Source organism: Oculina patagonica, chromosome 12, assembly GCF_052425735.1.
Source record: "Oculina patagonica isolate OP01 chromosome 12, crgOcupat, whole genome shotgun sequence".
In the NCBI taxonomy this organism is placed as follows: domain Eukaryota; kingdom Metazoa; phylum Cnidaria; class Anthozoa; order Scleractinia; family Oculinidae; genus Oculina; species Oculina patagonica.
In genome coordinates, this window is record NC_135769.1 from 3,591,701 (window position 1) to 3,732,672 (window position 140,972).

Genomic DNA, 140,972 nt, shown 5'->3' on the forward strand with positions numbered 1-140,972 from the left:
TATGCTCAAAATTCACCACCAAGCGCCTGTGTCTATGCGAATTAATCTCAAAACTCACCACTTTCATAAAGATTTTCATGTGGGTAATTTGATTTCATCTTTGCCGCTTTGGAATTTGTTGAAGATGGAAAATTTACAAGTATTTTTTTGGGCACTTCGATTTAAGCAGGGGGTCTTGGTGGTAGAAACAAGCTGCAGTCTGACGTAATTATGGTAAGAGAAAAACAACAACATTCAATTTTTAATGGTTTTCTTGTTATATTATTGCCGCACCGGCAATGGGGTTCTCTGTCACGGGGGGGGGTGTAAATGCGGCTCAAGGAAGCAAATCTGAGGGGATGGACTTTTGATTCGAGTAATCAGGAGGTTGAGAAATCAAGTTCAAGAGATTGAGAGTGCTCTGTATTTCCATTAAATTACAAAACATGTACTTTAAAATATGTTAAAATGGTAAAGTCTGTCTCCGAGCCATGAGGCCCATACAGCTGGAGCTTATCCCGGTTTCTGTAGCATTAAGCGACTAGGAGTATTGCTACTCCCCCCTGGATGGGATGCTATTCCATCGCAGGGTTACCCCCCAGCAGTAAATTCGCCGGTACCCATTTATACACCTGGGTGGAGAGAGGCACTGTGAGATTAAAGTGTCTTGCCCAAGAACACAACGCAGCGCCCCGGCCACGCCTCGAACCCGGGCCGTTCGACTCGGAGTCGAGCACACTCACCATAAGGCCACCACGCCTCCCACTTGAAAATATGTTAGTGGGAATAAAAATGATCTGTCTGGCATCTTTGATTCATTACTGCACTGTTTTGAATTTTTGCACATAAGAAATAACCAATCAGAAACCGAGCACAGCTCTCTCTGTAGCATCATCTCATCAGTGCAGAATTTCTCAGATATCTTGTTAGGTAGCTTTCTTGCTGCTATGATAAGTTCTGTTTGTTAACCAATCTTGGGCCAAAGTTTGAGTTGTGTTTGCATTTCCGTTTTAGTGATTGATAGTATTCCAAGTTTCCGCTATAGTGCAAGCTCCAGGGATTCTTCTAATGGCAACTGTGTGGTGTGCATGAGCGATTACATCAATCGTGAAAAGCTGAGACGCTTACCATGTAACCATGACTTCCATGCTAAATGCATTGACCGCTGGCTGAAGGTAAGTTTTGCAAATCATGTAATTTGTGATGATCTTAATAGACCATATTCGTATTCTCGGTAGTGGATTGGAACTAGCTTGCAATGGAGGCTCATGCAGGGGAATATCATTAAAAACAGCTTCATTTCATTTGCATTTGGAAAGATTACCCAGCAATTAGTGACACTAATGTCTAAAATATACTAAAAGAACAGCTTTGTAGGTTCAATAGTTTCGAATTTAGAATTTTGATGACTTCACGTAAAAACGCTGTATACATCTCTATCATAAATAACAGAGTGGTCTGTCACAGGCACCTGGGTTTAATGCCTGTTCTTCCCCAGGGAACGTATTACTCCCATTCATACATTATAAAAGTTGCAAGGGTGTTTTTGCTGTAGGTGAAGTCTGGTTTGTGGTTTGGCAAGCAATCAATAAAGAGGTTTTCTCAACACATTGTCATTTACAAGCACCGTAATTAGCACTGGTTGTAAATTGTGTCAAAGTTGTTTTTACAGTATTGTCATTAACATGTGTTAAAATTTCTTTTGCAGAACAATCGGACCTGCCCAGTCTGTAGAGAGGAAGTGTTAGAGTCTTGATCTCAGCCCATCTATTAAACATGTTATAGTTACATAAGATATCTGTAGAAATTTTTTGCTGTTTAAGAGTGATTTATCTATCTATATAATTATAATAAATACCTTTGAGTTATGCTGTGTCATAAACGAGTCTGTTAAGAACTCAGTTCAGTCCTTTGGAGAGAGAAAAAAGTTTAAGTGGAAATTCGGGCGCTGGCATTTTCATTTACTACATGTATTTGTGATAAAGATTTAACTGTAAGGCCCAAGAAGCAGCTTAGCTTTATATTTTTTGTGTGACCATTTCACTTCAAGACAATTTGCCGTTCAACACATGGATTTCATGTAGGAATTAGGTTTTTAATTTGCAGCATCGATGTTAAAGATTTCTGTCTGATAAAATAGGAACTGGAATTTCTTTCAACAATGCAATATCGTAGAATACAGTCTGTTAGAAAATTTAGTGCTTGCCATCAACAAAGCTGCTCGTTGGTTCATTACAAAAGATTAACACTTGTTAGTTAGCTGCCATTCACTTTCTCAGCCAGTTGTTATCCTAGTTCCTAATGAGTGTTATTTCGTATAGCTGTAATATTTTGGGCTATCTTGAAAGTTTTACATGTAGTTTTGCTTGCCACAGTTAACAAACTTACATAGGAGTGATGTCAACCAACATCTCAGGCAAAATGCTTTTCAATCTAAGAAAACCTTTGTTCATAGACTAGCAAAGACTTTATTTATTTTTGCAACTCAAGTCGCCCTCTTTATGAAGTTTATGAAGAAGAGCATTTTGTTTGGTTTGCTGTGGCATGGTCTCTATTACGCTAGCAACGTAACATTAAGTATTCCCTGCTCGTCTGCCCCAAGCTTAACATATTCACCGTTTACTCCAGGTCTGAAGGAAGAGTTTGTATGACTCGTTTTAGGAAATCCCTTTGAAATTATATTATTATAAAGCCATAGATCACCATATTGCCGTTTGTAAAATTAAGAAAACTTTGTGGCGTCGTTTGATCGCAGAAAGTTTAGCACCAGTCGCCTGTACTATAGTTGATTAATAACGTGATCCATAGTAATATTTGTACATATTAATATTTAAGAAAGCTGAAGTATATTCGTTGAGCAATTGCTTTTATCATATATCTTGAAAGGCGTTACCATGGCATTAAATACATTTATACAACGTTCGTTTCTGCTCTTTGTTCTGTCCAACGTTTACAAAGTTGTTAGAAGTTAGCAATACAAAATTTGAAGGAACATGGATAACGAAATAGGTCATTTTCACTAGAGCAGTTTTCGATTGAGTGTCGTAAAACCAAAACCAAAGTTATCCCTCTGGCCAATCACAAAGGTCACAGACAATCAAATGAACCAATCAATCTCAAGGTAAATACACGTACACGCCGGGAAGCGCGGGAAAACGTGTGCGAGTGAGCCACGATTGATTCTGGTTTAATTTCTGATTGGATGAAAAAATGGCGCAAGTTTTCTAAACCAATCACTAATCGAAGAAATGCAAAACCAAAGCAGATGCGAATTGCTTTCGACACTCGAGTGAAACTGCTCTATACAGACGCGAGTATTTAAGACCACTCATAAAATTCATACGAAACAACATCCAGGACCGTAGTGGCGTATTTTCAATATCTAGTGAGGATACCGATGACGTCATTTTCTGCCTTGTCTGTATAATAAAGAAATCTACACGGTGGCTTTAAGATATGACTATTTTACTTATTCGCTGCGCGAATTCGTAAAATATTGTTCTTACCACTCGAAAATAATTCAAAAAATTCATATCTGAGGGTCTCAATGGTGTTTAACTGTAAAACGGCCAAAAATTTAGCCGTTAGGCGTAGAAATTGGAAAATTTCAACCGTTAAGGTGGATTTCCACTGACGCGTAAATTTTTACGTGCGTAAAAAATTTAGAGACAATGTATGAACGACTTGCGTTAACGTGTACGCAAGTCGTTCATATAATGTCTCTAAATTTTTTTACGCACGTAAAAATTTACGCGTCAGTGGAAATTTTTTTGGAGGTAAGTAAGGTAAAGTCTGTGTCCGAGCCATGAGGCCCATGCAGCCGGAGCTTATCCCGGTTTCCGTAGCATTAAGCGACTGAGAGTATTGCTACTCCCCCCTGGATGGGATGCCAGTCCATCGCAGGGATTACCCCCCAGCAGTAAATTCGCCGGTACCCATTTATGCACCTGCGTGGAGAGAGGCACTGTGAGAGTAAAGTGTCTTGCCCAAGAACACAACGCAGCGCCCCGGTCAGGACTCGAACCCGGGCCGTTCGACTCGGAGTCGAGCGCGCTAACCATTAGGCCACCGCGCCTCCCTATTTTTTTGGAGGGGGGGGGGGGGGGGTTGAAAAATATTTTAAAAAATTGTTTGCAGGGCCTGGAAAGACAAAATAAATTGTTTGCAAAAACGATATGTATAGCAAAAAATAGTAAGAATTTCGAAAAAAAATGTTTGCAACTAAAAAACAAAGTTTGCAGAGGAAAATTTTTCATCCCCCCCCCTCCAAGAAAATAATGGTCCGTTCCTAATACAGACTAGATTTCTTCTTCGTCCCAGAATGGTCCTGGGACCTAAAATATGTTTTTCAATAATGGAAATTAATTTTTCACTTCTGTTAACCATAATGAAAATAGTTTAACCGTTAGCCGTGCCAACATTTTAACCGTTTACCGTAAAAGCCACCACCCCATTGAGACCCTCATGTCTACGCGCCGCCGTGTAATATCCCCTATATACGTCAGACTAGCCTTGCATTTCGAAATAAAAAAAAAACTTTTAATTTTCTCACAAACGAATTACCAAACCATCATAGATGAACAGATTAAACCACAGAAACTAGGTTAAAAGAACTTCTCTGAAAACTGAGACCAAACGTTTTTTTAGTAGGCTTTGTGAGCTTTGTTTGGCGCGAAAAAGATGAAGGTAATGCGAGGTGTGGGAAGCCTGGATCGAACCAACACTTCGGAAATTCCACGAAGATATTCGATCGCACGCCGAAAATAATCATGTTGGGCCCGGCAAAGGTCCGGCCTTCCCATGGTGGTCGGGAGCAGTCGGCCGAAGGCACTCAAGCAAATTCTGATTTTCGATCAAATCAAGTTATTCGAAGTTGATTTCACGTCTGGCTTGACGTGGACGCGACAGGTACTCTCGCCTTGTTTTGCGGCTAGAAAGCCTGCTCGCAGGCTACGGCTATCTGCACATCTGTGCACGTGTGTTATTAAATAAACGAAAATAAACATTTAGCATAATATAGGCCCAGTAATATGGGCAAAATGTTTTCAACTGGTCTCGAAACATTGTTGAATTGCAAGTTGTAAAGTTTTGTTGCGCGAATTACCTCTCATGTCGCAAATTGCGGCAACATGTTACACAAAGTTGAACTCATGTCTACTTTGCGCAACATGTTGCCGCAACTCGGATGTAATAAGCACAACAACACTTAACAACTTGCAATACAACAATGTTGCGACACAAGTTGGAAGAAAATGTTTCCCTTATTACAGGGCTTTTAACTGTTGGATGTGTGCGGCCTTTTTTATAAGAAAGCGTAAAATTTGGCTAATCCCGAGGATGTTCTTATTTTATCCCATACATTTTCTTAAATTTTGAGGCAAATCTCAACCTTAACATTCTTACAAAAATAGTTAAAAAAAAAAAGAGAGAGACTGTAGCCCACGTACATTGGCCCTAGCCTTACTCATCTCGTCATTTACAGTCCATTTCGCCACTTCGCCATTTGACCAATTCGTAATAAGGTACGCCATTTCGTGTTTTAAGGAGCAACAACTAGCTACGTCACAGAACGTAACGGACGGCACAGCTTGAAAAAACTAGCCAATATTTTCCAAGTTTCATGTTGAGCAGTCATTTACTTTCTCGGCTATTTATTTTCTCTGGTGTTTTTCTTCCTTAGATAACTATTATTTTGAGGTTTCCTTCAATTTGAAAATAATTTTGTACATAAAAAAATAAATAAATAAAAACATGACCTTAAATATCATGCCAAAACGGAAGGTCTTTTTAAAAACATGTCCTTTGGATCGGCTAGAAGTAAGGCTCCTGACAGATGATGTACAGCTGGATTACAAATTTCTTTATTTTTTCTTTCATAACTTCCTGCCGTTCACATATGTTATTATTATCTTTGCCAAATTTAAACCTAAACGTATCTTAAATATTACTCTGCTTGTGCAATCTCCTTTTATCACTTATTTTATAAACCATGTAACCATTTTTATCTTCACTTAATTTAAAAAGACAAAAAAAGGCTGACCAAGGGTCATTAAAGGCCAGTCGAGATATCCCACAAAACACTATTGCGTTCTAGAGATTGCCTTCGTCACTGCAACCGCTTTTTGCCCTGTGCTTCACTGTTTCCGCCATATTGCATTTGAACGTTCGAGTGAAGCTGGGGAGAAGTTTGCTACGACTCACGTTTTCGCGGCACGTGAGTGTTGCTAATTTCATTCACGCGTATTACACACGTGAACAGCTGAAAATTAAATTTCACTTGCCGGCGAATTATATAACCGCGTATGCTCTGCTCACTTGCATTTATTTTCTCGCTGTCAGTGAGATTACAAGCATACAACTACGGTCCATACGAGACAGAACTATTAACCAGGCGAGATGTGCGATTGTGAAGTTTTAAAAGCTAGCACTCCAGACGGAACTTCGAAAACGAGTGAATGGCTTTCTATGACTAGTAACTTTACGTCGAATGGATGCGTTCACAAGCCGTCAAGTTCGGAAGAATCTTCGCGGAGTACATCACCGGTTAAGTGTTCTGAAGTGAAACCGGTAGAAAATGACACACGAATAAGCAGCGAACCACCCCGTCGCCATCGAAAACATCGTCACGCAAAATCGCATAAGAAAAAACACGGGTCTGGTCTCGCGTCCACGGATAGATTCCGAAGAACTGCTACTGTTTTGCGTTGCTCAGGACTTCTTCAAATCACGACGAGTATCGCTCAACTTTTGCACGACAATGAAAAATTACAAACTGAGATCGACAAACTGAAGCACGAAACGCAGGAACATAGCAAAGAATTGCAGAAACGATTACAGAAGAATCTTGAAGCGGAAAGGGAATCGACCGGCACTTGCAGTCAAGAGGGGCAGAAATTACTCACGAAACTCACGCAATTTGAATGGAAGTGAATTATTACTTGAACTCAAGTAATTTTAATTATTTGCTTTGTACATTTTGTATAATAGAGGGAGAAAAAAGGTTTGACAAGCGAAACGAGCCGAGAGAAATTTTTTCTAGGATAATATTCGCTCGCGCTCACACTCATTACGTAACAAGGTTAATTAATGCAGTGTTTTATTATTTATGGTAATGGTGGTGTGGGGAGAGGGGGGGGGGGGGGTCGTTTGGTTAAAATATTTGAGAATATGTTATGTAGGAATCCTAATGAAAGTATTGTGTTGCAAATGAATGAATTCTTACGCTTTTTACATGTAAAGTTTAAATACATGTTAATTTATCAAAAATTGTTGCTATTTTTTGAAATATTATGGAAGGTGGGTGCATTACTTGAGGTCAAGATTTTCAGAGGATATTTTTCTGGAACAAAAGGCTGATACATCATGTTACTCAGACCATGGATTATTAATATCATCATGGTGTGTAAGGATAAAAGGGTGAAGGGGCTGGGTTAAAAAGCTTTCAATTAAAATCCTAGGGGCGTTATAGGAGTTTCACTTTATATAAATAATATGGGGGGGGGGGATTATATAATCTAAAGATAAAATAACTAGTATTGACCAATACTATTATATGTATATTATGTAATGTTTGTTTCAATTGACATGAACAATTTTGAAAACCTGATTTTTTTTATAGTTTTCTATTATGACTGGAGTGACAAAAAACGGCAAAACTGAAAATATGTTGGATTTATTGGGCATGGTAAGTCTTCAAAAGTGACATTTTATAGCTGATATTTTAATAGTTTGGCAGAAGTCACAAGCAGGAACATGCAAGAAGTAATCCTCCAGCAGGTTGAGTTTTAGGGGCACAGTTATATATGGTAACCCCAGTGCCTATGCTGCTAAAACTTGACCAGTGCATTTATCCAACCACTCTGTCACCTGCTTGGCAGACTATTCAACAACTAGATTGCAAGCTCAAGGTTTCTATTCTTGGTTTTCACGTGTTGTCATCAAAATTCCAAAACCCGGAATCGCAAGACCCATGAGTTTTTTTCCTTTACTGGCTATAAGACGTCCTTGATATGTATCTTGTTGAAGGTTTTTAGCTCGATAGCATTTGCCGTCTTCAAGACAGAGCATTTTGAATTTCGGAGTTTCACACCACACCAGAAAGATGGCCCAAGCAGTTGGGCTCCAACGTGGCATTTCCATATTGTGCTCTCTAAATTTGCCTGAAACATTTTGACCGATAACTCAAGTACGGAGTAACATACAGACCTGAGACTTGGACAAGTAGTTTATATAGTAGTTTTCTACAATCGGTATTATTCTTGATTTTTTTGACTTTATAGTTTTGGATTTATTTTTCACGGCATGAGAGTGGAGTGCCAGTGAAAACCACCTATTGGCTGTTTTGCTCATCGCCAACTATCAAAAGCTGGTAGAAACTGAGAGCCAGCCATCTAATCTGTCTAATTGTTTAAGCACAACCCAGAGACTGATCTATTCAACAAAAAGTTCAGTGAAAGTGGTTCATTTATAGTTGTTTTGTTTTAATTTTTTGGATTGCAGCAATTTTTACTTGAATGTGCTCCCAAGACAGTCTATCGAAAATTAGATTTCCTTTGCATAGCAAATCAAACACTGGGTTATGCTAAAGTATATTAGGCCACATTTAGACTTGGAGTGCCCAGGCTTGCCTGGCAGGTACAAGAGGTTGCAGGAGGGAGTCGAGTGTGAAAAAAGATAGAGTGAAGTGTGAGCCCGGGGGGGGGGGGGGGGGGCACTCCCTATATTGGCCTATACGGGGAGGCTCCGCTCCGTACCTTTTTCATGCTTCAGGTATATAAAAGGGTCGGAATTGCACAAGCTAACGTATAGAAAAGAGTAGGGATATCGCTCATTTAGGTATTTAAAAAGGCCTTCAATTAAAATATTTCGAACAGACACACCTTATGGAGGTATCATTTAAATTTATTAAACGCTACATAAAAATGGCATCAAGACTTCCTGTTTTAAACATTTGTCCTGTCTTTTCAGTATATGAAAGGGGTACCTTTTTTCAGTTAAAGATATACGAAAGGGCTGCCTTTTCTGTCAAAATGGTATATAAAAGGGTAAGGGGTTGGACTTCGGGGCGGAGCCTCCCCGTACAAAACACTTTTGAGTAGGCCCCCCGGGAGTGTGAGTTAACTGTGATACAAGTGCAAAAAAATATTATGGGGTTTGTAGAGGAAGATTTTCTCTCTCAATCCTCTAAAATCTATGGACGGTGTCAAACCAAAACACTGAAAGATGGAAAGATTTATTTTATTTTATCTTCATTCTATTCATTTTGGCAGGAAGAGGTTATGTTATTACTGAAGAGAAAATTTCTTTACAAAAAAAAGTAGAGAAAAAATTGTGTGCAATGAGCCAAAGCAAAAAATATCAAACAAGCACTGCTACTCTTGGTATCATAAAATTGAATAAAAAAAAGAAACTTTTGTGAAAAAAACTATTTGCTAGAAGTAAAGGTGACAAAATTCTTCCTATCCCTCTCCCCTCAAAAATAAAATGGTCCGTCAGATCTTTCTCAGTAGTTCGCGAGTTATATTATCCAATCAAAGGATATTGGGTCAGTACTTCTAATGGTGGCTTCCTAAGCAGACTTTCTTTTGGCTCGTCACGCAATCTTTCTTTATGGTGGTGTCACGCGATCATAGCGCAATCAGATCATCCGAGGCGACTTCTAGCCTGCGTGACCAGCAGGCTTTTGCAACCAGAGAGGTGCGCGTGTTGCGACCATTTGTAGTCTCCATATTTTTTATCTTCCCTCAGCGTGCGCGATTCATTTTGGGCCATGAAAAAATTAGGAAACGAAAGAGATTAGAAAGCTTGCCATCGGTTAAAAGTCAAAGAGTGACCTGATTTAATTAAAGGTGACATGTAGTCAATTTTAACGTGGGTGGGGTAGGAGAAATGGGCTCGTGATAGAGGCGAGGGCGATGTTTATAAGAATTTAAAAAAAAAAAAAAAAAAACTACCAAAATCCATTCCCAGGGGCGTGGCTCAAGGTCCCAGTGACTTAGGAGTAATCAGTGACGCCACTTTGGTCAGCGAAGACGCCAACGACCACGCCTCAGACATTTATTTGCCGAAACAACAAGCATCCCCGCCTCGAATAATTTTAAAGGTACTTAGTGCGTCAACCTTAGTGGAGTAGTTCTTTAGAATACAGAGCTGAAAATGCGTTGTTTATGTGGCCTGTGACAGGACGGGGACAGGCGATGTGAGGATATCTTCATAAACTTTGTTGGCCTGGATCTTGACTTACTTTAGCAGTACTTTACAACGATTGTAATCACTCTTAATCTCTTATGAGGGCTTCTACAACGTCAAAGTAATATTACCACACAATAAAAAAGAAATAGAACACTAGTTTTGAGGGAAATTACGCCTCCAAATGCGCTGAAACGATTTCTTGTACGAGCAGGATCTGAAAAACCCACTGTTAAATTTGAAAGTCCGTATAGAAACGCAAAGAAGTCAGCCACAGTTCATTCGCTGCTTTTTTTTAATCTGTTTTCTACAAAATCCTTATAGATTTAAAAGGCAATGAGCAACAACAACAGCAACCTTTATTGATAACTTTAAGCTTATATTTGCAGATAAATACATTTTCCCGCCGCAGGTAGAATGCACACGCTATTCGATGCGAAGCAAGCCAAATTTCCTCAGTGGGACGATTGCTAACTAACATTCAACAAACATTGATAACTGCAGCACCAAGTTGTCCGGACCAATACTGAGCTAACACTGGGCCAGTACTGGGCCAACATTGAGTCATTACCAAGCTAAACGGAAGTCGTTTTCGTCATTTCCAAGCGGTTACTGCCTGACGGATCAAAGTCCCGTATCCCGTATTTAGATTGTTCATATCAAAGTTCCCAGACTACAGTGATAGAGAGAAACCTAATGTCACGAGTTTTAAAAACAGTATTGGGAGAAAAGACCTCACACGTCTTATACATTTTTAAATTTTAAATTTTTAATTCTTAACTGTAATTTTTATCTTTCACCTACTTTTATTATAAAATTTTATATTCTATTGTCATTTATTTATTTATTTATTCATTTATTTATCCATTTATCTATGTAGTACGGTCCTTTTTTTCCTTAGAATTTAATTTTTAACTTGAAATAGCTTAGAAATATTTTAATGTAAATAGTGTCCGCAATTAGTTTTTTTAAGCTTTATACCTCAGACACTTTAATAAAGTATATCATTCCCATCTATTATTCCTGACATAACTGCCTGTTTACGCAACTTCCGCGGGCTAAAAATTCACATAAAGGAATTTTTAACCAGTGAAAGTTGAGCACACAGCCTGGCATCGACACTTACTCGTCGAGAAACAATTTTACGAAAAATAAAACACTAGTCTGTTGAAAAATACTCTGTAATGACGAAACAAAAACAGCTATTTGGCTGGCTGACTGACTTACTGACTGACTGACTGACTGACCGACTGACTGACTGACTGACTGACTGACTGACTGACTGACTGACTGACTGACTGACTGACTGACTGACTGACTGACTGACTGACTGACTGACTGACTGACTGACTGACTGGCTGGCTGGCTGGCTGGCTGGCTGGCTGGCTGGCTGGCTGACTAGTTAGCTAAGAGGATCTGGAATGATGTGGTTAAAAAACAAATAACAAATCAATGCCCATCCTCGCTAACAACTGACAAATAAATATAAAATCGCCTTACTCTTAAGGACAACGACCATTAAAAAAAGTCTCGTTCTGAGCAACGTTTGCCCTTATTTGTACCAGAGAAATAAAAAGAAGTAAAAAATAAAAACAAAATCCTGAAGCGAGAGTGAAAAGCAAAAAAGTAAAAATGTAATATGAAAAAACACACACACACACCGAGTTTGAAAATAAAACCACATACGACATACCTGTAAGCATTCGTTATTCTAAGTATTATACATAGAAATTCAGTTCGAGATTCAGTAATCCTGAAATCGTGTATACGTATTTAGCTCAGCTTTCTCGTAGACTTATGATGATAACATAATCCTTGTATGAGCATTCTGTCAACACGCAGCAGCCCTCGCGAACAAATGATCTCGAAATAGATATCTGAACAGTGAGATATGTGGACTAGTTACACAGTATAAAATTTTAACAAATCGCTTATATATCACCAGAAGTTTATACTTTAAGACCGCTGCAGAAGTTTAAATTTCTCATGTCACTCATTTGGGATATTTACTTGGCGGATATTCACAAATGAAATAAATTCGCAAATTGATTCCCATAATATTACCGATTCAACTGAAGACAAAAGATTGCAATCTTTCTTAGAAACTCTGATAGCCTAACAATTTTATACCAGTGAGTTTGGGAGTTTACCGGCATGTTTAAAAACCACTGAAGTTTATCCTTACTACCGAAATACGTTAAACGTCACAAGAAACATATTCACTTGGCCGTATCTTGGAGACACATACTGAATGTTTACACGAGTGGCAAATCATGTTACTTTTCATCATAAATGCTTCTCGTTTTCAGCAAAGAAATTCTACAACTGACTTAAGAAGAAAATATATAAAGCTTGTTAAAAACGATGTTATTTTTCCTGCTGTCGAGTAAGTTTAACTTTAGTTTAAGACTTTTTAAGACGCCAGCCGAGGAATCATTTTCTCTTCTTAATGAAGCTAACCGCGCGCCCAGCGCGCGTATTGACTCGATATACTGTATATGTTTGTTTTACTAATACAATCTGCAAGGCAGCCGTCATTAAAACCAAAACCGACAGAAACACTCTAAAACGAAATGCGTATATTATATTTTGAGATTTTAAATTGTAAATTGTCAAATAAACACATCACACTTGACACTGAGCTAAGCTGAACGGGGCGTTGTCTTAAAATATTAAAGAACTTGGAAACAGCTCGCACGCAACAAAATATTCATAAACGGTCGCCAACGTCGGATTCCATACTTAAAATGATATGACTTATTTTACCTACTGTATTTCATGTCCGGGCCCAGTGAATATCTCAAACTTGAAAGATGAACGATACTTCATGTTTGGTAGGTACTTACGAGCTCGCATTTGTTTCGAATATTTTCCGTTCTGCAGCGAAGCAGATCTTTCCGACATTTTTGGAAGATTTTCACAGGAATGCCAGAACACCATTTGATATTTCCCGATTTTTTTCGTGTTTTAAACCAGTAATCCAAAGTGAAAACCGACTTTTCCACGGCCTCGTGTGGTGGTAGATATCATATGTTTGTTGAATGAGCGGTCTCAATAACTATGATATAGTATTGCATGGCATATCATATTACTTATATCTTCGCATATAACAGGTGTTTTCACTTTTAATTTCCAATCTCGGTGTTTAGTTTTTTCGGAGACCATTAATCGACCCCCACCGATTATTAGCATAGCATATGCGGTTCGTTTACTCAAAACTCTTTTATTTCTTTCGCGGTTTAATTAATTTGATAGCCAGTAGCTAAGCGCAGACCAGTGAAATTGCTTCAAGCGAGGGGTAGAAGGTGTTTTGATGAGCTTCTTGTCATCACCTGATTTTCTTAAGTAATGACCCCTTACTTAAATCATGCTAAAAAATATATTTCAATGTCCTATGCATAATAATCGCGGATTAAAATGATGCCTTATCATACTCTCGTCTAATTTGACAGGGCTTTTTAAGAGGCGGAAATTTTCACTGAATTGATAAAAAAACTCCCTCATCAAGGATTTAAATACGGCTCGCTCATTAAGAAAACAAGATTCTTTGGTGAAAAAAATGCTGAAGAAACAGGCCTCGTCTAAAATTTTTCAGCTACAAACCTTGAGGCAATTTCTGCTATAGAGATATTTTGAGCTAAAATCTTTCTAAGCCACGCAAAACGAAAATATTTCTAGCGCTATCATTTACTTCTGTAAAGAACGCAAGGTGCATTAGGTGTAAATTAATAACTTTAATAGGAAAAACAACAACACAACATTTTAAAATGTAGTTTACTTTAAGATCCGCTTGATGTCAAGAACGTGTAAGCGTATGATGAAGGACTTTGAGGACGCTATTCTTTACGTGACTTGAATAACAGAAATTAAGCATGCCGATGACTGGCTGGCATAATAGTGTTTTGACTAATACGACCGCTATTTATGCAGAAATAATTAAAAGTGCTCGACTAATATCGTATTCCAATTCCAAGAAGGGCTTTACTCATAATCGCAATTCTATCGAGCCAAACCGCTAATAGAAACTCTTTAATTCTGGTTTTGGTGTTTGATCGAAACATGGTTATTTGGGTTTTTCGTCTTTCAGAAATAGCATACATAAAGAATAAAAGCATAAAAAGGAAATATTCAGTTCATAACTCGTGAATCAAGAGGCTGAAAAGAATGAGTACAAAGAAATGAAACACTTTCGTGTTTCACCTTTTTCTAAAGACGAGCAGCTGAAAGTTGGGTTTGTTTGTTAAATAATTTCAGTTTTTCATAGTTCTTTAGCGCTTTTGAAATGAATCTCGCCATAAAGATAAAGAAAATTTCGTTTACTGACAGCTAAAGCCGGCTGGACCGCAACAGATGCTGTCGGTGATGTGCTAAAGTTGTTGATGAAGACGAATTTGAAAAAAATAAGCTCGCCTCGCAACATAAACTTACACGTAAAAAACGTGTCGCTGCTTCTAAAATATTCTAGATTCAGATAAATTCTTTTAACAACAGCGTATGCACTCTCAGCGACTCTCATGCGCCCTCATCGACTTTAAACGTGCTCAAATGTTTCGTAAGAGTTGATGACAGTTTGACGGACTCTTGTTCTCGTTTGGCCCGAGTTGATGATAGTCGATGAGAGTTGACAAAAATTCTCACGAGAGTCAACTCTTAGCAACTCTTATCCTCGTTTGGCCCGAGCTTAAGCATTTTTCTTTTCTTTTTTTCCAGTTTAACAGAACAAGTCTATTGTAGCACATATACTTTAAAACAGTGTTGGTGTGCTTGCATTATTGACGACGAACCAGACGCCATCATTGTTTAGAGAGTGAACGTCCAAGGGTTTTTCTGTGTTCTCTACTGTCTGAATAGTTAGCCAAAGACAAAAATGAATAAAGAAGGCCTAAAAAAAGAAACCGAGTCTTTCGCCTTTGCGCTAAAACAATGCCCGCAAATTAGTATTAAGCTTTCGAGGATTAAAGCTTTTCCATGTGAATTGTCACTGTATGTTGTAAAAACAAGTCCAAATTTTTATGAACACGAACAGAAAGGATTTCCACTTCAAAATATACATTTCGCACGGCTCAAAACTTGCATGTTTCGCTTCTTTGTCAACAAATAAGACGACGAAAGGGTTTTCTTTCATTAAAACAATAGCCATCGTCAGAAAAACTCTTAAAAAATCAGTCAGTTGTTTTTTCCGCGTAGACCAGAGACTTAATGCTATAAACAATCATCAGTTTTTGTTGTTAGATGTGGACAGCTGATTTTAGCTTTTTTAAAATAATGCTCCGAGTTAAACTAGTTAAATGATCTTCAGAGGATTTGTTTTAAAACTCTTTTTATTAAGCGCTAAATAGCGGGTACTGTTCTCTGAAGGCGGTTGAGAACTTTACACTTATAGCACTCAAAATTTCACCTGAAACACCCGTTACTCGCCGCCTTGTTAACGTATTTTCTACTTCCCTGTTGTTTTGAACGCGCTGTTAACTGAAGAAAACTAAAACAAACGTTAAATCAAGTTATTCTAGGACTTCTAGCCATATTTTCGAAAACCAGGGGATTAAAAACATGAGAAAAACCAGGAGGATTCGTCGTTAATGAGCCGGGTTTAATTGCTCAAAAGAAAAAGACATAAAAGTCTTTACAACATTGTTGTGAACCATAATGAATGGCATATCCGAAAAAAGAAATAAATTAAATGAGTTACGGGTCATGGGCGGTTTTTTTAGTCCGCGGCTCAACGAAGGATTATATTTTTCCTCGAGGGTCTTTTTTGTGAACAATTAATTGCATGCTTGCCTCGCTGTTCTGAGTTTGATGCTCAAAGTTAGAATCTATACTCTAGCTGTTCAAGAGTGATACAATTTTTCCGTGGTTTGCTCCGCGGACTTTATTATTTCTGTCGCTTGCATTTTCGATTATATGGAACTCAAGTTTATTAAGACGTTATGCAAATGAAATATCTGTTCCAAAAACATCTGTCACGGGGTCTGATATGACTTCGTAGCGACCCGGAAAACAACTAAACGGGGATTTGGCGACCGTCAAATTTACGTTAAAAGATTAGAGCCTTCCTACGGCGCCTTGAAGCTTAAATCAGAAGAAAAGAAGTAAACAAAGAGGTGTCAAGAAACTGTTCGTTAGAAAATTAGGATTTCTAACTTTTTTCTATTCACCAGAATACTGCATTGTGCGTAAACGGCAGGCAGCCTCAGCGAAGGCGTGTTTAACTCATTAATGGTTTACAGCTGCGCTTGAGCAAGATAAACAGTCGTTAACTAAGATTTTCAGTAATTAAAGGTTCTCAATAAAATTTTGGTAAAGTACTTATTACAGCCATGTGCTGTAAAACAGTAAATAATTATCTCGGTGAATAAAAACTTTTCTTTTCGCTAAGGAGAATGGCTTTTTTAAAACTACAATAATTGCAAAGAAAGGAGGTTCGTCTTAATGAGTTCTTTGATGAAAGAACTGCTTAAGTCAGTGACAGCTGAATGTTATGCAAAGTCTAGTTTTGGAATGCTTAAAGATATTCTAATGTGACTAATGGTTGTTTCCCGTTGTTTTTGCCCTGTTTCTTTTTCAGACGAGTGTTAATTCACTGCTAACATGTCGAGCGAGGTTGAGGCATAGGTCATTGAAATAAATAAACTGTATTTTGTATGTTTAACACGCGAAGAAGACGTGTAAATTTCTATTCAAGTTGTCGCTTAGCAAACGAGAAAGCTCTAAATGTAAACTTACCTTAATTGTTTCAACGGGTACCGATAGCCCAGAGAAAGTTAAAACAACATATTATCAATTGCTAGAAAATATACACTTTTTATGCGATAGATTATCGCCATAAAGACCTAAATGGTTGGAGTGAGTAACTTGTCTAACTACACATACTGAAAATACAATAAATACAAACATTAAGCGTTGTTTCTAAGATTTCCTCTTCAGTATGTTTAATTAACTGCTTGAAATATATCAAGTGCTTTGATATTCTCTGAGTTGCGCGGATTTATTTCTTATTAACTTTCTGTATGCAGGATGGAATTAACCTGCCCTCATTTTCGATCTTTTTTCTCTGTTCTAAAGCTATAGAATTTTGTTTTGAAATAAATCGTTTATGAAGAAATAAAACGTGCTTTGCGAAAATCATCTTTGTTTTTAATAGATGATGAAACCTTTCTCAACGGTTTTCTTGTGTTTTTATTCATTTCACTGATCTTAGTAACAGATGTGCTGTAGAAGATAAAACAGCGTTTTGGATTACTAATGGGGAAAAAAGAAAGATGGCTTTATTTACTGAGCCAGGCTCAGAAAGGTTGTTAAATATGAACTATCAATCGAAATAAAACATAGGGGCTTAGAATCTGAAAAAAATCTTCTTACTTGAGTCAAACAATTTGAAGTTACGAGTATTGCAATGTGTAAAATGTTTGTATTTAACAATAAGACTACGATCCCGAGGTTTCTATGAGCAAATAGTCAACGAGGGGCAGCCGAAGTGACTATCGCCTCATAGAAAACGAGGGAGTACTCAGTCGTCACTTATTTAAGAAAACTGATGAGTCTGGTACACCCATTCAATTTTGCCTTCACTACACATCCGGACACACAAGACATTGATTAAATTGGGTGCGTTGGCCAGCCAAGCCATCGTCCCGTTTATTCCATCTCAACATATAATACAAGGTATGAATAAAAGACAAATACTAAGTGCACCAAAGCCGGACACGAAAACCCCTAAAAACCAGCAAGTGGAGAAAACGGGGAACGTGTGGCCCCGACCAAGGCAGTGGCGCAACCCTTGGGGGTTTAGGGTATTCTTATCTAACTACTGTAAACAAATATTTTTCCAAATATACGATCTTACAGTGATACAATTCTGATAGCAAACCTAAATATTTAAACAAGACGAAGCGTCATTCGAAATATATGATCTTACAGTGATACAATTATAATAGCAGAACTAAATATTTAAACAAAACGAAGCGTAATCCTGCATCCACTGATGACAAAGGAAAAACAAATATAACCAAACATTGACCAAAACGTGACGAAGGCTGACCGTAGAATGTCTCACCTTTCTAACGGCCACCTATTTAAACTCAAATCCCACTATACACTGCGCACCTCAAACCCGCACCCAGCCCTCTGATCCGTGCCGGCAAAATAGTAATTTATGCTAATTTCAGATCATCACAAATTACATTATTCACCCATTGATGCGCCCAAAGGCGCTTGGGATAGAGGGAGCAAAAGTTGATGCTTTGCGAACCCACAAAGTCGCGAATAAGGGAAGCGACTGGGTACAAGTCTGGGAAAGTAGACTTATCTTACTTGTTTCGGAAAAAGGTGGAAGACCTTCAGGGGTATTCTTTTTTTTCTCGTTTTTACCGGAATGCTCGGAATGTCCGACATTTCACCATTTTGCGTTTTTAATTTTGCACTTTTATCAGGATGCTGCTCCAGTCGATGAAATACGCGGCTGTTCCGGTGGGAAATGAAATGGAACAGTCCTTTCCACTGGTATACACTCTTAAATCGGGTACTCGCTTGTTGAACCGTACCATTGTGTTTGTTGAAAAATTGTACTGTTCCATTTGACGGAAAATTCTCGCCGGTTTTCTCTCGTGCCTACATGATTCAGCTCCGCTAAGGACCGCTTAGGCTCGTACTCGAGCCCAAGGGACCGGTCATTGTCAAGAGGGGGGAGGGCCGGCGTAAATTAGGGGAGGGTTAATGATTTTTATGCAGAGAAAAAGGGGGAGCACGTAAATTTAAATAATTAGGAAGCTTTAAGAAAGTGAGCGAAAAGGGAGGGAGAGGGTCAGCAAAAAAAATGTGCTTTAAGAAAGGGGAGGGTCAGGCGAATTTGAACAAGTAATTAATAAGAAAAATACTAAAGATAAACAGCTATTAGCTCTCTTGCGTGAGCTTGTGTTACAATGTTTAGAACATAATATTCTATTTCGGGCTGTCCACGTGCCTGGGGTAGGCATGAATAGATTGTGCTAGTAAATTCAGTAAAAGTTGCTTCACAATATATCCAAAAGTTGCTCTAAAGTTGCTCAAATATCAAAAAGTTGCCACCAAAACTTAGAAAAGTTGCTTCCTCTCTCTCTCTTTCCTCGTCTGAAATTTCATCTGATTTCGATGCCATACCGTAATGATTCGATTTATTTACTTTTGGCACCTCAAGGGAGGGCGCTTATTCGAGACAGGGCGCTTATTCGGGACAGGGCGCTTATTTAATTTTTTGAGAAACAACCAAATGTATCTAACAATAACCGAAACTGTAACAGTCAGAAATTGTTAAAAATTCAGTTACTTTTAAAATAATTGTTTATTTTAGCAGTAAATATACTCACACTTCAGCAAATACCAAGATGGCCGGCGGCAGGCTCTATGTTGCAGCGAATAACCGCTGGATGTTAGCGCCCGTTAGATAGATAACCGCTGTCCAGATTTCGTGGGCGTAAAGCAAGTGTTATTTTATTGTCATTTTATTGTACATCCTCAGTTTTAATAAAATCAGTTTTGATAAAACCAGTTTTAATAAAATCCTTCGAAATGAAACGACCTTTTATGGTTCTGAATCGGTTTTATATCAATTTGTTGCTCAAAAGTTGCCAAGGAAGGCAAAAGTTGCCCTAGGTTGCTGGTACTACAAAAAGTTGCTCAAAACGCTAAAAGTTGCTTAAAAGTTGCCGAGCACAATCTATTTGTGCCTAGCCTGGGGTGCTTTATTAGGGGCTCACAGGTCACGAAATTCCCTAAGGACCGCTACGCATCCCGGGAAAGCCCCCCGACCGAGTTAGCTTAGTACTGGGTACTAGTAAAATGGCCGCACAGCTGACGGAGGTGAGAAGAAGGTTTCTGTTTTCTCCTTTTCTGTTCAATTTGAAGCACCATAAAGCTTGAATGTTTTCTGAAGCTTGACCAGGTAAGTCCAGCTTTTATACAGTTGATAGTAAGAAATAGTTTGCTCTTACAAAGTTGAAGTATAATGGCGAAGAATGGGCGAGAAATAATAGATCGAAAATAGAACTATAAGAAGCCTTTTTCTTGCGTTTTCTTTAACAATATCACGCGAGAAAATATAGCTTTTATGTTCGAGTAGCGAGAACAGTAGCGCACGAAACAGGCTTTGCGAACGATGCAAATATTATTGTCGTTACATGTCGAGTGTAACGTACGATTTATATCTTTGAATGTTAAGGCTGACGTGTTATTAATGTTCTGGACAAAAGGCATATAAATAAATACACTTGGTTGAGATTTTCAAATTTGAGTATAATGAACAGAACTCAACAAAGCAATTTTCCTGTAAATCCGTTAATTGCCTCAACACAGAAATAAGTTGTGACTAATTTCCACTAGTCTACATGGCTCTGGACCTTTCTCTCGATATCTGTCCAGCTAGAAGCAGTTGATGTCGCCCCATCGCACCGTCATCCTAAGTTTCATCACCCCCAACCAAAAGAACATTGTGAAGAGAAAGATATGGAGAAAATTAACTGTCACCATTGCTCAGGAATTAAACTTGTGAAAGTTTAGCTGCTGCTCACAAATTAAACTTGTGAAAGTTTAGTGGACCAATATTTGGTTTGGATTATTGTTTATACCAAAGCAAGGATTATGTTTTTGCATATAAGGGTGATTACAAGTGATTACACATGGACATCTCTTGGTAAGGGCAACAGGGTTGGAAATTAGCGCTCGCCCACTCGCCCAGGCGAGTGTGAAAACTGTCTGGCGAGTACAAATCACGGATCACTCGCCCAGTTTGGCGAGTACGATTTTCATATCCAGATTATAGTTTTCAAAATAAGCGTCCACTGATCCATGAAACGGAAGATGTATCAAATTGAAAACTGCATATCAACTTTTGAAGTAAGCATGCTCATGGTTAAATTGTAAAGTAAGGTCTTTTTTGGCGATTTTTCATTTAAGAATTAGATTGCAGTCTGTATCATGATCGACCACCACTGTGGCACAATGAGTATTGAACGTGATTAAAATTGTTAGAGGAGGGGGGCTAAATTTTCCTTTCTTTAATGGAGGAGACTGGGTGAGAGAAAATTTATCTGGGCGAGCGCAATTTGAAGGTCACTCGCCCAGATGGCGAGTGCTCCGAAATTTTAGTTTCCAACCCTGGGGCAACGTAACTAAGGGGGAACAGTGTGATAGGGCAATATAACTTAAGACATTTATCCAACTTGCCAGATACTAAAGAATGTGACAGCAGACCGACGCTCAAAACAGGCTAAGTACTCCAGACCCCCAGCATATGATAGACCCTCTTCCTGGTGAAACCTTAGCTTGTGATAAGTTTTCTTTCAGCTGGTGAAATGAGTTCTCACGACCGAGGTTTACCAGGGTCCCATTTTTACAAGCTTCTTTATTTCTCTGCTGGCAGACAATGTATCAATTGATATAATCATATATTGTAAGGAGAAGTAGAAAATATTAACTCTCAGGATTTTGATTTTGATATTAATTTGTGATTTACTTTTTCTTAACCAAGGCATGGATTTCAAACAGTTGATGAAATTGGCCTCTCAAAATAAAAGCCAGGCAAGGAAGCAGGTATAATTATAAGAATTTTTATTTCTCTTATTAAGTTAAATTAATGTACAGTTGCAAATAAATGAAAATTATCTCAGATGGCAATTTTGGTTAATTGAAGATATCTTCTTGAACACGCATGTAAGAATACAAGTACATACTAAAACAGTGGATAGCGTTATTGGCGTGCACTGATTGGCTACTCAAACATGGGATATCCTTTGCTATTCAACTCCAAGCAACTCACTTGCAAAAACTGCAGCAGTCACTGACAGGCATAAGTGAGTTAAAAGTAATCCTTTTTGGGTTATATTACAGTAAAAACCCGCGTGTAAGAACCTAGGGATTTAAGAACCTTCTGGCAGAAATTCGCTTTTTTAATACCCTAAAATATAAGAACCTGTTTAGCCAAACAAATCCCAACAGGTTCTTATATGTGGGGTTTAACTATTTAATTTGTATATTTTTTACCAAAAACTATACTGTATCATTGATCAATTAATGTTGTTGGACTTTTGGCAACCTGGGTACATTATAAAATATTTATAATGAAGAACAGACCAGATTTTATACTATTTCTGATAATCAACAACAATGTCTACTCTGTAGAAATTAAGAACCTTATTAAGAACCCACTTAGCCTAAACTGTCAATAAGTACCCCATAATACAAGAACCTGTTTTGCCAAACTCTGAAAAAGTAGGTTCTTACACGCGGGTTTTTACTGTATCTCACTGTTTTAGTATATATAAAACAACCATTCACCTCAGTGTCGGTGGCTTGTGGTGGATATTTACCTCACTGCGAAATATCCACTACTAGCCATTGCTAAACTGGTTTGTGATGACCTGAAGCAGTCTGATCAGTTCTCTGAGTGGTCTGAATATTTATCTTATTAACCATGCATGAGGTCCATACTGGGAGGATATCTGCCCTATGTCTGACAATATGGATCAAGAACAGCGGGGTCTGTACAGAAATGTGAGGTGGCAAATACGTGATCGCCTGGGATCATACCAAGCAAGCTGGGTTAATAAGGGATTAATTATAAGAATACATAAATTTATATATCATTGAAAAGAGCGCTAGAATCATTTCCAAGAGTTTAGGGAATAAAAAGATCTTTCAAAAATGACCTCAAACTTCCTTTGAAAAGGAGTTCTGTTTGAGAAAAAATGCTCTGACTTGTATTACAAACCAATGAGTATTGTTGTTTGTAGTTTTATTATTATATTATTTTGAGATTACTTTTTTTAATAAACAGCAAGAAACAAAAGTAGTGACAACCAAAAATTCTGATGGAAAATCAAAGGAGGGTGGGGTATCACAAGCTGCTGTGCAGGCCTTTCTTGCAAAGAAAGAAATTGAAAAGAAAAAAAAGGCAGGTAAGAGAATACTCGTTGATACTCTAGCACTAGTGAAGAATATTTAAAAAACAAAGCTAGCAGAGGCACACAATCAAATTCAGTATACGTGAGTGTGCAAAAAACCAAATTTTGCACGCAGCCTGAGCATGAGCATGGCTTGAGCAAGTTGCTTTGCCAGAATTTTTTTTCTTGGGCAGTTTTTTTCGCCATGGGTTAAATTTACATTTCCACCGGCAATGTTTTAAAACAATTGGTTCATGCTTTTAGTTATGCAATATTTTAACAATAGAGTGTTTCTGTTGAGGAACTATCGACTGATAGTTGCCCCGCGGAAATTTGATGTTCTTAAAACAAATATTAGCCCGAGAAGCGAAGCTTCGAGGGCAAATATGCTAGTTTTAAAAACATCAAATTTCCAAGGGGCAACTATCAGACCGATAGTTCCGAGACAGAAACACTCTATTGTCTTTATTGTTCACCACTAAATTTTTCTTCCACGCGCACATACAAAAACAAGCATCGTGAATTATTTTTACTTTTGAGATTAAAAAACTCAATTGAAAGCCGAAATTTAACAAACGAAACAAAACCAGACGAGAAACCCACTAAATGCAGTGAATTTGGTTGGTTTTTTTGTCTGCAGGCAGCTTGTTTACAAAAAACAGTCACGGGCGGGCACTATCGATCCGAGCATTTTTCAAGGGAGGGCACTATGGGCTGATAGTGCCCTCCGGCGGACGGGCACTATCGCGTCACGTGTTCAATTTAAACCAATCAGAATCGGAGAAAATTTAGTGGTGAACTATAATGAGTTATGGTGCACTTGAGAAGTCTAGAGGACATGCAAGAAGCTACAATCCTAGACAAAAATCCATGGTACACTTAAAGAAATTGTGCTCAGTGACCATTTCCTTTGCATCGTTGTTTAAGCTTCTGAGCCCCCCTTTCCCCCCAAAACAATGTTGAGATATTGTCCCACTGTATGATGGATATAGAAACCAACATTGATTTGGGGGTGGGGAGGGGAGGTCAATACAACGTCAATTTTTCGTCGAATTGGTTAAGTGTCCCAGGACTTTTGTCTAGGATTGTAGTTGAGTTGCTTTCAGCTATTGACTTAAGCAACTCTTACGCTTCTTTTGTGCTCTCCAAACTTCCCGTGTGCACCATAACTTGATAGCGCACATTAAAGCATGCACCATTTGTTGAATAAGACCAGGTGATGAGGACACGTGGAAAACGTTTGGCTTCTTTTTAATTGTATAACATTTTAGCTTTGTTAATAATATTTTTTCCTATTATTATTGCTATCATATTCATTGTTTGACAGCCCAAATTTGCTTTTACATGTAGATAAAATAATTTTAGAAGGAGTTCATAGATCACTGATGCAGAAAAAATTTTGCCCGAGAATTTAAACCAACCTTTTCTGTTTTATTTTTGTGTACATAGCTGAGGAAGAAGCAGCAAGACGAGCAAGAATTCAGGAGCGTCTGGCTCAATCCCTTGGGGCTAAAAAGACAGAAGCTGCAAAGGCCACTAAAAGTGGTCTAACATCTCACGAGGAACGCCACAAACCACCCAAGACAACCATGACAACTGAACAACAATCAAGTAGAATGAATGAGAAACAAAAACCTTCAGATCAAAGATCTTCTAAGACACACCACCAGTCATCTTCAAAGAAACTCGAAACAGACAGAAAACTGGCAAGACCTTCTATGGAACCTGATAGTAAAAACAGAGATATGAAGTCTAAAAAGTCTGTTGAGACAATTCGTAAGGGCCAACCAAATGCAAAGAAGGGTGCACCCCTTAACTTTAAAGAGTTACTGGCTGCGGCGGAAAAGAATAAGAATGGTGGTGCAAAATTGCAGTCTGGGCTTGATAGTGGTAACAGTTTAAAGAACAGTGGAAGCAAAGGGGAGAGCAGCAATATAAAAAAGAAAAGTTTGGAAGACAAATTTGTCAAACAAGATAAGAGTGCAAAGCACGAAAAAACAACTGTAACTACAGATTCTAAGAGATTGACAAAGTCTGTGCCAAATGGAAAGTCATTACCTTCAGTGAAGGAATCCAGTGTTAAAAAGGATGTTAAGAAATCATCAGGATTAGTAAATGGAAGCAGAGAAAAACAATTAGCAAGTAAAATGTCTTCTTCAATTGGAGCTACATCGAGTAACGGAAAGATAAGTCACTCTAAATACAGTAATTCTAGCATGGAAAGAAGGCCAGTGAAAGAACTCCATCCCAGCCAAAAAAGAGACAGGGCTAATCTTAAGAGGAAAAGAAACCCTTATTTGGATGAAATGGATGACTTCATTGATGACGGAGATGATGATGATGATGATGAGGTGCCTGATGTCTCAAAGTATATACGGGAAATTTTTGGTTATGACAAGACAAGGTTGGTGTCTCGTTATTAGCATTGAAAATAAGAGACCTCTTATTTTAGGCAGGAATACACAATGTTCATGCACCACTGGCAGATCTTTTTTGCTATAAAATGTACACGTTAGGACCAAATTGCTTAAAAATTTTTTTTAGCCCCTTCTCCATTTTAGAGGAAGAAAGGGCCCACCTCCTCCCTCCCCCCCCCCCTCTTTTGGATCTGCTGCTACTATCCATGAGTATGTTCACTCTGTGAAATAAGTAATATATCAAACACGAGCAACAGTGTTTCATAAGGTATCCAAACACTAAGAAGAGAGTTAAGAATATGATGTGCAGTGGAGAATTTTTGACAATATTCCAGGTGTTTGAGAAGCCGATGAAACACTGTCTCTTGTTTGTTATTATTCAACAGGTGCGCGCTGCCCATATATGGTCAAAATGTTAACGATATCTGTCATCCGTACATAACAGACATCCTGCGATATTCGTAGGTTGCGAAGATTCGTCCGAAATCTTGTAAAGCGCTGCACAATTACAGTTTTTCTATCTGCAAAATGTGTTTCGTTAACAATTTGTTGAATAATAAAACAATTATCCTGCTCAATCTTGCAGAATATCGTCTGATTTTAGCCAACTCGGCCTACGGCCTCGTCGGCTAAGTATCAGGTGATATTCCGCGCGATTTCGCAGGATAATTGTTAAATATATCATCTCATAACGAAAACTATGGAGTAAACTATAAAATAAAATCGAAAAAAAATCTATGCTAATAAAGACCGGGGTATCCAAACCTCCTTCACGGTTATGATTTTCTTTGTTTTAACCTGATGAATTATTAATGAGTTCGAGAAGGCAAGGTATAGACTTCTTAGGTAAACATCCTTTGGAATCTACTAATAAGTGGGGTTCCAAGTCTTATAGAGATTGTACACATGCGTCAGGTAACTAATTTGGCTACAGGAAGTTTGGTTTGGACATTCTCTGGTCACTATAAATAAAGTGCCTTCATATTATATTGGGAATAAGATGGCCACAAAAAATATCCAACCTGGAAGTACGAAACATCTGTAAACAAGAGGACATCATGGTGAGCTTAACCCGCAGGAAATGGAGATGGATTGGGCATGTGTTGAGGAAGGAATTGGGGGATGTGGCTAAAGAAGGTTTATTCTGGACACCAGAGGGAAAGCGAGCACGGGGAAGGCCTAGAACAACTTGGCAAAGGTCGGCCGAGAAAGAACTTAAGTCCCTGCACCTGACCTGGAGCGAGATCCGGAAGGCGGCACAAGACTGCTCCCGCTGGAGAGAGACTGTAGAGGCCTTATGCGTCCAATGGCGCGAAAAGGATCGATGATTGATTGTAATAATAATTTTATGTTGTTTGTTATACCAAAAAAAATTGAACCTGGTAGTGATCAAATTATGTTGACTGGAATTTGATTTCAATCATGGTAACAGGTTTAATGATGATGATGATGATGATTTGTCCCACATGGAAGCCAATTATCGACAAATAGAAAGAGAAGAACAAAAGAGGTAAGGAACCATGAACACAAGCTGTACCTAGACATTCTGCTTGTGCTGTTCCAAGGATGACGCTAAAGGCTGGCTTCACTTATGAAGTTGTAATCAGAAATGCAGAGCGTATGTTACGATCTAGTGAAAATCAAACTGACAGAGAACTTTGTAAGCAGAGTTCCTGATTCCACTTATAATGACTCCTTGCTTATGATCCAGTGAAAGCAAAATTGTCCAAGTTACAAAGTGAAAGGCAGTACTCGGAGGGTCTGAGATCTAGCAGTGTGATTTGTTTGTTATTCAGCTTCTGCTTGCATCACAGTCAATCTAGTTTTTGCTGGATGTATAAGTGTCTGAGTCACAAGCAGAATCGGAAGCAAATGGAAGCATTCTGATTCTTCCAACTCCAAATCCGTTGAGCTTATGGCTCTGCTAATGACTCTGATTTTCGATTATCACAATGTCATAAGTGCCCAGGGGGGGAGGGGGGGTACTCCAGCTTTTAAATGACGGGGATGATCGAATGGAGGCAAAACTCAGGACCCAAAAAAATCCCTAAGTCTTCCGACGTTACGTTACCCAAAAAAATCCCTGGACCAAAATTAACCCCCCCAAAAAATCCCTTGTCGAATTACCCATAAATTTCCAGGAGGGGAAATAATATAAAACAAAGAAAACCATGTTAACTTTGTTTATTCATCATACCATAAATACGCCAAGGCCGCGCCAAGGCACTTTAGTTTGTTTCTAATACCCAAAAAAATCCCCTATTTAATCAAGTCACCCAAAAAAATACTTGCCAAATTTTCCAACCCAAAAAAATCCCAAAATCGAAAATTTCAAACCCAAAAAAATCCTTCGATCATCCCCGTCATTTACAAGCCAGAGTACCCCCCTGGGCATAAGTGGCTCTTACGACTCCTGTTATGATGCCAACTCTGAGTGGGTCGCCAGTGAAAACCAGCCTTAAGAAAAAAAAACTAGGCCAGCTCATTAAGGGGGGTCCTTCTTAACTACCAATTCGTTGGTAAAAAATATTCCTGACCATCATTTTTTGGAAACCAAACCCCCTACGGATAAGATTTTTGCAGAACTTTGTTCTTTTGACAAGCCTTCAAGAGTTTCAAATCACGGCCACATTTGACAAGTCACGTGACCGGAATAGAAAAAACTCTAAAACTGAAAGGGCATATAGTTCTGAAAATTAAAATCAGTGCCAACAGATAAAGAATGTCCACGTGCTTAATTCTTTGTATGGTTTTTATAAAATTCACATTATTATTAACGTAATGACCTAATAAACACCCGTATTTTCAGACTTTCTACAGTAGTGTTCCATTCTTACAAGTAAACGCTAATTCCATACGAAGGATTGTAAAAAAGGCCATGTTATCTCTAATTCTTTAAAAAGTTCGGAACTCTACTTTATCTCCCCAAGTTTAAGGGATTTAAAATTCTAATGCGCGGTTTGGGACTGGCACTAGAAACACGTGCGCAATATCAATGTTTTCAATGCAGTTATCCTCCCCACCAAAATTTCACCGTTAAGCATTACCAAATGCTCCAAAATGGCTTGCCACCAAAAACCATCTTTAGCAATTCCTTAGCAACTGCTCTAGATTTGTAGTTAAGAAGGACCCCAGTCCACTCTATTCTTCTGGTCTGTACATTATAAAAATTTATTTATATTTCCCTTGCTGAAGATCTTGCCAATCAAATCATGTGTCCCCAGAGCCACTTGTTCCTTGTGCCCCAGGCTCAGCCGGCTAAGAGGGACAAGCGGCTCTGGGGTCGAAAATGGCCATAGTCTTAAGATGTGCAATCTTTTCCAATGAAAAAGGAAATTTCAGTTACAGGTTGTATAATAAAATAAAGAGACTGGACAAAGTTCACAAACCCAAATGTAATGAACATCTGATAGTTATTTTTAGGAATTATTAATATATTTTTTATGCGATTGAGTGGTGGTAGTAGGCAATACTGACGATACACCAAATCCCCTGTGACAATTTTAGCTTATATAGTGAAAATAATAATTGATATGCTTTTTATTACCAGCGCCAAGATTGCCAAGCTAGAAGACGAAATTGAGCAGTTGAAAGAGTTGGCAGAACTGAAGAAACAGAGAGACAAGCTTAAAAAGAAGTCAAAGAAATAGAGGCATTTGGAAATTTGCATTTTTTTATTGTCATTAGAGACACGATTCATATTTTTTCAGTTGGACAAATACCCTTTATCTTTACTCATTCTTAGTTGAACCTCTCTATGCGTGCCCACAGTCTTCGTTTTCTTCGCAAATTATTTTTCTACGGATTGAAACGGTTTTGATGTTTATTAGGTGAAAATGATAACATAACAATGATAATGAAATGTGGTCAAATGTCAAAAAACAGAAATTACAGAATGATATTTTCTGTAGTGTTTATGAGTTTTGACAGTTTTATAACTGAGTGTTAATTAGATCACACGAATTTTGGTCAATTTTCAGATCTTTGCTTCAATCTTGAGATCTTCTTTTTTCTGCGGTGCTCTTTATCTCTTCTATTTCTTTGGACAATCCCATAGAGAGGCTCATAGTTGAGACATTTAGTAAACATGAAATCATGACACAAGTTCTGGATACACAAAGTACACAGGCTAAAAATATTTTGACGTGGGCTGTTTTTGGTAGTTACTGCATGCACCAGTAGTCCTCAATCCCACCAGGGGATGCATAAGACCAGCATGCATGAATGCCTGAAAAATGTGAAAATCAAGTGTTTTCTTTTTTTGAAAATGTAGCTCATAGAACAGTGTTTATTAAACATTAGGCACAAAAAATCAACAACTCCAAAAAAATTAAAATCTCAATTTAAGATGTTTTGTCTTACCTCGGCACCAGAGCAATAGCTAACGTAGTCAATTGTCAGCTCTTAATCTGGTGCTGAGGTAAGACAAAACACCTTAAAATAAGATATTACCTTAGTTTTTATGGAGAATGTGTGGTTCCAAAATATAATATTATCCATTCCCACCCCAAGGAAGGTAATTAAAAATTCAGCAAGGAAAGGGGGTTTCAAAAGCCAAAATTTTATGGGAAAGTGTGAAGCTTATTAATTGGAATTTTCAGGGGGTGGAGAGCTGGGGATATTTTCCCCAGGGGGGGTACTCCGGCTTGTAATTTACGGGGATGATCGAATGGAGGCAAAACTCAGGGCCCAAAAAAATCCCTAAGTCTTCCGACATTACCCTAAAAAATCCCTGGCCCAAAAATAACCCCCCAAAAAATCCCTTGTCAAATTACCCTTAAATTGTCAGGAGGGGCAATAATATAACACAAAGAAAGCCATTCAAAATTGAGCGCTCGTGTTTGTCTATCCATCACACCATAAATACGCCAAGGCCGTGCCAAGGCACTTAAGTTCGTTTTTAATACCAAAAAAAATCCCCTACTTAAATCAAGTCACCCATAAAAATACTTGCCAAATTTTCCAACCCAAAAAAAATCCCAAAATCGAAAATTTCAAACCCAAAAAAATCCTTCGATCATCCCCGTCATTTATAAGCCGGAGTACCCCCCCTGGGATATTTTCTGGAGGGTCCTGGAGGAACGCATTTCACAAAGCAGCAGATAAATTCTCAGAGGGTGGTTGCATCACTGCCCCTTCTCTAATCTGAAAAGTCATTGGAAATTCAGAGGGGAGATGGATTCAAAAACCGAGAATTTTAAAGGAAAGTATGAAGTAAAACAAGGGTATGGATATTTTCAGCAACATAATGTGTTTAATGCATACAACATTGGGGAAAGGACATGTTAAACAAATTGAATTTTATTTATTTGGTAAATAATTATTATAAATTTAAATTAATTCAATTTTATGTTGCTTGCAAATTTTTGCACAGTAGCAGCTTGAGGAGTTGTAGAATTTTCTAGATGTTAGGGTAAATAATTCAATATTTAACAGTTTTACTGGTAGATAGGAAATAATGATAGATCATTGCATAGATGTACAAGCCATCAGGTCATGATATTGTATCTCAGTTGCATTTTTTTCTTATAGAATTCTAAATGTTGGGCTGCACAGTTTTCAATGTGTACAACAAATGTTTTCAATGTGTACAACATTGGCAGTACTTAGCTGCAGCACTCACAATGCATCTGCACATTTGCCTTCAGAGTGAAATATACATGACCTGATTTCGTTTGGCCACCTTTGCATGAAATAAAACTTGGTAGTTGAAAGCGTTGTGAATGATTTATTGGAAACACAATGTTCACAAGTCTATCAAGGAACATACCAAATTTGTCTTTGTCTTTCTTTCTTCTGTGGAGCAGAGATAAAACATCCTGGGGGGGGGGACTCCCATATGAAACGGACGGGGATGCTCGTCGGAAATTTTGAAAAGAACCCCTAAAAGAGGCCAATCCGGGTGTGGCTCAACCTTTTCTTGACCCCTAAAAGATACCAAAAACTAAAAATAGAATTGATATTTGTATATTTCTGCATGTGTAACCCTAAACGAGACCATCATGGCTAAACATATTGCCATTTTTCCCGGAACACCCTAGGCGAGACCAAAAATCCGAAATTTACACCCCCAAGCGAGACAACGAGCATTCCTGTCACTTTCATATGTGAGTCCCCCCCCCCCCCCCCCCGGGTAAAACATGTCACCCATTTTCATTTGTCCATTATTATAAGAGCAAATGGCATGTTTTATTCCACGAAGTAGTCGGTGCCTCGGCTAAAGAGGGGAAAGGGGAAAAGATGAGACAGGCCCGTAGCCTGGCCATGGTTTTTGCCCGGTAGGTTCGTTTTCTCTTGAAGCAGACCAAACAGTTGTAGACTGAACATTTGCTTAGCAATTTTTTCTCTTTATTCACTTTACCAGTGCACACGAGATGCTATCAGGGGCATAAAACTCAGAGCAAAATATACCCTGGCAGTTAGAAAGGACTAATACAAAGTACAACAGAGAAAATTATATTTGATTTGTTCTCTTAGATTCAATAAAAAAAAAATCCAGAAATCTGTCATTCTTTGCATTCAGAGGTATAAACAAGACAGTGATTGACCCCAGTGATTAACCTTGCTCACAAGTATTGTATAGTAGTATTATGTTATGAATGTCATGCTACAATATAATGCAACATTTGCTAAGCAACAAAAGCAGTTATGAAATGGATCCTCGCAGAGCAAAAGCAATTTAAGCAATTGCATTTTTTTAGGCCCGAAAAAAATTCAAGTTTATAACGGGATTTGAACCCATGATCTCCACAATACCGGTGCATTGCTCTACTAACTGAACTACATGTATGAAGCCTTGATAAGTTGGGAGCAGGTCAATCGTGGGTCCTAATGTCCCGCATGCAGAGTAGATGACACAGCGAATATATAATGACATGTAATTTGTGGATAAATGAAAAATGTGATCCTCAATGATCCTTGATCATTTCATCATTTATCTCAGTTCACATATATGTCTTTCATATATTCACTTTGTCAAAAGCAGTTTTAATTTTAACTTTTGTAGTGGATGAATGAAGGTCCAAGGAGGAAAATTGTGTTTGGGGTGAACAGTCTAAAATTTTCGTTAAAGCAGCTGTTTGCTGACAATTATTTGTAGCTGGGTATGTTGGATGTATGTTAAGACAAAAGAAAGCACAATAAACTATTAACTGCAAAAATTGACTGCAAGTTTATTTGTGTACAGGATTACAAAGTTCATTAGTATTGGAAAAACCTACAAATTGTTTATTCTAGAATAAGAAGAAAATGCAAAGATCGTATTTTGGCATTGCATGGTATACCATTTCGAAGTACATGTAATTCCAATTAAAATGTTCATGGACTAAAAAAAAGACTATTACAGATATCATTGTCTTTTAATGAGGGAATGGAACACTTAGTAAATAAAAACTTTTATGGTTAATATCATATCCTTCTGGTTATCAGTTCCCTGACATTGGCCAGAGAAAGCAACACTCCAGGGAAAATTAAAAAATCCCCACTGCGACGAATCTGAAACAAATACAAAACCACAAAGAATTTAGTAAACGTAAAATTCCAAAAGTTAAAAATCCATGAAAATTGTGACCCTCTCTGAAAGAAGTGTAATTTCACAGTTGCAATCTCAAACATAGCAACCCTCCAAAAAACAACTTGCCAACCGAGTACCAACCATAAATGTACCTTTACTTGATATGAAGAAGTAATAGAAATAGCAAATAACAAGCTGTACCGAACTGATTTGATGTCAGCATAACATTGAGATATTACCTTTATTTAACTCTTCTTCAACAAGATTTTCAGTTTCAAAGAGTGATATCAACTTCCATACAACTTCCATACAAGAGGGTGGAAAGCAGATTGGTATGGGGGATAAGATACATGTAAATATAGGATTTATAACGGATGAAGTGCTTAAAAGAATTTTGTTTACATTTGAGCTTTAGCTGTAAGACAGTTCCATTACTTACCAGCGCCTGCGAGATCCACGCTGTCTATCAAATCGAGCCTCCATTTCCTCCAGCACTGAAAAGAAAAATTAATCACAACTATTCATTTTGATCTCATTTGCCTCGATATACATGTATAGGGTCCACATGCTTAAAGATGATTTCCAGTCCGTACTGCGCAGACTCAGGGTTTGTTTTCATTTTTGTTTTGAACTCGTTGAAACGTTACACTTCGGTGATAGCGTACATGAAGTTTTTTAGTTCACCATTACGGATCGTTTCGTTCAAGAATTCACAATGAGCTAAAATGTCCGTTTGAAAGCTTCTTTTACTTGTTATTATTGTTTTGCAAGGATATCTGGCGTTAATAATGAAGAAAAAGGTAAGTTTTGTCCCGGAATTTTTATTTTTGCTAGTAAACATTCTTCTGTTTGTGAGACTCACAAACATTGCAGGCGGAGATTGCGCAGTACGGACTGGAAATCATCTTTAATAGAGCTGCATTTGTATTACTGGGCTAAGGGCATTGTTCCTGTTGTTTGTTATATTGTTCTCTTGAAGGGTAGCGAACCATTCATGTGAAACCTTGTGAGAGCTGCTAACCAACCCAGAGGATCAATGCCTTGTATGCTAATTAAAAAAACTACCGTATTTTCTAGATTAGACGCCCCCGGCATTTATTACAAACTTGACCTGGCGTTTATATGACTTCTGCAGTTTATTCGAGCCTTAATTTCATTTAGCAACAATTTTTATTCGTTGTTTTGACAAAAATGTAACTGGCTGATATAGCTTCAGTTTATTATACCTTAAATAATTACCTCAGGGCCCCTTTTCAATTCCACCCTAGAGACCCGGCGTTTATTCGGTACCCAGCGTTTAATCGAGAAAATACGGTATGCTAAAACATCAAAATTAAAAAAATATATATTTGATGTACAACTATAATTTTAAGAAGCATCATGATGAACTTGAAAAAGCTGTGGAACTATTTTAATATGCAAAGTACATGTAGCAACATGCTTATAACCTATACGTGTATATTTCATGTACATGCTGTCGCACACGTTATGGTCTTGAAAATTTCAAATCAGTTGTTAATTTTCTTTTTCTTATCACTGTAAACCAGTATCATACTCAATCTGAATATAACATTTTCAATATAAAAACAAATTCAACCACAACTATTTATATACTCACACTTTGGAGTAAACTTTACAACCAAACGAACACTTCCTAATAAGTAACAAAACAAATAAATTTAAAAATTGTTTACATGGAAAATATTAAGCGTCTAACCTAAAAAAACAACTAAACATTATGCATAATTATCTTTGCTTATACACGTAATGCACATAGTACACTGAGAAATTTATCAAATTGTCAAGGGGAGAGCAAATTGTTATTCATTTTTGCACTTTTTCCAAGACACAAGGACAGGAATTGAAGGCTGACCAGGGTTCTATCTAGGATTTTTCGTTTGGGGGAGAAGTTGCCAGTGGCCGAAGGCCACAAGCTTCTCAATTTTTTAAATGGAGAATTCTGGTGTATTTTGAGACACAGCCTTGATATATTTTCACCGTAATTTTATATTGTTTTATGGTCATCACATGATTACGTTTTGACAATGTTAGCTCGGCTGAGACGAAGAGTTCCTATTGTGCTATTTATACACTACAAAGAAGTGAATAAAAGAGATAAACAGCGGCAATGTTTCAGTTCTTAACTTATCTTCGTAGTGATGGAAAATTTCTAGATAGCAATGTAACTGCATGTAAACTGTACTGAATGATATATTGATTTATCTATGTACTGTATAAATTATCACAAATTTTTTTTGGGGGGAAGCTGGGCTGTTTGGGGGGGGGGGGGAAGCTTCTACCCCTGAACACCTCTAGATAGAACCCTGCTGACAATAATATCACGGCAACATAATCTGAATAATGAGTCTTTCAACAGTTAAATGGTTAAACATAATAAAACCATAAAACTGAGGAAATACAATTAATGGTCTTGGACATTCACCTCAAATCAAGTTTACAAATTAAATAAAAACAATCAACATACCCTCGGCTGCTTTCAACAGGTCAACAGCTTTCTCATGATTTTCTCCTTCAACACTCTGAAATAAAAGAAATAAATAAATAAAGTCTTGGTATTGCTTTTGGGGGTCTTGTAAGGCCCAGTTCAGACGCTGAACTTTTCATGAGCCGAACTTAATACCTTGAATTAAGTACATGAAAAGTTTGGCATCTGATTTAATTAAGAATGGCTCTTTCAATTTGGAACGGCTTCTTCCCACCTGCCTTGGCCGGGAATTTCAACTTTGAAGCGGCTTTGGTTCAGATGGCAAGCTTTTCATGTGCCGATCCTAATGCATAAATTATTATTGCATTTTGCAAGCAGTTGAACTCAGAAAGCATGCATTGTGTTTTTTTTAGTGTTAATGGCTAACTAAGTTTGACGTGTGAATCAACAGGCCTATTTTTATTAATATGGGTGGGCCCAAATTCAAATCAAGTTCAGCTCATGAAATGTTCAGCATATGAACCTGGCCTGGCCTAACTTAGTAAATTTTAATTTTGACATTTAGTAACAAGCAAGACATGGTATAGAGAAATCCACTGTCAAGTTAATCAATTCCATGTCAATTTTCCTTTGAAAAACTGATTTTGTACTCAATCCTTTGTGGTGTTGATATCTTTTTTTGTGAAATTTATGTTCAATTCCCACATATTTTATATGCTATGAAACTGAGAATAAACTTCTCACCACTCCATTGACGGAGAGCAGCTGATCCCCACGTTTCAAACCACCATTCCTACAATAAATAGAAAAGTATTTGTAAACCACACTGTCTTGTATATGTTTCCAACGAAAAGAAAACAATATGTTTGACAAGATAAGTTATGGGGGATGGGGCTTATAAGCGGAATGAAAAAAACATTTCGAAATGAGCTAAAGCAGTGTTGATCAAAATATGTTTTTCATTAACTGGTCTTGAATTAAGCTTTTAAACATCATACTTAATCAAATTCCTTTCAATGTGCAGAGCAAGATCAGAAGAAGCGGGCTTATAATTAGATCTATTTTTTGGTCTACAGGTTGATGGTCGGACCTATAACCGTGGAGGCTTATAAGCAGAATTTATGGCATGTGATAATACAAAAGCATCATACATGTAGTGTACATAACATGCAAAATACAAGGAAAATAATAAAATAACCATGCATATGTACAAAACCAAAGTGTCATGAGGTCTGTATACACGCACAAAATTATTTCCGATTTTTATATCAAGCAACTGATTATACACTATTTTACTAACAATGGCTGCCTCATCAACTGAACTGCAATTTACATCACTGAAATCACAAGGATCTAACAAGTAACAGAGCTTGAGACTAACTTTTTAACTCACTGGTTTACTGGCTAGTGACATGTCAGATTTTACTAGCCAAAAGTAATTTTTCACCAGTCAGGTATATTGATTTCTATCAAGAACAGTTGACTTTTCCGAGTTTTTCACTAGCCAAATGGCTAGTAGGAATGCTAATCCTAGTAGCCAAAACCTAAGTTTTAGTAGCCTTTGGCTAATTGGCTACCGTTAGTCTCGAGCCCTGAAGTAATAACACATAACATAAGTAAAAGAACAAGCAATTAGCATTAAGCATCACCTGTCAGCCACGCCACCAGGAATAATGCGAGAAATGTAAATCGGTGAGTTCTGCTCCTTGCCACCCATCACATTAAATCCAAGGCCTTCTTCATTCTGAAATGAGATGTTTAAATATCAGGCAAGTTCATTTTTCACTCTCTCTTATCTTAGTGTATTTTGGGGCAGCTGCAGTGTGTAATGGTTAATTAAAAGCATAGGATCAAAGACAAAAAAAAAAATTTCTTGCTACAACTAACATGCAGTGAGTGTTACTCAGAACATGAAAAATTAAATTTTATTCTTTAGACAAGCAGCTCTCAAATTCTGCTTTCCTATGGGGAAAACCGTTTGCACGCGTTTCCAACACACTTGCGCAGAAAGACCTACACCTTGGACTTTGACCTGGGCCATACAATAATAATATTTAACGAGGGTAAAAACACTTTCATTTGGCTCACCAAATGAAAGGCCTGTGGCAAAATCGCACCAAACCTTCACAAAGGCCTTTGTTTGACTATCCTCCCAGGGGGAAAACCGTTTGCACGTGTTTTCAACGCACTTGCACAGAAAAACCTGGGGCAGTTGCTTTGCTTGTCTGCGTTAACTTTCAAGTATGTTTACTGTAAGTCAACAGACAAATTATTTGCATGGTCAGCCCTTGCTAATTGGGCAAACAATCATTAAAAGTTATTTGCCCACAACCTGACAGGACTTTTAGCACTGGTGTTAATAATTATAACTTTCAAGAAGTAGTTACAGTAGAACCCCGATATAACGATATGCCAAGGGAGCAGTAAAATTATATCGCTATATTGAGGTATCGTTATATCGAAATTCCCGATATAACGATATGAACGTAAATTAACCGAAAATATCGTTTTATCTGGGTAAACCTAACATATACTTTTTTACTGGATAAAGAGGCTTTGAATACAGTATCATTTTCGTATATCATCGTACAAAGCTGTTATCAGAAACGTAAGAGATTACTCGATTACTGTTATGTTATTGAATTAAATTCAATGTTTTGCTTAAATTGTGAATTGTGACTTAGATTGTACTGATAATATTGTTATATCGGGGAAGATTTTACGTTCGGTCTGCTAAACTCTCATCGTTATATCGGGAATATCGTTATATCGAAGATCGTTATATCAGGGTTCCGTCCCATACATTTTACTGTAACTTTTGCCGGGACATAGAATATTCATCGTTATATCGGGAAATATCGTTATATCGAGGATCGTTATATCGGGGTTCCACTGTAATTTGTTTAAATTGACAGAAAGTTGTTTATTGCACACCTTAGGCAGTTCAACTACACGTGGATGTGCATGACCTTCACTCGCTGCAAAAGCTGCAATGGTAGCCTGAAAGGAAACATAATGTTTTAAATGCCATTTCTGCATAGTGCCAGTTTTTTGGTTTGGGAAAATCCGGGGGGGGGGGGGGGGGGGGCATTGTTTTTAAAAATTTTGGGGGGGGGGGGGGGGGGGGGGGAAAAAAGGCCAGGTTTCTGGTAAATTAAAAACGTACATAACACACTTTTGACTAAGGATTGTATATCAAATTTTTAAATTTAAAATATGTAAAAACAATCTGATAAATTCTACTATTCTGCGATAGTCCATCCATCTTAGACGAATAAATCACCCATGCACAATAATTATTTATGTCTCTGGTATGAAATAGAACATGTAAATTATATACATGCCATACTGTTTTAATACACCAATACATTTTTCGAAATAACATTTAAGGAGAATTTATGTTTTGGTCTTGTGGCTTAAGGGTCCTGTATTTACCTTGGCTGTAGCCTTGGCTCTCACTTCAGGATTGCCTTGAATGTCAACAGTCTCATACACATGTTCATAAACCTAAAAACATTATTTGATAACGTTAGTGGGCCATCTACAAGGTAAATATACAAACAGAATGATTTGGACTAGAAAAAATATTGGGTTTTGTGAAGGTGGCTGGCTATCAGTACAACTGTCCACTTATGAGAGTGACTCCGGCACATAGACTAATATTAACCCAAACTAACAGGGTTAATTATCCGTTTGGAACCTCACTGTAGTAACTGACATTAAGGTGGCCTGCGGGTATTTATGAGGCTGACAGTTCCCTTTAAGCGCGCTTTAAAACGGGAAAACTTGAAGCGATTTCTTAGATTTTTAAGAATCTGAAAGAATAATGCTTATATTATATAAAATGATACATTTTATGGCGATCAAACGCCATTTGTTAAAGTTATGAGCGATTTTCCCGGAAGCCTTCGTTTTATAATAAAATGCGATTATTTTGAAAATGCCACGGTGAATTTTTCTATTATTACCCCAAAACGCTACCAAACAGTTGAAGTTTACTCAAAACAACTTACAGGAAAATCCACTCCGTAGATTTCCTGAATGAGCGACATCTTTATTTTGCCTTTAAAAACTGTTGTGTTATGCGTCTGACTTGACCGTCGCATATATGTGATACTTACACTAACCCAGTACCAGCCAGTTTTGAGGCTAAAGTCACCTTAATCTTGTGTGTAAAAGTTAAAAAGATCGTGTATATACATCAAATGTTAGCAGTCAATAAAGATGGATGGTTTTCAGTCGACCATTTTTGAAAAGATCAAACAAATGACGTTATTTCAAATTGCGAAAAAATTGTCGATTTGTTTTGCATTTGTTTAAAGCTGCAGCTAGAACTGGATATTGCAAAGGTTTTTGCCGAGTCCACAAAAATACACATGTACATTGTATATACCTCACGGATGGCATTACAGAATTCACTCTGAAGCACTTTCTGCAAGGCCTGAAGTCTCTTAGGAGGAATATCTCCACCTGGAAAACAGATTTAATAAAATAATATTACCAGTATTTGTCAAGTTTCACAGTGTGTATTAAGTTCAGCCAGTAGAAAGAGAGCATTATAACATAACATAACTTTATTATTTCTATAGCGCAAAAATCCATGTATATAATTTATGATCTAATGCGCTTTACACAAATAACTATCGCAGTATTACAACAATAATGTACTTATAAAAATTATTCATATATATATATATATATGTCTGAATTTATCAAAACCGGGTCAAAGAAAAGTGACGTCAGTATCTTGAAAAGTACGTTACTGCGCGAATTGGCTCAAAACGCCACAAGAAAGGGAAAAAGAAAAGAAATACAGCGCTGAAAGGTGAAGAAGAGAGAGGAGAAGAGAAAAAAGACTGACATTCCCTTTAGTTTTTATATCATCGAGTTTGGAGATAAACGCGTTACAGCGATTTCGCTTAAAACGGTGAAAAATTTCCTTGACCTGGTTTTGATAAATTCAAACATATATATATACCTATAAAAAACCGATGTAATCGAAAAATCGCTTAAAACCCTACATAAAAAAGATTAAAACCCCCAATACACATTTCGCCCCTGTCTATCTTAAATAAAAATCTATGTTAAAAACACTACGAATAATAGCAAAACGTAATAATAGCAACTTACTGCTTTGCAGCTTGTCAAGCAGCTCTATGGCACGGTTGACATCTAGGAATTAAAAAAAAAAAACGTTTATAAAACAGCAATCACAACTCACTTGTCATCCTGTACTTATTTTTATATAGCATTTATTCCACGAAGTTGGTTTTACACAAAAACAATATATCTTACATGTAGTTCATGATTTTCTTTATCAAATTTTAATCACCACGCTGCTTAAAAAAGTACTGTGGTTTTCCACAAATATCCATACCGGTCCCTCCCACTGGTACAGAAGGATTTGGGGGTTGAATTCCCCCCCCCCCGGTCCCCCCCCCCTGAAAATTTACAACCCTGGTCAAGATTCTCCCATACAGAACCCCTGCTCAGTTAATAAGAACTTTTATTACACGACTAAGGCGGTCCGAGGACCAATAACTAAATCAGCCAATCAGATTACTTTATTTCCGGTCCCGTGAGGGCCAATATTTTCCAAGTATCGGACCGGGTTTTGTCCCGGATGATCCTGTGCTAATTTCTGCGCGATTTAGCGCAAGATTTTTGCTAGATTCTTTTTGCAAGAGTTTTTCGAATTTTTTATTGCTTTGAAAATGAAATGAACTTAAAAAAAGAAATAATTATAACTCTTTTAGCGCGGATAAAAGTTTTGCCGCACATTGTTTTCCACAACATCTACCGGGTAGCAATTCTCACTACCCAAAGTTTCCAGACGTGTAATAAATCTCTTATTAACCAAGCTTGCTCGGGACCGTACTGGGCGATTATTGGCCCTCGGTCTTTTTTGTACGGACTTTGCTGCGCTAGTTCCGTACTGTCAAGACCTCGGGCCAATATTCCCCGGGGCACTTGGTTAATAAGATATATATATGTAGTACAGATGCAGTGTAATAATTTACTGTAAAGTTGATCTTTATTAGCTAGTTTGCTAAAAATTCTAAATTTATTAATTCCAAGAACACTGCTTAGTCCCTGTGAGAGCAAGGAGACTATTTCTGCAGGACTGAAAGTCTGCAGATTAGTGTCGAAGCTCACTCTATCAGAACGAGAAATTTCTCATGGTTTCTTTAGTGGGGTGGAGTCAATTTTGACTGACACATTTGAGACGAACTATTTGAGCTAAAAGACCCAGATTTCATGACCACCCTTTAGTTTTGACGAATGTAACAGCGTTTTAAATTAATAATACTCGAATAGAAGGCAAACAAACTAGAAAACGAATCAAGTGAGCACGATTCCATTCCAGGCATGATTCAACAACATGGAAATTTCGAAGCTTAAAACATCAGATAAATACAAAAGGCTACAAATAATAAAAATTAACAGAGCTTAAAAACATATACGAGGAAAAACCTTGATAACTCCTCATATTTAATATGAAAACACAAATCGCGAAGCTAGAAATATCGAACAAGAACTGCTTGAATTGTTTATGTTGGTGGCTGGCATGCAAAATCATGCGATTGCGTGTTCTGATTGCACTGGATCTCAGTATATGTACTACCAGTAGTCTAGCCTAGACTTCATTCATAGCAGTATTTCATCTGCAATGAACAAAGTCTTTCAAATGCGGTGTAAATAAAAGAATAATTTACCTCGAGCGAGGGTAAGTGGTTCGTGTTCAGCCATCTTGGACGCGTTCCTCGCCTTGCGATCACGTGACCATGTTAGTTACAGTCCTTCTCGGATTTTGGAATCGTCACGAAAGTTCTTCAAGTTCTATGTTGCATGTAAACCCCGGGGGGTACCCCATAATGGCCTATACGGGGAGGCCCGCCCGAAAGGGGACCTTTTCACGCTCAGGATATAAAAGGGTAGGGACGAGTTTAAGAATGAAAGGGTAGGAAATTGTTGGCTGATATTTAATTTAAAGCGCTACATAAAAATGGCAAGAAAAGTCCTATTTTAAGTCCACGCCACGCCAGGATGAAAGGGGACCTTTTCAGTTAAAGGAACGAAAGGGGTACAACGCAAAAATGGTAATAAAAGGGTAAGGGGGACGGGGCGGAGCCTCCCCGTATAAAACGTTTTGAGTACCCCCCCCCCCCCGGGATGTAAACTTTACTTTCGCCCGAAAATTCTGGGTCTCCGAGGATGAAAAAAGCCCGACTTTGATGTTTCTTTTTCTGGTGTACCGGAAAATAAATTTAAGTGATGGACTCATCTTTATATTGAGAGCAGTAAACTGACAAAATTCTAAGGCCCGGTTCAGACGCCGATCTTTTCATGAGCCGAACCTAATTCCGCCGAGAATTTCGCCTGTGCCCGGCGCCTGTGGAACGCCTTTGGAACGGCTTTGATTCAGACGCCGTACTTTTCATGTGCCGATCCTAATTCATAAATTATTTTAATGTATTTTGACTGGTTTTATTGCAACTGTATTAGGAACGGCCTCGGAGCAGCCAAAAAGTCTGAAAAGTACGGCATCTGAATCAAGAGGCGTACTTTTGTCAATTTGGGTCGGTCCAAATTCGAATTGAGTTCGGCTCATGAAAAGAACGATGTCTGAACCGGGCCTAAGTGAATTTTACTGAGCGGTTCTCCTCTTCTTTATAGGCTTTGACATGAATTAGGGCAATTAGCACTTAAATTTAGCGGCAGATCATGGGAAAATTACAGATGTTAACTTTGGAGTAATTGGTTATGTTATTTAATTTGTAATGTTTATGACACAACTACTGTTACGAAAATGTACCGCTGAAATATCAATTTGTTAAGCTATGAAAAACCTAAAAACTCATGAAATATTTTTTTCGATTCTGATTGTAGCTTCTACGCAGTTTCGCGGTGCTAATATTGAAACCATGAGATATTATCGTAATTTGAGTAGTAAAGTTCTCTTATGACAAGTCTGAGGTCATAAATTCATCCATCTTTACTTTATGTGTTAATCTGGTGAACTGATTGACAATTTTGACATCATCATAAAAGATCAACCGTGAGAACCAAACATATTTGAAATCTTTGCTAAAAAAAATATCACATTGAAACGCGTTTCAATTTTGCCGAGTTCACTTACGTCATCTAAAGTACTATTTTGTTTTTTATTCTCTTCAGTGTGTTTGCTTTTCCGCCTACTACTCCACTCCACTTAATTTCAATGTGCTATTCAGCTGGGCAAACGAGTAGATAAAAATCAAGGTTCAAAATCCTGAAAACATTTTCCAGTATGAGCTAGTATGGCCGCCCTACCACCGCGTAGCGTTGGCCTTGTTGTGGTCGAATCATCGACTTCAGCACTTCTAGTGTTGTCCGCTATCGTCGGAAATTCAATTCTTCTGGTTTCTTTGTACAGGAAACCTCGTATGAAAAGTTCCACAGGCATTTTGATCGCCGCTTTGGCTGTAACAGATTTGCTGAACGCCTGTATTCCCGGAGCCCTTTTCTTGTCTTCCCTTGTGACAGGAAAGATGTCTTACAGTAATTTTGGTTGCCAGATCAGCGGTTTTTTCATGCACTTTTTGACTTACGCTTCCATGGCCACCATGGCTCTGACAGCCATAAATCGTTTCTTTTGCGTTTTGAAGCCCAACGTGTACAAAAACATTTTCAGCTATCGCCGTTCGATGATCTACATTGCTTCCCTGTGGCTATTCGTTACAGTGGTTGTTTTCCTACCAATCGCGACTGGATGGTCCAGATTTGCTTTCAACCCACTCTTAGCCGGCTGTGTGATGAAATTCAACTACGCACATGCAGAGATCGGTTACACCTTCTTCATCGTGGCCTTTTTCGTGGTTTTCTGTTTTAGGTAGTTACTATTACTGTACTATTGTAGCTTTTTTGTGGTTTGCTGTTTTTTTGCTGATTTTTTTTTTCTGTCACAATGGGAGGCAGCGTGGCCGAGGGGTTTAGTGGTCTGGTGTTGTAATCCGGAAGTCCAGGGCTCAAAACCTCCACCCTGCCACTAGCTGGATTTGTTTTCGGTCGTCCCGAGTCCAAATCCTCGGTCCCGCTTTGTATATAGCCAACTGGTCTGTATCCTGCCAGTTGGGATTAATTTTTAATCATGTTATGATTAATTCATTCATTTAAAATATTTGTTTCCTCTGTTTCAGAGGCATGCCTGTAAACTAGCTATCTCGAAGCTAAGTGCATTACCACTATAAACAACATTTCCATTTTTTTACATTTTAGTGTCATCTCGGTATGTTACTTTCGCGTGTCCCGATTCATTCGCCAGCACAACGTCACCAGCATGTCGCTTTCAGCGCAAGAGATTAACTTAACCAAAGCCCTGTTCGTGTTGGTGTTCACATTTGCCGCGTTATGGATCCCTGCTTTCTTGTCGATAGTCCTCTTCCGGCTGGTGTTGAAGACGAAAGTTCCCCGTCAGGTTGTCCTGGTCGTACCCTACGTGGTGAATTTAAGCAGCGCCTTAAACCCGTGGATTTATGGTGTGATGTGCCCAGTTGTCCGTGAAAAGATGAAGAAAAGTCTTTTTGCATGGAAGCGACGCGGTGCAACCGTCGCTGCCGCACCTGAAATAATCGTGGTACGCGCCTGGCAATCAACCCGGCCAAAAAGTTCAATCAGCAACATTACCCGCTCGAGCATTCTGCCAAACGTGAGCTCGTAACAATTTGACATTGTTAGGTAAATAACCCTGATCATATACTAAGGAAGCCACGGTCAGTGACAATTTTAAGTAATATGCCTATTGAAAAACTATCCTTATTACTTTTATAAGTACTTTATCTATATTTGTGCACCTAATGACAGGGGACACTGATTTGCAGTTTTTATTACTCTCGTACCGAGGAAAGAAAAGAAATCAGAAAAATAACTTAAAATATCGTGTCGTTGCTCGTTTAAAATATATTGCAATATTTTCCAGAATGACGCGACACTTCTGCATAAATATAAACCCATATGGTCGGCTATTAAAGCAAAGACGCTCCACAAAAGCGCCGCAATAAAAATGAAAAGAGGTGAATTTGGTAAATCAATCCAAATAGATCTAGGATCGCAATTTGGTAGTAATCAGAGAAGGTTTACTATGAGAAAACAACGGACTTTTATAGTTGAAGAACTAACCCTCTACAACTATAACAAAAAAATAAGTAAATTGGACGAGAATACTGAGTTGGAACTGCGGCGCACTTTTCTTTTTTCAAGGCTAAGGAATGGTTAAGCTTTACGCAGGTGAGCATAAGGGAGTATCTATAATTATCGGGTGACTATTATCTGTAGTTTGTGACATTGTGTCTTTATGTTTATCTATATTTGTGCACCTAATGACAGTCATAACCCTGTGATCACACTTAGGCCCGGTTCAGACGCCGTACTTTTCATGAGCCGAACTCAATTCGAATTTGGTCCGACCCAAATTGACAAAAGTACGCCTCTTGATTCAGACGCCGTACGATTTGGGCGTTCCGAGGCCGTTCCTAATACAGTTCCAATAAAAACAATCAAAGTTGTCAAAATACATTATAATAATTTATGAATAAGGATCGGCACATGAAAAGTACGGCGTCTGAATCAAAGCCGTTCCAAAGGCGTTCCACAGGCGAAATTCTCGGCCAAGCCAGGCGGGAAGAACGGGTGAACCGTTCCAAATTGAAATAGCCGTTCTAATTTGAATCAGACACCGATCTTTTCATGTACTTAATTCAAGGAATTAGGTTCGGCTCATGAAAAGATCGGCGTCGCTGGGCCTTAGTCCTTTTTTTTTCCTTATCTTTTCTTCCTGATAATTTTTGAGAACACTGTAAAATATGACAGATGCTATAATACTTTAATGTAGTTCAGTTAACTTGGTTGATTTTTAAATAACGTAGTGCAAGTACGTATAATGTAAGTAAATGAGAAATCTATTGTAAGGTCCCGTAAGTCATGTGCAGCGCTCACGTAACTGCGCAAGTAAGTGCCGTAAGTGCGTACTGACGTAAGTTAAAAAGTAAGTAAATAAGTATAAGTAAGTAAGTGCAAACATAGGTAAATAAATAAAAAAATAAGTAAGTAAGTAAATAAGTAAGTAAGGTAAAGAGGGTAAAGTCTGTGTCCGAGCCTAAGTGGCCCAACAGCCGGAGCTATCCCGGTTCTGTAGCATAAGCGACAGGAGTATGCACCCCCCCTGGATGGGATGCTAGTCCACGGGGACCCCCCAGCAGTAAATCGCCGGACCCATAACACCTGGGTGGAGAGAGGCACTGTGAGAGAAAGTGTCTGCCAAGAACACAACGCAGCGCCCCGGCCAGGCCCGAACCCGGGCCGCGACCGGAGCCGAGCGCGCTAACCATTTATAGGCCACCGCGCCCCCAATGAGAAACATGTAAGGTCCCGTAAGTCATGTGCAGCGCTCACATAACTGCGCAAGTAAGTCCGTAAGTGGTACTGACGTAAGTAAAAAAGTAAGTAAATAAGTATAAGTAAGCAAGTGCAAACATAAGTAAATAAATAAAAAAATAAGTAACTAAGTAAGTAGGTAAATAAGTAAGTAAGCAATGTATAAAAGCGAGAATTTGCAATGCAAATAAAATGTAATTATTAAGAAATGAGGATGTCATTACAAAGTCAAAAATATATTGCGCGCGAGTCGAAGTGACGCGCTTGTCTGTCACGACACTTACGAAATCCACTGCTTTGCTCGCACCCCCCTTCCCACCCCACTGGCTTATAAGAAAGAGTCAGCTAACGGACTACGCTATTGTTATATTCACTATGTATTAATTTTAAAAGTTAGGAGAATCTGTTAGTATAACGCAAAATAAGGCAATTACCGCTCTTAGCTAGGGACCCGTCCTCTTTCCTCCCACCCGAGGGATGGATGAGCGCGCGGGATCATTTCCCCGACACACATCATGATCAACTCTAAGACAACATACCGTTTTGAAGTTCACTGCACAAATGAAGTCATTAATTATTGATTCCTTGTGAATTGCCTAAGAATCATAAATGACACTCCTAACTTCATATCGCTCCCATAATTTAATGTTTCTAATATTTGTATGCATGGATGGTACTTTCAGCAGGAAGCCTTTTTTGGAAAAATTCCGCCTAAGTCTGGTTTCTGGTCGGGTGTCGTGTTAAATGCCTAGAGTTCCGCTAGAAAGGCTGAAGTGATGCATTATGTAAAACCTTTTAACTCGAAAACGTAAACAGGCGTGAATAATGACCTTGGACTGAAAAAGTACTGACAAAAATACGATTGTTTCCGCTATCAAATCAGCTACTCAAGCAAGTAAAATTCCAGTCGAATTTACCAACCGAAATCTATTGCAAAAATCATCTGAAATTCCAAGGTTTACATTGTTTAACCCACGATATTTCTGTTTCTGCACCAATAGAAACCCGTCATGCAAGAAAAAAATAAGTGGGGGCAATTTACAACCACTTCACAGCTTGTCATTCAAAAATCGCGTCAACAAAGTCTGATATCAATTTATTTAACACTTCGTTTGACTTGTTGTTAAGATACTGATAGCATTGTTACTTTGTTAAACGTCTGCCAAACTTGGCTTTGGGCACACATAGAATTACTTCAGGATGATTTGGATCATGCAGTTTGCCTCGTCAAAGATAGGTTGTAAAATGTAGTTCACGACTCTGTGGGAAGGTCTAACAGAAGTTGGGTTAAGGAGACAAAGCTCTTGAAGACGGCTTAGCAAATTCACAAAATTACCAAACAACTCAGCGAGCTGTGTCTTTTTGAAAACACAATGTTTTCGTCAGTGGGGATTGTGTTTGGCAGCCTGGTTCTTGGTGTAACTATGTTTTGTGGTGTTGTTGGAAATTTTGTCATAATTTGGATCACAAAGCGCTCCCCAAGATTGAAAGCAAAAAGCCACATTTTAATCGCTAACCTTGCTGTCGCAGATGCGCTTCAGAGTTGCAACATATTCTTTATGTTTATCACCGTTATCAATGAAGGGCACTGGATCTTTGGGGACATAATTTGCCAAATCAGTGCTTTCTTAACTGTGGAGTTTGTACTGGCATCCATGCTTAGCCTGACTACTATCAGTATCAACCGATATTTTAAGGTTGTCAATCCAGAGAGATACGACAAACTATTTACCTACAAGTCTGTATGGATTATTATTGCATTCATCTGGATACTGCCTTTGACATACGCCATACCCCCTTTGGTAGGCTGGTCTAGTTACGTTTTCAACCCTGGCAAATGTTCGTGTTTGTTTCAATTCCGCATGAACCACTCGTACGCGTATTTCTTGGTTTGCACAATTACCGTTCCGGCTTTAGTGACAATTTGCTACACGTACTTTCGTATTTTTCAAGCCGTGAAATTTCACAGGAATCGGGTATGGGGCATACATCAAGTACGAAACGGAATAGGGGTTGACGAATTCAAAATCACGTCTACATTAGCAGTTGTCGTTTTATCATACATTGTTTGCTACATCCCAGCAACTGTAGTGAACTTCATTGAAATTCTTGCGTCCGATTTTGAAATTCCTGTATGGCTAGACTTCTCATCGTTTGTTTTAATATTCATGAGCCACGCAAACAACCCCGTCATATATGGCTTAATGAGTAAACAATACCGAATGTCCCTTCAAGAATTACTCCCGCGAGAGCTTCGGCAACTGTTGGCCCGGAACAAAAGGGCTTGGAATCGGGGCCTTGTTTTACACCACCACCAGAGACCAGTCCTATTAGTGGCCACTTTGGGGTTCAAAGCGCTGGAAAACCATACCGAAAGTGAAAGGAGAAATTTTAACGTGGACAAATAGCAGTTAGAATTAGCTGTTAACAGTAGAAGTAAATGTTTAAATAATTATACGATCTTCGCCATTTTGTTAATCACAATAGTGATTTTATGGCAGTATCGTTCTTGCTAGAGTTATCTGTTATAAACGCGAAAACTGATGCCAAACATTTTTGCTACACTCTCTAAATAAAAATGTAACTAGTCTCTATGGGCCTTTTAAGTTTGAGAAACTTGGTACTACACGAAAAAGATGTACAAAAATTGTGTAGCCTAGTCACCGTTTATTCTACAAGAAAATAAAAACTATTTTATGCACCTAAATGAAGTCTAAAGTCCACATTTAGGAGAATTGTTCCTCCGTATGTATGAATGGCATTCAACAAAAATAAAACTCCCGTAATAGCATGAATCGTTAAAAATTGCTGTATTTAAGTTAAAAATGCCTCTAGGGAAGGAAAGCTAAGGAAGAAAGATCATTGCAAACACGGTGTTCATCTCCGACTTCCAGATACATTTTCAGGGAAGCTTTTTCCTTCCTCAGGCCACATGGACGATAAATACATTTTTAGATGCATTTTTAGCTTTCTCCCTTTGCTCAAAATCTATGGAGAGTTGTGAAGTCTGTGAACCAATCGCATACGACATTGGGTTTGCTGCTCACGGTTTGCTTGGTTTCCCTGTGAAACTACCAAGCTGCCTGTGCCTGATGGGTATTCTTTGCCGACATTGCATGCTGGGAATGCCAAAAAACCTCGAAGAATATAAAGAAGAAACATTGAGAATATAGCGTCTAAAGATCACCGAAAAATTTTCCCTTTTCTTTTCTTCTACGGTAAGTTTTACAGCCTATTTCGCCCTATAGCTTTAATAAGACGACTTTGAAATTGTACAAGTGACTCGAGGCCGGGAAATGCGGTAGAAAGAGAGAAATTAAGCGATGGCGTGATCATTGTCTTTGTTTGGCGTTTCCTTGCAGGTTTTCCTTCAACGACGCATTTTAGTAGATAAGTGAAAAGTTACAAAAGTGGACGGACGCGGGGCAAAATCTTTGGATTTTTCCGGAGTCAGGGAGGTTGTACCTGCATCGTTGCCTTTACAAGAGCCAAACCAAGTTCATCTGCAGCAAGCTTTTCAACGATGGGTCCCTCCACAGATCAACCGACTTCAATATCGTAACGATGAAGCGGTTTTTCGACGGGTCCGCGGGTAAAAATGTCATTTTCTAGTTTTTATTAATTGTTGCAGCTTTTTCGATGATCCTGGTCGCTTTTGCTTCGTTAAAATAGACGATATAGCCCTTGGGTTTCGAACCATTTTGACGTACTGTAGTTCAAGTAGCTTTATACAATGTACTTGCATAACTTATGCACGTACCGCGTAACTCAACACAAAGCTAACTGTCAATAATTTTTCTGATAACTTAATTGTACACAAGCTAACTGTCTTTTTGAACCCTTTAAAATATAACAATTATTCTAGCTAAGAAAATCGATAAATTGCATTTGATATACTGCCGCTGAAAAAAATGTGTTTTTGTTAATGAAATTATATTGGCAAGTTTTGAGTCAAATGTTGTGATGTGAAATACTTCACGTTCCAAAATGGTCTTATATTTTCTTTAATTAACCCAATGCCCCTTTCCGTTAAAATAAAAGCTCCCTTCTAATAAGTCCCCATCCTTGGGCATAAAAATTTTAAACCCCCATCTATTTCTTTATGTATAGGATTTGTAGTTTAAGCTACATGTAGATGACAGGCGATTTTTTTTAATTTAATTACTAGCAATCAGTTGTATTTCTCACCTAAGAACAGAACTTTTGTCATATTAATCTAAATGGTGTGAAATGGAATACAGTAGAACCCCAGTAACTCGAACTTGGATAACTCGAACACCCCGCTAACTCAAACTGACTTCCATTTCCCTTGGATTTGACCCCACTTTTCAGTCATTTTTACTCGGTTAACTCGAACTCGAATAACTTGAATACCCCCTAACTCGAACATAATTTCCTTTCCCTTGATCAAAATTTGGGTCAAATTAACCCCGATAACTCAAATTCTGGTTCCTCCCCCCGCCCCAGCATTAAATTCGCCGGTGCCCATTTTTAAACCTGGGGGGAGAAAGGGAACTGTGCCCGGGGGGGTACTCCCATAAATTTCGGATAGGGGTGTGCCGCCAAGGTTCTTAAACCCTGACCCTATTTAAGGATAAAGAAAGCGAAAATTGATACCCTTTTAAAGGCCCAAAACCGAAAAATGACACCCTATTCAAGGGGAGGAGAAGCGTTCCATGACGACCCAAATAACGGCTAACCGCGCACGGCAACACACAAATCTCTATAAAATCGCTTTACTAATAACTGAACAGTAAATTCAGTTTTATAATATCTTTTTTGGTTTAGCTGGGCGTTTATTTTAGCTTATAGAATTTAGGTACCCTATCTAAGGATCACACCGGGAACTCATTGCCAAAAGGAGCAATAACAGTAAAAGTGAGTCCGCTATGCGAACATGTGTGGACTTTCATTTGAATAAAAGTTGACATTATGAATTAATCAATGACTTACTGTAGCAGTCAACAACTTCAAGTTTCGAATCGAGTAATTCGAGATACAAGGCGAAAAAACAAAGAACTTGTCAATCAATTTATTATTTACAAGACTGTTGGAAGAACAAAGTGTACTATTACTTGTCTTATGTACTACGCTTCAAGAAACAAACGTTACCATTGCCGCTTGGGATGTCACGCAATGTCAAGGAGCGTGGTGTGACCCTTTGTCACGTCGTTCACGACAAATGCCTTTTTTCATGCAAATAAAAACCTAGAATCCTACAAGAACAGCAGTTATTAGACCAAAAGCTTTTCCTTACCGCGAGTAAGATAGGATACTATTTTCATTAAAAAAAGAAATGTTGCGTGGAGCATGTGAACTGTCTCGCATCGCTTGTTTACACAACCCTTACTTTTTGTGTAAAGCTTGTGTAAACAACTCATCGAAAAACTTATTTTCTTTCAATGAGTTCTTTTTTAACCTTTTTGGAATAAGAACTTTTCAATAAGCTTTCACAAATAATTTCTTAGTAGCTTGCGTAGAAAGGCGGAGAAATATATTTTTCTGTTTACGAAATATTCACTTGAAGTCGGTGTTTTGAGAGGCGGCGAAGGACGTTATTTGAACCGACAATTAAATTATTTTGTCGCACGGTTTGGATATATGCATATTCTACGGTTCGATGTTATTTTTATTCTTTTCATGACAATGTTTTAGTTCAGTTCTGAATTCGACATCGGTCTTTTGTTAAATATACTACTTGAGAGAAATGGAGAGCTCTGGTGAATTATATCCCGGAGTCCAAGACAAGTAAAACAACATGATCAGCGAACTTGTTTTGATACAACTCGTTGTGCATTCATTGTGTTTGGCAAAGCTGAAATAAATAAATAACCAGACATTTGATTCGTTTTAATATGCGAATCAAAAATGCTCAAGCCGCACAGAGAAACAAAAACAGTGGAAAGTGAGTCAAAAGTGTGAAAAACAAGAAACGTGACCTATGACCGCAGTTGTTCAGCTCATTAGATATGAAGATTTCAACCGTCGTGATTGTTATTTCACTTTTCATCTACGCCACCGCTGCCTTTGAAGTTGTACCTTGATGTATATTTTCAAGCCACCACACGTTCTTCGAAAGCTGTGTCAAAAAAGGCTTCTAGATTCAAGAATAAAGTGCGACTTACTCGATACTGATCGAGTTTCTGGGTTTACTGCCTTGGCTGCCCATCTCACCGAAACTTCGGATTCTCCGATCACTGTCGAAAACTTCCGAAAGCACTAACCCGAGTTATCACGGAAAGTGACCCCCCAATCGGAAAAAACTGCATGACAACAATGTGTAGACTAAAGTCCACACAAAAATGATACCCTATTTAAGGACCGAGAACCTCAAAAACCATACCCTATCGGGCGGCACATACCTATATAGGCCACATATGGGAGTACCCCCCCCGGGGAACCGTGAGAGTAAAGTGTCTTGGTCAAGAACACAGCACAGTGACCCCAGCCAGAGCTTGAACCCAGACTGCTTGATCCCGAGTCCAGCGCTCTAACCCTTAGGTCACTGCGCCTTCCTTTGATTTGTTTTTGACAGTCTTACTGTCACACAAAGTCTAGGACTTACCTTTTGCCACCCCTGTTAGTGTTTCCATAGGCGAGCTGTTTTTATCTTCAAGGCCATTAATGCTCCCAGAGTGGAAGCAAATTAAAGAAAAATTGAGGATTTTGGAAAAAACAAACTTGCTCTTTTCCTTGGTGGAGCCAGTCATTAAGATTCAGCATTTTCATAAGAAGGGTCCAACTAGTTTCCAAAAGGAGGGAATTATACTTGTTTTGGATCACCAATATGGTGTTCAAGATTTTGGCTGAAACTTCCTGTTTTGATGAAAGTAAGATAAACATGTCAATATACCGGTAACTATCATCTGCTCAAATGCTAGAAATTTTATGTTAATAGGAATGTTTCTATTTTTCTTAGGATCCTCAATAAACTAACTCCGGATAAATTTGAAAAACTCTGTCATGAATTACTTGGTGTAGGCATCGACTCCAAATACATACTTAAAGGAGTGATTCTATTGGTAAGTGAGCATGTATAGCATTGTATATCAGGAAGAAGATTAGGCTTCATTCAGGAGACTTTTTCTGAAAATTTAAATGCAAATTTTGATTGTTATTTCAAGTCCCTTCTATATATCAACTTTGGCGATGCCGGCTTCACAAATAAAAGATTTTTAAAGCCTTTCCAGGTTTTCATGATTTAAACTGGCCAGTATTTTAAGCTAGTAAATGAGCGTTTTGATCTATGTCTCATTGACTGATGGACATAATTATAAATTATATATGTTATGTGGTACAAGTGATGTGTATTTTGACTTTTTTTGACAGGAAGTATATGCTTTCATAGATGAGTAATGAGTCAAAGAATACTGTATACAGAAGGAGCCCAAGTTTGTTCTTTTTATGATTAATTAACCTCAATCTTCTCTGTGTGTATGTAGGTTTTTGAAAAAGCTCTTGATGAACCGAAGTACAGTTCTATGTACGCCCAGCTGTGTCTGCGGCTTAGTGAAGAGGCACCAAATTTTGACGATCCTGGAAAGACTGGCAATTCAGTGAGTAAATCTTTAAAGAAAAGAGTTATAAATTACATTTACACTAAAAAGAACAATTCTTTGGTAGCACCATACAGCTATGATTTTAATAAACTACAAACGCCTTTCGACCTTAATGGTCCTCATCAGGGTAGTAATATTTGAAATGGCAACAACCAGCAACATGATATTACAGTACAGTACATTTACATTTACAGTAAAATACTGCTTAGTCCATACAATACTATCAGAAACCCATAAGGGTTGAAACGTGTAACTCCCTATGATTCGCATTGTACAAAGCGTTTGTACACACGTTTACACTAAGTACCATATTTGGAAAATCACTAGAAACATTTAACCAATCAAAATTACTATATTTGTAATAAATTCACAGCACGCGCTAGCTCGCGCTCGATGGCGTAATCTTGTTTTTGAACAAGCTTGATTGAAAAAAATTAAATTTGGTTAAATTCTCCTGTTTCATCTTCATGAAGTAGTCTGGAGAACTTCGCTTCGATACAGTTAATGAATTTCTTTAGTTTCTGTAAGAAATTTACGGCGTTTAGGTCGAAATTCAAGCAACTTACTGCAAAACCAAAAATTATGTTGCATGTGTCATTACGTGTATAAAGCATTCGCGTACAAATTCTTCGTGTTTCCAATATGGTACTTAGCAAAATGTATATTCAATAGCTGTGTGCGCGCGTTACATGTTTCAACCCTTATGGGTTTCTGATACTAAACAATCACACATTGCTTCACTTGTAGTACTTTTAAATTAGGTTTGGTTTTTAGAGTGTCAGTAAAGTTGAAATTAAATTGCTTTCATTGATAAAAAGAACTGTATACCTAAATCTTGTGAACAGTAGGTGGGGGAAGTTGGCCTGTGATTGATCTAAATTTCAAAGTATGTTTACCGCCACTTCAATGCCACTTTGGAGACTATTGTTAGGTATCACAAGGTTAGGGTTCATTTTCTAAGGCATTTGCTGCTACAGTAAGTAGCTGGTATGTTCTGTTGTCAAGTGTTCCTCTTTATGACAACTTGAACCTCTTATGTTTAATATGTCTGTTAGTGTTCCTATTACTTTCAACATCTGACTGTTGTCCTTTTTGCTTTAAAGACATTCAGACGTTTGCTGCTTAAACAGTGTGAGGAAGAATTCAACAATAGAACTAAAGCTAGTCAAGGTACTTAATATCTTTGTTCATTACTAGTAACCAAAGACCTCAATGTATTAATTAAAAGTAGTAAGAATAATTCCAATTTACAGAGTTAATCTCTAGGACAACAGTTGTACGCTATATAACACTGTATGTTGATGACTATTCTCTATTCAACTTGTTTTGTGAAGCTTTTGATACGAAAGATGGTCCACTTACACCGGAAGAGGAAGAACAGCGGTCTAATACGAAACGTAAAGTGTTGGGAAACATACGGTTCATTGGTAGGTACTGCCTGTTTAACACCATTAATTATTATGTGGATAACGTGAAAAAAGATGTTTCAAATCTGTATTGTTTGATTTCTTAAACAAAGAATACCAGGTGATTTGGTTAACGCTAGTGTAAACTGATGTTGTCTACTGGGGCGGATCTAGGGGGGGTTCGGTCGAACCCCCTAAATTAAAACCTCTAACCTAAAAATACTTGTAAAATGTTACGTAAATAAATTCAATCTTTTATGCCAAAAAAGTAATGGACAAATTAAACCTTAACTGCTCCCTAACATTTACTGTTTCAGGGGTTTCAATAATAGCCGGGTAGCGGGTAGATCTACCCGCTTGTGATGGGCGGACTACCCGCTTGAAGCGTAATGCGAATATCTTATCAGACCAGATCATTTCACCGCAGCTACGAATTTCTACCAAGAAATTTCATAAAATTACTGTCAGGTTCTAGGGAAAGAAAAGGAAAGATAAAAAGAAAAGATATTCTGGTGTTTACCCTGTCCTTTGGACCATAAAAGGTGAAGCGAAGTCTTGTAATGACACGTAAAATCATCGTTTCAAAGCGCGAAAAAAATCTACCAGGCACTCTGCAATCGAGGGAGACTGGGACTAAGCGTGAATATTAATATGGCCGCTAAAAATAAAAGGCAGACGCTGTTGGCATTTTACGCCCCGGAACCTAAAAAAAAAAGGTCAAACGAGGTCAATTCTTCCCAGGGTAAGTTGAATACATTAAAAGGTTAGGGTTTTGCCTAGAAACTTGAAAAGTTTGCGCTGATTTATTGCATAACGTTCGCGTATCATTTCGAATACGAAAAATAAAAATCACATGTTCAACTTACCTTTGTCTAGTGTCTTATTTCGGAAAATGGTGATCTATCTTTCAGAAAGTAGCTCATTAGATAGTGAGATCAGTCAGCCAAATATCTCAACCGAGGGAAATACAGTTCCATCCCCAAACTCAAAGGAATCCGTGGCAGATGTTGTAAAATCCAAGGAAACGAACGAAAGAAGCCAGACGAGCAATGGAGTTTGTGATCATGATTCAGTGTTGAACCTTTTCAGTCGTTCTGAAATCGTTCACAATTATTACACTTGCAATAAGAGTAATTGTTTCGGCTTAACTGAAAAGGAGCAGGAAAGAAATGCCGCCCTAAAACGAGACCGTTTCAAGCACCAGTGGGTTAGCGATCGCAACTTGGCCTACGACTCATGTACTGGCATATGGTGGCTTATTTACAAGGAAGAGGCAGATAGTGAGAAAGGGGGCATGTTTTGTCTGTTATGTAAGAAACACAACACGGCAAATACCAAGAACAATAGCAAGGTTTATAACCTCATCCCCGCACAGCGATTGAAAACAGATGCTCTGAAAGATCATGCTAAAAGTGCTCAGCATGCAGCAGCTGTAGAGGCAGAGATGCTCAGTCGAGTGTCTGTTTTCCAGAAAGAAGTTGAGGAGCAAGGAAAGAGCAGAGATGAAGTCCTAAGGAATGCATTTATGTCGGTGTACTGGTTGGCAAAAGAGGAGATGGCCAACAAGAAATTTCTATCACTTCTAAATCTACTTCAAATGCTTGGGCTTGAGAATATGAAGCATTTTCGCCATCGCTCTGCTGGGTCAACCATCGAGATCTTTTTGACTTTAGGCAGGGTACTGAAGCTGAAGGTGGTTGAAGCGCTACAGAAAGCCAAAGCATTTGGTCTGTTGGTTGACGAGGTAACCGACATTGCAGTCATGGAACAGTTGTTAGCTTTTGTTCAGTATGTTTCAGATGATGGAGAGGCTGTGGTGAAATTTCTTTTTGTTGACAACGTCCTGGAAACCTCGTCATCTGCGAACGCCGAGACGATTACAAAGTGCATTACAGACAATCTCGACAAATGTGAACTTGACATCCTGAAGCTGATGAGTCTGGTAAGTGATGGCGCAAAGGTGATGACTGGCCCAAAAGGTGGTGTAGCTGCCCGATTGAAGCAACTCAATAGCAAGCTGATAAATGTGCATTGTATCTGTCACAAACTTGCCCTTGCTTGTGCTGGTGCGAGTGATGAGACAAAGTACATTGCACAAGTCGAAGGAGTGCTTTTCCAGCTCTGGAAGTTTTTTGCCAAATCACCAAAGCGAACTGCTGTTCTGGTCAAAGCACAAGAATCGTGGCGCAAGATGAATCTGTCCGAAAAAGCAAGGTCTGTAGTCGCAAAGAAGGTCCGAAAAGCTTGCAGAACCCGTTGGCTCTCAACTAGCAACGCTGTAGATGGGGTTTATGAAGATTTTGTCCCAATTGGGCAGGCCGTCAATGTCATTGATGACAAAGATGGTATGGTTTCATATCTGCTGTCTCAGATGAAAAACTTTAAGTTTATTGGCACAATCTACATTTTGAAGGCTGTTCTTCCAGAGCTTGCCGCATTGAGCAGAGTATTTCAGCGAGGCACCGTCAACTTTGGCCACGTTCTACCAGCCATCACATACACAACTGACAAGCTAACAAAGATAGCACAAGATGAAACCCCCATCACCCAACTTCAGATTGATGTTCAGGAGAATGGACGGCTTGGCACCTGTGGGTTCAAGACCAATGATCGTGACATACAAGTTCTTCGCAACCTTTTGAAGAAGTACATCCAGGCTCTAAAGGAGAACATTGATTCTCGTTTTAAAGATTCAATGCCAGTGATCTCTGCATTTGCCATCTTTAACCCAAACGCAATTCCAAACCGTGGCACATCAGAGTTTTCCAGCTATGGGTTGAAGGAAATGGCCACACTCTCAATGCATTACTTTCAAGATGACGAAGAAGCTCAACAGCAAGTGAAAGCAGAGTGGGAGAAATTGAAGTATGACCTTCTTCTGTGGAAAGAGCAGATTCCTCAGGATCTTGGCAATGTCACCCCAACTGAGTGGAGTCTGAAGCGGCTACTTTCAATGCGTACAGAGTATGGTCACTTTTACCCTAAGTTGGTATGGATTGCCGAAATCATTATTTCCCTGCCTATGTCAAATGCATGGCCTGAGAGAGGAGCTAGCGCTGTTAAAAGGGTTAAGAGCAGACTCCGGAGCAGTATTACGAATCAGATGTTGGAGGCACTGCTGCACATCACCATCAATGGACCACCTGTGAGTGAGGCACAAGGGCTCATTAAAGAATCTGTTGAAACATGGAATAAGGCAAAGAAACGAAGGAAGCTCCCACCCCGTGCTAGTCTTGGTGCTGTTGCTTCTGGAAATTCCCAAAGCGAAGTTCAGGCTGCTGTTCTCGTTGATTCTGCTGTCCAAACTGAAGACGCAGAAGAAGCTAGTGTTCAGGCAGAGGTGGAAGCTGCTGTTGAAGTCTTCAAGCTCCCAGTTGTAGATGATGGTGGAAGTTATGATTCGGATGATTCTGCCTTTGAAAGTGAAGATGAATACTAAACACCAGGGCTAAACACTTAATTAACGTTTTTACTTTTTAGGCACTCAACCTTTCTTATACATGTAACACTGTAACAGTGAGTCTGTGACAATACCGGAAAAATGTTATGTCATTCAAAACTTATCTTCTCTGCACAATGTGGTAACTATGACTTTCAATCAAAATGACCACATTCATTGTGAGACAACTTGTTTTATTGTTAGTTACATTGTAATTTGAAGTTAAAAGGAGAGACACACCACACTGTTCACTCTATGGTTGGAGGTTGGACATACAATAAACTTCTTCTAGTATGCATGTAAGTAGGTTTGTCACAATTTAGATTTTATTTGCTTTTAGAACAAACCTTGCTCTAAAACAGCGTAGTTTGATAACTTACATGTAAAAGTCCATTCAGCAAAAGACTGAAAATATCATGAACCGGTCCACTGGGTAGATGTTGGAGACTCTTAAGCATTAGAAAAGAAATAAAGTTTTCACATGTGTTGGCAACTTGGGCATTAAAAGAGTGCTCTTCCTTGATAGACATTATTGTCTGAGTAACATAATTTTCTTCAGATCTGTCTCTGAGTAACACAACTTTCTTCAGATCTGTTTACACTGGTTGACTTCATACATACAACAAAGTAATCTTAAAAGTACCCAAAATGCAGGAAAATGCACCTACGAGAGTATAGAATTTCAAAATTTTCCGGGGGGGCATGCCCCCGGACCCCCCTAGAGGGGGAAGGCCCGTTGGGCCTTCCATTGATACCCGCCTGTTTTTATATTCTACCCACTTGTGCCAAAACTTATTGAAACCCCTGCTGTTTGCTACGAATTGCTTGCACTATACCGCGATCGTTTCCGGCATCCCGTTTTCACTCAATATTCTCCCGATTTTTTGTAACTCTCTTCTAGCAAAGAAAGGTAATCTTCACTAGTCGTTTAAGCACGATCCTTTGTCGTTGTTCTGTGGTACCTTAGGCTTCTTTTACCTTCTTGGATCTTCAGGGAATCCTAGCATGAACCCGCGGTTTTGTCGGCGAGGTAATACAGTGGATCGCCTCGACTTCGTGCAAGGTTTTGCGTTCATTCGTGTGTGGTTTTTGAAGTCGTTCTGTCCGTCGTTGATGTCAAAATGCAGGAAATGGCATCTTAGAGGCCTATATTTTCAAAAACTTTTCCGGGGAAGCTCACACCTTCAGTGCTCGTGGCCGCGGCTACGCCGCTCCAAACCTTCCCTTTTTTTCATTTCTTAGGGTTGGAATCTCTGCACCTCAGCCCGGCTGACGAGCGAGCAAACAGCACTTTGAAACTTGTCAAAGGATATTTACAGACCACTCTGACAACGGAAAGAACATTAGGCTTGAATTGGCATTGATAAACATTCATTAAGAAAAGCCTGTTAACAATGATGCTGAAGTTCAAATTTTTGTGGAAAAATACCCCCGAAGAGTGGGGGGGGGGGGACAGGGGAGTCTGAACCTCCCGCCTCCCGCACCTTTTACTCCCGCTTCCCGTACCTTTTACTCCCGCCTCCCGGCCCTTTCCGTAGCTGTTCTCTCCTGTTTGTTCCATGTCTATTGCGAAATATCATGAAATGTTACGAAACTTCACTCGTTTTCTCCCGGTTCCCGCCACCTTAAGAATCCCGCTTCCCGGCCTCTCTCCTCCCGCTTCCCGACCCTTTTCTCCCGGGCTCCCGCCCCCCTGTCCCCCTCCACCGAAGAATGCTTCTTGTTGATCCCGTCTTTGATGAGACACAAAATTGAAAAAAGTTAAAATGCAGTATAGTTTTGTAAAATTAAATTTGAATCCAAATACATATTTTTTGATAGTTTTAGCGTACCTTTGCAATATTTTGATGCAAAAGAGTGGCACTTTGACTTAAAAAATATAAGGCATTAAAACACACTGACTTGGCCTCAAAATGTTGGAAATCGCATTACCGAGGACTTGAATTTCAAAATTTTCCGGGGGGGATGCCCCCAGACCCCCCTAAAGGGGACCGCCTTCGGCGGTCCTAATATCGAACCCCCTTCTGTTAAATCCTGGATCCGTCCCAGGTCTATGCTCTGTGTTGTTTATCACTTGAGTGTTTTTGGGACGCACAGTTTGAAAAAAACTGCTTTGCTTATTATGTCACATGACGGGTGCTGTTCTCTTTCCAGGTGAACTTGCTAAGTACGACATGTTGCATGAGGCCATTGTACACAAGTGCATCAAACAGGTATGAATGAACTACATTAAAAATAAGTACTGGTAACAATGTTATTACATAACAAATTACATAACAAATTACCATTCTGGTACCTTACAATGTTGTGTTTGCTTTGATATAGTTTATAACAAATTTCACCCAGGTTACAGTTTCAAGGTTGGAATACATAAATTATTCTTACTGATTTTGTATGTCTTGTTATTTCTGAGAATTTGACGTTTGATCTTGAAATAAATATTTCAATCAGTTTGATGATTTTCTTTATTCTTATAATGCACCAGTCTGCTTGATATTGGTTTGATGTAGTACAGTCAAACCTTGATTATCCGGACTCATTGGGACTTAAGTAAATAGGCTGGATAATCGAGAGTCTGGATAATAGAAAATATGAATATTAATAAGATAAAAATGTAAACAAAAGGAATGCGGCAAATAAAACATTATTTTTAAGAATAAATCAGAATTCAGTTGAATGCATCAGAATATTTGTTTGTCTCATTGCACTTGTCAATTTTGAAAACGAAACAGAAAATATGCTGTAAGTTTTAAACAGTCATTTGAAAGACCTACATGTATTGGGTTTTTCTAGGACTTTGTTTTTTTTTAATAAATAATACAGCTTATAAATATTCATAAAAAAATTGGGACTAGAGTAAAAAGTCTGGATAATTGAGGTCCGTATAATCGAGGTTCCACTGTAAAGAGATATTACATGTGGATGTTGATCACTCTCACGAGTAAAGTGGTTAACAGGACCTAAATGTTGTTTTCTTTTCACAGCTGTTGGACAAGAAGAAACGAGCAACAATGGCAGACTTGTCAGAATCCATGGAGTGTCTCTGTCACTTGATGAGAACTGTGGGGCCAAGACTGGATATTCCCAAAGCTAAGGTGCATAATAATCTGATGTGCTCTTCCTGTAAGGAATTAATTCTGATACATTTTTCTATGATATATTGCATGACTATGCCTGCCACGCCACTTATCAACTAAACTAGGATGTTCCAAGATAATTTCTCAGTCATAATGTGTGGTTCATTTCTGTTGTATTTTCAACTCTGTGATTTTTGTTTTATTACACAGCCTTTAATGGATCAGTACTTTGAGCGAATCCAGCAGCTCTTAGATCGCAGTGACTTCCCAGTTCGTATCAGGTTCATGATTGAGGATGTCATAGACCTACGGAGTGCTAAGGTAAATATGAATTCTTAATTCATGAATTGCGTGGCATCATTGAATATTACCTGCTTCCCAATCACAGCTAAGGAACACTTCCTGTTGGTGTACAACTCTGATCTCCTATGTGGCAGGCAGTTGTGGTCTCGTCCACATGTATAGACTCTTAAAAGAAGTCTTCTGTCTTATGTGACCAGTTTCTCTTGTGCTAAGGGTGATGCTTACATGAGGCTCAACAGTATCTTGCACCAATAAAAGTTCTATCATTTTCTTGCATGTACCGTAATGATTGTTTAGCGCGTTTTGGGGGAAGGGGGGGGGGGGGGAAGGTAAACCTTAAAGCGGTGTTGACGATGGCTATTTCATTTGTATTTGTTTGAACTTGAGATGCATGTATGTGTACGTGTTTGTCTGTAGTGCAAAGTAAGAAAGAAAATTTTTCAGGGGAACTTAACATGCATGAATGGTTAGGTTTCAATAGAATTTTGTTTCTTTTTTTTCTGGAATCCTGTGAAGTTTATTTATTTACTATATTTTGTGTCTGTAGTGGATTCCACGGAAGTCTGCACATGAGGCAAGCCCAAAGATGATCCAGCAGATACGCCAAGAGGCTTGGCAGGTAAAGTATTGTCAGCATTCCTGTGTTAAAAAAACGATGCAAGTAAGTTTTTGTGTGGTCATCACCTTCCAGCCCCCGGATGAAATTTCAATATAAATGCTAATCATATTGAGCTTGTTGTGCCCTACATCAGGTATGTTTCAAAACTCTGGCAACCCTCCAAGTTTATTTTTTTCCATTTGGCCACCAACTGCTCAAGTTTGGTTGCCAGTGAAAAATTTTAGTCGCTAAATTAAGCCTAGCACTTTCAATCCTTCTTCTCAATTTCAGTCGCCAGGCTGGTGACTTCGGTTCCACTTTAGTCGCCAGCTTCAAAATTTTAGTCCCCAGGGTGACTAAACGTCTTGACTTGGAGGGTTGTCTAGAGGGAGTACCAAGGTTGATTACATTTTAAGAATGCCTTACTTCTGTCAGTTCATGCCGTGTTTGTTTACCACAGGGTCATGGTAGTCGACCTGGTTACCCTGTGCCTGCCCATGGTCACATGCCAAGAAACACCCCACCACACGCTCACAGCAACTGGATGAATCGTGGCATGGGAGGCGGAGGAGGCGGCAGGATGTCAGAGCACACTCACAGCCGTGGAATGAATGATGTATTTGTCACAGACAATGGCTTTCGTCCATCAGGTCCACGGTTTGATGAATTTGGTTCCGGTGGAGTGCCAGAAAGGGCTGGGTTTGGTTTGAGGTAACTGGAAGACAATTCCTGTATACAGGTGTTAAGAAAATAACTTTCAGTTTACCTTGTGGCTGAGTTGATCTAAATAAACTAACTACAGTAAAGAATTACAAGACAAGGAGTTATACACAGTCAAACCTCATGTAAGTGGACACTCTTAGGATCGGAAAAATTGTGCACTAAGAAGAGATGTTCACTAATGGGAGATTAAAAATGAGGTGTTTGTATGTGATGGGAACCAGGACTAAGTCACTGGCTTAGTCATTGTGTTAATTAATGGAGGGTTTTTAAACTGTTGTCAACCCTCCAAGTTAAGACCATTTTGGTCGCACTGCAACTAAAATTTTGGAGCTGGCAACTAAATTTGAACCAAGGTCGCCAGCCTGGCGACTAAAATTGAGAGGAAAGATTGAAAGCATCAGCTTAATTTGGTGACTAAAATTTTTCACTGGCGACCAAAACTTGAGTAGTTGGTGGCCAAATGGCCACTAAGGAAAAAAAAATAAACTTGGAGGGTTGGTTGTTAACTTTTACCCATTGATTTCAAAGGGGTACTACAGCTACATTGTGGGGGTCTTGCAAAGGGAGGCATACACTCATCACTGCAAGACATAACTAAGTAATAAAATTATTTATTACTTAGCTATTTATTAGACTAACTTGTAATAATAAAACTATTTCTTATTTAACATGAGGACATCTTATGTTAATTTAGAGATAAAACACCAGATCTCCATAGTGTTTTATTGAAATAAATGAATGGCATTGGTAATAAAAGTATTTGAACTAAACATGAATTGGTGAATGAATGTTTTTCTGGTAGATACAATGAGGACGATTACAATCAGTTTGCTCCTCGAGACCCATGGGCTGATCTGTCAACAAAACATAGCACCACGCCACCATCCCACTTCACAGCCAGACCAGGAGGAGGAGGAGGAGGAGGAGGTATATATTAACTCACTTATCAGACCACTGTGCACAGTTTGCTAGGATGAAGTATGAAACCTAAACTTATACATTCAAATAATCATTGTTAACTTTGTCATGTAATCTCTACTGAAACAAACTACAGACTATTGTAGTCATCAATCAATCTTAAAACTATAAAGTAAATTGTTAGCAGGGCATGCCAAACAATACTTTCAACTGACTGACTGACTGACTGACTGACTGACTGACTGACTGACTGACTGACTGACTGACTGACTGACTAATTGACTGGCTGACTGACTGACTGACTGACTAATTGACTAATTGACTGACTGACTGACTGACAACTGAATGACTGACTGACTGACTGACTGACTGACTGACTGACTGACTGAATGACTGACTGCCTGACTGAATGACTGACTGACTGGCTGACTGACTGACTGACTAATTGACTGACTGACAACTAAATGACTGACTGACTGAATGGCTGACTGATTGATTGATTGAAATTTTTACTACTCTGTTGATGCAAGTTTTTAATTACAAACAGGTGGTTGGAGACCAACATCAAGACAAAATCACATGAATTCAGATGGAGAGGTATGATATTTAATTATTACATAGCTGCCAATAAAGGTGCAATTTACTGAGGTACATGTATCCCATTCAAAATTTGATGCTATAGGAAGGGACAAGTCGGAGTGGTCAAGAGACGGTGCTCTCTTACAACTTGCATTTCTGGCCTGTACTACTTTCATACTCTGCTCTGACATGTACATTCTTTATGCCAGAACTAGGCATTGTTTTATGTTTTTTGTTTGCTATTATTTCAGGATATATTTTTACTATGTACTGTTCTTTGGTTTCTAGATAAGTTTGAGGCCAGCAAGGGATTCAATGGCTGCATCTCAACGACCTAGTGTTACTGGTGGCAGATCTCAAACTCCACCAGCTCAAAAACCACTGGTGAGAAAGCTCAGCTTAGAAACACTTTGTATTGATAATGTAATGTTTATGTAATGTTTAATAAATGAGCAGCAGTGTTTTATCAAGTTTAAAACACGAGGCGCAGCCTAGTGTTTTGGACTTGATAAAACACGAATTGCGAATTTATTGAACAGCTTAAAAATCTTCTGATGTAGATCAACTCATTCTTGCACTAATATTTAGATTTGGGGTTATTTTGGCCTAGAAAATTGGACGTAAAGTTCAGCCGTGTCTTTATCAGATATAAAGGCACTCATTAAAAATTAATTTCTTTTGTATTTTCTTTATGAATTATTAATGAGTTTTTTTAAGATGCATTCATTGATGATATAATTATTTTCATGATAATGTATCCACAGTTTATGTAGTAATTTGTAATGTACATGCATTGTTTCAGGATCCCTTAAACAGAGCTACTGCTCCACCCATAATCGAGAAGGCAAAGAAACAAAACAAGCCAGCACCCACCACAGCTGATCTCATGAAACAAGTGGTGAGCATGTTTTCTTGTAGGTGCATTCTTTGTCTGTTGATCTCTAGCTGTGTTTCTCCTATGCAAACCCAGGTTGAGCTGCTAGTGGGATCTTACAACTGAGTTCCAAGGTTTACAACAGCTTAAAGGCTATAAACCCTGCTAAACTAGATTAAATATGAGTTTCTTGATCTTGCACTCAAAATCAGGAGTCTTGGCATTTCATCATTCTACAGCCATACATTTGTGTAACACTTGATGTTTTCATTTGTACAGGAGAGCATTGTTGCTGACTTTTTGGAGTCCAAGGACATTGATGCAGCGACGAAAGCTGCCAAGGACATCAAAGGACAAAGGTACACAGCTGTAAAGACCTGCTATTTGCAGGAGTGGGGCTTGTGAAGTCCTCTCTCGTCCCATTAAAAATTCTATTTAAACTACCGGTAGTATTTTAAATCTTGAACTAGGAACAACTTGATTTCACATCAGGGCAATCTTCTGGCAACTTGGTTTAGGGTGCTGCCTTCATGTAAATTTTGACATGAGCTACATGTAGATTGTAAGCAAGTGCTATCAGTTAATAGTTAGCTCAGTTACCGGTTAGCTCAGTTGGTAGAGTGCCGGACTGCCGTGCGGAAGGTGCTCGGGTTCGACTCCCAGACCGGACCAACACTCAGGGTCATAATTGAGGAGAACGTGCTGCCTTTGTAATTACATCTCCAAATGGTTAGGCGTTCTAGTCTTCTCGGAAAAGGACGATAAACCGTAGGCCCCGTCTCCTGCATCTTCAGTGTTACAATTAGCAGGGGACGTTAAAGAAACCACACACTCATCGTAAAGAGTAGGGCATAAAGTTCCCGGTGTTGTGGTGTGTTTCTATTCTATGGGTTGGGTGGTGTGATGAGATCATATACATGGACTTGGATAGCGGCTGCCTTCTAACTGTGAAGCGCATTGAGCTTTGTAAATGCGCTATATAAGCACCTATATCATTCATGTCATTCAAGTTGTTTTTGTTTGTAATTTCAGGTACTTGACAAGTCTTGTCAGTCAGCTGTTGACAGCATGTCTTGATACAGAGGATAGTGAATGTTTCAGTCAGCTGTTTGCTTCATTGCACAAGTCACAGCTACTAACAGCAGATGTTTTTATCAAGGTGAGTTGCCTGACCTGTTGACTCCAATTTCAACATTGCATGCTGCAAGTTTGAAGATTCTGCATCTTGTGATGGTTGACAGGTGGCCAAGTCCCCAGATCAACTAACAAGGTTGATAGAAATCAATAAGATCAAAACTAAGCTAATGGGTGTTTTTTAAATTAAGCTTCTTACCAGAGTTGAGAAAACCAGTGAAATCTGTCAGAGAATATGCAAATTGTGAAGTTTGTGAAAGTGTCAGTGACTTCACTGATCTACATGTAGGTTTGTGTTTGTGTTTTGTGTTTGTTTTTTGCTCATAAGCCCAGAGCTTATCCCTGCTTCCTTACCATAAAGTGATGTGGAGTATTTCTACCCCCCCCCCCTCAAATGGGATGCTAGTCCATCACAGGGTTACCCTCAGAAATGAAATTTGCCATTATCCATTTATACACCTGGGTGGAGAGAGGCATAATGAGAGTAAAGCGTCTTGCTCAAGAACTATAAGGTAGTGAAACCGACCAGGACTTGAACCCAGACTGCACAAACCAGAGTCCAGCTTACACTAACCATTAGGCCAACACACCTTTTCTTTCTCTGATTTTACTGGAAATTAAAGTGAGGGATGTTGTCTAGCTGTGCAGTTTTCTGTTCTGACTTTTAAAAACGTGTGCCCTGGCTACTCAGTTGAGTAACATATGTTCACTGTTTCGTAGGGAGTCTCCAGTGTGTTGGAAAAGAACCGTGACACAGAAGAAGAAGTGAAAGTCAAGAAACAAATGGCACAGTTCATTGCTAAGGCTGTGACACAGGTATTGACAAAAGATAACAGACTGTTATCAGGTCTAAGCTGGGGATATGACTTGAAAAAAGAATGAAGTACAAATTATTTTAAATATCTAAAAAATGTATAAGTATAGTTATTGCATCAAGTGAAATTTAAATTGTCATTTGGTGGAGACATATTTTTTTTCTTTCTCTAGTCACGGAGGGTTGTGGGTTCAAACCCCATTTTTTTCCGAGTCTTTCAGTTAATGCAAAATTTATCATGCTATGTTTCTCTTGTATCATATGCTATTATTTTTTTGGGTGTGAAGTGTCCTAAATTTTCATAACACGTACAGCAACAACTTATAACAGTTTCAACAAAACATTTTTTATTCTAAAATATTCTAATGCAACTGCAATATTGAGTTCAACCAACGTTGATATTATCCAACTTGATTTGACAACAGGAAATCTTGAATCTAATTGAGGTGAGCTCCATAACAGAAAATGGGAATTTCTACCCTACCCTCCTGTTGTGTCTGAAGGAACTGGAGACCTTAAAGGGACAGGTAGGGATTGTTTGTATTTCTTCTCTATTTATTGCCTTGTGCTTGTGTGTTTGTTGTGTTAGGTCCCAGGTTGGGGGGGGGGGGGGGGAGGTGTTGCTGGACAGGGTCCATTTGTTACCCTTCAAAGTCTGCAGTGGGGTTCCAATTTTGACCTTTTAGTTTAAGATTGGGTACCCTGGATGCCAGAGGTTTTTCTTGCGTGCTTTCCGGTGTCAGTCATGTCTTTATTGCACTGCGCGCGAGAAAAAATCCTCTGGTACCCAGGGTAGAGATTAGGTCTTTAAATGGAGAAAAAATTAGTATCAAATTTATCTTTCTGCTTATCTAAAAATAACATCATCCTCCTACTTCCTGTTTGAGATGGGGAGTACAATGTATAGATGAGCTGGGCAATTTTGAGCTTTTTGTGGTCTAATATGGGGAAGGGATTCCTAGACCCTAGTCTCAAACTCAATGGACCCAATGATTATACAGAGATTTTTTTATTCACATATTTTTAATATGAACAGATGTTCCCTTCATACAAAGTTTTAAGCCTATACACTTCTCTGTTTTTAAGAGTTTTCTGGGGTTTGTTCATAATCGTATGTAGTGTCAAAGCCCTAATAATTTTTCAATAATTTTTTTTTTTTTTTTTTTGGGGGGGGGGGGGGGGGGGGGGGGGCGAGGAAAGGAGGGGGCCCCCCCCCCCCCCCCCCGGCTATTTTTTAGTGTTATCTTATATTGTGATTGTACTTGTTTTGTATCTTTAGAAGGTGGTACGGAATATTCCATGTATGGGACTTTGCTCATAACTAGTTTGATTCTTCCTACCATTTTATTCAGGAGTGGCTGATAAAAGAATTTACAGACAGCAAATTGGATCTGCAGTCCTCACTGCCAGGTTGGTAAATGGCAAAATATTATTAATGATATTAATATTTGCATACTTTGTTGAGGAAATTGTTAACTAGAGCTGAAGAATGTTTTGGACAAGTTTTAGCTGTCGATCTTACTTTATTGTGTTCTGCTTACAGAGGAAGACAGAACAAGTGAGAAGTTCATGTCTATTCTGGAGAAACAGGCAAGTAGATATCATATTAACCTGACGACAAGTCCGTTCAGGAAAGACTGTATGCTGTGATATCTATACACTTGCATTATTGCAGTTTTCAGTTATGTGCAAACTCTGAAATTCAAACTCCAACTAACGATTGCATTTTTTGCTGCTGTCAACCATAACTATTGGGACAGCCAACCAACCATGAAAAACATGGATTGAAATCTACCATTCACAACTGACGGACGAGACATTTCGACCTGGTTGAAGCGAACTTCTGTTTCCCGAGAGGTCCGCTAAATGATTGACAGCAACAAAAAGTGTAAACCGTTGGTTGAGGATTGAATTTCAGAGTTTACATATTACTGAAAACCGCAATAAACAAGTTGTTTTATTCTGTTTCTTTATCCTCGTTTTGCTACTGTCATTCTGTTTTTAAAGGGACTGTGTCACAGTTAAGTAAAGTATAAGTTATTAAGATTTACCAAAAACTCGCCATGAAACTAACTTTTTGAAGAGAAATTTCTTCTCTGGATCTAAATGACAAAACCATAGCTTCATTGCAACCAAATTCGTCTCCCGGGCATTATAGTTTATAGTTAAAGCAAACGAGATTAACTTTAAAAACTGTTCAGCCCAACAACATTTCAAAAACCCATATCGCAATCCGTTTCAATCTTCGTCGCTTTTGGCCATCCATACCTTGTTTTGAATTTGCTGTGTCACTGAAATGTTCCTTCACTGTTTTAAGAGGTTATTTTTATATTTCGCCGAAATTGATGCTCATTTCCCACGTCTAAGTTTGGCTAAAATCCGTGACACAGTCCCTTTAACCTAGTACTACTTCATCTTGTTAACAGAGCTTGGTATTCCTGTTCCCACTGCTGCACATCCAAGCTGATCTTTATTCCAAGATTGAAGAAGATCCCAGCGTCACTGCAATCTACAAGTGGGTCAAGGTATGGAGACAGGCAAAGAGAATCTTTTTCACTCTGATTCTACTGATTGGACTGTGTGGTATACCGTAAAATTCAGGTTATAAGCCCTGGTCTTATACAACTTCGTAAGGGGTTTTGTGTGGGCTTATAAGCGGAGGGGCTTATATTGGGGAAGGCTTATAAGGGGAATAACGAAAACGTTTCAAAACGAGCCACGGGAGTGTTGATTGAAATATGTTTTGAAGTTAAAAACACATAATAAAGCAACATTTAACCCTGTTTAGTACTGTCATCCGGCAGAGGGGGGCTTATATCGGGGGGCGGAGGGGGCTTATAATCCGATGTATTTTTCTGTTTCCAAGTAGATGGGCCTATAACCGAGGGGGGGGTGGGGGGCTTATAAGCGGGGGGGGGTGCTTGTAACCGGAATTTTACGGTATTTCGTTTATTTTCGAAATTATCAACTTCTAGTCTTTAGTTTTAAGTTCTTAGTTGGTAGTTGTTGTTTCTTGTAGGATAACGTCAACTCTTCCTGGCACACCAATCCAGAATTTATTAATGTGCTCACTACTTGGTAAGTTGAAATCCTCCTTGAAATATTGATCGTTTTAAAGAAAAAGCCTTTTCATACCTTGTACTAATCTATACCAATTATAATTTCATGGACATGAGCATGCTTTACGATACAAGATCGTGAAAAAAGTTTGTTTTTCCATGTGTATAACATACAATTTTTTTTGTCTGCAGCTTGCTGAAGTATGCAACCAAAGACAGTACTCTAGCTGAGAGCTTGGACCCATCACAGGCTCCAGAGAAGGACCTGCTAGAGAAAGAGAAATCAACCCTGAAGAAATTACTGCCACTAGTGGAAAAGTTTGTTCACGAGAAAAGTCACTTGCAAGTAAGTTGATTTGCCTGTTTGTCCCTCCCCTCCTCTCCTGTGCTGTCCCTCCCCTCCCCTCCTGTGCTGTCCCTCCCCTCCCCTCTCCTTTCGTCTCCTCATTTTGTCTCCTTTCGCCCTTCCCAGCACCATTTTGTAAGCCTTTCCTTTCTTGCAGTTCCTTGCTTTTGAGATGTTGACTACTTTGCGCGGTAAATGTTGGTGTACCGTGTAGATTTGTTGAACATTTCTCTTCCATTTTGTAAATAAGTCACCCACGAACTAGGGGATTTATATACTTTTTTATCAACTCTAAGAATCTTACCGTTAATTTTTCTTTTTTGTCCCTTTTCAGGTCAGCGTGCTGTATGCACTGCAAGTATTTTGCCACAGTCATAACTTCCCTAAAGGTACGGTAAAACGCTTGACGTTATACGGTCAACTCTCTCTAAAACGGACACTGTCGGGACCGGCTCCAACTGTTTGTTTAAGAGAGGTGTCCGTCTTATAGGGAGTTAAGTTACAGTATAAAAATGACTGAAAAACTGTGTCCGTTCAAAAGAGTTGACTGTACTTATTATATCTCTGTCATGTGCTTTATGCATGAGCCTCTGGCTAGGATGGGGAGGGCAACCTCATCCTGTGTTATTACTCTTATAAATTGTGGGATTGATTGATAATATAAGTACATTGTCAATAAGACACATGATTGGAAAAATAGAAAACTAAGAGGGCTTGCAGTAGAAATAAGTGCGATTGGATCATGGCGCTGAAGTTCCTTTGGGTGCTGTTGGAGTAATTGTAACTGAATTATAGAGTTAGTATTGTGATTGGATCATTGTTATATCGGATAGTTTTTTGGGTGCTGCAAGAGTAGTGTCATTGTATCAGACCGATTGGAAACCCTTTGGGTATTCTAGCTGTGCTGTAGTCTTGTGCTGTAATTGGATCAAGATTATAATCGGATACCTCTCAGCTGTTCTAGGAGAACCTTGAAAACTTTTCGGACTATTTTGTTGCCATAGCGATCAGATAACCTTTGTGTCTTATTTGAATAGTCAACTGAGAGCCGTTTTGGTTTTTTTTTTTTCCAGGCATGCTGTTGCGCATGTTTGTGCTGTTGTACGACACAGAAGTTGTGGAAGAAGAAGCGTTTTTGAAATGGAAAGAAGATGTGAGTGAGAAGTATCCTGGCAAAGGGAAAGCTCTCTTTCAGGTAAGATCAGTGCTTCTCATTGTTCCCCCCCCCCCCCACCCCCTCCAACTGACTTCAAATTTAAGGCACGTTTACACGAGTAATTTTATGTGACAATTTTTATTTTCTCGTGGAGATGAGAAAAATTGGCAAATTTTTATGTGAAAATATATTTGTTGACAAGCTGGCATGTTAGCTTTTATGTGACAAATAAAAGTTGTCACATACGAAAATTGCTCTTGTAGACGACTAGTCACATAAAATGTGGCAAATGTTGCATCAGCATATGTGGTCCCCAATCTCCCAAACTCCCACTGGGCACTGTGCGCGCGTATCTATGTGTGTATCACTGCTGTCCAAGGCCATTACTGGCGCACTAGACTTTTGGCTGCTGACAAATAATAATTGTGTCGTCGACACAATCAAATATATTTGTCACATAAAAATTGCCAGTGTAAACCCGGCTTAACATTCCACATATTTAATACGTGGCAGGTGAACTCATGGTTGACGTGGTTGGAGACCGCTGACGAGGAGGGAACAGACTCAGAAGCCGAGTAACCAGGCATGCACCTTCATGGCAAGAAAAAGAACAGTGAAGGAATCTGTCTCACACAGAGAACAACGCAAATAAGACACTTGCGAGAGAAAACAAACAAAAAAAGAAAAAAGAAGAAGAAAATCAGTGTGAAGAATACAGTAAATAGGGATTTTTAATTCGTCACTTTTTTCTGAACTTGTTTTTAGTTCATTTCACAACTTACTGCTGAAAATACAAAACTATTGCACTGTTTTGCCTGTTTAGTTATTTAGCCTTTTCAGTTATTTGGTATTTTGCTATTTATCCATGTACATTTCAGCGTGGTTACTTTTAAGTTCTAAACTAAACCCAAGCCCTTCAGAGCTTTTTACGAAAGCTTCAAACAGAGCCAAGACAAATTCATATAGCTTGTGTCGAAATAACTGAAACCTTTTGCACAAATTCATAATTTTTCCTGTAAATCTAATCGTGATTTGATTTTTCAGCTAATTAATTTTGTTAATGTGTATGAATGTTGAGCGGATGAATGAATTTGAATTTTTTTGTAAATCTGTGTAGATTTTCCGAATGTAAATTCTAGTCATTAGGGATGGACCATTAGAAATAACCGGAGGAGGGGCGACTTTTCCCAAAAAAAATCCTGCACGGGAAACTTGTCTAAAAAAATTCCTGTAAGCGGTTATGCTTAAAATGAAATAATGCAATGGAATAAAAAAAATCCTGCAGACAAGTAGGCCTTAAAAATTTCCTGCACCGAATATTTTTTACCCCCTTCTCCAATTATTTCTTATAGTCCGTCCCTTAGTGTATTTAGTTAGCTTGAATACTTACTCTTCCTACTTGTTCCAAGTGAACGCCAAAAAAAAAAAAACCTAAGCAGAGTTCTGGTAATTCTGATGAGTGCATTTATTAGAAATGCTCCTATCTTCTTAAATTCGTAATTCGGCAGCTTTACATGTGTTTTTCTTATAACCGAACCTAGAACGAGAAAGTTGTTTTCTATCGGATTTTGTTGCTAGTTTTTCCTGTAATGACCGCTATTGCGAGTCAAATGAAAAGAGTCTTCCTTTATAACTGAACGCCTCAACAAATGAACCAGTCAGGTCAACTGTTTAAACATTCAATCTAGCCCGGCTGCCGTAAATTGTCAACCCATGTCAGACCCATCCCTACTAATGTAAGAAGTGAAGAAATAAAGCACTTGCTGTAAAACACAAATGTTGGCTGTGGTTTCAGTTTTTGATACAAACTTGTCCTTTCCATCCTTGTTTTGACATCAAATTTTGCGGAGTAGCAGCTTTCGCTAGGTCTCACATGAATGGCTCGCTACCCTTTGAGAGAACAATAGAACAAACAACAGGAACAATGCCTTAGCCACAATAGCAACTGCTACACTAGAGGACCAGTAGAATTAGCCTTCTCCGCAGGCGTCTCAAATTGAAACGAACCGAAGAAAATGAGAGAAACGGGAAAATATTGGGCTCGGGCTTCCTGTGTTATGTGAACCGGAAGCGCGAGAAACCCCCCTACGGAAATTTGTTTCTCGCGCTTCCGGTTTGCATAACACAGGAAGCCCAAGACAGTATTTTCGCGTTTCTCTCGTTTTCTTCGTTCTTTTCAATTTGAGACGCCTGCGGAGGAGGCTACAGTAGAATAAGCTTATTACGAGAGCTGCCATACTACTACAAATTCCCTCTACGTGAGATCCGACAAAGAATTGTGCCATAGTCTTCCTAACGTTGTGTAGCCCTCTGCATTTAATCGTCCCTTAACACAGTTTGTGTTTATTGCCCCATGTCGTGGGGAAGGGAGAGAGTGCGTGGCCGCAAGCGACCCTACCTGTACCCCGTGAAAATCAGGCCCACAAGCTGTGGAAAACCAGAGGCAGATCCAGGATTTTTCTTAGGAGGGGGTACACCACTAGGGAATGGTATAACTGAATTATTTTTTTTACAAAATACCAGTTGTGCTAGAAAGCCACAGGTCATCTCAGGGGGGGGGGGGGGGGGGTGCGGCTCCCCTGCTGGAAACATGTTTCCATAATTGTTTCATCGTTTTGCCATGCTCCCATGCCGCGCAGAAACACAAAATGTTTCTGCCGTGTAACAGAAGCAGCAAACTTGCTTCTTGGAACTTGACGCTGGAAACAATGTTTACCGTGTGGCAAAACTGGAAAACATTGGGGAAACATGCGCACGCTACGGGTGTTTCTGGAAACAGGGGCATTTTTTCTCGAAACGTCCGAGAAATTTCGTATTTCAGCGCATTAACAAAATTTGTCATATCATAAATGCGCTACACAGTTTTTTCATTATTCATGTTTTCTCATTTTGCCAGGCCTTAAGATCCGCCCCTAAAAACTTAAGGAAAAGTGAATGATTGCTGAAAGAAACTACCATAAAATGAAATCATTCCTGAATGCAAAGTCATCACTGAAGTATGAAAACTACAGAATAGGTGATCAAACCCAATATAGTGGTTGCCAAGATTATTATGAAGAATCATAGGATTGTGAACCATAAAGGCTTATTCTAATCACGCTTGCTTTCAAAATTCTGTTGTCTGGCAGAGGCTGTCTGAAGGTCTCTGAACATAGGCGTACGGGCACCTTCGGACCTGGGGGGGGCGGACACCTTATTGCCCGAAAAAAAATGACATGCGTTGAATGCGAATTAGAGAGGCATATAGAATGGACAACAAAACGTGCATTGAAATAGTTGTGCACCCTGCCTTCTTAAAGTTCTCTAATTAATTTCGTGGCGTTGTCCGTAGATGTCAATGCACAACCTCGTTCCCAGCGTTTCTCATCTTCCCGCCCCCAATGCACTGAATCCTTTTTCTTCGGAAATATTTTATTTATTCACTTTAGTTCAGAAAAAAATGAAAGTATTTTTGGGGACTGCCATTTACATTGTTTTCGCCTACTTGAAAGTTATAGAAAAGTGGTTGAAACATTCAGGCGTAAATGGGTTAAAACATTTCGTTGAAAGTTTTAAGCTAGCCATTAGAACTAACTAAACGTTTGGGTCAAAAGCATTATCAGAGCATTAGCTTCAGCACATTTGTAACAGCTTTGTTTCAAAGTCTTACACTGGATCCACCGTGCGCAAACTCTCAAGCTATGGAAAATCCTAACTTCTGGTCGCCCTCGCCAATTTCCCACTCACTTAAAAATGATTACAACTGAATCAAACTGAGGGGTCAGGCAGAATTTTCGAGAAAAATCGAACATAATTATAGCAATTTGCGAGAGGAAACGAAAGCAGACAAGATATGGTATGCGATATGAGAAATTTAGACTTCTGAACCACAAAGTTTGGTATATTTCCAATACTTTTCTGCTGATGTAATTCGTTTTGAACATAACTTTGAGATTTGTCGGCTTATTTTCACTTTTTTCTCTGGCTTATTGCCCGAATTCTGAGCATTTTGCCCGAAAAATTTCGGCGCTGGGGGGGCTGCCCCCCCCGCCTCGTACGCCTGTCTCTGAAATATGATCCCATTCGAAGAACGGGCTTCACACCGCGCCATGGAAGACTGGAGCTGATAAGCAGTGAGCGAGAGAAACTGGGAATAGTGTTTTATGTTGCGCAATTTAAACATGGCGGCCGCAAAGACGGAACGTAATGTCGGATTTGCGAGAAAGCAACTCGAAAAGCATGGCTGGTGTGAAGGTGAGTACTGACATATTCTAATTTTAACAGGATCATTCTGCTAGAAAAGACTTAAATGGCGTTTAAGGTAATGCTGAGCGGAATATAATAAGTTGAAGGACTAGAACGCAGTGTCTGCAGTACACACGTGGAAGACTTCATCAATGACTCTTTCACTTCGAGTGCTCTCACCACTGCGCCATCCCTGCTCCCCAATTTGGATCTCTGGATAATCTCTGGATTATCCCAGAGAGTTGTCATGGATACCTCCTTGGAGAATTTGAGAATTTATACTGTTACACTTCAAAAATCTATTTCACAGGTAAAGGTTTAGGCAAAGAGGAAAGTGGAATTTCCAAAGCCATAAAAGTCAACATTAAAACTGATACAGCTGGGGTAAGGTATTAGTTTACTTGTCTTCCTCAACATAATTTATTTTTAAAAAAATGTATTGATAATGTTTACCCGCAATTTCTTTGATGACTCAAAAAGTCCATGGAGCCAACTGCAATAGCTGCAAAAATTTGGATTACCTACAAATTAATTAAACCCAGCCAGTTTTTCTACAGTAATTAAAGTTTAAAAAAACCCTGAAACTCTCTCAACAGAATGATATCAAATCCAAAAATGTCCTACAGCAGCTGCTGTAGAAAAAACAGGTGTACATGACACTACACTAGGGGTTGTAATCTGAACAGTTATATCTTTCTTTAAAGGGACTTTGTCATGGATTTTACCAGATTTTTGAACAGCCAAAATTTATATTTGTGTCAAAGGAAATGCTATTTTAGAATTAAAACTGTTTAAAAGTGCATTTGGCTGCAGATGGCTGCGGATGGAAATGGATACAATTTGAAAACATTAGCCAACGTTTTCAAGTTGTTTCCATGTGCCTTAAAAAATCAATATTTATAGCCAAAGTTTGATTCCTTTTCCCAATTAATAAAGGTTAAATCTTCAGATAAATGTTCAAAGAGTATGTTTTTTTAATGAGTTAAGTTGCCTACCACTTATTTCAGAACAGTTTAAACCAAACATCTGCGAAATCCCGGTGACATAGTCCCTGTAAGAGCTGTACTTCATTTAAGTCCATGGGCTTATATTTGTGAAGGCTATTTGGAACAACTTGGGGAGCTTATTTGGGGGGATGTGTTTTTGATATTTTATGGTATTTTATTTGTATTTATTTATGTTTATCCTACAGGTTGGCTATGATGCTGGTGATCAGTTTAGTTTTCACTGGTGGGACCATGTCTTCAACAAAACTGCAAAAAGTATTGTGGTACAGGAGAGTGATGTAAGAAAATTAGAAGTAATGCTCACTTGTAGGCTCAGGGCTCGAGACTAACTTTTTTGCTAACTAGCCAAGTGGCTAGTGACAGCTTTGATTTCACTAGCCAAAACTGATTTTCTACTAGCCACAATTTTTAAGCATAGTTCTTCTTTTAAGGGGGGGGGGAGGGTGAAAACAATGTGCAATAATGTTAATACCTTTGACCGTAAAATGTTCCTTAAATCTTCACGTTTTTTTTCCTTAAAAAATTGGGCTTTGTTCTTCACTATAAAAATTGAAGAGCTAAGCGCAAGAAACGCACTTTGTGTTTTGGCCAAATTAAAAAAATGTCACAAACGACTCCAAATTTCGCATGCAAGTTCGTTTACGTGTGCTTAACATTGATCTGTATTCAAATTCGCTGAATCTAGCTTCGTTTTTTAGAAATTACGTATGCAAAGAACAAAGGCGTTTTGCAAAGCTTACGTTCTCCACAGTCAGCCAGCAGCATGAGTTTTTCGACACATCGCGTGTAAATCTTTCCTTCTAGCGTTATTTAACTGTCCGGGGAGGTTGAAAAACGTGTCAGAGCCATGCTTTTTAGTTCCTTAGCCACCATTTTGAGGATTCGCCTTACGAAAAGGACTGGATAACACATTGTGACGCGATGTCACCTGATAGGTGTCACGTGAGAGGAAAGAGAGAAAAAAAAATGGCCGTTTGTTCCTGAAAATCATTTGAAGCCTTTGGTTAGTTTTAGCGTAAGTGCGGCTGCCAGGTGGTTGAAGGACATCATTAAGTCTGAATACCCGTAAGTTTACAGCATCGCTCGAAGAACTGAGTGATGTTTCTGCCTTTGTTTTGTACAACAGCGCTGTTTAGCGCTTCGGAAAAAACGTTGCAAACAAGGTAGTTTTGAGCCTGGCCGCACAGAGAGTCTAAAACAAGAGGTTTCTTGCCGGGAACTTCGTCAACGCGAGTTTTACAGGGTCCGCTTGGGTTCTGCCGTGACAAAGTTGCCGAGAAGTGACCTGGTTTTAGACTTTAAAAAATTCTTTATATGTTCCCCAGGGGACGTTCCCTCGCAAAATTATTTTCTGTGTCTCATTAAATATTCATCGATCAATAAATCAATCAATCGATTCGTGCCTTAGTTTATCTTGTTTTCGCGGGATTTTGTAGATGTGTGATGATGTAAGGAGTGGAGATAGAAGTGAGAGCAAGCCGGCGGCACTCAACTGAAAGCAAAACTAGTATAATGTGACAACACGAGCAAGCGTATTCAATCAACAATCAGTCTTTATTTCACTTTCACCTCGGCAAATTACAGCTAACGGTAACACTAAACAGAGTAAAATAGTCTTGCCCGAAACAACAAAAACTAGCTAACCGCAAGCAGACTGCAGAAAAGCTAGCTGCAAGCAAACTGGCGTGAAAGCTTAGTTGCATTAAAAGCGCGATCTATAAAAGGTTGAGGCTGACTCTGATCCTAAACTTAACTTGAAACGGCTTAACTCCCTAATCCCTTGGGGTTAGTGTTAAACTTTATTTTTTTTTTTTTTTTTTGCGTTCGGGCTAGGCTTTTGCGTTAGGGCTAAGTCTGTAACCCTAAAAATTTAGCTGACTTCATCGTCTTGAGAAACAAAAGGTTTCCTTTGTTTATCGTTTGTAAAAGAAAAGTCAAAAGACGCCGCACAAGCAAAAACCTTGTCTTTTTGCATGTGTTATTTTTCGAAAACGAAGGAAAGACCAGCAAAACTAAATACAGGGCAGTGTTGAGCACACGTAAACGAACTTGCGTGCGAAATTTGGAGTTGTTTGTGAGAATTTTCAATTTGGCCAAAACACAAAGTGCGTTTCTTGCGCTTACGCCTTCAATTGTACATGTACATGCATTTTTGTCAACTAGCCTGTTTTGTTTAAAGCTTCAAATTCTATACTGTCAACAGTTTACTTGTTAGTATATTCTCTAAGAGACGATTTTAATAAATGCGGTTTCTTGCCACTAATGCCTGATTTTTTCACTAGCCATTTTGGCTAGTGAAAGGCCAAACCTACTAGCCAAAACTGCATTTTTACTAGCCTTTGGCTAGTTGGCTACCGTAAGTCTCGAGCCCTGAGGCTACTGTCTTCAGCATTGGACTCTGTCCACAGAACTATCTAGAAACCATATTAGAATGAGCCCTTTGCACCTAATGATCACATGGTACAATATCTGCCATGCTGTAGAGCAAGCTACGTGCTAGGACATCCGAAACAAAGTGACTTCAACCAGTCAGTCTCGACTTACCTTTGTTCTGAATGTGCATAGTGCATAGCTTGCTCTCCAGCATGGCAGAGTTTGTGCCAATTTGACTGTTTGCCTCAAAGGTCCCATTGCTATAATTTAATCAAAGTCTCTTCGAGATATCGACGTTTTTGCATGAAGTATGAGTCGAAGGTTTATCCTGTGCATTGTTCTTCGAACTTATCATTACAGTTTCTTTCTTCCTAAGCTAAAAGAAGCCCCCATCTCTTGCATTTGTTTTAACTTCAATAATATCTTTGAAAAGAGCGAGTTTTTTGGTATGGTTTATTTTTGACGTTTGTAATTTTTAAACGATGTAAGTGCTAGTGATTATTTATTCGTGTTTTAGTTACGCAATCCATTGTTTGTGCGACGCTTTTTATAGATCGCCTTTCAGACACATGTGCATTGAGATAAGAAAGCTGACATGTCACTTTTAAAATTGTTAGTATAACGTTTGAAAATGTGACAAGTCACGTTTTTTCCATGAGATTGCAAGTGATCACCCACAGCGGAAAGTAATCCCTTGAGAAATTAAAACAGTCCCTTGAGAAATTAAAAAAGTCCCTTGAGAGTTTACAAATATGTGGTTCCAAATCTTGTCCACATAACCCCTATTCTACCATTTTAGCTTGTAAACAAGCAAAAACGACGAAAAAATGAGACAAATAACTCATTCCAAAACTGATGATCATGGAATGTAATTTTGACTAGATTGAAAAACTAAACCCCACACCAGATAAAGAATGATTGGTTAAAGAGGAGGGGAATGATGAGAATGATTGGTTAAAGTGGAGGGGGGGGGGGGGAGGAGGGTCCTTTGGGCATGCCCTTACAGATCAAGACAAGTACACGTGTATAAATAAAATTTGATTTGATTTGATTTTTTGAAACAACTTTTCATAGGGGGCTCAAACAACCTTGACCCTCCCCCTGGCTTCCCTCTCTCACCCAACAGACTGTTGGGGGGGGGGGGGACTGTTGATTGTGTAATACATATTTAGTTTGGTTTAATTTTTTGTAACATCCTTCAATGCACAGGAAGGAGTAGAGGTAGTGAAGTCTAGCAAAGAGTCATGTACTGTGAGCAACAAAAGGCCAAGCAAGAACACAAACAAGCCACTGTTATATGGCAGATTCGTCAAGGTAAAATAATGATAATTTACTGCCCAATGATCTTCTTTGTTATGAAGTCATTCCCAATAATTTGTTATGAGGAAATTGTATTTGGTGTGAGGGTTGATAGGAAGAATTGTTGAAAAACAGTGATTCGTTTATAAACAGCACGCCAACGTGTGAAATGCAGATATTTACATAATAAACACTTTTAAGAGGCGAAACATTTTATCCACATGCTGACTTTTATTTAGTTTAAGAACCATTTTGCATTCAAGAACTATCTAGAACAATCTAGAAGTTTTACTGTACCGCTACAAAAAGGTTTTTCGTAGTTTTTGTGCTTGTGTCAGCTTTTGAAATAACTTTTTGCTGCTAGTTTATTGTGTGTGGTTTCTGGCCGACAGCGGAGCCTTTTTAGCGTGGTTTTCATCAAGAATGTTCTCTTCTCCTTGTATCTGGCAATTTCCTCATAAGAGGAAACTGGGACATGTCAGCTTTAAGAGCAAGAGTTTCCAATTTTTGTTCCCCTGGAAACAAACACATAAGTACTAGTGACTGCCAGTACTCAGAAAGTTAGATAATTCGGTCTGAAACACCTTGCTGATCAAATTATCTGCCAAAAGCCATGTGTGTAGTCAACTCCTTACTAGCACTCATCCTTGCCATTTCATACAAACGTGCATGTCTTATTACCATGATTTCCGGGATATCTTGGCCTGGTTACATATATTTGAAACTTTGTTTTCATTCTCCAGGCCTCCAGTCAAACACTAGAAAGTGTTACACCTGATTCTGATGAAGAAGATACAGAAAAAGATTTTTCTCATCTGTAAGTAGATTTAAATTTCTTTTAGAGCCTGATTACATGAGCAGGGCTGGCCCGGTTAGCCGGGCTGGCTCGGTTTGCCGAGATAAATTTCAGCCCGGTATTACATGTGCCCCGGTTAGCCGGGCTGGCCCGGTTTGCCGAGATGACTGTCAGCCCGGTTTCAGCATAATTGATCAGAGCACGAATGATCTTAATCACCTTTTTTCGGTAATTTGGTGGTTAATTTTTTGCACTTATGCAGCTGGATGGGTTACTTTACCTCTACATCCTAAATAGAAGGAGTAGCATTGATTTTTTTCGTCGGATATTGTGCTCGGAAGAGAAATTTACTGGCGATACCGAGATCTCGGCTAACCGGGCTGGCCCGGTTGTCATGTAATCGCGAAGATGATTTTTGTTGCGTTTAACAGACGTGCCGAGATCTCGGCAAACCGAGCCAGCCCGGCTCATGTAATCAGGCCCTTAACCTGACTTTCTTTGCAGCCACTTTAATAGTTGCTTCACAACTGAAATGATTGCTTAAATTTCTTAATGTGTAATGTTGTATGTTTTATCTTTGGTAGATGCGCAGAGGAGAAGCTTTTTCAAGCATGTGGAGGTAGAACAGCTCACAAGTAAGGAAACCTTTTTCATTTCTACTTTCTTTTACTTTTGCGTCAACTTCAAGTTTGTCTAGCAAAAACCGAAAATGTCTTGACAAGGAAGCCAGCAAGTGTCTAGGGGCCATTTTCATCCCCAGAGCCGCTTATCCATGTTAGCCGGTAGTGGCTGGGGCACAACAAACAAGTGGCTCTGGGCAAATTTAGCAAAAATTAAAAATCAACCGTTTTAAAATCTCTTTGTTCTAAGAAATTTTACTACAGCTGATTTGATTGGCTAAATTTAAATTTCCTTTTCGATCCTTTGTTGAAGATCTAACCAATCAAATCATGTGTCATCAGAGCAACTTGTTCTTTGTGCCCCAGGCTCAGCCAGCTAAGAGGGGAGCAGGGATGGCGCAGTGGTGAGAGCGCTCGCCTCCCACCAATGTGGCCCGGGTTCGATTCCGGCCCGGTGCCATATGTGGGTTGAGTTTGTTGTTGGTTCTCGCCTTGCTCCGAGGGTTTTTCTCCGGGTTCTCCGGTTTTCCTCCCTCCTGAAAAACCAACATTTCCAAATTCCAATTCGACCTGGACAGAGGACCCGCATGAAAACCAGCTAGCGCTGATGTGGCTTCCACTCTAAATATAGTAATTTAGAGGAACAAGCAGCTCTGGGGATGAGAATTGCAAGGGGCTCATGGCACTTTTTCCTGTCCCTGAGTCAGGCCCAGGCTATCATTCCAGGACCCCGTTCACTAGCATGACGCCTCCAGACTTAAGGCCAGCTCGGGCCGTTCAATTGACTGTTCTTGTTTTTCTGAAGTTCTCATTTTGTGCCTTATGTTTATAGGGCTGCTCGCCATGGGTTCCGCTTGAATGGAAAACTTCAGCGAGTCGAAGAGCAAGAAAAACTAGCGGTGGCAGGAGACAGGTATTAGAGATAAGAAAATTCGGGTTTAATTTGCAAATAAAATAAACACTTGCGGCAACATAAGATGAATCTTTCATTTGTAGTAGGTCGTAATTTTAATTATGCTTCGCCTGAGGTCGAGTGCACTGTTGAGATATGTAAGCACGCGGGAATTTTTAAGAGCGCACTTCTCGTGTTCTTAATGGTTTCCACGTGCTTATCAGTGACTCAACACTGATGCACTTGGGCGCTTTAACTGTTCCCTTGTTAATGAACCTGAACTGAGCAATCGTAGCACGTGCAATTTCTTGAACTGCTCCATTGGGTATCCAATTTCTTTTTCGGAAGCAGCATAGTATATATGACCTGAGACGTCAGAACTGCTTAGTCTTGCCCAAGCCAAAAACTAACCTTAAACTGAAATCAGTTTCATACATTGGCGCAAAAAGGTGGAATAATGTGCCCAATGCCTGGAGGGCTAAAGAAAGCTTAGCTTCCTTCAATAGGGAACTAAAGGCCATCAAAAATCTTGATATTGTAAATAGAAAATTGTAAATAGGCTAGAGCATGTAAATATTGTAAATATCTTGTATATTGTAAATAAGTTTAGTTAGTATTCGTATTTATCTTAGTGTTAGTTTTGTTATGATTATTTCTTAGGTAACTTAAACACGACCACATCAGCTATGCTGTAAATTTATCGTGTCTAAATAAAAGATATTATTATTATTATTATTATTATTATTATTAACATTTTATAAAACAGAATAATGATCTGCTGTTTTATTTGTTACAGCCTGATAAGTTTCTTCTTCTTTGTCACTGTTGCAGATGCAGAAGTAATACAACGGAAGATAGCTCCGACTCGGATGTTGATACTTCCGCGGTTGAAGAAAAACAGCAAACAAAAGAAAAAGAAAACGACAAGAAAGTTAAGTCGAACAAAAAGGATAAAGAGAGGAAAAAAGGGAAGAGAAAACACAAAGATATGCAGAAAAATAACGAGCAGAAACTTCAGGACGAACATGTTTCTTGTGAAAGTGAGGTAGTCCAAAAACGAGTGAAAAAGAAAAAGAAAAAAAGCAAGAAAGTGAAGACTTAACACAGTTGTGGCAGTATAGGGATGAAATACTGGTGAAGTGGAACAAAGCCGCGACGAACCGCCATTGCAACACCCCCGAGAGAAATAAGACTTAAGAACAGAGTAAAAGCCACCAAAGAAAGACCTAGAATGACAATACAGTTGAACCCTGTTAATTCGAACCATCAGGGGAAACAAAAAATAGTTCGAAATAGCGGGAGTTCGAAATAGCTGATAGTAAATGACTTAAGGTGGCTCGATCGGATTTTTGAGTGACGATACCTTTCATCTTTGAGCAACTTGTACGCCACCATAAACAATACGACTGAAAATCGATCAGTACAGCTGTACTAAAGAAAGATGAAAGTTTCGAATGAGATGAGTTTCATCGAAATCGGAGTAACCATAGCAACAAAATGACGTCACCACCCATTTTACACGAGACCGATTTTCTTGTAATAGAGGGATAATTTTGAAAAAAGGCTTCTAGATCTTGGACTTGACATAGTTTTCTAAAGGTCTGCAAAATTTGAAGAATTTTTATGGCAGCGATCCGATGTAGGGTGAAATACAGCACAATGTTTACCTGAGTTAAGGCTTTAAATAAACTGCCTAAGAATGTTTCAATTATTTTGAAAATCGGACATTTCATTACAAACTTATTCTTCTTTTTGACTGCCAAGTTTAAAAAAATTCTATCGAGCGCCTTTTTATTTTGCGATCATTTTAGTAAGCGAAGGCCCTTTTTCGATAAAAGAGCGAAATAACACTTCATACCAGTTCATATTCAAGCCGATGTTTCAAGAAATCAAATGAAACGATTTCTCTGAGATTTTCTTCCAAGGTAATTAGATAGTTCAAGATTCACTTAAGGCCAAAATGTTACTTGATCGGGCCTTGTGAACGTTTTCTCAATAATGTATTAAGACTGCTTTGTTTTTGTTGTATTTTAGCACCTGAAAACTTCATCCAAAATTTTCTCGAAAACCCTCTCATAGAAATTCTTCAAATTTCGCAGACCTTGAGAAAACTATGTCAAGTCCAAGATTTAGAAGCCTTTTTTCAAAATTATCCCTCTATTACAAGAAAATCGGTCTCGTGTAAAATGGGTGGTGACGTCATTTTGTTGCTATGGTTACTCCGATTTCGATGAAACTCATCTCATTCGAAACTTTCATCTTTCTTTAGTACAGCTGTACTGATCGATTTTCAGTCGTATTGTTTACGGTGGCGTACAAGTTGCTCAAAGATGAAAGGTATCGTCACTCAAAAATCAGATCAAGCCACCTTAAAGGCAAATCCAAGGGAAATGGGTTTTAGTTCGAAATAATGGGAAATTTGAAAAACGAAATAACCGAGTTCGAATTAGTGGGGTTCATACTAGTTATGCAACGCTTTCGAGTGGTATACTATGGAATATCCCACGAGTCACTTGTATTTTCTCAGTATACACACAAGCCTTTAGGCGGGTGTGTATACGAAGAAAATACAAGTGACAAGTGGGATATTCCATAGTATACCACGAGAAAGTGTTGTGTAACTATTTTATACCATGCCATAGAAAATACGCTCACTAAATTTCATCGAGAATAAGATCGCAGCGCACGATGGGAAGGTTGGGTTGAATACCGTCGAATATACAACGGCTTTCCTGTATTCTGATTGGCTGTATTTTCTATGGCATGGTATAAAACTGAATATAAAATTACTCTGAATCAATTACAAGGACAGCAAACGCAGATGTGTTCGTCAATAGTAATTTATGGATTAAAATACCTTTTATTTTGTGTATAGATAGTTATTATACTTATTCTGTGAAGGTATAGGACTTCACTTTTTAGAGCGCTCAATTTTAATAGCCTGCGTCACAGAGAGTCTAAACTGCTGGTATATAGTCCGTATCGAGGATTTTGTCATGTCCGGTTGCAACGCAGGCTAAATTGTAAAAGAATTTGTTATATAATATTGATGTGATTTTTAGAGTGATTTCAATTAACCCGTGAAACAATATTTACCAGTTTGTGCGTAATAGTCAAAACTAAACAAAAGAAAACAATGGAACTAGACTCTAATAGTATCTAAAAGTGTAATAACTATTTCATGGGTTAACTGGAATCACTCTATATAAGGGACCGGTCATTATTTATTGGGGGGGGGGGAGGGCCACTATATTTGGGGGGAGGGTCACTACTTTTTGAGCGCCAGTTTGGGGAGGGCCATAACTTTGCAAACTGTATTTAGGGGAGGGCCATGACTTTTTTTTAAAGTGTCTCAAATGATTTTTATATCAAGTTCCTAATTTTGAAACTGATGTTCGCCCTTTCTCGTGATGTCAAAACAATGGTGTTGACTAAACATTCAAGTCAATATTCAAGTATGGCCAGTAATGAGCTTTTATCTTTTCAAAGACTGTATTTAGACTTTGCTTAACTTCTTTGCCTTAACTACATATTGTCTTTTTTCAATAGTGCCTATTTAACTTGTAAGTCGCAATTGTTTACAGGTGTTTTTCACTGGTATAAATTGATAACTTTTTTTTACTTTTGACAATTTTGAGTAAATTTCTTGCGATTTAAGAAGACGTAAAGTAAAAAATTTTCCTGGGGAAGGATGCCCCCGGACCCCCCCCCCCCCCTCCTACACTCGCTTGTGTCATGACTTCTTGGGCCTCAAGCTTGGGACTCATGTAATCAGATGCACTCTACACTGAAAAATTTATTTCCAGCATGAAATGATTTTTAATTAAATAGTTCATTTTGAAGCCAAGAAGTTTAAGCACACCTTAGCAATGATCGTCCGAAATCATAATCACTTTTTAATTTCATAATTTATTTCGTTAACTTCTTTTTATAGTTCAAAATAACAGTGATTTAATTGGCGTTCTGGAAGGGTTACATTGTTGCTCAGAGACGCGAAAAACAGATCGAGAGGAATCGATATTCCACAAAATTTCTTGGGGGAGAATGCAAGGCCACCCTAGAGAGCACACAGGTACGCTCATTCCAAAGCTCACCCTTAACACCGATTTCAGTTAGAACAATCAAAAGCCAACCAAAAAATAAAATGAACTGCAAACCAATAATTTTTACAAATTGTTTTTGTACGTGTACATTCAAAGGGGAGGGTCACAATTTTTTAGACTCCAATTTGGGGAGGGTCCCAATTTTTTGGCTTCAATTTGGGGGAGGGTCACGATTTTTTAACCAACTTCTTTGAAGAATTAGTGGCCCTCCCCCCCTGATAAATAATGACCGGTCCCTAACCACATGCAAGTAAATACCCAACCCTTGTAAATACCATTGAGTTCTTTTTAGTACGTGTGATCGTTTAGATCTAAATCAAGTGCCCTCGTTCTATAGGAAAGCGTACCCCCAGCGCTGAATTTTTTTCTGAGTTTCTGTGTTTGCCAAAATTTAATCCTCGCGTATATTCTCGTGGAATGAATTGGAATATAAAAAAGTTAATTTCTTTGTAATAGAATTTTGATCTTCTTATACTTTTCAACAAGCCGGATATATGTAGAATATGTTCTTCCAGTCATGTGAAATACTCTAGCTTGAAGGTGTCTTTACTGGCTTCTTCCAATCTTTACACCAAGCATCAAGTTGTCGAGCTGTCATCAGTCTGCCCGCGTCTTTGTCTTTCACTCTCCACACTGTGCCGCACACCATAAAACAGATAGATGGCCATGCCTAGAAAAAATAAAGGTCGAATTAACAAAGTTAATCATGACAAAGGGGCGATATTTTTTTACCACAAACATTTACAAGTATGTTGGTCTTGGCAAAGATTCTTTTCGTACCCAGTCCCGTCTCGTGTCCAGGTCAGGTGCTGACGTGCACACACCCTTGCACATTATTGCATACAAAGTCATTCTCTTCACAGCGGTTAAACGCGCTCTGGACGCGCAGTTCTGGCCAAAATGGCCATTTATAAGGCCACTTACGAATCGAAAGCCTCTTTCTTACTCCTCCACTTTCAAGCCAAAAGATGAGACATTCACTGAAAAGATAACCTCTGTACGTCCTTTATTTTTCGTTTAACCGCTGTGAAGTCATTCGATTTCAAGTAAGCGCAGACGCAAAAACAACCCCGTTCCCAGGGGAACTCTCTCTCACGGGGAGACACTGGGAACGAGGTTGGCGCAAAAATAGGTTAAATGTTGGGTCAAAATCAAATAAATGAAATTCATTTTCAGCTGTTTGGTCACTTCGCTAAAGTTTGTTTATTGTTCTGCGTGCTTTTTTTTTTTCAATTTCTTACGCCCGCACTAACTTGGTGATTTCAAATTTCATCACCCAAGGACATCTATGGCTGTGTTCACACTTGATGCCCAGGCACAGTGCCCGCGTCGGATTCATGTTGGGAAGTCATGTGAACACACTGTTTTTTTTTGTCAAATACCCAAGCCAGAATTCAGGCACGCTGCCCGTTTCCGAGTACAAGTTTGAGACCTTGTACCCAGGCGCTTAATAGACTGTTCACAGCCCTCAATTTTTTCGTATTGTTTCGATCGGTGAGCGCGGGGAAAGCGCAGAACAGAAGGCGAAAAACAGAGAGGCTGTGGACAGTGTAGGCACTTTAGGGTATTTGGGTACTTTGGGTTCCCCTTGTCTGAACACGGCACTAATTTTCTGCCGGTGCCCACGTACCAGTGCTCGGGCAGCAAGTGTGAACACAACCTATGAGCTTTGCTGTTGAGAGAATCAGGACCGCGTCTAGAATCTTGCGCCCCTCGATCATTCAGTTGATCACGCTAACCACTGACTGGCAGAATAGAGGACGGACTCTCAGTAGCAAGTACCTCAATCCTTCTGACCTGCGGGAAAGCTATAGAATTATCAATTATTTCATGTAGTGTACAACGGAATATAAACTCACCAATTACCATCCAAACAGCAAACCTCAGCCATGTCAAGTACGACAGATTCAACATCAGAAACAAGTTGATGAAGATGGACAGCAGAGGCAGGAGAGGAACACACGGGACCTTAAACGGCAGGGGCGACTTATTCTGGGGCAGCCGCAGAAGGAGAATTATAGAGCCGATAAGGGACATCCCCATTATAGCCACTATTATGATGGCCCACCATTTTGCTTGTAAAATATCGTGTGCTCCCCAAATGATCATCGCGCTGATTCCAGCCGAACTAAGACTGCTAATGCATATAGCAAAAAGCGCTAGCAAAGCACTTCTTTCTGAAGGCTTAGATGCTTCATTCATTGCGGGTAACAATGGGGTATCTTCTGTTGAGACACTCTGCCCAGGTACAGGCCTAGGAGTGTTCAAGCTTTCGTCCAGGTTCATCGATTGTTTGGCAAGGCCAAGGGTTCCAGGTTGGTATCTGAGAATCAAAACACACACAGCGACTATGGTATAGGCCAGGAGTGTCCCAATTGACATCATCTCCACCAACGAGTGCAGATCAAATATAAAGGCAAGAACTGCGGAGAAGACTCCAGATAACACGGTAGCAAGCATTGGGATTTCTGTTCTTGGGTTGACCTTCGCAAGGGACCTGAAAAAATAGAGATCGTATTTTACCCGCGTGTTGCAAGAGCTTATAGCTAGGGGCGTGCATCCCAATCATCTATGACCCAGGGCCGTTGGCAGGGGATGCAATAACCTGAAATCATGCCCTCCCTCCCTACTACTAGTCGCTTTCGTAAAAAGAAAAAAGAACGCCTGATCGCAGGTTAGGGATACAATGGGTGCGTCCGCATCCCCCCCCCCCCACGAGCCACAGAGGTCCGCCTAAAAAATTATCGAAGAGTAGTGAGGGATAAAATGACTCTCAGAATGCAGGAACTGAGGACTTCAACAACTTGATTTTTCAACATTTTCCGGGAGAGAATACTCCTGGATCCCCCTATATGATCACGGCTCAGGCACTCGCCCCCACCTATCAAAAATCCTGGCTATGACCCTGTATATCTAAGGTAGCCTTTGCTTTGATTGAGCTATTGCTTGTGTAGATCTCGCGGGAGATTTCACGAACCCACTTTTGAATACTTAACAAAAAAAATAGATGGCAAATCACACATGAAAATACGTAATTTGTCATGATGACAAACCATAAATCATTTCTAATAACGGCAAAAGCCTGTACGAGTTATCTGACACAAGTTTCGAGACAGGCGAAAGTCTCCATGGGGCAAACATCGAAAAGAAAAATACCCTTGATTCTAAGTTTTGCTCATGCTTTGGTTTTCTTCCTTTTAAAAACTTCTACGCATTTAGTTGATTCTTACTTGAAAATGAGGCCGTCACTCGCCATGGAATACAGCATTCTGGGTAGCGACACTAGTGCTCCTAGTAAAGATGACGTCAATCCACACAGGGCTCCGATATCGATGACATATTTAGCCCAGGGTGCCCCTCTCATGGCAAACACTTTAGGCAATGTCCCTCCTTCAGGGAGTGTCTTGTAGGGCCACATTAGAGTCAGGATGGTGGACACACCAAAATACGCCAAACAACAGATAGCTGTAGAAAAATAGAAGTTAGATGTGAGAAGCTAGAAAACCTCGTGGTCTTTGTGTCGTGGTAAGCAGCATCATTCTCCCAATGCTAGGGAGTAACCCTGCGATGGACTAGTATCCCATCCAGAGGGAGTAGAAATACTCCTAGTCGCTTCATTCTACAGAAACCGGGATAAGCTCCGGCCTGATGGGCCACTAGGCTACTACATCCCTAGATGGGATGCCAGTCCATCGCAGGCTCTCTCCTTCTCTCCCCCCCCCTCCCCCCCAGTCCAATATACTTGATGCAAGGAAGCGCTTACTCGCTAATCGTACCGATTCAGCAAAGTAAGCGCACAAACTAACAAGTAAAGATAAAGCATTTTTAGAATTCTGTAGCCCTCTCTTCTGCTAAAAATCCTGTAAATATTCCCATACAAACTCTTATATTTTTGCCGTGACTGTAGTAGGTACTACTAGAAGACAACTCCTCAGACTACGATCTTGAATAGGATTTATTAATCGGTGGGGTAGCCCATCCGAACCAGTGATCGTTCGATTACAGAACATAAACTCACACTGCCCGTGGGGGGGGGAGGGGGGGTACTCCCTATAATGGCCTATACGGGGAGGCTCAGCCCGAAAGGGGTACCTTTTTAAGGCTTCAGGTATATAAAAGGGTAGGGATTTCACAAGTTTAGGTATATGAAAGGGTAGGAAATTCTGTCATTAAGATATTTAAAAAGGCCTTAGAATCAAAGATTTCGAACAGACGCAACTCAGGCTGTATCGTCTTAATTTATTAAGCGCTACATAAAAAATGTCAAGAAAACGTCCTGTTTTAAGTATATTTTGTGTCGTGTAGGTATATGAAAGGGGTACCTTTTTTCTATAAAAGGTATACGAAAGGGGTGCTTTTTCTGTCAAAATGGTATATACAAGGGTAAGGGGTTGGACCTCGGGGCGGAGCCTCCCCGTATAAAACTTTTTTGAGTTTCCCCCCGGGTCACACTGACGCGATTACACTGTGACTATAAACCTAAGTACTGATTGAAACATAAGACGGCTAGGCTAAACTCACGCGAGAACATGCAATTATAAACGTGATGACAGATATAAACGGCTCATACATTTGGTGCAAGGTAACACTGTAACATGTTCTCCTACATGACCACTATTGCGCAAAAATGAAAGATTGCACAACATGATCTTTGCTGACTCACACCTTAGGACACCCTAACCTAACCTTGAGGTTAAAGAACAATGTAAGAGTAAAGGGGAATAGTAAAATCCGATAAAAATAATAAGTTGCTGTGTAGCACTTTGTAAATGTACTATGAAATGATTGTTGTTTTTTTCTGAAAAAGTGCTTAAATGTTGTCTCGTTTTGCGAAACGTTTCGGGAATAACCCCTTCATCAGTCGCAAAGTTTAAACCGTTAAAAGCGTTGAGTAAAATCCGAGACGACCTGTTAGAAAATCCGAGACCTTTACTTAACAAACTTAAGCTTTACTTTACTTACCGAGAGCCAGAACAATTGATATTGGTATTCCTCTTCTAGGATTCCGTGCTTCCTCCCCGGTCGTTGCGATCACGTCAAACCCAACGAACGCATAAAAACACGTGGCCGCTCCAGCTAGAATCCCTGAAGCTCCATACGGCGCGAAATTATCCGTCCAGTTCTTAGGCTCGGCATAATACACCCCAACACACACCACAAACACGATAGTGAATAAATTAATCGCGGTAAAAAATTTGTTGAACCAGGAAGTTTTCTTTATACCGACCAATAACACAAGGGTCAATATCAGAATAACAATCACGGATAATACATCTAGGTATTCTGCAAGACCTGTGAGGTGAATTTCGCCGATTGTAGACATGGTGAAGTTTTTAATACGATCGTCAAAGATCGAATCAAAATAAGAACTCCACGCTCTGGCGACTGAGGACGTTCCAATGAGATACTCCAAAATCATGTTCCACCCGATTACAAAAGCACACAACTCTCCGATTGTAACATAGCTATAGACGTAGGCCGAGCCAGCTTTAGGAACGCGGGCACCAAACTCGCCATAGCATAACCCAGAAAGAATTGAGGCAACAGCAGCGATCGAAAATGAAACCACGATGCTCGGTCCTGCATGGTTGCGGGCGACATCGCCAGCCACAACGTAAATTCCAGCTCCCAGCGTACTGCCAATGCCGAGAACCGTCAAGTCAAAGATTGACAGACAGCGGTTGAGTTGAGTTAGAGTCAACGTATTTGGATCTACGATTTTCTTTCGAGTAAAACCCTTCAGCACGGAATTCATTGTGAACTAGTGGTTATTAAACAAACTGTACACAGAAATATGTGTCGCGTGATACTCCAACTTGCATACAATTGCGAACACATGAAGGTCATGAGATGTAGTCAGGTACAGGAGTCCAAAATGTGACACCCACGGGCATTTTTGTCTGATTTTTGGCAATATAGCTATTTTTACTAAATCGAGTACGCTGATTTCGAAAATCAATGTTGCAAAGCTTTAAGGGCCTGTTTACATGATTCCGGAATGACTTTCATTCCGGAACGAAACTCATTCCGGAATGAAGTTCGTTCTGCATTTACATGACAGAGTCGACCGGTTCAATCAAAGGCATTTTCACGTGCGCGCCTTTCGCGCGTTATCAAAACAAAGTGGCGCATGTTTCGCGCGAGATCAAAACAAGATGGCGCATGTTTCGCACAAACATGTTTTTGTGCCCATTTATGGCCGTATCGAATCTGTAATTTTAACGAGTAATTTGACCATAGAGCTGCTTCTTTGGGCTAAACAGTAAATGCTATTACGTTTTTTCGCTCTGAATTCAAACTGTGGAGTCCGTATGTGGTTTCATGAGTTGCGATTTCATCTCGGAACGAAATTCGTTCTGCGTAATTTACATGATACCAGAACAGTGCCGTAGCAAGGGGGGGGGCGGGGGGGGGCGGCCCCCCCTTTTTTTTTTTTAAAAAAAAAAAAAAAAATATATTATATAATATATAAAAATTTTTTTTTTTCTCTGGGGTGGGTTTATAATTATTTTTTTTTTTTTTTTTTTTTTTTTTTATGTGGGGGGAAAGAAAAAAAAAAAAAAAAAAAAAAAAAAAAAAAAAAAAAAAAAAAAAAAAAAAAAAAAAAAAAAAAAAAAAAAAATAATATAAATAATATATATATTATAAAAAAATATATATATATTTATTTTTTTTTTTTTATATATAAAAATTTTTTTTGTATAATATTTTTTTTTTTTTTTTTTTTTTGGGGGCCCCCCCCCCCCCCCCCCCCCCCCCCCCCCCCCCCCCCCCCCCCCCCCCCCCCCCCCCCCCCCCCCCCCCCAGAATGAAATGTCATTCCGGAACGAAACTTTCATTCCGGAATGAAAACCGGAATGAACTCATTCCGGAATGAATTGACTTTCGTCTCGGTATCATGTTAACAGATACAAAGAAATGTATGGGGATGGAATTAACTCGTTCCAGAATGAAAGTCATTCCGGAATCATGTAAACAGGCCCTTAGTAACTCTCGCGTTAAAAGATGATGTTTTGATGCATTTAATTATGACGTCATGGTCCAAATGAGGAATTTTCTCTCCTTTAGCTATTTTAAGCATAATACATCCAGAAATTCATTTAAAGCATTGTTAGTGTGCTGTAAAAATGATTTCAAGAATTTTCTGAGAGTTTTTACGCTGTTTTTGTGAAAATCAAGCCCTTTAGTGACAATTGACCACGCCCTCTTAAACAAAATTCACCCTATCGCGGGAACCTTATCACGGATGTAGTTTTGTTATATTGTCAAAGAACAAATGCGATTTTTGTATTAACAAATCGCTATAGTTGCAATAAGAAAGAAAAATATTGTCGTCGTGCCACGCTGAAGCTAAGAGCTAGCGAGCATCAAGAATGACGCCATTACAATTTTCATATATCGAGTTTCCCTTGTTTCAGCATTTCGTTTAAGTTTTGTGGTAAAATAAATGGAAATAACATCATAGTTAATGTCGTAATATATCATCGTTGTTATAGTTAGAGATAAAACTTTATTGATTTTCTTGGATATTGCTGAATCTAACTTATTTCACAATGCACTTTGTCTGTTATAGGCTCATGATACTTGGTTGAACGCATGTAAAATTAACGAATTCAAAATGATCATAACATTGCTCCTTGCTTTCAGGTTTAAATCTGTCTATAATATTTTTAATCAATATCGTTAAATATTTTTAATATATCTTCTGCACTTTTTTAAAAACACTGAAGTAACATTGCTTTTTAAACAAGTTTCTTTAAAGCGCTTTAGCGCAGGTTGATATAGCAATTAGCGTCGGTCTTGGTGCATCCACACAGCCCAGTGCGCGTGGCATGCGTTTTTCTCAATTCATAGCGAAGAGGCACATATATAGCCAGTGGTCAGATCGGATTTCATACATTCAACAAACAAACGTTTTCTGCGGAGGTAGTGGTGTCAGCTTCGAGGACATCTTCGCCGACCGAGAAGAGAAGAACAAAGTTTTCTGTGGCTCTCCACATATAAAAGAGGTGCTGTTCCAGCCGGTGATGGTGTGAGATGGTAACAATGAACTTGACGAGTTATTAGGAAGATTTGCTGAGACATCCTCTAAAGTTATTTACGTTGAATTCTCTGAAGTTCCTGCCCATATCCACACTGTTGATGAGAGCTTAGCGCGATCGATGTGCCAGGAGAAGTAACAGCAAGTCTGTGCCTCGAGTGGAAACTATTATGTTGTCGACATGCCCGCTATGACTGACTGCATAACGAACAAACTTCGTATCGGCTTCCTCTTGGTTGGATCTCAAAAAGGCTACATCTAGAGCAGGATCTGAGCAGAATCCACTTCGTATGAAAAACCACCAGATATACTACGATTGCAGAGTCAGTGCCTGCGAGATAAGTTCATCTGAGAGAATCCGTGCAAAGTCCGCTTTGTTGTCTCCTAGTGCCAGAAATGCTCGCCACTTCATCGGCCGCAACTGAACCTCTCTTACGTACTTCAATGACTCTGCTCACAGGCCGCGCCGTGTTCTCCGAGCGTCGACTTCTTGTCGTTGTTTTTATGGAGTGCCTCCCATCGAGTAACACATCAATCCTCTGGTATCCAGGACCTTTCCGTAAAACAGTGTTTACGTAACATTCCGCAAACCCACCGAAAGCATTTGCATTTTTTGGTTTGCCAATAGCTGTTGCCATAATTAGTATGCTGCCACCAGGGTGAAGCCATCGAAGAACAAATTGACTCTAGGCACTTGACCTTTTCTTCTGAGAACGTCTTCTAAAATTGACTTGTTTCACATTTGTGGGGTTCATTTCTGCGAGAAACAGTGGCACCGGCATTATACCTCAGATGCTACAATATGTCTTGCATGTTTATCGCGCGCCTGCATTCATACACCGTTACTAGACAACATAGAATACTCTGGTTTCCATGCAAATTTAAAGTCTTTCTCTTTTTGCGGCTAGTTGCAGCACTTTTAACTTCATAAAGGCTGACAAATAGAGGTGGATTATTCTTGCGAACAGGGTCACGAAAGTTTGTGATTGTCTTCCATCCCTTCTTTTCCGTTCCCGTTCTTCCGCTCTGTCGGAAGATAGTAGGCTCCATTCCACGAATCGTTCAAGCTGAGTCTGTCCAATCGAAAGATCTTTTTTTTTTTTCTAGAGTCACGAGATCTTTCTTGGCAATTTTTTGCAATGTCTCATTTGTCCGTGACAAGAACAACCCGGATTTTGTTGTGTGGAATGTAGAGAATTCTCAGCTTCATTATCTTGCTTCTGTCTCTCCTTGCCACTCTCTTTGAGGATAAAAGCAGTCGTTATGGTGTACGTCAAACATCGCTGATGTTTGTTGAGCAATTCAATTACAACTTTCTATTAATACAAGAATCACATTCATTTTTAAACAAAATGTTAACACTATACCCGTGATAAAGTGAATTTTTATGAGAGGGCGTGGTCAATTCTCACAAGACGGCTTGATATTCATAGAAACGGTATAAAAACTATCAGAAAATTCTTAAAATCATTTTACAGTATACTAATAATGTTTTGAACGAATTTCTGGATGAATTATGCTTAAAGTAGCTAAAGGAAAGAAAATTCCTTATTTGGACCATGACGTCATAATTAAATACATCAAAACATCATCTTAACGCAAGAATTAAGCTTGGCAACATTGATTTTCGAAATCAGCGTACTCGAGTTAGTAAAAATAGCTATGTTGCCAAACTCAATCAGACAAAAATGCCCGTGGGTGTCACATTTTGGACTCCTGGGTACCTGACTAATGTCAGTGTGTGGTCACGCAATGTGAACAGCCAGCTACGCCTGGAAGAGCCTGGAATGTTCAACAAGTGTAAACACATTATATATAAACAACAGATTTTCCAAAGAGAGAAAAACACGTATTCCAGACTGTCGTTGTGTTTACATTACATTTGTGAATCACGCAGCCCGCAGAAAGCCTAATTTGTTCGGGAAAGTGCGAGTTCCTTGGATATTGGAAAACAGACTCAAATGGATTTCAAGTTCAATGAAGTATTGTGTCACAACGCAGAGTAAAGAAGGATTTTCCGAACAGTTGTGCGCGCGTTTGAAAGGGGGTGTGACTCCATATCAACTGTATCACTCTTTTTCATTTACTTACACTGCCATGTTGTTGTTTGTGATAGGGCGGTTACGCTTGAATGGTAAACTTATTCAACGAGTCGAGGAACAGGAGAAACTAGCCGTGGCCATGGAAAGGTATTCAAGATAAGAAAATTTTTATGTTTAATTTACAAATAAAGTGAGAACTTGCTCCAACATAATAATTTTATTACCTGACCAATTGTGATATGACAAAGTGGTAATTTTATACGTTGCACGCGCGCTTGCCCTATGACAGACTAACACTTCTGTGTCTTCGTTTCAGATGCAGAAGTAATGCAATAGAAGATAGCTCCGACTCGGATGTTGATACTTCCTTGGTCGAAGAAAAACAGCAAATAAAAGAAAAAGAAACCGGCAAGAAAGTCAAATCGAACAAAAAGGAAAAAGACAGGAAAAAAAGGAAGAGAAAACACAAAGACATGCAGAAAAATAACGAGCCAAAACTCCAGGACGAACATGTTTCTTATGAAAGTGAGGTAAAAAGAAAAGCGAGTGAAAAAGAAAAAGGAAAAAAGCAAGAAAGTGAAGATTTAACACAGCTGTGGTGGTGTAGGAATGAAATAGTGGTGAAAAGGAATAAAGCCGTGACGAACCGCCAAACAAGATCCCCGAGAGGAACAAGGCTTTAAAAACAGAGTAAAGGGCACCAAAGAAAGACCAAGAATGACAATACAGTTGAACCCTGTTAATTCGAACCATCAGGGGAAACAAAAAATAGTTCGAAATAGCGGGAGTTCGAAATAGCCTATAGTAAATGACTTAAAGGCAAATCCAAGGGCAATGGGTTTTAGTTCGAAATAATGGGGAATTCGAAAAACGAAATAACCGAGTTCGAATGAGTGGGGTTCAACTGTATATTAAATTACTCTGAATCAATTACAAGGACAGCAAACGCAGATGTGTTCGTCAATAGTTATTTATGGATTAAAATACCTTTTATTTTTTGTATATAGTTACATTAATACTTATTCCGTGAAGTTATAGGACTTAATTCACGCAATTTGAATAGCAGACAGTCAAAACCGACGGTATAGTCCGTATCGAGGATTTTGTGAAATCTCCGGCTGCAACGCAGGCTCAATTTTAAAAAAAAATTCGTTATATAATATTGATGTGTTTTTTATATAAACACATGAAAGTAAATACCATCGAGTTGTTTTATTTTTAAGGAGGCTCGATGTAGTTTTTTTAGACTAAGGGTGGTTGTTTTGAAAATTAAAATTACCTAGGAAGCCAATGTTCGATTTTTGTCAAAATACACCATACTGATCAAATGTGACCAAATTTTAATTTTTTACCCGTCACTTAGTCACAACGGTTACCATAGCAACGATTGACGTTTTCTTTTGTTCTCAAACAAGCTTGATTTTCTCGAAATCTAGACTGACACTTGGTGTTTATATTTTGATATGTTAAAGTTTAGTAGATTGACTAACTGTTGACGAAATTTTAGAAAAATCTGTAAGAGCGTTTTCAAGTAAATCAAGAATGAAATTTTCAGAAAAACACCGTTTTAATATAAAATAGGCGCCTTAAAATTGTTTCGTATTATTTGAGCACAGTTTCTCTCACTGAAATATAAATACTTACACCATCAAAGACCATTAACTAAAAGCGAAATACTTTTTGCTTTAATTTGTTAAAATATATCGAATGCCGATTGTAAGAAATTATAAGGAAATACCAAAAACTTCATTCTTGATTTACTCTAAAATGCTCTTACAGATTTTCCTAAAATTTTGAGCACAGGTAGTAAATCTACTGTACTTGAACATATCAAAAAATGAATACCAAGTGTCAGTCTAGATTTCGAGAAAACCAAGCTTGTTTGAGAACAAAAGAAAACGTCAATGGTTGCTATGGTAACCTTCGTGACAAAGTGACGAGTAAAAAATTAAAATTTGGTCATATTTGATCATTATGGTGTATTCTGGCAAAAATCGAACATTGGCTTCCTAGATAATTTTAATTTTCAAAACAACCACCCTTCGGCTAAAAAAACTACATCGAGCCTCCTTAAGTACGTGTAATCGATTATATCTAAAACAAGTGCCCTCGTACTATATGAAAGCGTACCCCCAGCGCTGAATTTTTTTTTTCCGAGTTTCTGTGTTTGCCAAAATTTAATCCTCCTGTATATTCTCGTGGAATGAATTGAAAGATGTAAAAGTCAATTTCTTTGTAACATAATTTTGATCTTCTTATACGTTTCAACGAGCCGGTTATATGTAGAATATGTTCCTCCAGTCATGTGAAATACTCCAGGCAAGAGGCGTCATTTCATGCTTTCTTCCAAGCTTTATCATGACCAAGCATCAAGTGGTCCAGCCTTCATCAGTCAGCCTACATCTTTGTCTTTCGCTCTCCACACTGTGCCGCAGACCATAAAACAGATAGATGGCCATCCCTAAAAAAGAGTAATTTACTAAGTAAATCATTACGACAAGGGGAGACGCTTTTAACACAAACGTTAACTAGTATGTGGGCGTTATCGAAGGTTTCCCTCAATTTCGTATCCCATCCTTCTCCTGTCCAGGCGCTGACATGTACACGCCCTTTTATACAGAGTCATTCTCAGGGGTTAAACGCGATGCGCACGCGCAATACTCGCCAAAATGTCCGCTTTTTCTGAAATCCTCCACTTTCAAACCAATTGATAAGACAGTCACTGAATAGATAATCTTTCGTCTTTTTTAAAGTTTATTGTTTTGCGTGCTTTTTTCCCAATCTCTCACGCCTGCACTCACTTAGTGAGTTTAAAATTCATGTCCCAAGGACTCTATGGTTGTGTTTACACTGCGTGCTCGGGCACAGTGCCCAAGTACGATTCACGCTGGGCAGTCATATGAACACTGTTTTTTTCTCCCACTTGGGAACTTTGGGTTCCCCTTGTCTGAACACGGCACTATTTTTTGGCCGATGCCCACGTACCAGTGCTCGGGCATCAAGTGTGAACACAACCTATGAGCTCTGCTGATGGGAGTATCCGGACCACGTCTAGAATCTTTAAAAAGCGGCCTTCACACGACAAACTATTGGCCAACTCGTGTTGGCAAACTCGAATTGGTGTGTGTGAACGACGCAACAACGGCAAACAAGTTGGCCAACTGTTGGCGACAAAATAGAACTTGTCTCTATTCTCCCCAACAGTTTGCCAACTTGTTTATTTATTACAATTTATGGCTTAAGAAAACAAAGGCCAAAGGATGAACTGCAAAGAGTCAAGACCCCATATTAAAGCAGACCACCTAAGGTACTAAGATAAAAATACAAATGAAAATGAGATTATAATAGTAATAAATAAGTAAACAAGAAAAACATTTAAAGATTATGCTGATCCATAAAAAACGTTTAAACTAATGCTTTAAAAGAGTTTACACTTGTTGTCTCAAGAGTTATTGTGTCGTTCACACACACACCAACTTGAGTTTGCCAACTTTAGTTTGACGTGTGAAGGCCACGCGCCCCTTGATCAGGCAGAGGATCACGCTGACAAGAATTATCAATTATTTCATGTAAAATACAACGGAATGTCAACTCACCAATTACCATCCAAACAGCAAACCTCAGCCATGTCAAGTACGACAGCTTCAAGATTAGAAACAAGTTGATGAAGATGGACAGCAGGGGCAGTAGAGGAACACACGGGACCTTAAACGGTAGGAGCGACTTATTCTGGGGCAGCCGCAGGAGGAGACTGATAGAGCCAATTAGGGACACCCCTGTTATAGCCACTATTATAATGGCCCACCATTTTCCTTGTAATATATCGTGTGCGCCCCAAATGATCATCGCACTGAGTCCCGCAGAACTAAGGCTGCTAATGCATATAGCAAATAGCGCTAGCAAAGCACTTCTTTCTGAAGGCTTAGATGCTTCATTCATTGCGGGTAACAATGGGGTATCTTCTGTTAAGACGCTTTGCCCAGGTACAGGAGTGTTCAAGCTTTCGTCCAGGTTCATCGATTGTTTGGCAAGGCCAATGGTTCCAGGTTTGTATCTGAGAATCAAAACGCACACAGCGACTATGGTGTAAGCCAGAAGTGTCCCAATTGACATCATCTCCACCAACGAGTTCAGATCAAAAATAAAGGCAAGAACTGCGGAGAAGACTCCAGATAACACGGTAGCAAGCATTGGGATTTCTGTTCTTGGGTTGACCTTCGCAAGGGACCTGAAAAAATAGAGATCGTATTTTACCCGCGTGTTGCAAGAGCTTATAGCTAGTACGTACATCCCCATCATCTATGACCTAGGGCCGTTGGCAGGGGATGCAATAACCTGAAATCATGCCCTCCCTCCCTACTACTACTCGCTTTCGTAAAAAGAAAAAAGAACGCCTGATCGAAGGTTAGGGATGCAATGGGTGCATCCGCATCCCCCCCCCCCCCCCCACGAGCCACAGAGGTCCGCTTAAAAAATTATCGGAGAGTAGTGAGGGATAAAATGACTCTCAGAATGCAGGAACTGAGGACTTCAACAACTTGATTTTTCAACATTTTCCGGGAGAGAATACTCCTGGATCCCCCTATATGATCACGGCTCAGGCGCTCGCACCCACCTATCAAAAATCCTGGCTATGACCCTGTATATCTAAGGTAGCCTTTGCTTTGATTGAGCTATTGCTTGTGTAGATCTCGCGGGAGATTTCACGAACCCACTTTTGAATACTTAACAAAAAAAATAGATGGCAAATCACACATGAAAATACGTAATTTGTCATGATGACAAACCATAAATCATTTCTAATAACGGCAAAAGCCTGTACGAGTTATCTGACACAAGTTTCGAGACAGGCGAAAGTCTCCATGGGGCAAACATCGAAAAGAAAAATACCCTTGATTCTAAGTTTTGCTCATGCTTTGGTTTTCTTCCTTTTAAAAACTTCTACGCATTTAGTTGATTCTTACTTGAAAATGAGGCCGTCACTCGCCATGGAATACAGCATTCTGGGTAGCGACACTAGTTGTCCTAGTAAAGATGTCGTCAATCCACACAGGGCTCCGATATCGATGACATATTTAGCCCAGGGTGCCCCTCTCATGGCAAACACTTTAGGCAATGTCCCTCCTTCAGGGAGTGTCTTGTAGGGCCACATTAGAGTCAGGATGGTGGACACACCAAAATACGCCAAACAACAGATAGCTGTAGAAAAATAGAAGTTAGATGCGAGAAGCTAGAAAACCTCGTGGTCTTTGTGTCGCGGTAAGCAGCATCATTCTCCCAATGCTAGGGAGTAACCCTGCGATGGACTAGCATCCCATCCAGAGGGAGTAGAAATACTCCTAGTCGCTTCATTCTACAGAAACCGGGATAAGCTCCGGCCTGATGGGCCACTAGGCTACTACATCCCTAGATGGGATGCCAGTCCATCGCAGGCTCTCTCCTTCTCTCCCCCCCCCCCTCCCCCCCAGTCCGATATACTTGATGCAAGGAAGAGCTTACTCGCTAATCGTACCGATTCAGCAAAGTAAGCGCACAAACTAACAAGTAAAGATAAAGCATTTTTAGTATTCTGTAGCCCTCTTTCCTGCTAAAAATCCTGTAAATATTCCCATACAAACTCTTATATTTTTGCCGTGAGTGTAGTAGGTACTACTAGAAGACAACTCCTCCGACTACGATCTTGAATAGGATTTATTAATCGGTGGGGTAGCTCATCCGAACGGGTGATCGTTCGATTACAGAACATAAACTCACACTGCCCGTGGGGGGGGGGGAGGGGGGGTACTCCCTATAATGGCCTATACGGGGAGGCTCAGCCCGAAAGGGGTACCTTTTTAAGGCTTCAGGTATATAAAAGGGTAGGGATTTCACAAGTTTAGGTATATGAAAGGGTAGGAAATTCTGTCATTAAGATATTTAAAAAGGTCTTAGAATTAAAGATTTCGAACAGACGCAACTCAGGCTGTATCGTCTTAATTTATTAAGCGCTACATAAAAAATGTCAAGAAAACGTCCTGTTTTAAGTATATTTTGTGTCGTGTAGGTATATGAAAGGGGTACCTTTTTTCTATAAAAGGTATACGAAAGGGGTGCTTTTTCTGTCAAAATGGTATATACAAGGGTAAGGGATTGGACCTCGGGGCGGAGCCTCCCCGTATAAAACTTTTTTGAGTTTCCCCCCGGGTCACACTGACGCGATTACACTGTGACTATAAACCTAAGTACTGATAAGACGACTAGGCTAAACTCACGCGAGAACATGCAATTATAAACGTGCAGATATAAACGGCTCATACATTTGGTGCAAGGTAACACTGTAACATGTTCTCCTACATGACCACTATTGCGCAAAAATGAAAGATTGCACAACATGATCTTTGCTGACTCACACCTTAGGACACCCTAACCTAACCTTGAGGTTAAAGAACAATGTAAGAGTAAAGGGGAATAGTAAAATCCGATAAAAATAATAAGTTGCTGTGTAGCACTTTGTAAATGTACTATGAAATGATTGTTTTTTTTCTGAAAAAGTGCTTAAATGTTGTCTCGTTTTGCGAAACGTTTCGGGAATAACCCCTTCATCAGTCGCAAAGTTAAAACCGTTAAAACCGTTAAAAGCGTTGAGTAAAATCCGAGACGACCTGTTAGAAAATCCGAGACCTTTACTTAACAAACTTAAGCTTTACTTTACTTACCGAGAGCCAGAACAATTGATATTGGTATTCCTCTTCTAGGATTCCGTGCTTCCTCCCCGGTCGTTGCGATCACGTCAAACCCAACGAACGCATAAAAACACGTGGCCGCTCCAGCTAAAATCCCTGAAGCTCCATACGGCGCGAAATTATCCGTCCAGTTCTTAGGCTCGGCATAATACACCCCAACACACACCACAAACACGATAGTGAATAAATTAATCGCGGTAAACAATTTGTTGAACCAGGAAGTTTTCTTTATACCGACCAAAAGCACAAGGGTCAATATAAGAATAACAATCACGGATAATACATCCAGGTATTCTGCAAGACCAGTGAGGTGAATTTCGCCGATTGTAGAGATGGTGAAGTTTTTAATACGATCGTCAAAGATCGAATCAAAATAAGAACTCCACGCTCTGGCGACTGAGGACGTTCCAATGACATACTCCAAAATCATGTTCCACCCGATTACAAAAGCACACAACTCTCCGATTGTAACATAGCTATAGACGTAGGCCGAGCCAGCTTTAGGAACGCGGGCACCAAACTCGCCATAGCACAACCCAGAAAGAATTGAGGCAACAGCAGCGATCGAAAATGAAACCACGATGCTCGGTCCTGCATGGTTGCGGGCGACATCGCCGGCCACAACGTAAATTCCAGCTCCCAGCGTACTGCCAATGCCGAGAACCGTCAAGTCAAAGATTGACAGACAGCGGTTGAGTTGAGTTAGAGTCAACGTATTTGGATCTACGATTTTCTTTCGAGTAAAACCCATCAGCACGGAATTCATTGTGAACTAGTGGTTATGAAACAAACTGTACACAGAAATATGTGTCGCGTGATACTCCAACTTGCATACAATTGCGAACACATGAAGGTCATGAGATGTAGTCAGGTACAGGGGTACAGGAGTCCAAAATGTGACACCCACGGGCATTTTTGTCTGATTTTTGGCAATATAGCTATTTTTACTAAATCGAGTACGCTGATTTCGAAAATCGATGTTGCCAAGCTTAACTCTCGCGCTAAGATGATGTTTTGATGCATTTAATTATGACGTCATGGTCCAAATGAGGAATTTTCTCTCCTTTAGCTATTTTAAGCATAACACATCCAGAAATTCATTTAAAGCATTGTTAGTGTGCTGTAAAAATGATTTCAAGAATTTTCTGAGAGTTTTTACGCTGTTTTTGTGAAAATCAAGCCCTTTAGTGACAATTGACCACGCCCTCTTAAACAAAATTCATCCTATCGCGGGAACCTTATCACGGATGTAGTTTTGTTATATTGTCAAAGAACAAATGCGATTTTTGTATTAACAAATCGCTATAGTTGCAATAAGAAAGAAAAATATTGTCGTCGTGCCACGCTGAAGCTAAGAGCTAGCGAGCATCAAGAATGACGCCATTACAATTTTCATATATCGAGTTTCCCTTGTTTCAGCATTTCGTTTAAGTTTTGTGGTAAAATAAATGGAAATAACATCATAGTTAATGTCGAAATATATCATCGTTGTTATAGTTAGAGATAAAACTTTATTGATTTTCTTGGATATTGCTGAATCTAACTTATTTCACAATGCACTTTGTCTGTTATAGGCTCATGATACTTGGTTGAACGCATGTAAAATTAACGAATTCAAAATGATCATAACATTGCTCCTTGCTTTCAGGTTTAAATCTGTCTATAATATTTTTAATCAATATCGTTAAATATTTTTAATATATCTTCTGCACTTTTTTAAAAACACTGAAGTAACATTGCTTTTTAAACAAGTTTCTTTAAAGCGCTTTAGCGCAGGTTGATATAGCAATTAGCGTCGGTCTTGGTGCATCCACACAGCCCAGTGCACGTGGCATGCGTTTTTCTCAATTCATAGCGAAGAGGCACATATATAGCCAGTGGTCAGATCGGATTTCATACATTCAACAAACAAACGTTTTCTGCGGAGGTAGTGGTGTCAGCTTCGAGGACATCTTCGCCGACCGAGAAGAGAAGAACAAAGTTTTCTGTGAAAACTCTCCACATATGAAAGAGGTGCTGTTCCAGCCGGTGATGGTGTGAGATGGTAACAATGAACTTGACGAGTTATTAGGAAGATTTGCTGAGACATCCTCTAAAGTTATTTACGTTGAATTCTCTGAAGTTCCTGCCCATATCCACACTGTTGATGAGAGCTTAGCGCGATCGATGTGCCAGGAGAAGTAACAGCAAGTCTGTGCCTCGAGTGGAAACTATTATGTTGTCGACATGCCCGCTATGACTGACTGCATAACGAACAAACTTCGTATCGGCTTCCTCTTGGTTGGATCTCAAAAAGGCTACATCTAGAGCAGGATCTGAGCAGAATCCACTTCGTATGAAAAACCACCAGATATACTACGATTGCAGAGTCAGTGCCTGCGAGATAAGTTCATCTGAGAGAATCCGTGCAAAGTCCGCTTTGTTGTCTCCTAGTGCCAAAAATGCTCGCCACTTCATCGGCCGCAACTGAACCTCTCTTACGTACTTCAATGACTCTGCTCACAGGCCGCGCCGTGTTCTCCGAGGGTCGACTTCTTGTCGTTGTTTTTATGGAGTGCCTCTCATCGAGTAACACATCAATCCTCTGGTATCCAGGACCTTTCCGTAAAACAGTGTTTACGTAACATTCCGCAAACCCACCGAAAGCATTTGCATTTTTTGGTTTACCAATAGCTGCCGCCATAATTAGTATGCTGCCACCAAGGCGAAGCCATCGAAGAACAAATTGACTCTAGGCACTTGACCTTTTCTTCTGAGAACGTCTTCTAAAATTGACTTGTTTCACACTTGTGGGGTTCATTTCTGCGAGAAACAGTGGCACCGGCATTATACCTCAGATGCTACAATATGTCTTGCATGTTTATCGCGCGCCTGCATTCATACACCGTTACTAGACAACATAGAATACTCTGGTTTCCATGCAAATTTAAAGTCTTTCTCTTTTTGCGGCTAGTTGCAGCACTTTTAACTTCATAAAGGCTGAAAAATAGAGGTGGATTATTCTTGCGAACAGGGTCACGAAAGTTTGTGATTGTCTTCCATCCCTTCTTTCCCGTTCCCGTTCTTCCGCTCTGTCTGAAGATAGTAGGCTCCATTCCACGAATCGTTCAAGCTGAGTCTGTCCAATCGAAAGATCTTTTTTTTTTCTAGAGTCACGAGATCTTTCTTGGCAATTTTTTGCAATGTCTCATTTGTCCGTGACAAGAACAACCCGGATTTTGTTGTGTGGAATGTAGAGAATTCTCAGCTTCATTATCTTGCTTCTGTCTCTCCTTGCCACTCTCTTTGTGGATAAAAGCAGTCGTTATGGTGTATGTCAAACATCGCTGATGTTTGTTGAGCAATTCAATTACAACTTTCTATTAATACAAGAATCACATTCATTTTTAAACAAAATGTTAACACTATACCCGTGATAAAGTGAATTTTTATGAGAGGGCGTGGTCAATTCTCACAAGACGGCTTGATATTCATAGAAACGGTATAAAAACTATCAGAAAATTCTTAAAATCATTTTACAGTATACTAATAATGTTTTGAACGAATTTCTGGATGAATTATGCTTAAAGTAGCTAAAGGAAAGAAAATTCCTTATTTGGACCATGACGTCATAATTAAATGCATCAAAACATCATCTTAACGCAAGAATTAAGCTTGGCAACATTGATTTTCGAAATCAGCGTACTCGAGTTAGTAAAAATAGCTATGTTGCCAAACTCAATCAGACAAAAATGCCCGCGGGTGTCACATTTTGGACTCCTGGGTACCTGACTAATGTCAGTGTGTGGTCACGCAATGTGAACAGCCAGCTACGCCTGGAAGAGCCTGGAATGTTCAACAAGTGTAAACACATTATATATAAACAACAGATTTTCCAAAGAGAGAAAAACACGTATTCCAGACTGTCGTTGTGTTTACATTACATTTGTGAATCACGCAGCCCGCAGAAAGCCTAATTTGTTCGGGAAAGTGCGAGTTCCTTGGATATTGGAAAACAGACTCAAATGGATTTCAAGTTCAATGAAGTATTGTGTCACAACGCAGAGTAAAGAAGGATTTTCCGAACAGTTGTGCGCGCGTTTGAAAGGGGGTGTGACTCCATGTCAACTGTATCACTCTTTTTCATTTACTTACACTGCCATGTTGTTGTTTGTGTTAGGGCTGTTCGTCATGAGTTACGCTTGAATGGTAAACTTCAACGAGTCGAGGAACAGGAGAAACTAGCCGTGGCCATGGAAAGGTATTCAAGATAAGAAAATTTTTATGTTTAATTTACAAATAAAGTGAGAACTTGCTCCAACATAATAATTTTATTGGCTGACAAATTGTGATATGACAAAGTGGTAATTTTATACGTTGCACGCGCGCTTGCCCTATGACAGACTAATACTTCTGTGTCTTCGTTTCAGATGCAGAAGTAATGCAATTGAAGATAGCTCCGACTCGGATGTTGATACTTCCTCGGTCGAAGAAAAACAGCAAATAAAAGAAAAAGAAACCGGCAAGAAAGTCAAATCGAACAAAAAGGAAAAAGACAGGAAAAAAAGGAAGAGAAAACACAAAGACATGCAGAAAAATAACGAGCCAAAACTCCAGGACGAACATGTTTCTTATGAAAGTGAGGTAAAAAGAAAAGCGAGTGAAAAAGAAAAAGGAAAAAAGCAAGAAAGTGAAGATTTAACACAGCTGTGGTAGTGTAGGAATGAAATAGTGGTGAAGTGGAATAAAGCCGTGACGAACCGCCAAACAAGATCCCCGAGAGGAACAAGGCTTTAAAAATAGAGTAAAGGGCACCAAAGAAAGACCAAGAATGACAATACAGTTGAACCCTGTTAATTCGAACCATCAGGGGAAACAAAAAATAGTTCGAAATAGCGGGAGTTCGAAATAGCCTATAGTAAATGACTTAAAGGCAAATCCAAGGGCAATGGGTTTTAGTTCGAAATAATGGGGAATTCGAAAAACGAAATAACCGAAAATAAACCACTGAATGCAATGGTCACACGACACATCTCCATGGCTCGGCCAAGACCTGTACGCATGCGCACAGCCTATTACCCGTGGAGTGGCAGCCATGGACAGCTGTTTCGTCCTTGTAAGGACTCATCAGCATGGCATAGCCAGGACATTTTTATGTCGTCACACATGCATCCCTATTAATTAAGGTGATTCACATCTCCTTACGCATTGCCGAGACTGTTCTACAGTCCCAGCCAAGGGGAGCGGGACGGCTGTACACAGGCTATCCCAGCCACAGCTCCCATATGGTTCCATATGGAGCTGGGGTTTAAAGCAACCTTCGGGTTCGCTACTGGAGTAAACGGCGGGGTCTATGCTCTTATATGAGACCCTTCCTGGCTATGCCATGCTGATGAGTCCTTACAAGGACGAAACAGCTGTCCATGGCTGCCACTCCACGGGTAATAGGCTGTGCGCATGCGTACAGGTCTTGGCCGGGCCATGGAGATGTGTGACCATTGCATTCAGTGGTTTATTTTAGAAATAACCGAGTTCGAATTAGTGGGGTTCAACTGTATATTAAATTACTCTGAATCAATTACAAGGACAGCAAACGTAGATGTGTTTGTCAATAGTAATTTATGGATTAAAATACCTTTTATTTTGTGTATAGATAGTTATTATACTTAATCTGTGAAGGTATAGGACTTCACTTTTTAGAGCGCCCAATTTTAATAGCCTGCGTCGCAGAGAGTCTAAAGCGCCGGTATATAGTCCGTATCGAGGATTTTGTCATGTCGGGCTGCAACGCAGGCTAAATTGTAAAAGAATTCGTTATATAATATTGATGTGATTTTTAGTCTATATAACCACATGCAAGTAAATACCTAACCCTTGTAAATACCATTGAGTTGTTCTTTTTAAGTACATGTGATCGTTTAGATCTAAATCAAGTGCCCTCGTTCTATATGAAAGCGTACCCCCAGCGCTGAATTTTTTTCTGAGTTTCTGTGTTTGCCAAAATTTAATCCTCGCGTATATTCTCGTGGAATGAATTGGAATATAAAAAAGTTAATTTCTTTGTAACAGAATTTTGATCTTCTTATACTTTTCAACGAGCCGGATATATGTAGAATATGTTCTTCCAGTCATGTAAAATACTCTAGCCAGAAGGTGTCTTTACTTGCTTCTTCCAATCTTTACACCAAGCATCAAGTTGTCGAGCTGTCATCAGTCTGCCCGCGTCTTTGTCTTTCACTCTCCACACTGTGCCGCACACCATAAAACAGATAGATGGCCATGCCTAGAAAAAATAAAGGTCGAATTAACAAAGTTAATCATGACAAAGGGGCGACATTTTTTACCACAAACATTTACAAGTATGTTGGTCTTGGCAAAGATTCTTTTCGTACCCAGTCCTGTCTTGTGTCCAGGTCAGGTGCTGACGTGCACACGCCCTTGCACATTATTGCATACAAAGTCATTCTCTTCACAGCGGTTAAACGCGCTCTGGACGCGCAGTTCTCGCCAAAATGGCCATTTATAAGGCCACTTACGAATCGAACGCCTCTTTCTTACTCCTCCACTTTCAAGCCAAAAGATGAGACATTCACTGAAAAGATAACCTCTGTACGTCCTTTATTTTCCGTTTAAGGGGGCTCGATGTAGTTTTTTTAGCCGAAGGGTGGTTGTTTTGAAAATTAAAATTATCTATTATCTATAAATTAGAAAAATCTGTAAGAGCGTTTTCAAGTAAATCAAGAATGAAATTTTCAGTAAAACACCGTTTTACTATAAAATAGGCGCTTTAAAATTGTTTCGTATTATTTGAACACAGTCACTCTCACTGAAATATACATACTTACACCATCAAAGACCATTAACAAAAGAAAACGTCAATCGTTGCTATGGTAACCTATGTGACAAAGTGGCGGGTAAAAGATTAAAATTTGGTCATATTTGATCATTATGGTGTATTTTGGCAAAAATCGAACATTGGCTTCCTAGATAATTTTAATTTTCAAAACAACCACCCTTCGGCTAAAAAAACTACATCGAGCCACCGTTAAAAGGTGCAGTTTTTCTAAATTTCAGATTTTGTGATGTTCAGATAAAGCTCTTCAAGGGCGTTCTTTTACAAAAAAGTTCACAAAAAAATCTTATTTCTGCGCGAAGTTATTGCGCGATAAAGTTTTTGCAAGGTTAATTATGTTAATTGCCCGTTGAGATGTCCTGTCAACGCGTCACGAAATCCCAGATCCATTGTTCACGCAAGAACAGTATTTGCAAGAACAAGAGGTAAGCGCAGAATGCGGGCAGTCGGTTTCCGCGCCAGCAAATGAAAGCCGATCGTAAATTCATGTTGAAGAACCGGTTGAAGATCTAAAAAGTGGTCACACTGAATAGAATAGAAGACGCGCTACTGTTCAATGGAAACAGACACGCATAAATATTGAAATAAAACGACAGTGACGGTGGATACGGCCTGCCTTGTGAAACATTTAGGGTTTACAATCGACGATATTTGTTGTCTGAAAATATGTAAGCCTTAAATCAAATTTATTCTTACCCAGCTAGAACTACTAGTCTCATTTCGGCAAGCCTGTTTTCTTTTGTGTTGACCGAACGTTTATATTTCGAGGCTTCACCTTCACTTTCAGCTGCAATCGCCGTTTGTTACCGGCTTTGTCGCGCTTTCGATGAATCAGCACCACCAAACTCGAAGCATGTCAAATTATATAACATAAATGCGGCTCCGTATGTGGAGCGAAAATTTTGAATTTTCTATAAACTGTATAAACCTCGATTTGTATCCGGTCAGAAGATAAAAATATATCGCCACGTTCCGCGTAAATGTTTTGCCTGCTGAATGTAACCTGTCAAGCATCTATTGTTAGAGAAGGATGACCCTTTCTGGTAAGCATCAACCTTGACGTTCCAGGCGTTATAATCCCATTATGGGTAAGACTCCGCAAAAAATATATTTCGCTTTTTTCTCGGAAAGAAAATTTCGACAAGTTGAACGTACGTTTTTAACTCCAAGTCGGCAGCCCCTGAACCGATTTGGCTGAAATTTGGCCAGCTTATTGCCAGATAGTTTTTCTCCGAAACCGTGTCTGCGATTTTTGTTTTCTTTTCTCGTTTTCGAATAATTTATATTTTTCCACAGGAAGTGGCGATGATTCGTCTCCCCTAACTTCATCTGCGCATTACAAAAGAACAAACGCACTTGTCAAAAATCTGAGACACGGTTTTTTAGAGAAAGGTGTTAAGAGGCAAACGCGCTGTTTTTCGTTTTCTTCCGCTTAATTTCGGCGGGCCCGGAGCTTGATTTACAGAGACATATACTTTCGCAAAAACGTCTCAATTTTGCGTTTGTTTTAAGTTTTCGTCATTTTTAAAGGAATAATTCATAATCTGGAACTATTAAGCTTTCAGAAAATGTGTGGTTTGTAGGGGTTTGTATTAAAAACAAAAGCGCTGGAGCGATCCGGGCGCGGACGGTCCTGAAGGGTGGCTGATACCTTAACCACTGTGAAGTCATTCGATTTCAAGTAAGCGCAGACGCAAAAACAACCCCGTTCCCAGGGGGGACTCTCTCTCGCGGGGAGACCCTGGGAACGAGGTTGTCGCAAAAATAGCTTAAATGTTGGGTCAAAATCAAAGAAATGAAATTCATTTTCAGCTGTTTGGTCACTTCGCTAAAGTTTGTTTATTGTTCTGCGTGCTTTTTTTTTTAATTTCTTACGCCCGCACTCACTTGGTGATTTCAAATTTCATCACCCAAGGACATCTATGGCTGTGTTCACACTTGATGCCCGGCACAGTGCCCCCGAGTTGGAAAGTCATGTGAATACACTGTTTTTTTTTTGTCAAATACCCACGCCAGAATTCAGGCACGCTGCCCGTTTCCGAGTACAAGTTTGAGACCTTGTACCCAGGCGCTTAATAGACTGTTCACAGCCCTCAATTTTTTCGTATTGTTTCGATCGGTGAGCGCGGGGAAAGCGCAGAACAGAAGGCGAAAAACAGAGAGGCTGTGGACAGTGTAGGCACTTTAGGGTACTTGGGTACTTTGGGTTCCCCTTGTCTGAACACGGCACTAATTTTCTGCCGGTGCCCACGTACCAGTGCTCGGGCAGCAAGTGTGAACACAACCTATGAGCTTTGCTGTTGAGAGAATCAGGACCGCGTCTAGAATCTCGCGCCCCTCGATCATTCAGTTGATCACGCTGATCACAGACTGGCAGAGTAGACGAAGGGCCCTCGGTAGCAAGTACCTCAATCCTTCTGACCTGCGGGAAAGCTATAGAATTATCAATTATTTCATGTAGTGTACAACGGAATATAAACTCACCAATTACCATCCAAACAGCAAACCTCAGCCATGTCAAGTACGACAGATTCAACATCAGAAACAAGTTGATGAAGATGGACAGCAGAGGCAGGAGAGGAACACACGGGACCTTAAACGGCAGGGGCGACTTATTCTGGGGCAGCCGCAGAAGGAGAATTATAGAGCCGATAAGGGACATCCCCATTATAGCCACTATTATGATGGCCCACCATTTTGCTTGTAAAATATCGTGTGCTCCCCAAATGATCATCGCGCTGATTCCAGCCGAACTAAGACTGCTAATGCATATAGCAAAAAGCGCTAGCAAAGCACTTCTTTCTGAAGGCTTAGATGCTTCATTCATTGCGGGTAACAATGGGGTATCTTCTGTTAAGACGCTTTGCCCAGGTACAGGAGTGTTCAAGCTTTCGTCCAGGTTCATCGGTTGTTTGGCAAGGCCAATGGTTCCAGGTTGGTATCTGAGAATCAAAACGCACACAGCGACTATGGTGTAAGCCAGAAGTGTCCCAATTGACATCATCTCCACCAACGAGTTCAGATCAAAAATAAAGGCAAGAACTGCGGAGAAGACTCCAGATAACACGGTAGCAAGCATTGGGATTTCTGTTCTTGGGTTGACCTTCGCAAGGGACCTGAAAAAATAGAGATCGTATTTTACCCGCGTGTTGCAAGAGCTTATAGCTAGGGGCGTGCATCCCCATCATCTCTGACCCAGGGCCGTTGGCAGGGAATGCAATAACCTGAAATCATGCCCTCCCTCCCTACTACTACTCGCTTTCGTAAAAAGAACAAAGAACTGGCCTGATCGCAGGTTAGGGATGCAATGGATGCGTCCGCATCTCCCCCCCTACCCCCCCCCCCCCCACGAGCCACAGAGGTCCGCCTAAAAAATTATCGGAGAGTAGTGAGGGATAAAATGACTCTCAGAATGCAGGAACTGAGGACTTCAACAACTTGATTTTTCAACATTTTCCGGGAGAGAATACTCCTGGATCCCCCTATATGATCACGGCTCAGGCGCTCGCACCCACCTATTCAAAATCCTGGCTATGACCCTGTATATCTAAGGTAGCCTTTGCTTTGATTGAGCTATTGCTTGTGTAGATCTCGCGGGAGATTTCACGAACCCACTTTTGAATACTTAACAAAAAAAAAAATAGATGGCAAATCACACATGAAAATACGTAATTTGTCATGATGACAAACCATAAATCATTTCTAATAACGGCAAAAGCCTGTACGAGTTATCTGACACAAGTTTCGAGACAGGCAAAAGTCCCCATGAGGAAAACATCGAACAAAAAATACCCTTCTAAGTTTTGCTCATGCCGTAGTTTTCTTCCTTTTCAAAACTTCTACGCATTTAGTTAATTCTTACTTGAAAATGAGGCCGTCACTCGCCATGGAATATAGCATTCTGGGTAGCGGCACTAGTGCTCCCAGTAGAGATGACGTCAGTCCACACAGGGCTCCGATAGCGATGACATATTTTGCCCAGGGTGCCCCTCTCATGGCAAACACTTTAGGCAATGTCCCTCCTTCGGGGAGTGTCTTGTAGGGCCACATTAGAGTCAGGATGGTGGACACACCAAAATACGCCAGAAAACAGATAGCTGTAGAAAAGAAAAGGTTAGATGCATTCAAGAAGCTAGGGAACCTCTTGTGGTCTTTGTGTCGCGGTAAGCAGCATCATTCTTCCAATTGCAATGCTGGGGGGTAACCCTGCGATGGACTAGCATCCCATCAGGGGGAGTAAAATACTCCTAGTCGCTTCATTCTACGGAAACCCAAATAAGCTCCGGCCTGATGGGCCACTTGGCTACTACATCCCTAGATAGGATGCCAGTCCATCGCAGGCTCTCTCCTTCTCTTCCCCCCCAGTCAGATATACTAGATGCAAGGAAGCGCTTACTCGCTAATCGTACCTATTCAGCAAAGTAAGCGCACAAACTAACAAGTAAAGATAAAGCATTTTTAGAATTTTGTAGCCCTCTTTTCTTCTAAAAAATCCTGTAAATATTCTCATACAAAGTCTTATATTTTTGCCGTGACTGTAGTAGGTACTAGTAGAAGACAACTCCTCAGACTACGATCTTGAATAGGATTTATTAATCGGTGGGGTAGCTCATCCGAACGGGTGATCGTTCGATTACAGAACATAAACTCACACTGCCCGGGGGGGGGGGGGTACTCCCTATAATGGCCTATACGGGGAGGATCCGCCCGAAAGGGGTACCTTTTTAAGGCTTCAGGTATATAAAAGGGTAGGGATTTCGCAAGTTTAGGTATATGAAAGGGTAGGAAATTCTGTCATTAAGATATTTAAAAAGGCCTTAGAATTAAAGATTTCGAAAAGACGCAACTCAGGCTGTATCGTCTTAATTTATTAAGCGCTACATAAAAAATGTCAAGAAAACGTCCTGTTTTAAGTATATTTTGTGTGGTGTAGGTATATGAAAGGGGTACCTTTTTTTCTATAAAAGGTATACGAAAGGGGTGCTTTTTCTGTCAAAATGGTATATACAAGGGTAAGGGGTTGGACCTCGGGGCGGAGCCTCCCCGTATAAAACTTTTTTGAGTGTCCCCCCGGGTCACACTGACGCGATTACACTGGAACTATAAACCTAAGTACTGATTGAAACATACGGACGGCTAGGCTATACTGACGCGAGTACATGCAATTATAAACGTGATGACAGATATAAACGGCTCATACATTTGGTGCAAGGTAACACTATAACATGTTCTCCTACATGACCACTATTGCGCAAAAATGAAAGATTGCACAACATGATCTTTGCTGACTCACACCTTAGGATACCTTCACCTTGAGGTTAAAGAACAATTTAAGAGTAAAGGGGAATAGTAAAATCCGATAAAAATAATAAGTTGCTCTGTAGCACTTTGTAAATGTACTATAAAATGATTGTTTTTTTTCTGAAAAAGTGCTTACAGTGCGGCTACTGTAACCGGGGTCACCCAGACAAAGTTAACCAATCACAAAGCAGAACGGAAACAATAAATTTCAGCATTTTTTCCCTTCAGCCAATGAAATGTCGAGTACAGAACAAAGAAATTTCAACTTCTTCGTTCGCCACGAAAACACATCAATGCTAAATTTTGTCTGTATGGCGCTGGATTTTCAATTAACTTCGATTGCATCCCTTTTGAGCTTGAGTAGTTGTGACAGCACAAGTTGGAAAGTAAATATCAGCGACATTAATGAAAGAGGAGTTCGAAACTGTGTCAAAATAGGGAAAGCAACGGCCATGCTGTATGTCTCCAGACGTAAAAGTGCGTGGCGGAGTTCGCTCGTGACAATTTCAAACAAATTCCTCTATGGCATCAACCGGAGTTTTGGTAGTACCATTTGGAAAATAAATGCACGTAAGGCCAGCAAAGGAAGACATTCTAAAGTGCATAACGTACCAGAGAAAGCGACGATGACAACATTTTTTTTCACTTCACACAGTAAAATGTCAGTTGAGTAATAAACAGTGAAGTTTCATTTTGTTCACTCGTGAAGCTATTTACTTTATATGTTGAATAGAGCGTTAGCTAGCGTTGACGTTTCGATTTAAAATTTGAGTAGTTTCACATGCTGTACAAATGAATGTCATTCGTCATGCAAGTTTTCAAGAATCGATTTGTGAAAGCAGTGAACGCGACGGACGTTTGTTAGAATTTTATTCTCGGGAAAAAATAAAACTTATTGCTGGCTGTTTCAGTTTTTCTTGCGATTGTATAAACAATGCAAGACACAGGACAAATTTCGAACAGGAAAATCGGTGATGTTTTCAATTCAACACTAACATACTTTGTTCATTTTTTTATTTTTATCTGAATATATTTCTTTTCGAAACAAATTCCTTCACAAGCTTTTCGAGTTGTTGGTCTTGGATGATGAGGAGTGTATGGCGTATTTGAAACTTTCACACTTAGCCGTCGGTTGGCTCTCTCGAGCACCTCAACTTTGCTTTTAAAACAGTTTAAAATTGGTCGCTCATTTGTACGGCAGAGAAGCTTCGATTTTTCCGAGAAAAGTCCCGACCACCGTTGTTGGTTACATGCTAATGACCCACAAGTTCAGAAGGTCACGCTAGTGGGCTGTGATTGGCGGATTTCGATCCGTCTTGCTCTTTAGCACGTCGAAAGATGGATGAAGTTTAAAGAACAGTTTCACTTGCTAGTTAGTAATGAAAACGTTACCGATGTTCCTGTTTGGAATGTGTTCTGTTTTCTGCATTGTTACAATTGCGAGAAAACACTGAAACAGCCGGCTATAAAGTTTTACTTTTTCCGAGAATCAACTGATTCCGCCACACAGTTAGTCCAAACAAACGACCATCGCGTTCACTGCTTTCACAGAGATTGAAATCGATTCTTGAAAACTTGCATGACGAATGACATTCATTTGTACAGCATGTGAAACGAGGATACCTAAACTTCGAGCCAGGATCCGAGCCAGGATTCGAGCCAGGATCCGAGCCAGGATCCGAGCCAGGATCCGAGCCAGGATCCGAGCCAGGATTCGAGCCAGGATTCGAGCTAGGATCCGAGCTAGGATCTGAGCAAAAGATAATTAAGAATGGGACTAACTATTAAGCGCTCCGGTTAGCCTGAATGGCACTCCGGTTTGCCTAAATAGCGTTCGGTTAGCCTAACTAGCACCCTGGTTAGCCTAAATAGCGTTCGGTTAGCCTAACTAGCACTCTGGTTAGCATAAATAGCGTTCGGTTAGCCTAACTAGCACTCTGGTTAGCCTAAATAGCGTTCGGTTAGCCTAACTAGCACTCTGGTTAGCCTAAATAACACTACGGTTAGCCTGCTTTAGCTTGGGTTGCTTGCGGTTAGCTTTTATAATAGGGTTAGGATTTCTATCTGAAAAAAGGGTGGATCCTAGCTCTGATTCTAGCTCAGATCCTGGCTCGGATCCTGGCTCGGATCCTGGCTCGAATCATGGCTCGGATCCTGGCTTTATCATTAGTTTATCTCATGTGAAACTACTCAAATTTTAAATCGAAACGTCAACGCTAGCTAACGCTCTATTCAACATATAAAGTAAATAGCTTCACGAGTGAACAAAATGAAACTTCACTGTTTTTTACTCAACTGACATTTTATTGTGTGAAGTGAAAAAAATAAATGTTGTCATCGTCGCTTTCTCTGGTACGTTATGCACTTTAGAATGTCTTCCTTTGCTGGCCTTACGTGCATTTATTTTCCAAATGGTACTACCAAAACTCCGGTTGATGCCATAGAGGAATTTGTTCGAAATTGTCACGAGCGAACTCCGCCACGCACTTTTACGTCTGGAGACATACAGCATGGCCGTTGCTTTCCCTATTTTGACACAGTTTCGAACTCCTCTTTCATTAATGTCGCTGATATTTACTTTCCAACTTGTGCTGTCACAACTACTCAAGCTCAAAAGGGATGCAATCGAAGTTAATTGAAAATCCAGCGCCATACAGACAAAATTTAGCATTTATGTGTTTTCGTGGCGAACGAAGAAGTTGAAATTTCTTTGTTCTGTACTCGACATTTCATTGGCTGAAGGGAAAAAATGCTGAAATTTATTGTTTCCGTTCTGCTTTGTGATTGGTTAACTTTGTCTGGGTGACCCCGGTTACAGTAGCTGCACTGTAAATGTTGTCTCGTTTTGCGAAACGTTTCGGGAATAACCCCTTCATCAGTCGCAAAGTTAAAACCGTTAAAAGCGTTGAGTAAAATCCGAGACGACCTGTTAGAAAATCCGAGATCTTTACTTAACAAACTTAAGCTTTACTTTACTTACCGAGAGCCAGAACAATTGATATTGGTATTCCTCTACTAGGATTCCGTGCTTCCTCCCCGGTCGTTGCGATCACGTCAAACCCAATGAACGCATAAAAACACGTGGCCGCTCCAGCTAGAATCCCTGAAGCTCCATACGGCGCGAAATTATCCGTCCAGTTCTTAGGCTCGGCATAATACACCCCAACACACACCACAAACACGATAATGAATAAATTAATCGCGGTAAACAATGTGTTGAACAAGGAAGTTTTCTTTATACCGACCAAAAGCACAAAGGTCAATATCAGAATAACAATCACGGATAATACATCTAGGTATTCTGCAAGACCAGTGAGGTGAATTTCGCCGATAGTAGAGATGGTAAAGTTTTTAATACGATCGTCAAAGATCGAATCAAAATAAGAACTCCACGCTCTGGCGACTGAGGACGTTCCAATGACATACTCTAAAATCAAGTTCCACCCGATTACAAAAGCACACAGCTCTCCGATTGTAACATAGCTATAGACGTAGGCCGAACCAGCTTTAGGGACGCGGGCTCCAAACTCGCCATAGCACAACCCAGAAAGAATTGAGGCAACAGCAGCGATCGAAAATGAAACCACGATGCTCGGTCCTGCATCGTTGCGGGCGACATCGCCGGCCACAACGTAAATTCCAGCTCCCAGCGTACTGCCAATGCCGAGAACCGTCAAGTCAAAGATTGACAGACAGCGGTTGAGTTGAGTTAGAGTCAACGTATTTGGATCTACGATTTTCTTTCGAGTAAAACCCTTCAGCACGGAATTCATTGTGAACTAGTGGTTATGAAACAAACTGTACACAGAAATATGTGTCGCGTGATACTCCAACTTGCATACAATTGCGAACACATGAAGGTCATGAGATGTAGTCAGGTACAGGAGTCCAAAATGTGACACCCACGGGCATTTTTGTCTGATTTTTGGCAATATAGCTATTTTTAGTGTAGTGTTTGAACTACACTCATGCTGTAGTTTGTTTGTGAGGTGAAAAGTACGGTGGCCGATAAGAACAAAACACAAACACAATTCCCACAACACAAACACAAAACTTGAAGCACAATCACAAAACCCACAGCACAAGCACAAAACGTGAAACACAAACGCAAAACCAATAACACGAAAACAAAACGTGAAACACAATCCCACTAACTCAAAGCACAAACACAAAACCTACAACACAATTACAAAACTTGAAACACAATCCCAAATCTCACAACACAAACAAAACCTGCAACACCGACACAAAACTTGAAACACAATCACAAAACCCACAACACAAAAACCTGGAGCCTGGGTACAAAAGGACATTATTCGGCATACATACAAATACATACATACATCAAATTTCATATATGTCTGAATTTATCAAAACCAGGTCAAGGAAAATTTCACTGTCTTAAGCGCAAATCGCTGTAAACGCGTTTTTTCTCGCCAGAAACTATCTCCAAACTCGATGATATAAAAACTATAGGGAATGTCAGTCTCTTTTTCTCTTCTCCTCTCTCTCTTCTCTACCTTTTAGCGCTGTATTCCTTTTTTTCCCCTTTCTTGTGGCGTTTTAAGCCAATTCACGCAGTAACGTACTTGTTCAAGAATACTGACGTCACTTTTCTTTGACCCGGTTTTGATAAATTCAGACATATATATAATAAAAGATACAATAAAAGGGGAATTCCGAGGTTAGCCCTATTGATGAGACTCCCCTAAAAATAGAAATATACTAAAAAAGAATAAATATTACAATTTAAATTATATTAAAAATAAATGAACGGTTAAAAATGTATTTGAAAGGTTAAAAATTTAAGATATTATTTTGAAGCTGTTTTCATATTGCACAAGTGCCTCTGTGGATGCACTATCTACATCACCCTTTCTATATCATTTTGCATCGCTTGAAGATTGCACTGATTCACCCGGCTGGAGTGCAGGCTACAAGTATACTAGCATTGAATTTTTTCTTGCTATGTACCATGAAATTCAAATCAGCCTTAGACAGCTGAGAGTGTCTGATCCCCCCAGGGTCTGATCAACATTAAATACTGATCGTCGAAGGAGAAGAAGTCAGTCCACGGACAACGAAATAAGGCGAGCTGTGTGGTATGAACTGAACATTTGGTCCTGGATGCTTGATGGGATGTAGCGCAATGACAAGATGTGTTAGAACAGACACAATTTAAAAATATCTCGTGACACTGTAATGAGACCCCTAAAAAAATTGATCCTGTTGAAGTTCAATATAAAAGAAGAGCAAGACGTCTTCAAAGACGCATTTACAGTTGCCCAGATCCTAATGCCACTTTGGCATATTGATGGTTACGACAAACTGAATCCGTTTAGTTTTGGGATAAGTGGTTGCATTAAGGGTTCTCACGAAGAATAATTTTTTTTGACGAAGGTCATCTTCAACACAAGTAATCACGACAGGCTTGGTCACGCGAGAAATGCCGAATAATGTCCTTTTGTTCCCAGGCTCCGGGTTTCTGTGCCGGTGTGGTGTTGCGTTACGGTTTTCACGTTTTGTTTTAGTGTTATGGGTTTTGTGATTGTGTTTCAAGTTTTGTGATTGTGTTGTATGTTTGTGATTGTGTTGTAGGTTTTGTAATTTTGTTGTAAGTTTTGTGTTCGTGTTGTAGGTTTTGTGATTGTGTTGTAGGTTTTGTGTTCGTGTTGTAGGTTTTGTGTTCGTGTTGTAGGTTCTGTGTTCGCGTTGTAGGTTTTGTGTTCGTGTTGTAGGTTCTGTGTTCGCGTTGTAGGTTTTGTGTTCGTGTTGTAGGTTTTGTGATTGTGTTGTAGGTTTTGTGTTCGTGTTGTAGGTTTTGTGTTCTTGTTGTAGGTTTTGTGTTTGTGCTTTGAGTTAGTGGGATTGTGTTTCACGTTTTGTTTTCGTGTTGTTGGTTTTGCGTTTGTGTTTCACGTTTTGTGCTTGTGCTGTGGGTTTTGTGATTGTGTTTCAAGTTTTGTGTTTGTGTTGTGGGAATTGTGTTTGTGTTTTGTTCTTATCGGCCACCGTAGAAAAGTGCTACGGAGATAACGCTAGCTGTAAACAATTGCGCACTGAAGTGGAACAAGCATTCCACTCATGTCAAAAGATCGGCTTTCAAATAGCCTGCGTTGTTGCAGCCGGACGTGTCACCAAATCCTCGATATACGGCGCAGGCTACTTTCAAAAGATCGTATGTAATTATTAATATGCAAGATTTAAATCCTCGCGTTTCCAGGTACGAACTGCAAGAATTTCTTGTCTTTTGCCGGAAAAGAAACAGCAAAAACATATCAAAAAGCGAGTTGGCAAGTAAAGTTTCTTTGATTTGTCAAACATAAAAGTGAATGCTTCCAAATTAATATTTAAAGCCACATGACCGGCCGCGACCGTTTTCCGGACATCAACAATCCATCACGCAAATTGTACATCTCCCAAGTATTTCCTTCCATGAATGAAACATTCGTTGAGAGAGTGCCGTGTAAAATCTTCACAGTGCAAAAAGCAATACTTTCACTGTTGATTCCATCTGTTGAAAAAAGAAAACGTTAACCGCGGTTTTCTGTTTTTTAACGTGGAAATTGTGGCTTCACTGGAAGAAGAGTTTAATGGCCGAAAATTTCCAAGTACACTTTATACTGGTTCGTCAACTATTGTTATTCAACTGCAGAGAAATAAGCAGTCAAATGGTTGGAGGAGGGAAATAAGCGAAAATTTCGCATATTGTGATTATAACGAAAATTAAACTGAAATCACTACATTGCGAAAAAAACACGATTTAAATTGTCATCAACAGTAATGCAATGCGATAAGCCAGTAAAATTAACTTATCGTCGTGTCCAAGGGAGGACAATGTTGTGTTGCATTTATTTATGGTCAAAAGGTAACTGCTTCGGCTTAATACAGGTGTCAATCTTAGTTGCTACATGTATTTCAAACACTACACTCTCCGATTGGAGCACTCGTTACTAAATCGAGTACGCTGATTTCGAAAATCAATGTTGCCCAGCTTAAACACGGACACTGCCTATAGGACCTGGACTGGGCGAGCCGTCAGCATCCCTAGACACCGACCCGTCAACATCAACCCGAAAGCAACGATGCTGTTTTAGGTGGTAGTGTCGAAGTTACCGAGTGTAGAACGCCTGAATCTTGGGAAAGATATATATTTCTTTCAATTTTTTTTGCATATACTTAGTTCATCCTTTGAGTTTCAGTTCAAAGTTCACCTCGGTTTGCATGGCACAACAATGTGAAATTATGTCTGGGCGTTTGAATATTAGAAACGGTTACTTCAATCTGTTACTTTGCAAGTAGAATTGTATATGTGGGCTGCATTTCCCTTGTCGATTGAGTATTTTGCGATATCAAACCCATTTTTTCGAAAATTCCAAACTCGTTTGAGTTCTATAATCGTTTGAATTAAATAAAGGCACGAAGTAAGCCCAGAACCCAGAAAGGTAAGAAAGAATTTGATCCCCTCGATTCATTCTGTTTCTACAGGAATTATAAACACCTTTGAACCTCAAATATCTTTGAGGAGCAAATATTCGAACTAAGTTGTATCGAATCTTTTTACTATACTCCATAAATACGCAGGAGCAGCAAAATGAATAATATGAAAACCTAGTTGTAACTGTATGCGATTGCGACAATCCACCGAATGATTATCCTTCAGTTGAAATCGAAATGGTTTGTATTACTGTACCTATCATTTATTTAAAAATACTAGTGATATCCCTAGTTTTTGCTAGTAATCAAAGATGATCCACACCCAACAAGCTTATGAGGAGAATTAGGGTAATAGGGCATTATGTGTGTTCCAAGCTGGACCCTCTGTTCCACTATAAAGGGTTGCAAATTGAGATATTTGGTTTATGTCAGAAAGAGCCTGGAACCAAGAGTGTTGCCATGGTTACGTCATAGTATGAGCCATCTTGCACCTTTAAGGAAGGTCAATACTGCATGCCAAGTTTCAGGCAAATATCACCTTTATATTTTGCTCAAAGAGATATCCTGGTGTTTTTGTGATCTATCTTTTGAGTGGAAGAATTTATAACGTCAAATTAAAGATCAGAAGGTAGGATTTACTTTTTTTTGGTCAACTTTCCTCATTTGCATAACACAAAAACGTGAATATCTCCTAAACGAAAGAAGATATTTCGGACAAAAGGGTAAACGCCATTCTTCTTTATAGGCAGTGTCCTTGTAAAAGTCTCGCGTTCAAATGATGCATTAATTATGACGTCATGGTCCTGAATGAGGAATTTTCTCTCTATTTTTACTTCATAGAGCACTTTAAAGCATTGTTAGTGTGCTGTAAAAATGATTTCAAGAATTTTCTGAGAGTTTTTACGCTGTTTTTGTGAAAATCAAGCCCTTCAGTGACAATTTACTACGCCCTCTTAAACAAAATTCACCCTATCGCGGGAACCTTATCACGGGTGTAGTTTTGTTATTTTGTCAAAGAACAAATGCGATTTTTGCATTAACAAATCGTTATAGTTGCAATAAGAAAGAAAAATATTGTCGTCGTCCCACGCTGAAGCTACGAGCTAGCGAGCATCAAGAATGACGCCATTACAATGTTCATATATACAGTTTCCCTTGTTTCAGCATTTCGTTTAAGTTTTGTGGTAAAATAAATGGAAATAACATCATAGTTAATGTCGTAATATATCATTGTTGTTATAGTTAGAGATAAAACTTTATTGATTGTCTTGTATATTGCTGAATCTAACTTATTTCACAATGCACTTTGTCTGTTATAGCCTCATGATAAAGACTTTGGTTGATCATGAACGCATGTAAAATTAACGAATTCAAAATGATCATAACATTGCTCCTTGCTTTCAGGTTTAAATCTGTCTATAATATTTTTAATCAATATCGTTAAATATTTTTAATATATTTTCTGCACTTTTTTAAAAACACTGAAGTAACATTGCTTTTTAAACAAGTTTCTTTAAAGCGCTTTAGCGCAGGTTGATATAGCAATTAGCGTCGGTCTTGGTGCATCCACACAGCCCAGTGCACGTGGCATGCGTTTTTCTCAATTCATAGCGAAGAGGCACATATATAGCCAGTGGTCAGACCGGATTTCATACATTCAACGAACAAACGTTTTCTGCGGAGGTAGTGGTGTCAGCTTCGAGGACATCTTCGCCGACCGAGAAGAGAAGAACAAAGTTTTCTGTGAAAACTCTCCACATATGAAAGAGGTGCTGTTCCAGCCGGTGATGGTGTGAGATGGTAACAATGAACTTGACGAGTTATTAGGAAGATTTGCTGAGACATCCTCTAAAGTTATTTACGTTGAATTCTCTGAAGTTCCTTCCCATATCCACACTGTTGATGAGAGCTTAGCGCGATCGATGTGCCAGGACTAATACTTCTTCTGTGCAATAGAAGATAGCTCCGACTCGGATGTTGATACTTCCTCGGTCGAAGAAAAACAGCAAATAAAAGAAAAAGAAACCGGCAAGAAAGTCAAATCGAACAAAAAGGAAAAAGACAGGAAAAAAAGGAAGAGAAAACACAAAGACGAGCCAAAACTCCAGGACGAACATGTTTCTTGTGAAAGTGAGGTAAAAAGAAAAGCGAGTGAAAAAGAAAAAGGAAAAAAGCAAGAAAGTGAAGATTTAACACAGCTGTGGTAGTGTAAGAATGAAATAGTGGTGAAGTGGAATAAAGCCGTGACGAACCGCCAAACAAGATCCCCGAGAGGAACAAGGCTTTAAAAACAGAGTAAAGGGCACCAAAGAAAGACCAAGAATAACAATACAGTTGAACCCTGTTAATTCGAACCATCAGGGGAAACAAAAAACAAAAAATTCGAAATAGCGGGAGTTCGAAATAGCCTATAGTAAATGACTTAAAGGCAAATCCAAGGGCAATAGGTTTTAGTTCGAAATAATGAGGAATTCGAAAAACGAAATAACCGAGTTCGAATTAGTGGGGTTCAACTGTATATTAAATTACTCTGAATCAATTACAAGGACAGCAAACGCAGATGTGTTCGTCAATAGTTATTTATGGATTAAAATGCCTTTTATTTTTTGTATATAGTTACACGTATACTTATTCCGTGAAATTATAGGACTTCACGCAATTTTAATAGCAGACAGTCAAAACCGACGGTATAGTCCGTATCGATGATTTTGTGAAATCTCCGGCTGCAACGCAGGCTCAATTTTTAAAAAAGAAATCCTTATATAATATTGATGTGCTTTTTATATAAACACATGCAAGTAAATACCATCGAGTTGTTTTTTTTTTTAAGTACGTCTAATCGATTATATCTAAAACAAGTGCCCTCGTTCTATATGAAAGCGTACCCCCAGCGCTGAATTTTTTTTTCCGAGTTTCTGTGTTTGCCAAAATTTAATCCTCCTGTATATTCTCGTGGAATGAATTGAAAGATGTAAAAGTCAATTTCTTTGTAACATAATTTTGATCTTCTTATACGTTTCAACGAGCCGGTTATATGTAGAATATGTTCCTCCAGTCATGTGAAATACTCCAGGCAAGAGGCGTCATTTCATGCTTTCTTCCAAGCTTTATCATGACCAAGCATCAAGTGGTCGAGCTGTCATCAGTCTGCCCACATCTTTGTCTTTCGCTCTCCACACTGTGCCGCAGACCATAAAACAGATAGATGGCCATCCCTAAAAAAGAGTAATTTACTAAGTAAATCATTACGACAAGGGGAGACGCTTTTAACACAAACGTTAACTAGTATGCGGGCGTTATCGAAGGTTTCCCTCAATTTCGTATCCCATCCTTCTCCTGTCCAGGCGCTGACATGTACACGCCCTTTTAAACAGAGTCATTCTCAGGGGTTAAACGCGATGCGCACGCGCAATACTCGCCAAAATGTCCGCTTTTTCTGAAATCCTCCACTTTCAAACCAATTGATAAGACAGTCACTGAATAGATAATCTTTCGTCTTTTTTAAAGTTTATTGTTTTGCGTGCTTTTTTCCCAATCTCTCACGCCTGCACTCACTTAGTGAGTTTAAAATTCATGTCCCAAGGACTCTATGGTTGTGTTTACACTGCGTGCTCGGGCACAGTGCCCAAGTACGATTCACGCTGCCAGTCATATGAACACTGTTTTTTTCTCCCACTTGGGAACTTTGGGTTCTCCTTGTCTGAACACGGCACTATTTTTTGGCCGGTGCCCACGTATCAGTGCTCGGGCATCAAGTGTGAACACAACCTATGAGCTCTGCTGATGGGAGTATCCGGACCGCGTCTAGAATCTTTAAAAAGCGGCCTTCACACGACAAACTATTGGCCAACTCGTGTTGGCAAACTCGAGTTGGTGTGTGTGAACGACACAACAACGGCAAACAAGTTGGCCAACTGTTGGCGACAAAATAGAACTTGTCTCTATTCTCGCCAACAGTTTGCCAACTTGTTTATTTATTACAATTTATGGCTTAAGAAAACAAAGGCCAAAGGATGAACTGCAAAAGAGTCAAGACCCCATATTAAAGCAGATCACCTAAGGTACTTAGATAAAAATACAAATGAAAATGAAATTATAATAGTAATAAATAAGTAAACAAGAAAAACATTTAAAGATTATGCTGATCCATAAAAAACGTTTTAACTAATGCTTTAAAAGAGTTCACACTTGTTGCCTCAAGAGTTATTGTGTCGTTCACACACACACCAACTTGAGTTTGCCAACTTTAGTTTGACGTGTGAAGGCCACGCGCCCCTTGATCAGGCAGAGGATCACGCTGACTAGAATTATCAATTATTTCATGTAAAATACAACGGAATGTCAACTCACCAATTACCATCCAAACAGCAAACCTCAGCCATGTCAAGTACGACAGCTTCAAGATTAGAAACAAGTTGATGAAGATGGACAGCAGGGGCAGTAGAGGAACACACGGGACCTTAAACGGTAGGAGCGACTTATTCTGGGGCAGCCGCAGGAGGAGACTGATAGAGCCAATTAGGGACACCCCCGTTATAGCCACTATTATAATGGCCCACCATTTTGATTGTAATATATCGTGTGCGCCCCAAATGATCATCGCACTGAGTCCCGCAGAACTAAGGCTGCTAACGCATATAGCAAATAGCGCTAGCAAAGCACTTCTTTCTGAAGGCTTAGATGCTTCATTCATCGCCGGTAGTAATGGGGAATCTTCTGTTGAGATGCCTTGCCCGGTTATAGGATCGTTCAAGCTTTTGTCCGGGTTCATCGGTTGTTCGGCAAGGCCAACGGTTCCAGGTTGGTATCTGAGAATCAGAACACACACAGCGACTATGGTGTAAGCCAAAAGTGTCCCAATTGACATCATCTCCACCAACGAGTGCAGATCAAAAATAAAGGCAAGAACTGCGGAGAAGACGCCAGATAACACGGTAGCAAGCATTGGGATTTCTGTTCTTGGGTTGACCTTCGCAAGGGACCTGAAAAAATAGAGATCATATTTTACCCGCGTGGTGCAAAAGCCAACAGCTAAGAGTGTGCGTCTCTCATCATCGCATCCTCGTATCCAGGGTTTTTGTTCCCCTTGACTAGCGGTCGGAAAACGAGCGACCTTGGAAAGTTCCGATTTTAAGTCCAAAAAATCAGACTTCCGGTTGAATTACTCATGCCTAGGGTTAAAAAGGTCATTTTTTATTGTTTTAAAAGCCAATCAAATTTGATCCTGCAACGGAACTTTCGAGAGTCGCTCGTTTCGTCAAGCTCGTGCAGCAAGGAACGAAGACTGAAGAAACGAAAATGTCATCATCTATGTCTGAGGCAGCCAATGCTATGACTGAGTTATAAATAGTGTAGATCACGTCGAAGTTTTCACGTACCCGCTTTTGAATACTTAACAAAAAAAATAGATGGCTAATCACACATGAAAATACGTAATTTGTATGACAAACCACAAATCATTTCCAACAACGGCAGAAAGCCTGTACAAGTTATTTGACCGCACATGTTTCGCGACAGGCGAAAGTCCGAATGGGGCAAAAAATCGAACGGGAAAATGTACCCTTCTAAGTAACCAGCCTCTCCTGCGCTTGCTAAGTTACTTAAGTTTTGCTCATGCCGTAGTTTTCTTTCTTGTTTTCGTTTTTTCGACTCTTTTTGCTTGTTTACAAGCAAAAAGTAGGAGAATAGCGTTTACGTGGGCTAAAATCTGAACCGGAAGGGATCGCATTCTTGTTAACTCTCAAGGGACTGTTTTAATTTCTCAAGGGAATACTTTCCGCTGCGGGTGATCAAAGCGCGTGACTCGTAAAGTGTCACTCCATAGTTGTGCTTCAGCACTTCCGTTCTTGTAGGAAAAACGTGACTTGTCAAATTTACAAACGTGTATAACAATCAAAAACGTGAGTAGCCCAAATCTTACGTCACATAACCAATTAAGAATGTAAGGGGTTCAGCGCTCGAAGGCAGCGAAGTTTAAAACGATTAAGAACGCAATTTGTCATGGTACAAGTCTTTAGGTGCTAATATTAATTTAACCTAAAACGATTAACAACGCAAATTTGTACTCGTATAAGTCTTTCACACACTAAAACGTTGCTAATAGTTAAACAAAGGGAACTCCTTTCGTGACAATTGATTATTTCTGCTGAGTTGCAAAATTTAGAATTCCGGGAGAATTGCAACATCATCTAGCGAAGCGCACTATTACTAAAAATAGATTTCGCCGCATGATAGTCGGACAACAATTTTAGTTTCGGCAAAGGCTTTGTATGGAGGGGACGCATTCTTGACAAGAAAAAAAGGGCGAGAAAGGCACAATGTGAGGCCGAGATTCTCGAAAGGCTCGAAAAATGATAGATTCCAAACATTTTTGCTTTAGTAAGTGAAAAACAGATTGAAGGTATCCAAAAAATGGCCCAAAATTGAATTTATTAGTCGAAGATCAGGCAATGACACCTTGATTCCCACTGCAAAATTATTCAGGCTGCCGAGAAATTTAAGCGGCGGATAGCGAATTACTATCAAATTATATAATTGCGAAGGATAGCACTTGTATGTTTGCTTCATTTAGGCCCCGGAAAGATCGTCGGTTGCAAGAAATTCAGAATTCTTCCCGAATTTGACGGCACTGATCGCCGGCCATCCGATCTGTTTCGACACATGATAGATAGAGGGCGAAAATATTATGCTATTCAAACGCCTTTCTAATGGAATTGACGGCAGGGTTTGATTTTAATAATTTAAATTTATCCCCATTACTATTACAGACTGCAGCTACAGCTGCCGAGCTCGATCAGTCTATATTAAATTACGCGACAATTGTGTAACGAAATTGACCTCTTTAAATATTCGGGTCAGGCAAGGAGACCGATCGGACGAGCGTTTCTTTGTGTAATTTTGGGGTGGCATAAATCTGAGGTTAGCTCTGTTGTGTTGCAAAATGTGCCACTAAGAACAGTGTAAACGTTTTGCATTTCCCATAAAAATAAATGTTTTCTTTCAGCAAATCCCCACAGCAAATCGGTCCTTTATAATCCATTCAATAACTGAGAGTAAAACATTTTACACATTTATTGAATAATCGCTCTGTTTGACAAACCTTTTGTTTCCAACCACGGTTTGAGCTTTCTACGTTGCACAGGTAAGGCTTTCTCTCGAATTCCGAGCCAATCTGGTCATGGTTTTGTGAAACAATCGCTAAATATGCCTCCGAAGTGCCCGCCAACCATACATGTCCGAATTTTGTCTGACTCACACCGGGGGTCAAATTCTGTGACGTCATTAGGCCTTCGCTAATTGCAACATCATTAAATGTGTTAAGTGATATTTACAAGTGTTTTTGTAGCCTGTTGTAAAATTACTTCCGGTGGAAGCAGTAAACGCCAAACGTTTTTACTGGAAATGTAGTCGTTAGAAATGACATGTGTAGCCGTAAGGTAAAGAATAACGCGAGGAGAAGCGGCTTTTAGTAACATCCAAACGAAAATTTACTTCTCAATGTGGGGTGAAGATTGCGTGACGAGACAAAAGGTAACTCTGTCGTGCGTAACCTAACCTGCGATCAGGCGTTATTTTTCTCGCTCAACGGAAAAATGAGCCTTCCCTCCACCGCGAAAAAAAAAGAAAGCCTGATCGCAGGTTATGCGTAATCTTTATCGGGAACCCTGCATTAAGCCAAGTAGAAATCTTTCTAACTCGAAAGGAAACAACTATTTCGATTAAAGGCAAACGTCAAAGTTAACCATTTTTAACCAAGCCAAAGTATATACCGTAGAATTCCGGTTATAAGCCCTGGGCTTATACAACTTCGTAAGGGTTTTTGGGTGGGCTTATAAGCGGAGGGGCTTATATCCGGGAGGGCTTATAAGCGGAATGAAAAAAGCGTGTCGAAACGAGCCACGGGAGTGTTGATGGAAATACGTTTTTAAGTTAAAAACGCATAATAAAGCAACATTTAGCCCCGTTCAGTACTGTCATCTGGTAGAGGGGGGCTTATATCCGGGGGATCTTATAATCGGATGTATTTTTTTGTTTCCAGGATGAGGGGCCTATAACCGGGGGGGGGGGCTTATAAGCGGGGGGGGGGCTTATAATCGGAATTTTACGGTAAGTCGCAAAGCACCCAGCCGTCGCGACTGACAAATACAGCATTTCCTCCGCGAAAATAAAAAACATGCTTGAACTGAAAGACGTTTAAATTCTTCCATGATATGTTCGAACAACAATGCCCAGGATAAACCTTCTACTCATACTAACTTCATGCAAAAAAGTCGATATCTCAAGGAGATCTTTGATTACATTTAAAAATGTAAAAACTTCTACGCATTCAGTTGATTCTTACTTGAAAATGAGGCCGTCACTCGCCATGGAATACAGCATTCTGGGTAGCGGCACTAGTGCTCCTAGTAGAGATGACGTCAGTCCACACAGAGCTCCGATAGCGATGACATATTTAGCCCAGGGTGCCCCTCTCATGGCAAACACTTTAGGCAACGTCCCTCCTTCAGGGAGTGTCTTGTAGGGCCACATTAGAGTCAGGATGGTGGACACGCCAAAATACGCCAGAAAACAGATAGCTGTAGAAAAATAAAAGTTAGATTCGAGAAGCTAGGAAACCTTTCGTGGTCTTTGTGTCGCGGTTAGTAGCATCATTCTCCCAATCCTAGGGGGTAACCCTGCGATGGACTAGCATCCCATCCAGAGGGAGTAAAAATACTCGTGGTCGCTTCATTCTACGGAAACCGGGATAAGCTCCGGCCTGATGGGCCACTAGGCTACTACATCTCTAGATGGGATGCCAGTCCTTCGCAGGCTCTCTCCTTCTCTCTACTCTCTCTCTCCCCCCCCCCCCCCCCCAGTCAGATATACTAGATGCAAGGAAGCGCTTACTCGCTCGCTAATCGTCCCGATTTAGCAAAGTAAGCGCACAGACTAACAAGTAAAGGTAAAACACTTTAAGAATTCTGTAGCCCTCTTTTCTTCTAAAAAATCCTGTAAATACGGTATTCCCATACAAACTCTTATATCTTTGCCGTGAGTGTAGTAGGTACTTGTAGAAGACAACTCCTCCGACTACGATCTTGAATAGGATTGAATAGGATAGCTCATCCGAAAGGTGATCGTTCGATTACAGAACACAAACTCACACTGACGCGATTACGCTATTAACAACATTCGTGACTATAAACCCAAGTACTGATTGAAACATAAGACGGCTAGCCTAAACTCATGCGAGAACATGCAATTATAAACGTGCTGACAGATATAAACGGCTCATACATTTGATCTACATGACCACTATTGCGCAAAAATGAAAGATTGCACAACATGATCTTTGCTGACTCACACCTTAGGACACATTTAAGAGTAAAGGGGAATAGTAAAATCCGAGACGACCTGTTAGAAAATCCGAGAGCTTTACTTAATCAATTTTAGCTTTACTTCACTTACCGAGAGCCAGGACAATTGATATTGGTATTCCTCTACTAGGATTCCGTGCTTCCTCCCCGGTCGTTGCGATCACGTCAAACCCAATGAACGCATAAAAACACGTGGCCGCTCCAGCTAGAATCCCTGAAGCTCCATACGGCGCGAAATTATCCGTCCAGTTCTTAGGCTCGGCATAATACACCCCAACACACACCACAAACACGATAATGAATAAATTAATCGCGGTAAACAATGTGTTGAACCAGGACGTTTTCTTTATACCGACCAAAAGCACAAGGGTCAAGATGAGAATTACAATCACGGATAATACATCCAGGTATTCTGCAAGACCAGTGAGGTGAATTTCGCCGATTGTAGAGATGGTGAAATTTTTAATACGGTCATCAAAGATCGAATCAAAATAAGAACTCCACGCTCTGGCGACCGAAGACGTTCCGATGACATACTCCAAAATCAAGTTCCACCCGATTACAAAAGCACACAGCTCTCCGATTGTAACATAGCTATAGACGTAGGCCGAGCCAGCTTTAGGAACGCGGGCACCAAACTCGCCATAGCACAACCCAGAAAGAATTGAGGCAACAGCAGCGATCGAAAATGAAACCACGATGCTCGGTCCTGCATCGTTGCGGGCGACATCGCCGGCCACAACGTAAATTCCAGCTCCCAGCGTACTGCCAATGCCGAGAACCGTCAAGTCAAAGATTGACAGACAGCGGTTCAGTTGAGTTATAGTCAACGTATTTGGATCTACGATTTTCTTTCGAGTAAAACCCTTCAGCACGGAATTCATTGTGAACTACGTTGTAGGAGTTATAATTGCAAACTGTATACGGAAATATGTATCGCGTGATATACTCCAACTTGCATACAATTGCGAAACACATGAAGGTCACGAGATGTCAGTGTGTGGTCACGCAATGTGAACAGCTACGCGGTACGCCTGGAATGATCTACACGTATAAAACACATTACATAACAACAGATTTTCCAAAGAGAGATAAACACGTATTCCAGAGCTTGTTGTTGTGTTTAAATTACATTTGTGAATCATGCAGCCCGCAGAAAGTCTAATTTGCTCGGGAAAAATGTAATTTCTGGCGTTTGAATCACATGAATTAGACGGAAATTAATATTCTGACGGCACGATTGAGAGGTTCGTCGGTTGTTATGGGATAAGAGTGTTCCTTCGTGTCTATTATGTGCAAGAGTGAAAGTCACAAGTCATTAACACGCAGAGGAAATCTCCTTTGAATATTCACCAATAGAAATTTGTTAATGAGCAAAATGGTCCACCTTGAAAATAGCCAGTTTCTAACTCATTAACAAATTCCTATTGTTTAAATATTTATGCTTAAATAACCCGTAAGAAAGAGGATTTCCCGGACAACTGTGTAAAAGTTTGAAAGGATGTGATTCTGTGTCTATTGTGTGTAAGTCACAAGTCTTTTACACGCAGAGAAAATCTCCTCTAAATATTCAAACAATAGAAATCCGTAAATGACCAAAATAGTCCACTTTGAAAATGACCAGTTTGGGCAGTTTCTAACTCATTAACAAATTCTTATTATTTAAATATTATGCGTAAATGTCTTTGCGCAAACATAACTTGTATTGATTTGATGCAGCGCTTCCAAATTTCTAGTGAAATTGTGCAAAGAATAACCTTGTGTATAAAGGGCCGGGTAGCCTAGGAGAGAGTCCGTCAAAGATAAATACTTCTGGGGGCCTTTGGAAAGTTTACTCTTAGACTTTGAAAGGGATGTTTTGTCCCGGGGGGGGGGGGGGGGGGACTCGCATATGAAAGTGACGGGGATGCTCGTCGTCTCGCTTAGGGGTGTATATTTCGGTTTTGGTCTCGCTTAGGGTGCGGGCAAAACGCCAATATATGCCAATATTTTAAGCCATAATGGTCTCGTTTAGGGTTCCAAACGAAGAAATATACAAATATAAATTCCATTCTTAGTTTTTTGGTATCTTTTAGGGGTTAAGAAAAGCTTGAGCCACACCCAGGTTGGTCTCTTTTAGGGGTTCTTTTCAAATTTTCCGACGAGCATCCCCGTCCGTTTCATATAGGAGTTCCCCCCCCCCCCCCGGGTGTTTTGTATTAAACTTGAAGCTCTTCCAGGTTCGCAGAGTTGGACTGATATGCTTCCAGTTATATTTCGAAGCAGAAGCACAAGTGGTTGTCTGCGAACCCAAATGTTCTGGATTGGTGACAGTTTTAATTTTATGCAACAGATTGCATGAATACCAGATTGAAATCTGGAAAATTTCTTTTTATGCAGAAAACTAAAAACACTTAATCCACTTCCACTTTTATTTTCATTTCATCTATTCTACGATAATGAAGGGTAAGCAGATATCAACTGTAACTAAACAAGAGAGATTCTCTGGAAATACAACAGTGTGTCAACAAGCTTGTCACAAGTACAGAATTAGCCAGACATTTAGAAAGTGACTTAAAATGAACTGTCATAATGCACAAAAGGTATAAAATAAATAAATGTATTAAGCACTTTGAGGAGAGGGAGGAGCTTTACAATCCATTATATTTGAAGGGACTTATTTCAGTGGAGGGCTTTGCTCCGATGTCATGGCAGCCATTTGACAACGAGATTTTGCTCATGTCAAATACGTTCCCTTATAATGCAAGACTGTAAAATTCCTCCTTACTTTAAACAAAATAGGAAGTTGCATCAATATTTACTCTAACACAAAGTTGTATTACTATTGACCTGGGATGATGGCTTTACACAGAAATGGTTGAATTAATCTCTTGTTCTACAGTAAAGAGTAAGAAGGGGCTTGCAGGGGTCGGGGTGTAGAACAAGATTTTAAGTACCAATCAACAGGCCTTTAGCCAGATGGGCATTCAGGTGTCGTATGGATGCCCACTTTTTAGAGAAAATTAATATGAACTACTGTAATGAAAGATATTTTTTTAGCAAATTTGAAAATCTTCAAATAAATTTGCACTCATAACTGTAGAAACACACCTCAAATGCTTAAAGTTTGTCCTCACACCCTCCTAAGAGGGTAGAGTCAAGGCCTTATAGAAATTTTTGGATGCCCACTTTTCAAATCCTGGCTAAAAGCCTGCTTATCAATAATATCTTTGTAATATATTAGGTCTTAAGTAAAACTATGTTGTAGTTTAAACTATGAACTTAGGTCAAAAATAGTTTAGATTGATTTGTATTTTCTATTGTTCCCAAAAAATACAAATCCTAGTTTTCACCTGAAATTCACTTTAAACTACAACAATTACGTTGATTAACCTTTTAGTATTTTTTCAACATTTCAATGACTTTGTATATCCTCTTCTTGTCTACCCAAATGAAAACATCTCCCAGTTTTAGATGTGAAAATTATTAACAGTTGCTTAAGCTATGTATTGTTATCTTAGTTGTGGTTACTTTAGTTTTAACTAACATTCTTTATAAAAAAAGCAATGAAAATACTGTAAGTTTTTAAAAATCATTCTTTGTTTGCTCTGAATCCCTTTGCCTACTTCCAAGTAAAACAATTCTCAACAGCTAAATCAATGTTATCATATCAATAATCAATTCAATGTGAAAAGTTTGATCACAAACTTATTGTTCTGTAGTGGTAAGTATATTGTTACAATAGCTTTTCTTCAATCCATGATAATTTAAATTAAAATACCGTATTTATTGGATAAGCCGCCCAACCTCGAATAAGCGCCCACCTCGAATAAGCACCCACCCTGAAGGTAGGAAAACTCAATAAGCTTTGCGCCACGCCTCAAATAAGCGCCCACCGCTCACCTCCCTTCAAAAAATACTGAAAGTGAACAATTGAGGAGTACTTTGATTCTTATAATTGTAAAATAGATGTGAACTTTTGCCCAAGTTTAGCTAAGAGACTTCCCCGAAGACCTGATGAATTTTGTTCGTATCGCTTAAAGTAACTTTCAAAATGACTACAGTTGAAATTTGCCTTACCTTGTCACGTTTACATTATTTTTTATTCTTTTGTTGAAAATAAATTACTACTTGGAGAAATGACGGAAATTTAATAAGCGTCCCAGCCTCTAATAAGGGCCCAGCCTCGAATAAGCGCACCAGGCCTCAAATTAAGCTGCCCACTTATCAAGGTCCAAACATTTAATAAGCGCCAGGGCGCTTAATCGACTTCCTAGTGAATTCGGTAACTTAACTACACATTAAGACATTTTGTTATGCTCCAACACGATGTTGCTTTGCATAACATTTGATGTGCACTGAAGACAAAAATGTAATGCTCTCAGAACTGCTACAGTTAATTATCTGCATTAAAACACAAAAGGTAGCCAGGAATCCCAAGCTCTGATAAAAAAGAAACAGAAACAAGCAAGATGAGGAGAGGAGTACAGGAGTTTTCCGATATTTTCTTTAGCTTGACATTACAGTGTCCTTTTCAGAATTTTGGGGAAGCTATGGCTATCAAATATTTCAGTTGACTTAAATCTCCACATGCGCCACAAAAACTTATAATAGTGTTGTTCCAGAAAATATCCATACCTCCGCCATGGAAGGTGTTTTGATTTGAAACCACCCCACCCGCATTACTCTAGAAATTCTAGTTCAGCTTCACAATTTCCTTTAAATATTTTGGCTTTTGACACCCCCAAACCCTCAAAATTTCCAATGATCTTCTGTGGGGTAGGTATGGATATTTTCTGGAACCAAACATGAAGTTTATTTGCCCTAAAATGTAGTCACAAGCATCTTGGAGTGCTGAAATGTTGGGTAACTGTCCATCATTCAAGAAATGAACGCGTCAAAGGTAGCTGGCTAGGTGATGGCATTTTTCATAACAAATGTGCCAGGTGACCAGCCTGGCATTAAAACACTGGGAGAACACTGCGTCAAAAAGGGAATTTGTCTTTCCCACCATATTGACTGCTGCTTATATCACTAAACTTTTACAATTCATCTACAATTCAATGTGACGGCATGCCATGCCAGCCTGCGGCATCCTCTATATTACTATCTTGTTGCTGTACAAGTAGAATTCTGAAGTCTCCTACTATCGCATCTTGTAGTTGGCTGAACTTTCATAATTACAGAGCTCTCCATTAAAGTTGACACTGATCTTAAAATCCAGATCACGCTGTTAAAAAAAGATCAAGATCATTTCTTTAAGTTTTTAAAACTGTGTAATCAGACTTGTATGTCAAAAGGTAAGTCTACTACTAAGCAATACTCTCCAGATAGTTTTAGAAACACTGCAAAATAACATTTGAAGAAATTCTCAATGGCTTAAGTCAGGGTTTGTACACTTTTTCAGGCCAAAAATACAAGGACTTTTCAAGGACTTTCCAGGACTTTTAGGACTTTGGTTTCTTGGAAATTTCAAGGACTTTTTTCACGAAATTTACTCCAAATCACAATTTCCAGTCTGTTATGCTGTTGATGTGCTTGCTGAAGAAAAAAAAATCGCTTATTTTGGCCTCTTCTCATTGCATTGAAGCCTTTGACGTTCAATAAAAAAATCAAGGACTTTCAAGGACCGAAATTGAACCAATTTCAAGGACTTTCAAGGCCTTGAATTTTTATTTTGAGATTCAAGGACTTCAAGGACTTTCAAGGCGCGTGCGAACCCTGTTAAGTTGACTCATAATAGAAAAGATCGTGTTAACTAACACTAGTAATAGTTCTCACTATAAAGCTGCCCCCGCCTTTTTATAATTTGTTTTTTGTCGCCTTTAATTATTAATGCCGATGGACTGCACAATTAGGCTTCTTTTTTACTGTGTCATGCGGAATTTCTTGTTATTTCATAGGTACTGAGATTTACTCATGAAAATCGTAGGGAGTAAAAATCGTACTGATTCAGAGCTTAGCCAATCAGGAGCACGAACGACAAAATTTCACTGTGAAAAAATATCGTTCGTCCAATTAGCAACGCGAACGATGAATTTTGAATTGGTGATGAATGAACGTATTGAAGGAAACGTCATCCCACAGCCGTTGCCGACAAGAAAACCCGCACTTTGAAAAATGGCCGAGGGAAGGTTTGCTTCTGTTTCTTCAGTTGAAGAATTCATTTTAGAACAGGAAAACAAAAACACCGCTCAAAAAACTGAACGAGATGTAAAATTGCTTGAAAGGTTTTTGATAACGAAGAACGAAGACAGAAAAATAGAAGATATTCCGGCTGTTGAGCTGCATGAATGAATACATCAGCCAATTCATCATTGCCGTCCGCACCAAAGATGGAAATAAATACGAGCCGAGTTCTCTTCGAAGTTTAGTGGCTAGCTTCGAAAGACATCTGAAGAAAAAGAGCTATTCTGTAAGCATAATCAACGACTTGGTGTTTGAGAAAACCAGGAAAGTTCTACAGTCTAAACAAAAGCAGCTAAAAAAGCAACGAAAAGAAAATAAACCGAAAGCGTCGGTAGCTTTGACAAGCGAATATTGTGCGAGTAGGGTTTGCTCGGTATGTGTAGTCCCGAGGCACTTCTAAACACGCTCTGGCTAAACAACACTCTTCACTTCGGACTCTGTCGAACGCGAAGGTGACCAAACGCGACCTCGTGGTTGCAAGTACCCGACACCACCGTGCGCGCTTGCTAAAATATTACCCGTCACGACCGTGCGCGCCTAGTTTTGTCAAATCGAGAACACTTCGCCCATTACAAACACATTTCTTACATTTTCAACAAATATTCTTTGTCCTTGTATGTATACACGCGGGGAGTCCTAGGGTGCCTCCTCGGGTTTTGGCCTCTGGACCAAAACCCTGCGGGGGCAACAACAAGTAAAAGTCATAATAAATAGAAAACCATGCTCCTAACTTTAGCATTTACAGCAGTAGATCAAGACACTTACATTATTTCTGGGGTTTGGTTTTATCTCAAACTCTCCACATAACTCTTCTCCATACTTGACTGTCAGATAGTCTTGAAGATAAAACACTGTTTGTTTCCAGTGAGTGTAATGACAGTCTGGAGCTAAAAGATGAAACA

General features: G+C 39.5%; 15 protein-coding genes across 20 annotated transcripts in view; 9 read left to right on the plus strand and 6 right to left on the minus strand.

The window, feature by feature from the left end:
• The window catches only part of LOC144631793 (uncharacterized), a 20,083-nt gene extending 17,186 nt beyond the window's left edge, over positions 1–2,897 (plus strand). For all 3 annotated transcript variants that reach the window (XM_078490353.1, XM_078490354.1, XM_078490355.1), the window contains 2 exons: positions 994–1,154; positions 1,688–2,897. In XM_078490353.1, coding sequence (XP_078346479.1) covers positions 994–1,154; positions 1,688–1,735 — 209 coding nt within the window. In that variant the 3' untranslated portion in view covers positions 1,736–2,897. The remainder of the gene's footprint in view (positions 1–993; positions 1,155–1,687) is intronic.
• A 17,049-nt stretch (positions 2,898–19,946) lies between these two features.
• Positions 19,947–30,125, plus strand: LOC144631800 (uncharacterized). Its single transcript, XM_078490364.1, has 6 exons — positions 19,947–20,086; positions 21,671–21,732; positions 22,976–23,096; positions 24,531–25,485; positions 26,931–27,008; positions 29,049–30,125. The coding sequence occupies exons 2-6, from the start codon at positions 21,673–21,675 to the stop codon at positions 29,146–29,148; spliced, it is 1,314 nt and encodes a 437-aa protein (XP_078346490.1). The 5' UTR covers positions 19,947–20,086; positions 21,671–21,672; the 3' UTR covers positions 29,149–30,125.
• A 2,520-nt stretch (positions 30,126–32,645) lies between these two features.
• LOC144631447 (protein lin-7 homolog C-like) lies at positions 32,646–42,230 on the minus strand. The gene is made up of 11 exons (XM_078489875.1): positions 42,174–42,230; positions 40,588–40,629; positions 39,851–39,927; positions 38,893–38,964; positions 38,392–38,457; positions 37,107–37,201; positions 36,202–36,250; positions 35,497–35,551; positions 34,630–34,665; positions 33,451–33,505; positions 32,646–32,992 (listed from the first exon to the last, which is right to left on the minus strand). Coding segments are annotated over exons 1-11 (582 nt in total). The 5' UTR covers positions 42,208–42,230; the 3' UTR covers positions 32,646–32,991.
• Positions 42,231–43,588: 1,358 nt separating this feature from the next.
• On the plus strand, positions 43,589–47,056 carry LOC144631823 (melatonin receptor type 1A-like). Its single transcript, XM_078490394.1, has 3 exons — positions 43,589–44,329; positions 44,716–46,404; positions 46,861–47,056. Exons 1-2 carry the CDS (start codon positions 43,758–43,760, stop codon positions 45,155–45,157), a joined length of 1,014 nt encoding a protein of 337 aa, XP_078346520.1. The 5' UTR covers positions 43,589–43,757; the 3' UTR covers positions 45,158–46,404; positions 46,861–47,056.
• A 780-nt stretch (positions 47,057–47,836) lies between these two features.
• Positions 47,837–49,576, plus strand: LOC144631820 (melanopsin-A-like). The gene has a single exon (XM_078490391.1). The coding sequence runs from the start codon at positions 48,243–48,245 to the stop codon at positions 49,275–49,277; it is 1,035 nt and encodes a 344-aa protein (XP_078346517.1). The 5' UTR covers positions 47,837–48,242; the 3' UTR covers positions 49,278–49,576.
• Positions 49,577–49,998: 422 nt separating this feature from the next.
• Positions 49,999–74,631, plus strand: LOC144631735 (eukaryotic translation initiation factor 4 gamma 2-like). Of its 4 annotated transcripts, none has more exons than XM_078490274.1 (27): positions 49,999–50,087; positions 50,232–50,461; positions 53,789–53,891; positions 54,312–54,425; positions 55,532–55,598; positions 55,763–55,855; positions 61,428–61,486; positions 62,258–62,368; positions 62,561–62,671; positions 63,201–63,272; positions 63,712–63,962; positions 64,777–64,901; positions 65,440–65,489; positions 65,760–65,855; positions 66,274–66,369; positions 66,625–66,704; positions 67,378–67,504; positions 68,200–68,295; positions 68,719–68,820; positions 69,646–69,703; positions 69,837–69,883; positions 70,720–70,818; positions 71,313–71,371; positions 71,545–71,698; positions 72,033–72,087; positions 72,772–72,893; positions 73,368–74,631. In XM_078490274.1, exons 4-27 carry the CDS (start codon positions 54,351–54,353, stop codon positions 73,431–73,433), a joined length of 2,271 nt encoding a protein of 756 aa, XP_078346400.1. In that variant the 5' UTR covers positions 49,999–50,087; positions 50,232–50,461; positions 53,789–53,891; positions 54,312–54,350; the 3' UTR covers positions 73,434–74,631. The 4 variants fall into 4 exon arrangements, with proteins under 4 accessions (XP_078346400.1, XP_078346401.1, XP_078346402.1 ...); XM_078490275.1 differs by having other exon boundaries at positions 64,777–64,896; positions 65,438–65,489; XM_078490276.1 differs by having other exon boundaries at positions 64,777–64,893; positions 65,438–65,489.
• On the plus strand, positions 56,157–60,074 carry LOC144631726 (zinc finger protein 862-like). Its single transcript, XM_078490253.1, has one exon. It carries the CDS (start codon positions 56,688–56,690, stop codon positions 59,271–59,273), a length of 2,586 nt encoding a protein of 861 aa, XP_078346379.1. The 5' UTR covers positions 56,157–56,687; the 3' UTR covers positions 59,274–60,074.
• Positions 74,632–76,997: 2,366 nt separating the features above from the next.
• On the plus strand, positions 76,998–86,885 carry LOC144633731 (G patch domain-containing protein 4-like). Its single transcript, XM_078492591.1, has 8 exons — positions 76,998–77,087; positions 77,389–77,462; positions 78,271–78,363; positions 81,668–81,772; positions 82,501–82,574; positions 83,138–83,188; positions 84,006–84,086; positions 84,897–86,885. Exons 1-8 carry the CDS (start codon positions 77,015–77,017, stop codon positions 85,165–85,167), a joined length of 822 nt encoding a protein of 273 aa, XP_078348717.1. The 5' UTR covers positions 76,998–77,014; the 3' UTR covers positions 85,168–86,885.
• Positions 86,886–87,297: 412 nt separating this feature from the next.
• Positions 87,298–94,314, minus strand: LOC144633730 (cationic amino acid transporter 2-like). Its single transcript, XM_078492590.1, has 4 exons — positions 93,131–94,314; positions 91,399–91,633; positions 90,028–90,665; positions 87,298–88,838 (listed from the first exon to the last, which is right to left on the minus strand). Exons 1-4 carry the CDS (start codon positions 93,921–93,923, stop codon positions 88,747–88,749), a joined length of 1,758 nt encoding a protein of 585 aa, XP_078348716.1. The 5' UTR covers positions 93,924–94,314; the 3' UTR covers positions 87,298–88,746.
• A 3,930-nt stretch (positions 94,315–98,244) lies between these two features.
• Positions 98,245–98,934, plus strand: LOC144632372 (uncharacterized). Its single transcript, XM_078491000.1, has 2 exons — positions 98,245–98,398; positions 98,568–98,934. The coding sequence occupies exons 1-2, from the start codon at positions 98,307–98,309 to the stop codon at positions 98,932–98,934; spliced, it is 459 nt and encodes a 152-aa protein (XP_078347126.1). The 5' UTR covers positions 98,245–98,306.
• LOC144631677 (cationic amino acid transporter 2-like) lies at positions 98,482–107,511 on the minus strand. The gene is made up of 4 exons (XM_078490170.1): positions 104,947–107,511; positions 103,216–103,450; positions 101,848–102,479; positions 98,482–100,712 (listed from the first exon to the last, which is right to left on the minus strand). The coding sequence occupies exons 1-4, from the start codon at positions 105,737–105,739 to the stop codon at positions 100,621–100,623; spliced, it is 1,752 nt and encodes a 583-aa protein (XP_078346296.1). The 5' UTR covers positions 105,740–107,511; the 3' UTR covers positions 98,482–100,620.
• Positions 107,512–108,777: 1,266 nt separating this feature from the next.
• Positions 108,778–109,668, plus strand: LOC144632373 (uncharacterized). The gene is made up of 2 exons (XM_078491001.1): positions 108,778–109,213; positions 109,383–109,668. Exons 1-2 carry the CDS (start codon positions 109,074–109,076, stop codon positions 109,666–109,668), a joined length of 426 nt encoding a protein of 141 aa, XP_078347127.1. The 5' UTR covers positions 108,778–109,073.
• Positions 109,669–110,552: 884 nt separating this feature from the next.
• LOC144631766 (cationic amino acid transporter 2-like) lies at positions 110,553–121,392 on the minus strand. The gene is made up of 4 exons (XM_078490320.1): positions 120,087–121,392; positions 115,668–115,902; positions 114,290–114,921; positions 110,553–111,235 (listed from the first exon to the last, which is right to left on the minus strand). Exons 1-4 carry the CDS (start codon positions 120,877–120,879, stop codon positions 111,144–111,146), a joined length of 1,752 nt encoding a protein of 583 aa, XP_078346446.1. The 5' UTR covers positions 120,880–121,392; the 3' UTR covers positions 110,553–111,143.
• A 5,727-nt stretch (positions 121,393–127,119) lies between these two features.
• On the minus strand, positions 127,120–134,867 carry LOC144631765 (cationic amino acid transporter 2-like). Its single transcript, XM_078490319.1, has 4 exons — positions 133,994–134,867; positions 132,885–133,119; positions 128,894–129,525; positions 127,120–127,758 (listed from the first exon to the last, which is right to left on the minus strand). The coding sequence occupies exons 1-4, from the start codon at positions 134,784–134,786 to the stop codon at positions 127,667–127,669; spliced, it is 1,752 nt and encodes a 583-aa protein (XP_078346445.1). The 5' UTR covers positions 134,787–134,867; the 3' UTR covers positions 127,120–127,666.
• A 3,299-nt stretch (positions 134,868–138,166) lies between these two features.
• Positions 138,167–140,972, minus strand: part of LOC144631816 (protein arginine N-methyltransferase 1-like) — an 11,202-nt gene continuing 8,396 nt past the window's right edge. Inside the window, exons 10-11 of the mRNA XM_078490383.1 lie at positions 140,836–140,957; positions 138,167–139,111 (exon numbers count right to left, since the gene is read on the minus strand). Of these exons, the coding sequence (XP_078346509.1) occupies positions 139,028–139,111; positions 140,836–140,957 (206 nt within the window). The 3' untranslated portion in view covers positions 138,167–139,027. The remainder of the gene's footprint in view (positions 139,112–140,835; positions 140,958–140,972) is intronic.

Coding starts and splice junctions, on each gene's coding strand:
- LOC144633730 (XM_078492590.1), bottom strand. CDS start 93,923: ATGAATTCCGTGCTGAAGGGTTTTACTCGAAAGAAAATCGTAGATCCA. Junction 91,634..93,130: donor ATCAATTGTTCTGGCTCTCG/GTAAGTAAAGTA, acceptor ATTTTTCTACAG/CTATCTGTTGTTTGGCGTAT. Junction 90,666..91,398: donor AGTGACGGCCTCATTTTCAA/GTAAGAATCAAC, acceptor CTATTTTTTCAG/GTCCCTTGCGAAGGTCAACC.
- LOC144631447 (XM_078489875.1), bottom strand. CDS start 42,207: ATGGCTGAACACGAACCACTTACCCTCGCTCGAG. Junction 40,630..42,173: donor ACCACTTACCCTCGCTCGAG/GTAAATTATTCT, acceptor TTTAATTCCTAG/ATGTCAACCGTGCCATAGAG. Junction 34,666..35,496: donor CCTGTTGAAAGCAGCCGAGG/GTATGTTGATTG, acceptor GTTACTTATTAG/GAAGTGTTCGTTTGGTTGTA.
- LOC144631766 (XM_078490320.1), bottom strand. CDS start 120,879: ATGAATTCCGTGCTGAAGGGTTTTACTCGAAAGAAAATCGTAGATCCA. Junction 115,903..120,086: donor ATCAATTGTTCTGGCTCTCG/GTAAGTAAAGTA, acceptor TCTTTTCTACAG/CTATCTGTTTTCTGGCGTAT. Junction 111,236..114,289: donor TGCTGTTTGGATGGTAATTG/GTGAGTTTATAT, acceptor TATTTTTTCTAG/GCATGGCCATCTATCTGTTT.
- LOC144631765 (XM_078490319.1), bottom strand. CDS start 134,786: ATGAATTCCGTGCTGAAGGGTTTTACTCGAAAGAAAATCGTAGATCCA. Junction 133,120..133,993: donor ATCAATTGTCCTGGCTCTCG/GTAAGTGAAGTA, acceptor ATTTTTCTACAG/CTATCTGTTTTCTGGCGTAT. Junction 127,759..128,893: donor TGCTGTTTGGATGGTAATTG/GTGAGTTGACAT, acceptor ACTCTTTTTTAG/GGATGGCCATCTATCTGTTT.
- LOC144633731 (XM_078492591.1), top strand. CDS start 77,015: ATGGCGGCCGCAAAGACGGAACGTAATGTCGGATTTGCGAGAAAGCAA. Junction 77,463..78,270: donor TTAAAACTGATACAGCTGGG/GTAAGGTATTAG, acceptor TTTATCCTACAG/GTTGGCTATGATGCTGGTGA. Junction 81,773..82,500: donor TATATGGCAGATTCGTCAAG/GTAAAATAATGA, acceptor TTCATTCTCCAG/GCCTCCAGTCAAACACTAGA.
- LOC144632372 (XM_078491000.1), top strand. CDS start 98,307: ATGTTGTTGTTTGTGATAGGGCGGTTACGCTTGAATGGTAAACTTATT. Junction 98,399..98,567: donor CTAGCCGTGGCCATGGAAAG/GTATTCAAGATA, acceptor TCTTCGTTTCAG/ATGCAGAAGTAATGCAATAG.
- LOC144631726 (XM_078490253.1), top strand. CDS start 56,688: ATGTTCAACTTACCTTTGTCTAGTGTCTTATTTCGGAAAATGGTGATC.
- LOC144631800 (XM_078490364.1), top strand. CDS start 21,673: ATGGATTTCAAACAGTTGATGAAATTGGCCTCTCAAAATAAAAGCCAG. Junction 23,097..24,530: donor TGAAAAGAAAAAAAAGGCAG/GTAAGAGAATAC, acceptor TTGTGTACATAG/CTGAGGAAGAAGCAGCAAGA. Junction 27,009..29,048: donor GAAAGAGAAGAACAAAAGAG/GTAAGGAACCAT, acceptor TTTTATTACCAG/CGCCAAGATTGCCAAGCTAG.
- LOC144631677 (XM_078490170.1), bottom strand. CDS start 105,739: ATGAATTCCGTGCTGATGGGTTTTACTCGAAAGAAAATCGTAGATCCA. Junction 102,480..103,215: donor AGTGACGGCCTCATTTTCAA/GTAAGAATCAAC, acceptor CTATTTTTTCAG/GTCCCTTGCGAAGGTCAACC. Junction 100,713..101,847: donor TGCTGTTTGGATGGTAATTG/GTGAGTTGACAT, acceptor ACTCTTTTTTAG/GGATGGCCATCTATCTGTTT.
- LOC144631735 (XM_078490274.1), top strand. CDS start 54,351: ATGTACGCCCAGCTGTGTCTGCGGCTTAGTGAAGAGGCACCAAATTTT. Junction 71,372..71,544: donor ATTAATGTGCTCACTACTTG/GTAAGTTGAAAT, acceptor TTTTGTCTGCAG/CTTGCTGAAGTATGCAACCA. Junction 72,088..72,771: donor CAGTCATAACTTCCCTAAAG/GTACGGTAAAAC, acceptor TTTTTTTTCCAG/GCATGCTGTTGCGCATGTTT.
- LOC144632373 (XM_078491001.1), top strand. CDS start 109,074: ATGTCAACTGTATCACTCTTTTTCATTTACTTACACTGCCATGTTGTT. Junction 109,214..109,382: donor CTAGCCGTGGCCATGGAAAG/GTATTCAAGATA, acceptor TCTTCGTTTCAG/ATGCAGAAGTAATGCAATTG.
- LOC144631823 (XM_078490394.1), top strand. CDS start 43,758: ATGGCCGCCCTACCACCGCGTAGCGTTGGCCTTGTTGTGGTCGAATCA. Junction 44,330..44,715: donor TTCGTGGTTTTCTGTTTTAG/GTAGTTACTATT, acceptor TTTACATTTTAG/TGTCATCTCGGTATGTTACT.
- LOC144631820 (XM_078490391.1), top strand. CDS start 48,243: ATGTTTTCGTCAGTGGGGATTGTGTTTGGCAGCCTGGTTCTTGGTGTA.